This window comes from Arachis stenosperma, chromosome 6 (assembly GCF_014773155.1).
Source record: "Arachis stenosperma cultivar V10309 chromosome 6, arast.V10309.gnm1.PFL2, whole genome shotgun sequence".
Classification (NCBI taxonomy): domain Eukaryota; kingdom Viridiplantae; phylum Streptophyta; class Magnoliopsida; order Fabales; family Fabaceae; genus Arachis; species Arachis stenosperma.
In genome coordinates, this window is record NC_080382.1 from 129,728,497 (window position 1) to 129,872,675 (window position 144,179).

Consider the following 144,179-nt stretch of genomic DNA (forward strand, 5'->3'; position numbering starts at 1 on the left):
CACACTTGCTCTCTTCCTCTCCCTCTTCTTTCTTCTCTTTTGCTTGAGGACAAGCAAAGCTCTAAGTTTGGTGTGGTTATCCGTGATCACAAAAACATACTCATTTAAATTCATGGCCCCTAGAGGAAAGCAACCCACCCCAAGGGGCAAGAAAGAGAATGCTCCAAAGCCCCTTTGGAATCAAGGGAAGTTCTTAACTAAAGAACATTCAGATCATTACTACAAAATAATGAGTCACAGATCAGTGATCCCGGAAGTCAAATTTGATCTGAAAGAAGATGAATATCAAGAGATTCAAGAGCAAATTCGAATCAGGAATTGGGAAATTCTGACCAATCCTGAAACGAAAGTGGGAAGAAACATGGTTCAGGAGTTCTATGCTAATTTATGGCAGACAGACAGGCAGAGAATAATTGGAGCTGCTCTTTATGACCATCGGACCTTAGTCAGAGGAAAGATTGTTCATACTCATCCTGACAAGATCAGGGAAATATTTAAGATTCCTCAACTAAAAGATGACCCAGACTCCTTTAACAGGAGAATGATGAGGGTAAACAAAGGTCTAGACAAGATTCTAGAGGACATATGCATCCCTGAAGCCAGGTGGACTACCAGCACCACTGGCACCCGAATCCAACTCAAAAGAGAAGATCTAAAACCAGTAGCCAGAGGCTGGCTGGATTTCATTGGGCGTTCCATATTGCCCACCAGCAACCGTTCTGAAGTAACCATCAAAAGAGCTGTCATGATTCACTGCATCATGCTGGGAAAAGAGGTAGAAGTCCATCAACTGATCTCATGTGAGCTATACAAAATAGCAAACAGGAATTCCAAGGACGCCAAATTGGCCTATCCAAGCTTAATTTCTATGCTCTGCAAAGATGCCGGAGTGAAGATCGGAATAATAGAGTATATTCCAGTTGAGAGGCCAATTACTGGAATATCAATGGTCAGACAACAGCAACAAGATGATTCTGCCAAGAGGAGAGCACAGGAAGCCCTCCCAGAACTGCCTCAATTCGAATATTGGGAACATCTTGAAGCTTCTGTTTCCAAATTGCAAGAAGCTATGGACCAAATAAAGGAAGAACAGAACAATCAAAGTAGCATGCTTTGCAAACTGCTTAAGGAACAGGAAGAGCAAGGGCGTGATCTAAGGGAGCTAAAACGCCAAAAATTAATCCTTGAAAAGCACCCCACAGATTAGAGGGACATCTACTCCTCAAAACAACAGGTTGCTGAGTTCCAATTTTTCTGCTTTAACTTAGTGATAGTAGTATTATAGAAATTTACCTTAGGAGATATTTAGTAGTAGTAATTAGTATGTCTATTTTGATTTTATTTCCAATTAAGCTATAATTTATTTTTCTCATCATCATCAGGCATGAATAAAGTAGTAGAAGTTTTTTTTTATAAAGAAGTAATCTATATTTTTCGAGTTCTTAATAATAAAAATTATAATTAATTATGTGTGGTGGCAACACTTTTTGTTCTCTGAATGAATGCTTGAACAGTGCATAACTTGTACTTTGAAATTGATGAATATTGGCTCCTGAAAGAATGAGGAACACGAAAAATATTATTGATGATCTGAAAAATCATGAAATTGATTCTTGAAGCAAGAAAAAGCAGTGTCAAAAAAAAAAGAGAGTATATAGAAGAAGAAGGAGCAGTAGAAAAAGCCAATAGCCCTTAAAACCAAAAGGCAAGGGTAAAAAGGATCCAAGGCTTTGAGCATTAATGGATAGGAAGGCCCAAGGAAATAAATCCAGGCCTAAGCGGCTAAATCAAGCTGTCCCTAACCATGTGCTTGTGGCATGCAAGTCCAAGTGAAAAGCTTGAGACTGAGTGGTTAAAGTCGTGATCCAAAGCAAAAGAGTGTGCTTAAGAACTCTGGACACCTCTAATTGGGGACTCTAGCAAAGCTGAGTCACAATCTGAAAAGGTTCACCCAATTATGTGTTTGTGGCATTTATGTATCCGGTGGTAATACTGGAAAACAAAGTGCTTAGGGCCACGGCCAAGACTCATAAGATAACTGTGTTCAAGAATCAACATACTACACTAGGAGAGTCAATAATACTATCTGAATTCTGAGTTCCTATGGATGCCAATCATTCTAAAATTCAAGGGATAAAGGGAGATGCCAAAACTGTTCAGAAACAAAGAGCTACAAGCCCCGCTCATCTAAATAAAAATCTGAGCTTCATTTAAAACTCTACAATATTATTACTTCTTAAATTTCTGTTAAAACCTATTTTATTTATCTAGTTGCTTGAGGACAAGCAACAGTTTAAGTTTGGTGTTGTGATGAGCGGATATTTTATACGCTTTTTGGGGGTAATTTCATGTAGATTTTAGTATGTTTTAATTAGTTTTTAATAGAATTTTATTAGTTTTTAAGCAAAAATCATATTTCTGGACTTTACTATGAGTGTGTGTATTTTTCTGTGATTTCAGGTATTTTCTGGCTGAAATTGAGGAAGCTGAGCAGAAATCTGACTTAGGCTGAAAAAGGACTGCTGATGCTGTTGGATCCTGACCTCCCTGCACTCGAAATGGATTTTCTGGAGCTACAGGAGTCCAAATGGCGCGCTCTCAACGGCGTTGGAAAGTAGACATCCAGGGCTTTCCAGCAATATATAATAGTCCATACTTTGCGCGAAGATAGACGACGTAACTTGGCGTTGAACGCCAAGTTCATGCTGCTGTCTGGAGTTAAACGCCAGAAAAACGTCATGATCCGGAGTTGAACGCCCAAAACACGTCATAACTTGGAGTTCAACTCCAAGAAAAGCCTCTACTCGTGGATAGCTTTAGTCTCAGCCCCAGCACACACCAAGTGGGCCCCAGAAGTGGATTTCTGCACCAATTATCTTAGTTTACTCATATTCTGTAAATCTAGGTTACTAGTTTACTATTTAAAACAACTTTTAGTGAATTATTTTGTACCTCATGACATTTTCAGATCTGAATTACATACTTTTGACGGCATGAGTCTCTAAACTCCATTGTTGGGGGTGAGGAGCTCTGTAGCGTCTCTATGAATTAATACAATTCCTTTATTTTCCATTCAAACACGCTTGTTCCTATCTAAGATGTTCATTCGCGCTTAATTATGGAGAAGGTGATGATCCGTGACACTCATCACCTTCCCCAAACCATGAACGTGTACCTGACAACCACCTCCGTTCTACATCAGACTGAATGAGTATCTCTTAGATTCATTACGCAGAATCTTCGTGGTATAAGCCGGATTGATAGCAGCATTCATGAGAATCCGGAAGGTCTAAACCTTGTCTGTGGTATTCCGAGTAGGATTCTAGGATTGAATGACTGTGACGAGCTTCAAACTCCTGAAGGCTGGGCGTTAGAGACAGACGCAAAAGAATCAATGGATTCTATTCCAACCTGATTGAGAACCGACAGATGATTAGCCGTGCTGTGACAGAGCATAGGAACGTTTTCACTGAGAGGATGGGAGGTAGCCATTGACAACGGTGACACCCTACATAGAGCTTGCCATGGAAGGGACTTTTCGTGTGTTGAAGGATTTTAAGGAAGAGTTAATGTTCCAAGGACAAAGCATCTCCAAAACTCCAACATATTTCTCATTACTGCCCAACAAGTAACGCTGCTATTCTCTTTTATTTTTATAATCAAATCTAGTAATTTCACTTTTAATCCTATTGGCCTCCTGACTAAGATTAATAAAATAAATATAGCTTGCTTCAAACCAATAATCTCTGTGGGATCGACCCTTACTCACGTAAGGTATTACTTGGACGACCCAGTGCACTTGCTGGTTAGTTGTGCGGATTACAAATTCGTGCACCACAGGTCAAATAGCAGTTATTTAAACAGATAAGAGAGGAGTGTCAAGCTATTCAATTGAGGAGTGGTAGGGCACTGGATACCCAACCTCAAGAAAATAGAGCGCAGGGTGAAGAGGAAATACCAGAGAGTGAAAACACAGCAACCCAGGGCACTACCAAGGGCGCTGAACGCCCAGAGGGGAGCAACACTGACGTTCAACGCCTAGAAAGGGGACGGGACACAAATGCTAATTCAAAGGACATCCTCCCTAGACATCCTGACAATCCCTTTCCAGTCACTCTGAACACTCATCCTACACTACCTAAAGCCCCAAAGTACAAGGCCAAGTTACCATATCCTTAGAGACTCCAGAGGGCAGAAAAGGATAAGAATTCTCCAAATTCCTAGAAGTTTTCAAGAAGCTGGAGATCAAACTCCCCTTTGTAAAGGCTCTTGAACAAATGTCTTCATATGCTAAGTTCATGAAGGAAATACTGAATAACAAGAGGGATTGGAAGGTAGTAGAGACAGTGGTGCTTCCTAAGGAGTGCAGAGCAGTCATTCAGAAGAATCCTCTGGAAAAACTGAAGAGACATCTCACTCTTCCCAGTGACATAGTGCCTACCCCAAGCGTAGAGTGTAAGGCCATCATAATGGATGCTGAATCTGGACCAAAGGAGGAAGTGCAAGCTGCTAAAGGGTCAAAGGAAGGAGAAGCTCCAGAAAAGGCTAAGGCTACACTGTCACATGCCTCTTTTATGACACCCATTCAAGAGTTTGAAGTACCACACCCTCAGAAGCCCCAAAAGGAGACCAAGGATGAGCACCACTCACAATTCTTGGAGGTCTTTAAGAAGCTACAAATCAATATTCTTTTTGCAGAGGTTGTGAAGCAAAGGCCTCTCTCTACTGGAAGGAACCCTATTGATGCTAAGAGAGGCAAATTGGTGCTGAGGTTACGAAAGAATTGGATGGTTTTCAAGGTCCTTAAACCTTCACTACCTTGTGATAATGGAGGTATTTGCATGCAGAGTACAATGCTGAAACTTCCTCCCTTGGTGGAAACTCATGCAGCTCCCCCAGACATAAAACCTAAGTCTGGTGTTGGGCAGTCACTAACCACCAAGAAGGGAGGTCCCAATAGGAAGATGCATAGGGGATGGAGAAGCACTAATCATATCTGAGGGCACTAATCTTCTCCTCTTCTCCCATAGAGTCGTCTCTTTTAACCAACTGGAAGAAGAGGAAGAAACTTCAACAATCAAGTGTCAAGCTAATGACATTAAAGAAGTGCTTGTTGGGAGGCAACCCAACCATAAGTATCCTTTAGTTTATTTCATTTTTACTTCAGTTTTATTTTAGCTTGATTTCATTTTAATTTTCATGATTTTCAAAGTTTTCCTAGGTTTTCTAATGTTTGTGATCATGCAAAGTTTTTAGAACAGAAACAAAAATGCATGGTGATGAGAGAACTTTTGCATGGTCTAGAATTCAGAATAAATTCCCGTTGCAAGTATAGCTTCTAAACCAACAAAAGTCCTTTCATACAAGCGTTTTGATTGTCACAAGTAACAAACCCCTTTTTAAAATTGATAACCGAGTATTTAAACCTCGGGTCATCTTCTCAAGGAATTGTAGGGAAGTATGAATTATTATTGGTTATGCAAAACAGTGTTTTTGGGGGTTGAAAAGGTTTTGAACAAGAGAAAGGGATTGCAGGGAATTAATAGATTAATAACTAATAAAACTCTTGGCAAGTTATGAAAACTGGAGGTCCTATCCCTGTTATCCTTATCAATTGTGAAGAGAATTGGATTTTTCTCCCACTATGTTAACCTCTAACTATGAAGGTAAGTTAAGTGAATGAATTCATTCGAATCCTCAAGTCCCAGTCTTTCCTTGGGAAAAGTTAGAGTTATTGGATCTCGAATTAATTCTTGAAGAATTCCAATTTTCAGTCAACAATGAGTTTGATAACTCAAAAGTTACCAATTAATCAACCAAAGCCAAAAGGGAATAAAATCTAAATTAAATTAAAAGCATCAATAACATAAATAGAAGAAGGTAATCAAACTATGTTTAAACATAAATTCAAATTTAGCATGAAGGAGTTCATAAAATAAATTGGAAAAATAAATAAAAGGAATAATAACCTGGAACTCAGAAGATGAAATCCTAATCCTAATCTAAATCCTAATCCTAATCCTAATCCTAAGAGAGAGGAGAGAACCTCTATCTCTCAAAACTACATCTAAAACTAAAATTATGAATTATGAGAGCCTGATGAGTCTTTGCAAGTTCCCTGACTTTAATCTGTGTTTCTGGGCCAAAAACTGGGTTGAAATGCGGCCCAGAATCTCTGCCAGCGACTTTTGTAATTCTGCAGATCGCGCACGTCACGTGATCGCGTCATCCATGGGACGCGTCATTCGCGTTTTTCCTTGGCACGCGTTCGCGTCGTCCACGCTTCCGCGTCACTTGTGTTTTTCCAATCCGCGCGGTCGCGTGAGCCATGCGGCCGCGTCACTGCGAATTCCTTTCTTCCGCGCGGTCGCGTCACTGACGCGTACTCGTCACTTTTCGCTGGTCATCTCCTCAATTTCTTGTGTTCCTTCCATTTTTGCAAGCTTCCTTCCCAATCTCTCACTCATTCATGCCCTATAAAGCCTGAAACACTTAACACACAAATCAAGGCATCGAATGGTAATATGAGAAGATTAAGATTAGCTAAATTAAGACCAAAGAAGCATGTTTTCAATCATAGAACTAAACTTGGAAGGAATTGTAAAATCATGCAAATCATATGAATAAGTGGGTGAAAAGCTTGATAAAACCACTCAATTAAATACAATATAAACCATAAAATAGTGGTTTATCAACCTCCCCACACTTAAACATTAGCATGTGCTCATGCTAAACTCAAGGAGACCAAATAAATGAATAGGGAAAGGCAAGACTCATGCAATGCAGCCTATGAATGTGAATGCAACTACATGCAAAATGTTTCTGCCTACTTGGTAAAAAAGTAAATAAATCCTTCAAGAATAAATATGAACTGGATTTCACTAATTCAAATCATACAGTGAAAATAAGTAAACTTGTAAGAAGATAGCTCATAAAAGCAGGGAACATAGAATCAAGCATTGAACCCTCACTGGTAGTGTATATCACTCTAATATCTCAAGTGTATAGGGTACTTCACTCTAATCTTCTCTAATCATGCTTTTTAAACTTTGTTCTTCATCTAACCACTCAACAAATATTTAGTATATAAATGCAAACATCATGAGGTCTTTTCAGGGTTGTAATGGGGCTGAGGTAAAGGTAAGGATGTACATATAAGGCTAAGTGAGCTAACAGAGTGAATCCTTGATTAGTCTAAGATCTCACCTAACATATACATACTTTATAAAATTTAAAATTCTTTACCTAGCTACCCAAATTTTCCCACTTTTGTATTACATGTGGTGGACGAAATTGTGATCACTTGTTATTTGTTTATAAAGGATGTATACTCTTATGGCACTGTTTATTTTCTTCACAACTCCGTTCAACTAACCAGCAAGTGTACTGGGTCGTCCAAGTAATAACCTTACGTGAGTAAGGGTCGAATCCACAGAGATTGTTGGTATGAAGCAAGCTATGGTCACCTTGCAAATCTCAAGTAGGCGGATTAAAGAGTAATTGTGATTATCATTAAATAAAAAGGAATAATAAAAGGGATAGAATACTTATGTAGATTCATTGGTAGGAATTTCAGATAAGCGAAATGGATATGCTGTAGAGCTCTCGGACGCCTGCTCTCCTATTCCTTCTACTCAATCCTTCTTACTCCTTTCCATGGCAAGCTTTGTATAGGGGTTCACCATCAGCTGTGGCTACTTTCATCCTCTCGGGGAAATATCCTATGCGGCTGTCACTCGCACAGCTAACCAGTCTGGAGGCATCACCCATGGTTGATGGCTACATCCCATCCTCGCAGTGAAAGCTAATGCTCACGCACTCTGTCACAGTACGGCCAATCACCGGTTGGTTCTCTCCCCTACTGGAATAGAATCCATTGATTCTTTTGCGTTGTCACTACGCCCAGCAGGTTACAAGTTTGAAGCACGTCACAGTCATTCATTACCGGAATCCTACTCGGACACCACAGACAAGGTAGACTTTCCGGATTCCCAGGATCCTACTCGGAACACCACAGACAAGGTTGGACTTTCCGGATCCTCATAAATGCCGCCATCTATCTAGCTTATACCACGAAGATTCTGTTGGGGAATCTAAGAGATACACATTCAAGCTTCTTTGCATGTAGAACGGAAGTGGTTGTCAATCACGCGCGTTCATCAGTGAGAATGATGATGAGGGTTATCTAACTCATCACATTCATCATGTTCTTGGGTACGAATGAATATCTTGGAATAAGAATAGAAGAGATTTGAATAAAAGAAAATAGAACTTCATTAATCTTTGAGGTACAGCAGAGCTCCACACCCTTAATCTATGGTGTGCAGAAACTCCACCGTTGAAAATACATAAGTGAAAGAGGTCCAGGCATGGCCGAATGGCCAGCCCCCTAAAACGTGATCAATGATCTCCTAAGATGAAGAATAAAACAAAACTGAGACCAAAGATGTCTAATACAATAGATAAATGTCCTATATATACTAGACTAGCTACTAGGGTTTACATGAGTAAGTTATTGATGCATAAATCCACTTCCGGGGCCCACTTGGTGTGTGCTTGGGCTGAGCTTGATCAATCCACGAGCTGAGGCTTCTCTTGGAGTTGAACTCTGAGTTATGACGTGTTTTGGGCGTTCAACTCCGGATCATGACGTTTTTCTGGCGTTTTACTCCAGACAGCAGCATGAACTTGGCGTTTAACGCCAAGTTACGTCGTCATTCTTCGAATAAAGTATGGACTATTATATATTGCTGGAAAGCCCTGGATGTCTACTTTCCAACGCCGTTGAGAGCGCGCCATTTGGAGTTCTGTAGCTCCAGAAAATCCATTTCGAGTGCAGGGAGGTCAGAATCCAACAGCATCAGCAGTCCTTTTGTCAGCCTTTTTCAGAGTTTTGCTCAAATCCCTCAATTTCAGTCAGAATTTACCTGAAATCACAGAAAAACACACAAACTCATAGTAAAGTCCAGAAATGTGAATTTAACATAAAAACTAATGAAAACATCCCTAAAAGTAGCAAATAAATAAAATGAAAGAGAAGAAGAATGAGAAGGGAAGAAAGGGAAGAAAGAAGTAAGGAAGAAAGGAGGGAGGAAAAATTAGGATTGGGGAAGAAAAGATAAGATATTTTGGCAATTTAGGGTAAGCTGTGCGGTGCAAGCGACGCGGACGCGTCGGAGACGCGTCCGCGTCGTGCGCAATAAGGTCAGGCGATGCAGACGCGTGCATCACGCGATCGCGTCACTTGATTTGTGCTAGTGGCGCGAGTGCAGCCTCGCATTCGCACAACTCTCTGTTTGAATTGCATTTTGCCAAAAATCTGGGTGACGCGGTCGTGTGGGTGACGCGATCGCATGGATGGCCATTTTTGAAAGACGACGCGGCCGCGTGGGGCACACGTTCGCGTGGGAGGGCTTGGGCTTCTAGCACGAGTCCAGCCCAATTCCAGCACAACTTTCGGCCATGCACCTTTTTGACGTCGATTTTCATGGCACGCGGCCGCGTGGGTGACGCGGTCGCGTGGGTCGATTTGTGCCACTGGCACGCCTCCAGCCACGCTCCAGCGTGACTCTCTGTTCAACTTTCTTTTCTTCATAACACACTGGTGACGCGGACGCGTCAGCGACGCCGCCGTGTCACGTGCGTAAAATTTTTTTATGCAATTATGCAGTATGCAGTATGCAGTGTTAATGTAGATGCTATGAAAACTTTCAGGTTCAATGAAAATAAAATAAAATAGAAAAAATAAACAACACAAAATAAAATTGAAAAAGAACGATCATACCATGGTGGGTTGTCTCCCACCTAGCACTTTTAGTTAAAGTCCTTAAGTTGGACAATTGAGGAGCTTCCTGTTATGGCGGCTTGTGCTTGAACTCATCCAGAAGTCTCCACCAATGTTTGGAGTTTCAGTAGCCTCCGGGGTCCCAAACAAGGCGCAGAAAGCCTTCAAGCAAGTTAAAGCAAGTGACAAGGCCCCAAGAGTGTTGATTCCTAGATTGAATTCCGGGGTCCTAAATCTTGCTTTTGCACCCGTCTTCTTGTTGAGCAATATTGTTTCATCCGGCTGGCAAACAGTCTGAATTCTCACTGAAGCAGCCAGACAACTTCCTAGACCCATTCAGTTGAGCTCTAAACCAACCTTTGCGTTTGAATGTTGAGCATACAACCATGTTGAACCTTGCAGGATAAATCTTATCACTGACCATCTTCCTCTTACTCTTAATGCCACAAAGAGCTCTAAGTTGATCATCCGTCTCCAGTAGCCCATATTCAAGTGGGGTTAGAAAGCTAAGGGATATGAATTTTACCCACTTGAATGTTGTGAAGGATGATGGCAACGTAGGGGAAGGTATTTTAAATGAAATTGCAAGCTCCACTCCCTTGTGCTCTTTGACAACTTCCACCTATTTGCAAACTTCTTTGATTTCAACATCTTCCTCTTGGTAGCTTTCTTCTAATTCAAACTCTTCTTCATTGCGCACCAAGGGCATGGGAGCTTGTGCCTCTTCTTCTTGAATCTCCATCTCTTGATTAACCTCTTCCAAGTCTTTTATTATGACATGCCTTGGAGGTTGTACACCCTCCTCAACATCAATTTCAAATACCTTGGAAGGTGGCTTTATGACTTGAATTTCCCATGGAGGTTCTGTATCTCCTAAGTCTGCAACCGTTTCTTCTTCTTCAACAATTATGGCTTCCTCCACTTGTTCCAGTACAAAGTCATGCTCCTTACTGTCCACTGGAGTTTCTAGTGTCTCCTTCATGCTACGTTCTTCATTAGATTCTCCACATGAAGCTATGGGGGTTCCTTGAGTGTCCGAACATCTAGAAGGTAATTGATTTATTGCTTGCTCCAATTGATGAAGGGTTGCATGAAATTGATCTACTGTTTCCTCGAGACGATCCCTTGACTCTTGTTCCATTTCAATAGCATAAATGGGATCATCTTGCTCTTGGATTGATGGATGTGGGTGCTCTTCCATGGATGGTGGTGATGGGATGGGTGGTGATAAAATGGGTAGATCATTATATGGTTGAAAAGAAAGTGCACTAGAGCTTGAGGGTTGATTGTTGAAGGTATTTGGTGGTCCGATTTGGGCGGCGAGAGCTTGTATAGTAGAGTTCAGATCGGTAAATGCTTTCTTCATGGAGGTTTGGGGTGGATAGGAGGGTTCATTTGTTAGGAGAAAGAGTTCATGGTAGGAAGGTGGTTCATCTTGATAATGATAAGGAGATGGTGTATATTGAGGTGGTGGTTTTGTGTATGTTTCAATTGGCTCATAAGGTGGTTGGTATGGTGGATACGGATTAGGGTCATATGGAAGCGAATGGTGGAAAGGGGCTTGTGAGTGTGGTGGTTCAAAGTTATGTTGTGAGGATGGTCTCTGAGCATACGGTGGGTCTTGTTGGTAGCTACTAGGCGGTCCACCATATCTATCAGCTTGGTATGCATTATAGGATGGTCTTTGTCTGTGATATTTAGGAGGATGTTGTTGCCTAAAGGGTTGATCGGATCCTTGTGGCTCCATCCATCTTTAATTGCTTAGACCTTGATGTATAGTCCTGTTATAGCTTCCATTCCTTGCAACAAAATTAGCACCAAACTCAAAGCGAGAGGGGTGAGAATTCATAATAGATATTAGAAATAAGAGGGAAGAGAGAAAACAAATAAACAAGTAAAAGAATTTTTTTTTTGAAAAATATTTACAATAACCAATAATAAGGCACACGTTTGCAATTCTCCGGCAACGGTGCCATTTTGATGAGAGAACTTTTGCGTGGTCTAGAATTCAGAATAAATTCTCTTTGCAAGTATAGCTTCTAAACCAACAAAAGTCCTTTTATAGAAATGTTTTGGTTGTTGATGAGCGGATAATTTGTATACTTTTTGGCATTGTTTTTAGTATGTTTTTGATATCTTTTAGTTAGATTTTAGTACATTTTTATTAGTTTTTATTTAAAATTCACTTTTCTGGACTTTACTATGAGTTTGTGTGTTTTTCTGTGATTTCAGGTATTTTCTGGCTGAAATTGAGGGACCTGAGCAAAAATCTGATTCAGAGACCAAAAAGGACTGCAGATGCTGTTGGATTCTGACCTCCCTGCACTCGAAGTGGATTTTCTGGAGCTACAGAAGCCCAATTGGCGCGCTCTCAACGGCGTTGGAAAGTAGACATCCAGGGCTTTCCAGCAATATATAATAGTCCATACTTTGTCCAAGATTTGATGGCCCAAACCCGCGAAGCAATCCGGCCTCAGGAATTCCAGCGTTAAACGCCGGAACAGGAATAAAAGTTGGAGTTAAACGCCCAAACTGGCATGGGAGCTGGCGTTTAACTCCAGAAAAGGTCTCTACACGAATTTCCTTGATTGCTCAGCCCAAGCACACACCAAGTGGGCCCGGAAGTGGATTTTTATGTCATTTACTCATCTATGTACTAGTTTTCTATAAGTAGGACCTTTTACTATTGTATTAAGGAGCTTTTAGAGAGACTTTGGTAGCTATCTTCACTTTTATGCTATCTTAGATCTTTGGGAGGCTGGCCATTCGGCCATGCCTAGACCTTATGCTTATGTATTTTCAACGGTGGAGTTTCTACACACCATAGATTAAGGGTGTGAAGCTCTGCTGTACCTCGAGTATTAATGCAATTACTATTGTTCTTCTATTCAACTCCGCTTGTTCTTTATCTAAGATATCACTCGTTCTTCAACCTATGAACAAGGTGACTGACAACCATTCTTGTTCTACAAGCATTCGAGGCTTTAGTGAATGTCTCTTGGATTTCTGATTGCATGATGCATGGTTGATCGCCTGACAACCGAGTGCTCGCCTGACAAACGAGCCAACCATTCCGTGAGATCAGAGTCTTCGTGGTATAGGCAAGAACTGATGGCAGCATTCAAGAGAATCCGGAAGGTCTAACCTTGTCTGTGGTGTTCTAAGTAGGATTCAATGACTGAATGACTGTGACGTGCTTCAAACCCTGAGGGCGGGGGCGTTAGTGATAACGCAAAAGAATCACTGGATTCTATTCCGCGCCTGATTGAGAACCGACAGATGAATTCCGCTATGCCGTGACAGGACATATGCAATCGCTTTCACTGAGAGGATGGGAGGTAGCTGCTGACAACAGTGAGACCCTACACGAGCTTGCCATGGAAAGGAGTAAGAAGGATTGGATGAAGGCTGTAGGAAAGCAGAGAGACGGAAGGGAAGGCATCTTCATACACTTGTCTGAAGCTCTTACACCAATGATATACATAAGTATCACTATCTTTATCTTTTATGTTATTTTCGTTCATCATCATCATATACATTTGAGTTTGCCTGACTAAGATTTACAAGATGACCATAGCTTGCTTCAATACTAACAATCTCCGTGGGATCGACCCTTACTCACGTAAGGTTTTATTACTTGGACGACCCAGTGCACTTGCTGGTTAGTTGTGCGAAGTTGTGTAATGCCATGGTATTGAGCGCACCAAGTTTTTGGAGCCATTACCAGGGATTATGAGAGTTGTGAAAAAGTATAGTTCACAATTTCGCCGACCAAGTTTTTGGCGTCGTTGCCGGGGATTGTTCATGTTTTGAGCAAGCTTTTGGTAACATCAGAGCCAAGATCCGGCAACAACATCAAATTTTTGGTGTTATTGCCCGGGATTGTTTAGGCTGGACAACTGACGGTTCATCTTGTTGCTTAGATTAGGTATTTTTTTTCGAAATTCTTGAAGGTGAATTCTAGAGTTTCATGATGATTTGTTGAGATCTGGCTGGCTGAGAAGCCATGTCTAATCTGATTGGACCGAGGTTTCAACTTATCACCACAAGAGCTTGTTGATTTCGTATCAATCTTGCTTTTGGAGCAGTGATTTGCTAAGGCTTGGCTGACCTTTGGTCATGTCTAGTGTTTTGGACCGAAGCTTTCTTTGAAAGCTTGGCTGGCTGGGAAGCCATGTCTAATTCCTGGACCGGAGCCTTAGACTAGCATTGCACTGATTCCTGGAATTCTCATTAAGAATTTTGATACTTTTTTTCACTTAATTTTCGAAAAATACAAAAAAATTTGCAAAACCATAAAATCCAAAAATATTTCTTGTTTGAGTCTAGAGTCTCATCTTAAGTTTGGTGTCAAATGCATGTCTTTGTTATATTTTTCGAATCCATGCATATATTTTGTGTTCTAATCTTTGAATTCTATTGACTTGAAGTATTTTTTTTGTGTCTCATATGCATTCTCATATTGTTAGTGTCAGTAGTACACAAACTGCTAAGTTTGGTGTCTTGCATGCATTGTTATTTGATTCTTGTTGCATTTTGATTATTAAAAATCCAAAAATATTTTTAATTTGTGTCTTTTCAAGTCAATGATACAAAGAATTGAAGATTTAGAACATACTGCAGAGGAATTATACAGAAAAAGCTGAGCATTCAAAAATGCCCAGTGAAGAAGGCAGACTGGCGTTTAAACGCCAGCCAGGGTACCTGGTTGGGCGTTTAACGCCCAAAGAGGTAGCATTTTGGGCGTTAAACGCCAGAATGTATACCATTCTGGGCGTTTAACGCCAGGATGGTGCTAGGGAGAAGATTTTGTTTTCAAATCAATTTTTTTCAAATTTTTCAAAATCAAATCTTTTTCAAATCAAATCTTTTCAATCAAATGTTTTCAAAATCAATTTCTTTCCTTTTTAAAAGATACTTACTAACAATTAATGATTTGATTGAACATCTCAAATTTGTTACCTTTTCTGTTGAGAAAGGTTTTTAATGTTTGAATCATATCTTTTCTTGTTAGGCAAGTCATCAATTTTTAAAATCATATCTTTTCAAATTGTTTTTAAAATCATATCTTTTCAAATAGTTTTCAAATCATATCTTCTCAATCACATTTTTTTTTCATATCTTCTTAACCACATCTTTTTCAAAATAACTTTCAATCAAATCTTCTTAATTTCTAATTTCAAATTCTTTTTCAAAAATCACTTGATTTCTTTTTCACTTTTAATTTTCGAAAATTATCAATCAAATTTTCAAAATGTTTTCAAAATCTTTTAAATGAATTTTCGAAAATTCTCTTCCCTCCCTCTCACATCCTTCTGTTTATGGAGTGCCACTCCTTCTCAATGCACAATTCGAACCTTATCTAACTAAAGTTCGAATTTATCTTCTCCTTCTTCTTTCTATTTCTCTTTTCCTCTGACACTTAAAGGAATCTCTATACTGTGACATAGAGGATTCCACATTTTCTTGTTCCCTTCTCTTTCATATGAGCAGGAGCAAGGACAAAGGCATTCTTGTTGAAGCTGATCCTGAACCTGAAAGGACTTTGAAGAGAAAGCTAAGAGAAGCCAAAGCACAACTCTCTTTAGAGGACCTGACCGAATTCTTCAAGGAAGAAAACATGGCAGCAGAAAACAACAACAATGCAAACAATGCAAGGAAGGTGCTGGGTGACTTTACTGCACCTACTCCTGATTTTTATGGGAGAAGCATCTCTATCCCTGCCATTGGAGCAAACAACTTTGAGCTTAAGCCTCAATTAGTTTCTCTAATGCAACAGAATTGCAAGTTCCATGGACTTCCAATGGAAGATCCTCATCAGTTTTTAGCTGAATTCTTGCAAATCTGTGACACAGTCAAGACTAATGGGGTTAACCCTGAGGTCTATAGACTGATGCTATTCCCTTTTGCTGTAAGAGACAGAGCTAGAATATGGTTGGATTCTCAACCTAAAGAAAGCCTGGACTCTTGGGAAAAGCTAGTCAATGCCTTCTTGGCAAAGTTCTTTCCACCACAAAGATGGAGTAAGCTTAGAGTGGAAGTCCAAACCTTCAGACAGAAGGATGGAGAATCCCTCTATGAAGCTTGGGAAAGATACAAACAATTAATCAGAAGATGTCCCTCAGACATGCTTTCTGAATGGAGCATCATAGGTATTTTCTATGATGGTCTCTCTGAACTATCTAAGATGTCCTTGGATAGCTCTGCAGGAGGATCTCTTCATCTGAAGAAGACGCCTACTGAAGCTCAAGAACTGATTGAAATGGTTGCAAATAACCAATTCATGTACACTTCTGAAAGAAATCCTGTGAACAATGGGACTAGTCAGAAGAAAGGAGTTCTTGATATTGACACTCTGAATGCCATTTTGGCCCAGAATAAAATATTGACTCAACAAGTCAATTTGATTTCTCAAAGTCTGTCTGGAATGCAAAATGCACCAAACAGTACTAAGGAAGCTTCATCTGAGGAAGAAGCTTATGATCCTGAGAACCCTTCCATGGAAGAGGTAAATTACCTAGGAGAACCCTATGGTAACACCTATAATTCTTCATGGAGAAATCACCCAAATCTTTCATGGAAGAATCACGAGAGACCTCAACAAGGTTTCAATAACAATGGTGGAAGAAACAGGTTTAACAATGGCAAGCCTTTTCCATCATCTTCTCAGCAACAGACAGAGAGCTCTAAGCAGAATAATTCTGACTTAGCAACCATGGTCTCTGATCTGATCAAAACCACTCAAAGTTTCATGACTGAAACTAGATCTTCCATTAGGAATTTGGAAGGACAAGTGGGTCAGCTGAGCAAGAAAATTACTGAACTTCCTCCAAGCACTCTCCCAAGTAACACTGAAGAAAATCCAAAAGGAGAGTGCAAAGCCATAAACATGGCCGAATTCTGGGAGGAAGAAGAGGCAGTGAACGCCACTGAGGAAGGCCTCACTGGACGTCCACTGGCCTCTAATGAGTTCCCCAATGAGGAACCTTGGGAATCTGAGGCTCAGACTGAGACCATAGAGATTCCCTTGGACTTGCTACTGCCTTTCATGAGCTCTGATGAGTATTCTTCCTCTGAAGAGGATGAGTATGTCACTGAAGAGCAAGTTGCTAAATACCTTGGAGCAATCATGAAGCTAAATGACAAGTTATTTGGAAATGAGACTTGGGAAGATGAACCTCCCTTGCTCACCAAAGAACTGGATGACCTGTCTAGGCAGAAACTGCCTCAAAAGAAGCAGGATCCTGGGAAGTTTTCTATACCTTGTACCATAGGCACCATGACCTTCAAGAAGGCCTTGTGTGACTTAGGGTCAAGTGTAAACCTCATGCCCCTCTCTGTAATGGAGAAATTAGGGATCTTTGAGGTGCAAGCTGCAAAAATCTCACTAGAAATGGCAGACAACTCAAGAAAACAAGCCCATGGACTTGTAGAGGATGTTCTGGTTAAGGTTGAAAACCATTACATTCCTACTGATTTCATAGTCCTAGAGACTGGGAAGTGCATGGATGAATCCATCATCCTTGGCAGACCATTCCTAGCCACAGCAAAGGCTGTGATTGATGTTGATAGAGGAGAGTTGATCATTCAAGTGAATGAAGAATCCATGGTGTTTAAGGCCCAAGGATATCCCTCTATCATCATGGAGAAGAAGCATGAAGAGCTTCTCTCAAAACAGAGCCAAGCAGAGCCCCCACAGTCAAACTCTAAGTTTGGTGTTGGGAGGCCACAACCAAAATCTAAGTTTGGTGTTGAAACCCCACATTCAAACTCTAAGTTTGGTGTTGGGAGGTTTCAACAAGGTTCTGAGTGTTTCTGAGGCTCCATGGGAGTCCTCTGTCAAGCTAATGACACTAAAGAAGCGCTTGTTGGGAGGCAACCCAATGTTTTATAATTAATTATTTTCTTTTGTTATTTTATCTTTTTTGTAGGTTGATGATCATAAGAAGTCACAAAAACAATGAAAAAAGCAAAAACAAAATGAAAAGCAGGAAGAAAAACAGCACACCCTGGAGGAAGATGCTGCTGGCGTTCAAACGCCAGTCAGCCTAGCAGTTGGGCGTTTAACGCCCAGTCTGGCACCTTTCTGGGCGTTTAACGCCAGAAAAGGGCACCAGACTGGCGTTAAACGCCAGTAAAGGGCAACAACCTGGCGTTAAACGCCAGGAATGGGCACCAGCCCGGCGTTTAACGCCAGAAATGGGTCAAAACGTGGATTTTGATGCCATTTGGTGCAAGGATGACTTTTCCTTGACACTACAGGATCTGTGGACCCCACAGGACCCTACCATCACTCTCTCTCTTCTTCCCCCATTCACCAATCACCTCAACACCTCTTCCCCAAAAAACCCCTCACCTATCAAATCCCATCTTTCTCTTCACCACTCACACCCATCCTTCATAAAACCCCACCAACCTCACCCTTCGAATTCAAACCACTTTCCCTCCCAAACCCACCCTCAAATGGCCGAACCCTCATCCCCCTCTTTCCTATATATACCCCTCTTTACCCCTTCATTTTCACACAACCTAAACACCATTTCTCCCCCTCCTTGACCGAATACACTACCATCTCCCTTCTTCCTCATTTCTTCTTCTTCTACTCTCTTCTTTCCTCTTTTGCTCGAGGACGAGCAAACATTTTAAGTTTGGTGTGGTAAAAGCGTTGCTTTTTCGTTTTTCCATAACCATTATGGCACCAAAGGCCGGAGAAACCTCTAAAAAGAGGAAAGGGAAAGCAAAAGCTTCCACCTCCGAGTCATGGGAGATGGATAGATTCCTCTCAAAGGTGCATCAAGACCACTTCTATGAAGTTGTGGCCTTGAAGAAGGTGATCCCCGAAGTCCCCTTTTTACTCAAAAAGGGTGAATATCCGGAGATCCGCCATGAGATCCAAAGAAGAGGTTGGGAAGTTCTCACCAACCCCATTCAACAAGTTGGAATCTTGATGGTTCAAGAGTTCTATGCCAATGCATGGATCACAAAGAACCATGACCAAAGTGTGAACCCGAATCCAAAGAATTATCTTACTATGGTTCGGGGGAAATACTTGGATTTTAGTCCGGAGAGTGTGAGGGTGGCGTTCAACTTGCCTATGATGCAAGGAGATGAACTTTCCTCCACAAAACTATTGGGAGCAACTAAACACCTCCCTAGGAGAATTAAGTTCCAACATGGGACAACTAAGGGTGGAGCACCAAGAACACTCCATCATCCTTCATGAGATTAGAGAAGATCAAAGAATCATGAGGGAGGAGCAACAAAGACAAGGAAGAGACATTGAGGAGCTCAAGCACTCCATAGGACCTTCAAAAGCAAGGAAGAGCCGCCATCACTAAGGTGGACCCATTCCTTGATTTCCTTGTTCTTTATTCCTTTGTTTTTCGAATTTTATGCTTTATGTTATCCATGTTTGTGTCTTATGATCATTAGTGACTTAGTGTCTATGCCTTAAAGTTATGAATGTCCTATGAATCCATCACCTTTCTTGAATAAAAATGTGCTTAATTGAAAAAGGAAGAATTGCATGAATTTTGAATTTTATAATAGTTTAATTATTTTGATGTGGTGGCAATATTTTTGTTCTCTGAATGTATGTGTAAACAGTGCATATGTATCTTGAATTTGTGGTTCATGAATGTTGGCTCTTGAAAGAATGATGAAAAAGGAGACATGTTACTGAGGATCTGAAAAATCAATAAAATGATTCTTGAAGCAAGAAAAAGCTATTCAAAAAAAAAAAAAAAAAAAAAAAAAAACCGAAAAAAAAAAAAAAAAATCGAAAAAAAAAAAAAAAAAAAGAAAGAAAAAGAAAAGAAATAAAGTTGTGATCCAAGGCAAATAAGAGTGTGCTTAAGAACCCTGGACACCTCTAATTGGGGACTTTAGCAAAGCTGAGTCACAATCTGAAAAGGTTCACCCAATTATGTGTCTGTGGCATGTATGTATCCGGTGGTAATACTGGAAGACAGAGTGCTTTGGGCCACAGCCAAGACTCAATAAATAGCTATGTTCAAGAATCATCATACTTTACTAGGAGAATCATTAACACTATCTGGACTCTGAGTTCCTAAAGAAGCCAACCATTCTGAATTTCAAGGGATAGATTGAGATGCCAAAACTGTTCAGAGACAGAAGGTTAAAAGCCCCGCTCATCTAATTAATACTGATCTTCACAGATGTTTTTGGAATTCATTGCATATTCTCTTCTTTTGATCTTATTTGATTTTCAGTTGCTTGAGGACAAGCAACAATTTAAGTTTGGTGTTGTGATGAGCGGATAATTTGTATACTTTTTGGCATTGTTTTTAGTATGTTTTTGATATCTTTTAGTTAGATTTTAGTACATTTTTATTAGTTTTTATTTAAAATTCACTTTTCTGGACTTTACTATGAGTTTGTGTGTTTTTCTGTGATTTCAGGTATTTTCTGGCTGAAATTGAGGGACCTGAGCAAAAATCTGATTCAGAGACCAAAAAGGACTGCAGATGCTGTTGGATTCTGACCTCCCTGCACTCGAAGTGGATTTTCTGGAGCTACAGAAGCCCAATTGGCGCGCTCTCAACGGCGTTGGAAAGTAGACATCCAGGGCTTTCCAGCAATATATAATAGTCCATACTTTGTCCAAGATTTGATGGCCCAAACCCGCGAAGCAATCCGGCCTCAGGAATTCCAGCGTTAAACGCCGGAACAGGAATAAAAGTTGGAGTTAAACGCCCAAACTGGCATGGGAGCTGGCGTTTAACTCCAGAAAAGGTCTCTACACGAATTTCCTTGATTGCTCAGCCCAAGCACACACCAAGTGGGCCCGGAAGTGGATTTTTATGTCATTTACTCATCTATGTACTAGTTTTCTATAAGTAGGACCTTTTACTATTGTATTAAGGAGCTTTTAGAGAGACTTTGGTAGCTATCTTCACTTTTATGCTATCTTAGATCTTTGGGAGGCTGGCCATTCGGCCATGCCTAGACCTTATGCTTATGTATTTTCAACGGTGGAGTTTCTACACACCATAGATTAAGGGTGTGAAGCTCTGCTGTACCTCGAGTATTAATGCAATTACTATTGTTCTTCTATTCAACTCCGCTTGTTCTTTATCTAAGATATCACTCGTTCTTCAACCTATGAACAAGGTGACTGACAACCATTCTTGTTCTACAAGCATTCGAGGCTTTAGTGAATATCTCTTGGATTTCTGATTGCATGATGCATGGTTGATCGCCTGACAACCGAGTGCTCGCCTGACAAACGAGCCAACCATTCCGTGAGATCAGAGTCTTCGTGGTATAGGCAAGAACTGATGGCAGCATTCAAGAGAATCCGGAAGGTCTAACCTTGTCTGTGGTGTTCTAAGTAGGATTCAATGACTGAATGACTGTGACGTGCTTCAAACCCTGAGGGCGGGGGCGTTAGTGATAACGCAAAAGAATCACTGGATTCTATTCCGCGCCTGATTGAGAACCGACAGATGAATTCCGCTATGCCGTGACAGGACATATGCAATCGCTTTCACTGAGAGGATGGGAGGTAGCTGCTGACAACAGTGAGACCCTACACGAGCTTGCCATGGAAAGGAGTAAGAAGGATTGGATGAAGGCTGTAGGAAAGCAGAGAGACGGAAGGGAAGGCATCTTCATACACTTGTCTGAAGCTCTTACACCAATGATATACATAAGTATCACTATCTTTATCTTTTATGTTATTTTCGTTCATCATCATCACATACATTTGAGTTTGCCTGACTAAGATTTACAAGATGACCATAGCTTGCTTCAATACTAACAATCTCCGTGGGATCGACCCTTACTCACGTAAGGTTTTATTACTTGGACGACCCAGTGCACTTGCTGGTTAGTTGTGCGAAGTTGTGTAATGCCATGGTATTGAGCGCACCAAGTTTTTGGAGCCATTACCAGGGATTATGAGAGTTGTGAAAAAGTATAGTTCACAATTTCGCCGACCAGTTGTCACAAGTAACAAACCCCTTTTTAAAATTGATAACCGAGTATTTAAACCTCGGGTCGTCTTCTCAAGGAATTGCAGGGAAGTATGAATTATTATTGGTTATGCAAAAAAGTGTTTTTGGGGGGTTGAAAAGGTTTTGAACAAGAGAAAGGGATTGCAGGGAATTAATAGATTAATAACTAATAAAACTCTTGGCAAGTTATGAAAACTGGAGGTCCTATCCCCGTTATCCTTATCAATTGTGAAGAGAATTGGATTTTTCTCCCACTATGTTAACCTCTAACTATGAAGGTAAGTTAAGTGAATGAATTCATTCGAATCCTCAAGTCCCAGTCTTTCCTTGGGAAAAGTTAGAGTTATTGGATCTCGAATTAATTCTTGAAGAATTCCAATTTTCAGTCAACAATGAGTTTGATAACTCAAAAGTTACCAATTAATCAACCAAAGCCAAAAGGGAATAAAATCTAAATTAAATTAAAAGCATCAATAACATAAATAAAAGAAGGCAATCAAACTACGCTTAAACATAAATTCAAATTTAGCATGAAGGAGTTCATAAAATAAATTGGAAAAATAAATAAAAGGAATAATAACCTAGAACTCAGAAGATAAAATCCTAATCCTAATGTAAATCCTAATCCTAATCCTAATCCTAAGAGAGAGGAGAGAACCTCTATCTCTCAAAACTACATCTAAAACTAAAATTATGAATTACGAGAGACTGATGAGTCTTTGCAAGTTCCCTGACTTTAATCTGTGTTTTTGGGCCAAAAACTGGGTTGAAATGCGGCCCAGAATCTTTGCCAGCGACTTTTGTAATTCTGCAGATCGCACACGTCACGCGATCGCGTCATCCATGCGGACGCGTCATTCGCGTTTTTCCCTGCCATGCATTCGCGTCGTCCACGCTTCCGCGTCACTTATGCTTTTCCAATCCGTGCGGTCGCGTGAGCCATGCGGCCGCGTCACTGCGAATTCCTTTCTTCTGCGCGGTCGCGTCGCTGACGCATACGCATCACTTCTCGCTGGTCATCTCCTCAATTTCTTGTGTTCCTTCCATTTTTGCAAGCTTCCTTCCCAATCTCTCACTCATTCATGCCCTATAAAGCCTGAAACACTTAACACACAGATCAAGGCATCGAATGGTAATAGGAGAAGATTAAGATTAGCTAAATTAAGACCAAAGAAGCATGTTTTCAATCATAGAACTAAACTAGGAAGGATTGTAAAATCATGCAAATCATATGAATAAGTGGGTGAAAAGCTTGATAAAATCACTCAATTAAATACAATATAAACCATAAAATAGTGGTTTATCACATGGCAAGGAGAACATAACACCCTGGAGTATACCCGTACTGGCATTCAACGCCAGAAGGGGGAAGAAAGCTTGGGCGTTCAACGCCCATAAGGGAACATAAAGGACCAAGTTTTCTTTGCTTTGGGATAAGCAAACTTTTTAAGTTTGGTGTTGTAGAGCAAGATCTGGGTTTATGTTATCATCAAGGGCACCAAAAGAAGGTGAATCATCTTTATGGAAGATCAGCAGCCACTATAATTGAGGTGGTTAAGTTTCATTATCTCTTCCTTTATCTTATTTCCGATTCCTATTCTAGCTTTTGCATGATCACTATTAGGATTTCTTTTGCTTTTTAGTCTAGTAGTTTAAGTTTTCAAAAAATTTTTTTGGGTTTAAGATGTCTCATGTATCCCACAACAAGCTTAAAAGAAAAATTTTGAAAAAGTAGTAAATTACACGAGGTTTTGAGTTATATCATGAGTTATACCAATTGCTTAATATGTGGTGGCCTTATCTTTATTTTTTGAATGTATGAATCAACTGTACATATTTGATATTGAAGTTAAGTATACTGGCCCTTGAAGAACAGTGAATTTAGAGAAGTATTATTAATTCTCTGAAAAATAAAAAAAATATTGATTCTTGAAGCAAGAAAAAATAGTAAAAAAAAATCAAAAGAAAAGGATCCAAGATTTTGAGCATTAATGGTTAGAAGGGTAAAAATTTGGCCTAAAAGCTTAAATGAGTTGCTATCCATAACTAAATACTTGTGGTTGAAGGTGTCAAGTAAAAAGTTTGAGACTAATCAGTTAAAGTCATGATCCCAAAGCTAAGAGTACGCTTAAGAACTCTGAGCACCACTGTCTGGGAATTTAAGCAAAGATAAATTCGAATCCAAAGGGTTTCCCCAGTTAAGTGCTTGTGATGTTTATGTATCCGGTGGTAATAGTTGAAAACAAAACGCTTAGAGTCACGACTAGGCTAAAAAAGGTGCAAAGCACTAAAAAGAAGCTGTGTTCAGGAATAAAGAAAAGCCAAAAGAAGAGAATCAATAATATCATCCGGATTCTAGTTCCAAGGGATGTCAATATTTCTGAGTTTCAAAGGAAAGTGAGATGCCGAAACAATTCTGAAATAAAAAACTCATAGCCCCATTCAATATTTGGAACTGAGCTTCATTGACAACTCTGAGACTTATTTTATTTTTTTCTTCTATTTTTCATGTCTTGTTTTTTTTTATTTTTTTAGGACAAGCAACAATTTAAGTTTGGTGTTCTGATGACGGAGCATCTTATGCCCTTTTTCATAGCATTTTTAGAGTGTTTTTAGTAGTATTTTATTTAGTTTTAATATGTTTTAGTGAAAAATTCACCTTTTGGATGCTACTTTGAGTTTTTGTGTTTTTCTTATGATTTTAGGTTATTTTTTGGTGAAATTGGCAAAATCTGGCAAAGGTTGATTCAGAGGCAAAGAAAGGATAGCAGATGATGTCAAATCCTGACCTCCGTACATTCCTTAGAGGTCCGATTGACGCGCTCTCAATGGCATTGGAAAGTTTACTTCCAGGGCATTCCAGGGCATTCCAGCAATATATAATGGTCTATACTTTTCTTTCAGAATCGCTGCCCAAAGAGGGCATTGAACGCCTATCTCTAGAGTTCAACGCCCAAGAAGGACCAACCTGACCTCTTTTCTCGTGCCTTTTTCAACTCACATTCATAGGTTCTTTTCTCAAATACAAAAATATGACACTAGATAGCCATAACAAAGAAAATCTAAAATGAAGCACAAATTAAAGAAAAAAAATTTAGGTCAAGTATGTTGAGATGATGCTCTTGTATCACTCTCTTTTCCTAGTCCTCTAATGTTGAAGTGAGGCCATCTTTATAGATGCAGCTTGCTCTTTTAATTTTTTTTCGTTGCCTCTTCCAATTCTTTGTACCTTATTCCCATTGAATATGACTCCATTGGCATGCAATACTTTTTTCATTCTACTCCACTAACTCTACTTGTATGAGGAGCTGCTCCACCAACTATGCTATCCTTAGATCTGCTGTCTTCTTTGGCATGCATAGCATTTCCATTTTTGAGTCATTACATCTGTTGTCCATAGCTCTGCATTTTGTTTTTCTCTTCCCAAATATGTGAATATTACTTTACTGATGTTCTTTGTGTAGTGGTATTGTCCTTGTGTCTTTTTTACTTTCCTAGAGCCACAACTGTTCCATAATAGTGCCAAATGTCCCTTTACCTTTTTCTTCTTTTGTTCAAACCATGAATGTTTAGGAACCCTTTCTCTTGGCTTGTATATCCTGAATAGTGCTTGTTGGGAGTATTGGGTTGAAGCTTAACTTTGTGCACTATAAGTGAGCTGAAGCAGCATAAACTTTGGGCTTAGAAGTGAACATTAGGCCTGCATTACTAGCACACACATTAAACATACATGGACTTTCAACCCAAAGAATGTTTGTTATCATTTACATAAAACTCAAAATCAAACTTAACTCCACATTAAGAATTTAAAAGTAGCCTAACTTTTATTTTTAGTCTAGATTTGTTACTTCTATTATTAGAAGCTGATGTCTTTTCCATTCTTGTAACAACCTCAAATATTGTTGAAAGATCATTTATCATAGTAAATAGTCTCTTCCTACATGTAAAATGAGAGCTGGATATTACTTAAACATGACCAAAAGGACAGTATCGCAAATCAATTACAAATTTAAAAGTGTACATGAAAACAAACTAAAGCATATTAGAAAACTTAAGGGAGAAATCAGCATTATGCAAATAGTATCAAGTCTCCAGACATCAAAAAACATTGAATACAATTAGAAAGTACATGTTTTATTTGCTACAAGAAAAAGAATGAATCTCATTAGTGATTAATTAAACTTTAAAATTTGAACACTTTGACGCTTAAAGATTATATAGATAAAATCAAAAGGTTCTACTAATGAAACTATGAAACAGAAAGTAGCTCAACTTCCTGAATGAAGGCTTGAAACATCCATCCCCCCTATCTTTTTTTTCTCTCAGTTTTTTATACCAATTCAACTCTTACATTACATCCATCAAACTGAAATGAAAAAAAATATGACATTAACACTTTTTCCTCTACAACCACATTATGTGTATAATATTCATATCCTCTTATTTTATCCTTCTATTTAATATATGTTAGAATTAGAAAGTGAATACCAATAAGACAATTAAAATTTAATCATTTTTTATGACCGTATTCCCAGATTAACCACAATCATGTAAAAGATGAAAGGTAACAACCTGAATAATTCTATAACGAAATTGTGAATACATAAAAGAAATAGAAAAATACAAGCCATAAAAAATATATTAACTTGTGAATGTTTATACAAGACTAGATACTCTATTAATAAAATCACGGAAAGAAAATATAATATATAACCCAGCTGTTTTCATAAAGCATTAGTATAAACAACAAAGTATCTTTATTCAGCTAATATCATTTTTTCTATATGGTCAAAATCACTGAATGTTGTAAACTATACTTTTTTTTGACAAATATCTTTCAAATATTCTAATAACAAATAAGTTGCACCAATATGAAGACAATAGAAGACCTAGGCTAATTGCTTAGTAGTTACCAGCCTCATGTTATATTTTATTTTTCACTTTTTCCTCATGATACTACTCCACTATTAGTCAACTAAGAATGGTTAGCCTCGCAAGGTGGTCCTCGCTCATTCACATGGGATACCATGTCCCCCATGTTACTCAGGTTAAAGCGTAACCTAGTGATGCTAGTAGTTGAGTACCAACAATAATGGACAAAGTAATGAATTGATATTCTAATTAAACATTTAGTTACTGGTTACTTTTTGCAGCCATCAACATGGTCAACTGTACAAAAGCTAACTAAAGTGCATCAGGTGCTATGATTTTCTTAAGTTGCACTGCCTATTTCTGCTGTCTTTTATTATATAAACATGTACCTCCTTTATGTTTAACTATTTCTTTCTTACAATTTAATTTTTGTTTACTTATTCCAAGAGCAAATAAAGCAGAGTGCTTTGTTCAAAGAATACACTTGAACCATCCTTGGATAAATTTTGTTGAATTTAGAATAAAATTAAGTTAATGATGATGATAAACGTTAAGTTATTGGGTTAAACACCCAATTGGGTTTTAATTGTTTTATTTGAGTGATGCAGACCCAAATGATTTCGTAGCAGTCCAAAGAAATCAAGCTTAATGAACTCAAGCATGTTGAATGAAATGTTGACCCATAAACCAAGCCCAATCACTACTAAGCATCATTGAATCAAATCTTAGCCAAAGTTCAGTTGTGCAATTCGGGTAAACGAGAGAGGGAGAAAGAAAAAGAAAGCTTCTTCCTTAAGTCCATACAAAAGAGAAGAAAGAAAGAGAGAGGTTAACCAATAAAGCATTGTCAAATCACACTAATCAAGGACATGTTAAGCTAAGTCAAAGGTTAAAGGTAAATAATTTTCTTTTGCATGCAAGTTGATTTCTTCACTTCTTCTCCTACTCTTGCAATGCCATTTTTTGAAAAGTTGAAGAAAATGGTGGTTGATTTGTTCTGCTATAAATCAAAGGTTCAAATTTTTACTTGGGGCTAAAGTGCACTCTCAAGGGTGTGAATTTGGAATTATCACTGAGCAAACCATTTTGTGCTAACCTACACTCCTCGGTCAAACAAACAGCCAGATTTAAAATCCCTAATTTTTGGGTTTGATTGAAGACAGAGAAAGAATGATCTCTGAAAGCTCAGAGTCCAAGACGTTGACTCTGAAGGAACTCTAGCTGTGTCTTAAGATAAAGATACAAAAAGGAAATTGATTATCATCAAAGCTCAAGGAGAGAGAACCCGAGAGAGAGAGAGAGAGAGAGAGAAATGTGAAACCTCACTACTGAGTTTGAAGTCTTAGAAGTGTTGCATTTACACTAAAGGGAGCACTCTGCCATGATGAAGAACAAAGTCTTGAGTTCTGTTGTTGGGTTCAGTTCATAGTGTTAAAGCTGTTATTCATCATCTCCTTCAAGTTTCAATATTTTGTATTTCAGTTTCAATGTATATCTTTCTTAGTTTTCATTGAGAGGTAAAAGGCAAGAAAGAGAGGCATTAAGAAAAAGCCAAAGAGTGAAAAAGACTGAAAGATACATTTGAGAGAAAAGTCAAGAGTGATTTCAGATTTCTTTTGGTTGTATTTTCTGTCTTGTGTCATGTACCTTAGAGGTATCCCTTGCTAAGTTAGGTAAGCACTTAGTGTGGTGAGTCTAGGTATTAGCATAGTTTAGTCAAGTTTATGTTGAAACTTGTGTGCCCAGATAAGATTGAGTTAAGTCCTAGGGAATTGGTGTATGTAATACTTGGATTATAGTGAAAATTCCACCAATGTTGTGGTGGAGACTAGATGTAGGTTGCATTGCACAAGGCAACTAAACCAGAATATATGTCTTTGTCATCTTCTTCTTTTTCTCTATTCTAGTTCTATTTTTCTGAATTTTATGAGACAAAACAAAATTATCTCCTGATTTATCCGTTGCGCAGATCAACAAAAATTAGGTTTAAAGTTCTTCGACAAAAGGCTTAATAATTCAAAGTTAAAGAATGTTATAGATTCAACTCCCATTCTCTAAGCCTTCTGGAACCTTCAAACTTAAATTGAAGAATACATTCAAACAATTCCTATTTTCACTATAATTGAAGAATACATCAAAATTCTCCGCGGATAAAACTTTAATTGAAAACTACATTCAAACCATCCATGATTAAACTTCAAAGAATAATGTGTTGTAAAGGGATTCAAATGAAGCATGGATATGCATTTTTTAAAAGAGGGTAAAACAGTAAGGCAACAATATATTTATAAAAGGAACAAGACATACCTATGAGTCCTGTCAAATCCAACTCTAGCACTAAAATAAAAAGCCACAACGAATATCCAAGCATCACTATGAACAGTAACTAAAGATAGCCATTCTTGTTTATCAAATCCATCTCTAGCAAAGTTAATACCCAATGTTAGCTCTAGAATCTCTTAAAGCACTTCTTCAATAGACAAATAAAACGGGAGGTTGGTTCCCTTTGTAAACTGAATTTTACGTTGGATCATGACTGAATGTGTGGATCTTGGTTTGCTAAAAATATGACCAAACTTCTCTAGATAGAGTACTTTCTATATTTCATTAAATTATATTATTATATTATAGGCATAGCCATGCTCTGCTACGGCAATCCAACAAACCTAACACATCGCAGGAGAGCATATACGGTTCGTTAAGTAACATACCAAAAGATTTGACAAAATTATTTAACTCAAATGCATAAAAAGACATTTCTCACCTCGCAGCCAGCGGATACTGGTATACGCCTCTGTCTGGTGGACACCACTGGGGAAATTTCTAATAGATCTAGGACATCAACAACGGAGTGCAGCCAGCGATATCCGTGACGCCCCGCTGAGCCGCCAAAGAAAGGGACTGATACGTCCAGGCCAGCACAGCCAAGCCCCAGGAAAATGCTCTGCACTCCGCAAAGTCCTGGAGCAATGGTAGCCAATGAAGGTGCACCAGATTGTTGGACTTGTTGGTCATCAGATACCCTCTGATCGGTAACATGATATAACACATGGTGTACTGTTGGAGGGTCTCGGGATCGTCTGTCTGGGGCATCTAGCGGACACGATCCCGTAGCCACACAAGTTTCATCATGAATGACTCCTTCCTCTGAGCCGCTTGTTGTGCTGCCACGGGAAGCCTGGCGCCGAGGAGCTGCTCCAACAATGCCCACGTCTCTGTATGGTACCACCTACCATAGTCACGGAGGCACCCCCGATAGGGTTACCGTGTGCGCGTAGGCCAAGGTCGTACCCCACGTCCTGCAGGGTGATAGTGACCTCACCCCATGGGAGATGAAACGTGTGCGTCTCTGAACGCCATCGCTCCACCAGTGCCGAAATCAGGAAATTGTCAAAAGTAAAATCCCTGAGGGGCATGGTGTCGCCGAATCCGGCCTCAGCCAGATACGGGACAATGGCGTCTGGTGGAGGTAAAGTATGGCTAACTCGCTAGGGCAGTAGGAGGCGAGGCCTCTGAAGAATGACAAACAAAAATATTTTAGCCTTAAGAAAACAGTATTTCATCTTTCTATCCTACACATATCTCTACATTACATATTCGACAATAGGCAAATCCGAACTACAGCGTTATAACTACTAACAACATATTACAGGAATAACAGAGTTCTAAACTAATAATATTTATGTCATACTAACCTAGCACAAGCGGATAGAGTTCTAAATTAAGCCTACAAACCTAACTCTTAACTCATATACCAACGTTTCAGATCTTCATGACTACCCTAACAATGGCAACATGATTAAATTTAACAACCATAACGAAACTAACCTCGAAGTCGGCCGCCCCGGCGTAATGTGTCGTCTCGTTTAGCTTGTTTATGTCTCCATCATTCCCCCACTTGGCGCGCCATCACCGCTTGGTCAAAGATATAATCAGAAAGGGTTAAAAGAGGAGAGAAAGATGTTGACAAAGTTAAACTAGGGCCCGGAACTAAGCTATAAACAACTTCTATATATAGGCGTGTACGGGCCATATCTTGTTTACAGTGTAAACGAGATATCCGCATGTCACGCTGACATGCCATATCTCGTTTACAGTGTAAACGAGATATGCGCATTACCATCTAATTTACACTGTAAACGAGATATGCCAAGAGAATTTAAATCCATAATTTCTCGTAAAAAACTAAAAATATTTATTTTGATTAATATTATATTTATTTTATTTATTAAAATAAAAAATTCGAAGCTGATTAGGATAACAATTATATATATGAAATTGTTATAAAATAATAGACTGACTCACTCGGTATTCAAATGAATATAAAAATGTAACGAAATAAGTATAGAAAATTTTACGTCATCATTAAACGAAAAAAAAATCTATATGAAAAAATTTATGCAAATTCGATTGAGATTCTTGGATGAGAAATATATAAATTAGGGATATAATTATTTATGTATTTTTTATATTAATTTAATTTTTTGAAAAAAATAATTTTATAATATTAAAATTTTTATAACTTAAAATTTTAGTATTTGATCTTTGTTAATTTTAAAAAAAAATTAATAAAAGATCAATAAAAAAGAGAATAAAATGACTTTGCAAAAATTTTAACAAATCTAAAAAAAATTTAAATATAATAAAAATATAATTATTTAGATATCTTATCCTATCAACATAAATTTTTAAAAAAAGTGATTCCACAAAAATATTTAATATATCAAAATTGAATCAATAAATTTATACTGTGTTTGAATAATATTCTCCTAGATAGCTAAAGTTAGGATGAGTGGATATTAAAAATAAATCCACCAATTAGTTGCTTCCAATTTATATGTGAATTGTTTCCCACGTTATCATTTCTGAACATAATGTAACAAAATATATTAAAAATAAAACCAATTAACTTGATTAGGAGCACTGATCATCCACTAAACTATAGATATTAATATTGTTAGTCGGTCCAATAAAGGACCTTTCATTTGATTGATGTGAATTGGAATTGTACCCAAATTAATATTAATTTCTTTATGACTTTACTAATCTTTGATAGTTTAATCCTATCTTCTAATAAAAAGTATAGATATTAATATATGTATCCTATGGCTGGAGCTACTGACCCCTCCATACCATCACTAAGCAAATGATTATTATTATTATTATTATTATTATTATTATTATTATTATTATTATGCGTTCAGCTACTTTAAACTATATTAAAGTTACTAATCTAGTAATACATGTCATTGAAAATTAAAATAAGAGAAACTAATTAAGTAATCTATGTACCCAGGTTCCTTAAACGAATTAAAAGAAATTGAAGTTTGGAAAATAAAACTTTTGGTGAATGGAAAGTACCCATAGAAACATATCATTGAAAATTAAAATAAGAGAAACTAAGTAAGTACCGTGTAAATGCGGCTAATTTTTTTTTATATTGGTTAAATACATGTGTAATATATTAATATTGGAAGATTAGGTGTTTTTTTTTTATATGGTGTTTTATTCAAATCGGACGGTTCGATTTGTTTGAAGAAAAAAATAAACTACAAATTGGATCCTCCGATTTGCTTGAAGAAGAAAATAAACACCAAATCGGAGGGTTCGATTTGTATTTTTTATTTTTTTAATTTGTTAAAATGAAAATCGGACGGTCCGATTTCAACATTAAAATTTTTTTATTTTCGAAATTACAAATCGGACCGTCCGATTAGGATTTTTAACTTTTTTAATTTTTTTCCAAACTCAAAACGGAGGGTCCGTTTTCTGCTGACACCATATATATGAAAAATATCTCTCTTCTCTACAGTGTTGTATTACTACATTCTTTTCTCCATATCAAAAATAAAAAGCGTGTAAATGCACGACGGACCTCTTTTTTTTTTAAAGATAATAAGTTATATTTTATTAATTATTAAAAAATAAAATATAAAAATATTTAAAAATAGGACAGCATCGTAATAGGTGAGAACTTTCTAAAATAATACGCTGAAGGTGTTCATCCAACGGTATATGGTCAAAAAACGAAAAAAAAAATTAAAGAAGAAAGAATGATAAATCAAATTGAATGAAACTAAGAGTTTGTCTCATGGAGATGACAATCTAAACTGAGAGTTCTTTGGATTTCACGGAGCAACTTGACAAAGCTTGTTAGAATGGCAGACGACATTAAAGTAGAACTTTCGAAAATTAACTGATTGCGAGCTTTCTAGCAGTTCCAGCGAATGATAGCAAGCAATTGAGGATTACGGTCAGCATTTTTCAACGGGTTAAGCATCTATGTTGATGTAGTCCACCATGTCCAAAAGTCGTTAGGACTCTGAGGGCGAAGACAGTCACGAAGATAACTCTAAGACCATACTTCTTTAATTCTAGAGCAATCGATCAAACAATGAGTGATTATTTTTATTGCTTCATGACAGCAGGGGCATATTAGCGATATAGATGGGATGCGGTGATGAATCCGAGCAAGCACCAGAAGCCGGCCATGGAGAGCTTTCCAGATAAATAGCTTAATTTTGTGGGACAAGTTCAACTTCCATAGATCAATCCACGGCCTTTTCTACTGTATATAATTAGGGCAAAACTCCAGAGGCGGATGGTAAAATAAATAGCCAATTCTGTAACCTGAAGCTGTATCATATTGCTTGTATTTGTTCAAATCTCAATGCAATTTGTCCCTACTCTGCTGAATTTTAACTAACAAAATCCTGTCTACAACGTCTTAGGAAAATAATTCTTGAATGAGATTCTGATTCCAATTCCTGTCTTCAGTAATTAGATCTTTAACTCTTGGAATCAACTCAGAAATAGCCTACCTATTTGGCATGTCATAAATCATTAAAGAATACGGAGGAGGCAGCCAAGGATCCTCAAAGCTTCAAATATTCTCTCCATTACCCACAGCCCAGTTAAGACCTTTTTCAACAATCTTTCGGCCTTCCAGTATGCTCCTCCATCCCCAAGAAGGTAAGACTCCAATTTCTGCCGTTATAGTATTACCATTGCTAAAGTATTTACCTCTTAGGATTTTGGATAATAGGGAAGTAGGATGTGTTACGAGTCGCCAAAACTGTTTGCCTAAAAGCGCCAGGTTTTGGATTCTGAGATCCTTAAATCTAAGGCCTCCTTCTCTTCGTGGGCAAGTCATAGTGTCCCAGCTAATCCAAGCCATCCGCCTTTCAGAACCTTTTTGTCCCCACAAGAACTGAGAAAGTAGAGAGTAAATTTCCGAAATTAAACCATCAGGCAACTTGAAGCAAAACAATGTATAAATAAGAATAGTTTCTCCCACTGCCTTAAGTAATATCTATCTACTACCTGACGATAGAAGATTGCGCTTCCACCCTTGGATTCTTTTTAGAACCTTCTCTTTGATCATAATAAAGGAAGCCCTTTTTCAATTTAGAGACTGTAGAAGGAAAACCAAGGTATCTATCCTGAGCCCCAATATGATTAATATTCATAGAGTTAGCCAGTAGTGTACGAGTAGTGGAGGGAGTGTTGTGGCTAAAGAATACAGCAGATTTATTAAGATTTATCCTCTGGCCACTGATGCTTTCATAAGAATTCAATAAATGTAGGATGTTTGAACATGCTTCAGGATTAGCCTTACATAATAAGATGGAATCGTCAGCAAAGAGGAGGTGGTTGAGCTTGGGACATCGCCTATGTATCTGAAGATCCTGAATTAGTCTATTTGTTCAGACTTGTGTAGCAAGAAGGAGAGACCTTCTGCACAGAAAAGAAAAAGATAGGGAGATAAAGGATCTCCTTGTCGAATACCTCTATTTGGTTTGAAAAAACCATAGGGTTGTCCTTCTACAATAACAGAATAAGAAATAGTTGTCACTAATTCTCGAATCCACATGATCCACCGGGAGTCAAAACTAAACTTCTCCAATATAAACCAAAGAAAGGGCGATTCCACCCTATCATATGCCTTACTTATATCTAATTTTAGTGTCATTTCATTTTCGAGTCCCCTTTTTTGTTCTTCAAGTAATGCATATACTCATGAGAAATTAGGATATTATCAGAGATTAATCTGCCTTTAATAAAAGTACTCTTCATAGGGCTAATTAGTCTATTCATCATACCCTGAAGTCTATGTATAAATATTTTAGAGATAATCTTGTAAAAGACTGAGGATAGGCTTATTAGTCTTACTTGAGTCATATCTTTAGCATAAGAAATCTCTGAAATAAGACAGATCTGAGTGTCGTTAAAACCCTTCAAAATTCTGCCCCCCTGAATAGAAGCTCTTAACTGCCTGAAACACATCACCACTAAGTATGTTCCAAAAGCTTTGAAAAATTTTTGCTGTCATACCATCATCTCTTGGAGCACTTTGAGGATGAATGCTAAATGTTGCACGTTTCACTTCTTTCATAATCACTGGTCTTTGAAGCCTACGGTTCATGTGAGCTGTAACCTTAGGTTCAAAATCAGTAAATAAAGGTTCAGGGTTCTCATGACAAGTGGAGGAGATGTCCCTGAAATAAGATTCAGCCACAGAAGCAATACTAGCATTTGAAGTAGCCACTTCACCATCACTGCCAGTTAGTTGCCAAATTTTATTCTTTCGGGTTCATTTTTAAATTTCTGATGGAAGAAAGCTGTATTCTGATCACCGGATTTGAGCCACTTGACTCGAGACTTATCTTTCCAACATGATTCTCCATTTTATAATGCTTTCTCAAGTTTGTCCTCTATTTCTGAAATGATGTCGCCTCCATGAATTCCTGCTAAACAAAGTTCCTCTAATTCAGACTGTAGTAAATCAATCTCCACCTTCAAATTAGATATGTGTTCCTGCTGCCATCTGACAATCTTATGCCAACAACGCTTTATTTTTTGAGCTAGGATATACATGGCTGAACCATCAATCTGTTCGTGCCAAACCTCTCTAATAAGCTGCCTTATTTCATCATTGGAACACCATCTTTCTTGGAATTTGAATCGCCGTTTAGATCTCCCAGTTCTCGGATTAGAGTCTAAGAGAAGAGGAGAGTGATCCGACCCTGATTTTGACAGTCTAAGAACCGATGCATTGGGATAGAGTTGCTGCCAATCAACTCCTACCAGAAATCAGTCAAGTCTTTCTTGTATCAACTTATCACCACTCCGCCTATTCGACCAAGTGAATCGTCTTCCGACCATACCAATATCAATCAGGGAATTATCATCAATAAAACTGTTAAAAGTTTCAATAGAAGAAGAAAATTTAACACCCCCACTTGCTTTCTCCAATTGATTAGAAATGGCATTAAAATCACCCATTAACACAACTTTACCATCGAATTATTGGGTGAATGAAGTTAATTTAGCAAACTGAGTCATTCTATGTTGATCATTTGAACTGAGATAAACACCTAAAACACCATAGGAATCATTACAACCAGCTGTCAGAACTGATGCCGCAATGAAAAATCTACCATGCTATAAAATCTGAACAGTGCAACTATCCTTCCATGCCATTGCCAAACTCCCAGATAATTCATCCGAATCCACAATAAACCATTCTTTGAAACCACAAGATCTTAGTTTTCCTTCAACTTGTCAAGATTGATTTTTTGTTTCACAGATAAAACCAACCTCAGGGGAGTAGAATTTGCAAATTCCTTTAAGATTGTGGGTTGTCAGGGGTCTCCCCAAGCCCTGACAATTCCATGAGAGCAGTTTCATATTTCTTTGGGTATCACTTGAAGGCTGGCACCCTCCACCGTCATAGAATCAGAGACAATATCATTGAGACAAATTTTCTTTGAAATATCTTCAAGACTACAAGAGAAATGGAACTTAGCGGCCGAAAATTGCTGGCCATTTCCCCAAACCGCCATAATTTGGTTGAATTGATGCGGTTCTTGAAGCATAATGTAGCTCCGTTCCAGTTGAGATGACTTGAGACGGTTTTGGGGCCTCACCGCAGCAAATAACTTTAGGGGGATGGGGGTTTTGTTTCACTAAAAAAACCCAAACAAAATTAATATGCGCCATAAAACTTCAGCCTTTGGTGCGAGATCCCCAGCAGAGCAAAGGTAAGTCAATCACTAGTCTCCTTCCCCGTCGTCGTGACTCTTCCCTCGGTCAGTTCTAGCTGCCACGTCCGCTTCATCGTTCCCGATCACCAGTCTCCTCCCTCTGCGGTGTAGCTCCCATGCGCGAAGGTAAAGTGGAAGGGGTCGTCCGAGTCTTCTCCTGCCGTGCATGTTCGTGACGTCGTGGGCATCCTCCCCAGCCATCCGTCCCTATGTCATCATCGACAGCCTTCTCCCCTTGTCCTGTTGTGCGTTGTCGATCGCAAGAGACTCTCCTCTCAGTCGTATGTTCTTCTCTATTATCCCAATTTAATTCTGATGGCTGTTGATAAATTAATCTTGCATCAATTTAATCTTTGTGTCTTCTGAATCTTGGTTTGAACAACATTGATCGATTAATTTTGCCCAAAATTTTCTTTCCCAATTTAACATTCAGATTTAATTTTTCTCCAATTTCTGAACCCCTTAGTCTTGATATGTTTGTGTTTATTGCTTTGCTTCATTTAACACATGCTCCTTAACAGCTTCCCAAGACAATTTCAAGACCTGAATTTTTGAAAATTTTTTAAGTTGTAAGATTTGAAATGATGTAAATAAATAAACAAATAAACTAACATTAACACATTTGTAATTTTACCTTCATCGAACTAAGCTGAAAAGTTGTAGCTTTCTGAATTTGGATAACTTTTAGGTTTCACTTTTGATACTCAGACTCATAAAAGGCCTCATTCTCTCTACTCTTATTACTTAATGCTCCAACTGATGCTCATATTCTTGTGACTTCTCCTTTAGTTCTCCTTTATGATTTCTGCTTCCAACTGTGAGCACTGTAAATCATATGTTTTCTTCGCTGTTTCTAGATCTTTCGTCAGCCTAGCAATATCTTGGTTACTATTTTTTAATGCCTTTTCTAATTCTTGCTTCTTTGTTGAAAGTTTTGCATTTTTTTCTAGATTATTCACCAGCTTAGTAACATCTTGATTATCTTTTTTGAATGTTTCTATTTCTTGTTTCAATGTTGAAATTTCCATGGTTTTATTCTCAAGATCTTTCATCAGCTTAGCAATATTTTTGTTACCATTTTTCAATGTTTTTTCTAATTCTCGGAGTAACATTATAAATTTGTCTTAACTTAAGTTTATCTATGTATTCTTTTTGTTTGCCTTGAAGCAGGTTCTCTGACAAGCGGATATCTCTGAGATTTGAAATAAATTATTTAGGGTATGTTCCTGTACCTTCAACTGTGACAGGTATTTCATTTGTCAAGAACCAATAAGTCTTGCACAAAATCTTTTCGAGAATTTACTTAGTATTTATTTATAATCTAAAGACCTATAAATTAATGGCAAACCACTTCGCTGATCTATTTGTTCTATTACTCAAGTTGTTTTACCAACTTGAAATAGTAAAATTTAGGATTGTTATTTACAAATTAAATTACTGATTTGAACTTCAATTAGCACGCTTTTAAATTTCATTATATTGTCTCACCTTTTTCTTCTCTTTTGATAAAATTTTGGCACTCATTTTTTTTTGTTAGGAGCAAATGTATATATAAATCTTGTCCATAGAGTAAAAAAAGTAACTATTTTTTACTACTAGTACATAAAAATAAATTTTGCATTATTATTATTATTATTGTAGTTTTAGTGATTGAAATTGAATGGGAAGAATATGGTATGTCATTTTTAAGACTGAAATATTAAAAATAAAAAGGTCAATTGAAACTAGAGCTTCTTGCTTCTTTTTCTTTTCAATTTATACACTACAAGAAACATCGTTAAAATCGACGGCCAAATCGACGGCTAAGCCGTCGATAATATTAAAATTTGACGGCAAAATAGATGACAAAGGTGGTCACTATTAAGCTTGTCAATTTTTTAAAATTCTAATAAAATCGACGGCTTGCCTAGCCGTCGATAATAATTTAATAAAATCGACAGCATTTCTGTCTATAACATAAGTTTGAGAATTTTACCTTCTTATTAAAATCGACAGCACTGCTGTCGATATTATTATATAAAATCGATGCCATTTTCGTCGATATTTGATTCAATAAAATTGACAATATTTATGTCTATAATATGCTTAATAAAATCGACAACGTTGCCGTCGATATTTGATTCAATAAAATCGACACATTTGCCGTCGATTTAATTATTTATATACCGACAAATTCTGTGTCTATATTTTGGCTTTTTTGTCTATTTCAAACTTAAAAAGCGATAACTCTGCCGTCAATTTTAATAGTTATATGTTTTAATTATTTTTTCTATTTAAAAAATAGTAAACAATTAATGCAAATAAACTTTTAAATATGATCATAACTACTAATTATTATATGTGTAAAAATTTGAAATCAATTTCAATTTTGGAAAAAGATACAGCAAGCCAATCTCTCAAGAACCGTATGATTGGACAACAATATTTAAATTCCTGTAACTAATTACCTACATGATGATAATAATCAAAGAAAAACTTTCTTGTTTGAATGTTTCTAATGCAATAGCATATCTAAAACTATTTGGCAACTGAAATAAATAATTATAAATTCTTTGAGGAAAGATCAAATGACTACTTTTGTGAACTTGGAAACAAAAAATCCACTAGTTTGTGATGTTAAGGGGTCAAATCTCCATGCTTTTTGGTATCCCGCCACTTTTACAAGCCCAATTTCTAGCATCGTCTATCTCTGCCAACTCTGGATAGTAAACAATCATTTGTCAAACAACAAAAAAAAAAGAAAAAAAACCTCAACAATATCATATTAGATTATTAGTAATATATGGTTGATACAGTGATACTACACAGTATGAAAACTTCTTTAGGGAATGTAGACGATAACAGTGTAAACGGTTAGAAATAGGCTCTGTAAAAACCTTCAAATCTTCAAAGTTGTCACATATATTCTTAGATTATCCATATGATCAACTAGCATAAGGATAATCGAAATGCCACCACTGACTTACCTAAACTTGTCAATCAAACAAGGTTGAGTGAAACCGAAACAGCAAGTAGAGAATTGCTTCTGTCCGAAATTGATTTTACAAAAGAGTGCACAATGGCAGATTGAGAAACTTCTGAACTTATACAATAAAGAGATACAGATTTGGCACTTGCCATGTAATTGTGCCATTCTGGTTGAAAGCAAAAAGCAAATTGCATAATCCTCACACCTAATGATAATAAAATTATAACATTAGTGGGAACAGTGCAAACAAGGAGACAAACCAAATGCAACAATTTTTTAATTGATGACAGGGACTTTAAGCATTCGAGACTAGGAATAGCTATAACATGAACAAATACTACTCACATAATCTTATTATTCTTCAATCAATTAACTCAATTCAAGTGTTTTTATACCTTTCTGTCCTAATCTTCTTTGATCATTCTTGATTCTTCTTGTTCCATCTTCAGCTCCTCAATAGCTCTACAGAACTCGGTGTTTAATGTCTCTGATGCCTTTAGCCTTTTCTCCATTGCTAACAGTTCTACTTCTTTCTTCTTAACCAGATTTTCTGAGTTTTCCATTTGATGACTTAAATGGAAACTTGTGTCTTTGGCGGCATAATATATTAAAAAGACAAAAAATAGAAACAAAATATATAACCGAGGGGTAAATTGAGAGTGAATAAAGCAAGAAAAGAATTGTTGGATCCACATAGATGCTTAACAAATAACTAAGATGTAGGAATGAATGAATATATAGAATAAATACCTGCATAACTCTCCCCTGCTATGTAAAAAGTCCTTGTTCTATATGATGGGAACTTGAGGAACCAGTTGTGGAGAAAAGTGTAAGCATCATTAGCTGTTACAAACAAGTTACAAATCAAAGATATGCATGCATGTGTTTGCATGTAACAAATCAAATAGTATTAATTATGTTAAGTTTAAAGTAATAGACCTGTCATTTGATCACCCAATTGATCATAATCACTAGTTGTGTTTGAGTAGGAAAAGCCAACTCCAACAGGAGATTCCAGGAATAAGATGTTGGCTTCTTGGTTCTAAGACAAGTTATTAAATTTGAGTCCCTGCCCATCAGAGTCCACTAAAAATGGACCAATCACTTGTGTTGCTCCATATCCCACAGAAAAACATCCAGGTCCTGCATGCAACAAATTCAATTAATTACACATCATCATGATTTTAATTATATTATGATTATGATTAATTACCTCCATTAAGCCATAGGACCAAAGGATTATCATCTGGGTTGGTAATGGCCTCAAAGAACCAGCAAAAGAGTGCTCTTTCATTGGTTTCATTGACAGTAACATAGCCAGCATAGTGCTCAAAATCCACAGCAGGTTGGCCAGGTAAGCCTCTCACATCACCATTATTATTATTATTATCATCTTACAAATGCCTTAACAAAAAACAATCACTTGAAAATGGATATATCAGAAAAAACAGAAAGCATAGTAGACAACCTATGTTCGTTAAGCCCATGAATGATGACTGATGAGCAGATAATTTATACGCTTTTTGGCATTATTTTTAGTATGTTTTTAGTATGTTTTAGTTAGTTTTTATTATATTTTTATTAGTTTTTAGTTAAAATTCACTTTTCTAGACTTTACTATGATTTGTGTGTTTTTCTGTGATTTCAGGTATTTTCTGGCTGAAATTGAGGGACCTAAGCAAAAATCTGATTCAGAGGCTGAAAAGGACTGCAGATGCAGTTGGATTCTGACCTCCCTGCACTCGAAGTGGATTTTCTGGAGCTACAGAAGCTCAATTGGCGCGCTCTCAACGGCGTTGGAAAGTAGACATCCTGTACTTTCCAGCAATGTATAATAGTCCATACTTTGCCCGAGATTTGATGGCCCAAACTGGCGTTCCAAATCAGCTCAAAACTGCCCGGCGTTAAACGCCGGAACTGGCACAAGAATGGGAGTTAAACGCCCAAACTGGCACAAAAGCTGGCGTTTAACTCCAAGAAAAGTCTCTACACATGAAAGCTTCAATGCTCAGCCCAAGCACACACCAAGTGGGCCCGGAATTGGATTTTTATGTCATTTACTCATTTCTGTAAACCCTAGGCTACTAGTTCTTTACAAATAGGACATTTTACTATTGTATTTTTATCTTTGGACATCTAGTTCTTAGATCAGATCTTTTGATCACTTTAGATCTCTAGATCATCTTTAGATCTTTGAATCTTTGGATCCTTGATCATCTTGGTAGCTATCTTTAGTCTTATGCTATCTTAGATCCTGGGGCTGGCCTCACAGCCATGCCTGAACCTTGTTCTTATGTATTTTCAACGGTGAAATTTCTACACACCATAGATTAAGGTGTGGAGCTCTGCTGTACCTCGAGTATTAATGCAATTACTATTGTTCTTCTATTCAATTCAGCTTATTCTTGTTCTAAGATATCACTTGTTCCTCACCTTGATGAATGTGATGATCTGTGACACTCATCATCATTCTCACCTATGAACGTGTGCCTGACAACCACCTCCGTTCTACCTTAGATTGAGTGGATATCTCTTGGATCCCTTAATCGGAATCTTCGTGGTATAAGCTAGAATTGATGGCGGCATTCAAGAGAATCCGGAAGGTCTAAACCTTGTCTGTGGTATTCTGAGTAGGATTCAATGATTGAATGACTGTGACGAGTTTCAAACTCCTGAAAGCTGGGCGTTAGTGACAGACGCAAAAGAATCAATGGATTCTATTCCAACCTGATTGAGAACCGACAGATGATTAGCCATGCCGTAACAGGGTGCGTTGAACATTTTCACTGAGAGGACGGGACTGTAGCCATTGACAACGGTGATGCCCAACATACAGCTTGCCATGAAAAGGAGTAAGAAGGATTGGATGAAGACAGTAGGAAAGCAGAGAGACGGAAGGGACAAAGCATCTCCATACGCTTATCTGAAATTCTCACCAATGAATTACATAAGTATCTCTATCTTTATGCTTTATTCATATATCATTCATAACCATTTGAATCTGCCTGACTAAGATTTACAAGGTGACCATAGCTTGCTTCATACCAACAATCTCCGTGGGATCGACCCTTACTCGCGTAAGGTTTATTACTTGGACGACCCAGTGCACTTGCTGGTTAGTTGTGCGAAGTTGTGAAATTATGTTTAGACCATGGTATTGAGCACCAAGTTTTTGGAGTCATTATCGGGGACTGTTTGAGTTGTGAAAAGTAGAGATCACAATTTCGTGCACCAAGTTTTTGGCGCCGTTGCTGGGGATTGTTTTGAGTTTGGACAACTGACGGTTCATCTTGTTTCTTAGATTAGGTATTTATCTTCAGAGTTCTTAAGAATGAATTCTAGTGTTTCAAGGTGATGTTCTTATCATCACCAAAGCTGATTGATTCTCATCAATTTAGCTCTTGAATGTAATGTCTTGCTAAAGCTTGGCTAGCCATGTCTAATTTCTTTAGACTAAAGCTTTAGACTAACATTGCATGATTCTTGGAATTCTCATTAAGAATTTTGATATCTTTATTTTCTCTTCCACTTAATTTTCGAAAAATCCAAAAAAAATACAAAATCATAAAAACCAAAAATATTGTATGTTTCTTGTTGAGTCTAGTGTCTCATGTTAAGTTTGGTGTCAATTGCATGTTTCTGTTCTTCTTGCATTCATTCATGTGTCTTAAGTGATCTTCAAGATGTTCTTGATGATTTCATTGCTCTGATCTTTAAATTCTCTTGACTTGAGTGTTTTGTTGTTTCTCATATGCATTCTCATTTTGTTAGTGTCAGTAGTATACAAACTGCTAAGTTTGGTGTCTTGTATGCATTATTATTTGATTTTAGTTGCATTGTGATTATTCCTCATTATTAAAAATCCAAAAAATATTTTCAATTTGTGTCTTTTCAAGTCAATAATACAGAGAATTAAAGATTCAGAACATACAGCAGAGGAATTACACAGAAAAAGGCTGAGCATTCAAAACGCCCAGTAAGGAAGGAAAACTGGCGTTTAAACGCCAGCCAGGGTGCCTGGCTGGGCGTTTAACGCCCAAAAGGGTAGTGTTTTGGGCGTTAAACGCCAGAATGTGCACCATTCTGGGCGTTTAACGCCAGGATGGCACAAGAGGAAAGATTCTGTTTTTAATTCAAATTTTTTTTCAGGTTTTCAAAATTTTTCAAAATCAAATCTTTTTCAAATCATATCTTTTCAATCAAATCTTTTTCAAAATCAGTTTCTTTCCATTTTCAAAAATACTTGCTATCAATTAATGATTTGATTCAACATTTCAAGTATGTTGCCTTTTTTGTTGAAAAAGGTTTAATGTTTGAATCATATCTTTTCTTGTTAGCCAAGTCATTAATTTTTAAAATCAAATCTTTTTAAATTGTTTTTCAAATCATATCTTCTCAATCACATCTTTTTAAAACCATAACTTTTCAATCATATCTTTTTAATCACATCTTTTTCAAAATAGTTTTCAATCATATCTTTTTGATTTCTAATTTCAAAATCTTTTTCAAAAATCACTTGATTTCTTTTCCACTCTTGGTTTTCGAAAATCAATTAGTATTTTTCAAAATGTTTTTTAAAATCTTTTACTTAATTTTCGAAAATTTCTTCCCCTCTTCTCACATCCTTCTATTTATGGACTAACACTACTCCTCAATGCACACTTCGAACTCCATCTTTCATTGATAAGTTCGAATTTTCTACCTCTCCTTCTATTTTTCTTTTCCTCTGACACCTCAAGGAATCTCTATACTGTGACATAGAGGATTCCATATTTTCTTGTTCTCTTCTCTTTCATATGAGCAGGAGCAAAGACAAAAGCATTCTTGTTGAGGCTGATCCTGAACCTGAAAGGACCTTGAAGCGAAAGCTAAGAGAAGCTAAGGCACAACTCTCTGTAGAGGACCTAACAGAAATCTTCAAAGAAGAAGAACCCATGGCAGCCGAAAACAACAACAATGCCAACAATTTAAGGAAGGTGTTGGGTGACTTTACTGCACCTACTCCCGACTTCTATGGGAGAAGTATCTCTATCCTTGCCATTGGAGCAAACAACTTTGAGCTTAAGCCTCAATTAGTTTCTCTAATGCAACAGAATTGCAAGTTCCATGGACTTCCATTGGAAGATCCTCATCAGTTTTTAGCTGAATTCTTGCAAATTTGTGACACTGTCAAGACTAATGGGGTTGACCCTAAGGTCTACAGACTTATGCTATTCCCTTTTGCTGTAAGAGACAGAGCTAGGATATGGTTGGACTCACAACCTAAAGAAAGCCTGAACTCTTGGGAAAAGCTAGTCAATGCCTTCTTGGCAAAGTTCTTTCCACCTCAAAAATTGAGTAAGCTTAGAGTGGAAGTCCAAACCTTCAGACAGAAGGAAGGAGAATCCCTCTATGAAGCTTGGGAAAGATACAAACAATTGATCAGAAAGTGTCCTTCTGACATGCTTTCTGAATGGAGCATCATAGGTATTTTCTATGATGGTCTGTCTGAACTGTCCAAGATGTCATTGGATAGTTCTGCTGGAGGATCTCTTCATCTGAAGAAGACGCCTACAGAAGCTCAAGAGCTCATTGAAATGGTTACAAATAACCAATTCATGTATACTTCTGAAAGGAATCCTGTGAACAATGGGACAAATCAGAAGAAAGGAGTTCTTGAGATTGACACTCTGAATGCCATACTGGCTCAGAACAAAATATTGACTCAGCAAGTCAATATGATTTCTCAAAGTCTGTCTGGTATGCAAGCTGCACCAGGCAGTACTAAGGACGCTTCATCTGAAGAAGAAGCTTATGATCTTGAGAACCCTTCAATGGAAGAGGTGAATTACATGGGAGAACCCTATGGAAACACCTATAATTCTTCATGGAGAAATCATCCAAGCCTCTCATGAAAGGATCAACAGAGACCTCAACAAGGTTTCAACAACAATAATAGTGGAAGAAACAGGTTTAGCAATGGCAAGCCCTTTCCATCATCTTCTCAGCAACAGACAGAGAATTCTAAGCAGAACCATTTTGACTTAGCAACCATGGTCTCTGATCTAATCAAAACCACTCAAAGTTTCATGACTGAAACAAGGTCCTCCATTAGGAACTTGGAGGCACAAGTGGGACAGCTGAGTAAGAAAGTTACTGAACTCCCTCCTAGTACTCTTCCAAGCAATACAGAAGAGAATCCAAAAGGAGAGTGCAAGGCCATCAACATGGCCGAATTTGGAGAGGAGGAAGAGGCAGTGAACGCCACTGAGGAAGACCTCAATGAACGTCCACTGGCCTCCAATGAGTTCCCTAATGAGGAACCATGGGAATCTGAGGCTCACACTGAGACCATAGAGATTCCATTGGATTTACTTCTGCCATTCATGAGCTCTGATGAGTATTCTTCCTCTGAAGAGGATGAGTATGTCACTGAAGAGCAAGTTGCTAAATACCTTGGAGCAATCATGAAGCTAAATGACAAGTTATTTGGTAATGAGACTTGGGAGGATGAATCCCCTTTGCTCACCAAAGAACTGGATGACTTGACTAGGCAGAGATTACCTCAAAAGAGACAAGATCCTGGGAAGTTTTCAATATCTTGTACCATAGGCACCATGACCTTTAAGAAGGCTTTGTGTGACCTAGGGTCAAGCATAAACCTCATGCCTCTCTCTGTAATGGAGAAGCTAGGGATCTTTGAGGTACAAGCTGCAAGAATCTCACTAGAGATGGCATACAATTCAAGAAAACAAGCTTATTGGTGGACGAAATTGTGATTCAGCATCCTTAAGTTTGTATGGAATCTATCTTTTGAGCTTTAGTATGAATATACCCTTAGGACACTGTTTATTTTGAGATGAAGGCTTCTAAGGGGCAGCACCTGTGTGAGGTTTTCTTTATAGGAATTCACAACTCCGTTCAACTAACCAGCAAGTGTACTGGGTCGTCCAAGTAATAACCTTACGTGAGTAAGGGTCGAATCCACAGAGATTGTTGGTATGAAGCAAGCTATGGTCACCTTGCAAATCTCAGTTAGGCAGATTAAAATAGTTTATGGGTTTAAATAAAATAGAAAGAAGTTAATAAAAAGGGATAGAAATACTTATGTAGATTCATAGGTGGGAATTTCAGATAAGCGGAATGGAGATGCTGTAGAGCTCTCGGACGCCTGCCTTCCTACTGCTTCTACTCAATCCTTCTTACTCCTTTCCATGGCAAGCTTTGTATAGGGGTTCACTATCAGCTGTGGCTACTTTCATTCCTCTCGGGGAAATAACCTGTACGGCTGTCACTCGCACAGCTAACCAGTCTGGAGGCATCACCCATGGTTGATAGCTACATCCCATCCTCGCAGTGAAAGCTAATGCACGCACTCTGTCACAGTACGGCCAATCACCGGTTGGTTCCCGCTCCTACTGGAATAGAATCCCTCTTTTGCGTTTGTCACTAACGCCCAGCAGGTTAAAGTTTGAAGCACGTCACAGTCATTCATGAACGGAATCCTACTCGGAATACCACAGACAAGGTGAGACTTTCCGGATTCCCAGGATCCTACTCGGAACACCACAGACAAGGTTGGACTTTCCGGATCCAGATAAATGCCGCCATCTATCTAGCTTATACCACGAAGATTCTGTTGGGGAATCTAAGAGATACACATTCAAGCTTGTGTTGCATGTAGAACGTAAGTGGTTGTCAATCACGCGCGTTCATGAGTGAGAATGATGATGAGAGTTATTAGCTCATCACACTCATCATGTTCTTGAGTACGAATGAATATCTTGGAATAAGAATAAGATAGAGAATTGAATAAAGAAAATAGAACTTCATTAATCTTTGAGGTACAGCAGAGCTCCACACCCTTAATCTATGGTGTGCAGAAACTCCACCGTTGAAAATACATAAGCAAGAGGTTCAGGCATGGCCGAATGGCCAGCCCCCCTAAACGTGATCACAGGATAGAAAATACCATCCAGGATGTCTAATACAATAGTAAGAGGTCCTATATATACTAGACTAGCTACTAGGGTTTACATGAGTAAGTAATTGATGCATAAATCCACTTCCGGGGCCCACTTGGTGTATGCTTGGGCTGAGCTTGATCTATCCACGAGCTGAGGCTTCTCTTGGAGTTGAATTTCGAGTTGTGATGTGCTTTGGGCGTTCAACTCCGGATTATGACGTTTTTCTGGCGTTTAACTCCAGAAAGGAGCGTGTACTTGGCGTTCAACGCCAGTTTGCGTCGTCATTCTTCGAATAAAGTATGGACTATTATATATTGCTGGAAAGCCCTGGATGTCTACTTTCCAACGCCGTTGAGAGCGCGCCATTTAGAGTTCTCTAGCTCCAGAAAATCCATTTCGAGTGCAGGGAGGTCAGAATCCAACAGCATCAGCAGTCCTTTTGTCAGCCTTTTTCAGAGTTTTGCTCAAATCCCTCAATTTCAGTCAGAATTTACCTGAAATCACAGAAAAACACACAAACTCATAGTAAAGTCCAGAAATGTGAATTTAACATAAAAACTAAGGAAAACATCCCTAAAAGTAGCTCAAACTTACTAAAAACTATATAAAAACAATGCCAAAAAGCGTATAAATTATCCGCTCATCACAACACCAAACTTAAATTGTTGCTTGTCCCCAAGCAACTGAAAATAAAATAGGATAAAAAGAAGAGAATATACTATAAATTCAGAAATATCAATGAATATTAATTTAATTACATGAGCGGGACTTGTAGCTTTTTGCTCCTGAACAGTTTTGGCATCTCACTTTTTCCTTTGAAGCTCAGAGTGATTGGCTTCTCTAGGAACTTAGAATTTCAGATAGTGTTATTGACTTTCCTAGTTAAGCATGTTGATTCTTGAACACAGCTACTTTTGAGTCTTGGCCGTGGCCCTAAGCACTTTGTCTTCCAGTATTACCACCGGATACACAAATGCCACAGACACATAACTGGGTGAACCTTTTCAGATTGTGACTCAGCTTTGCTAGAGTCCCCAATTAGTGGTGTCCAGAGCTCTTAAGCACACTCTTTTGCCTTGGATCACGACTTTAACCACTCAGTCTCAAGCTTTTCACTTGGACCTTCATGACACAAGCACATGGTTAGGGACAGCTTGGTTTAGCCGCTTAGGCCTGGATTTAATTTCCTTGGGCCCTCCTATCCATTGATGCTCAAAGCCTTGGATCCTCTTTACCCTTGCCTTTTGGTTTTAAGGGCTATTGGCTTTTTCTATTGCTCCTTCTTTTTCTATATACTCTTTTTAGATCTCTTCTCTCTTTTTTTTTTTTTTTTTTCACTGCTTTTTCTTGCTTCAAGAATCAATTCCATGAATTTTTCAGATCATCAATAACATCTCTCTTTGTTCATCATTCTTTCAAGAACCAACAATTTTAACACTCATAAACAACAAGATCCAAAGACATATGCACTGTTCATTCATTCATTCAGAAAACAAAAGCATTGTCACCACATCAAAATAATTAAACTAAATTCAATAATAATTTCGAAAATTATGTACTTCTTGTTCTTTTGAATTAAAACATTTTTCTTTTAAGAGAGGTGAAGGACTAATGGAATTTATTTATAGCTTTAAGGCATGGTTACATACTAATGATCATGAAATAAAGACACAAAACATAGATAAACATAATAATTAAAAACCGAAAACAGAAAGAAATAAAGAACAAGGAATGAATCCACCTCTAGTGGCGTCTTCTTCTTGAAGGACCAATGATGTTCTTCAACTCTTCTATGTCCCTTCCTTGCCTTTGTTGCTCCTCCCTCATTGCTCTTTGATCTTCTCTTATTTCTTGAAGAGTGAGGGCGTGTTCATGGTGTTCCACCCTTAGTTGTTCCACATTATGGCTCAAATCTTCCAAGGAGGTGCTAAGTTGCTCCCAATAGTTGTTGGGAGGAAAGTGCATTCCATGAGGCATTTGTTGATGATGCACTTCCTCATGTTCTTCTTGAGGGCCGTGAGGAACTTCCCTTGTTTGCTCCATCCTTTTCTTGGTGATGGGCTTGTCTTCTTCAATGGAGACATCTCCATCTATGATAACTTCAGCTGAATAACATAGATGGCATATGAGGTGAGGGAATGCTAGCCGTGCCATGTATGGAGGCTTGTCAGCTATTTTGTAGAATTCATTGGCTATGACTTCATGAACCTCTACTTCTTCACCAATCATGATGCTATGAACCATGATGGCCCGATCCACAGTAACTTCAGATCGGTTGCTTGTAGGGATGATGGATCTTTGAATGAACTCCAACCATCCTCTAGCTACAGGCTTGAGGTCCAGTCTTCTTAGTTGGACTGGCTTGCCTTTGGAGTCTACTCTCCATTGGGCGCCTTCCACACATATGTCCATAAGGACTTGGTCCAACCTTTGGTTAAAGTTGACCCTTCTTGTGTAGGGGCGTTCATCACCTTGCATCATAGGCAAATGAAATGCCAACCTCACATTTTCCGGACTGAAATCCAAGTATTTCCCCCTAACCATTGTGAGATAATTCTTTGGGCTTGGGTTCATACTTTGGTCATGGTTTCTAGTGATCCATGCATTGGCATAGAACTCTTGAACCATGAGAATTCCGACTTGTTGCATGGGGTTGGCTAAGACTTCCCAACCTCTTCTTTGAATTTCATGTCGGATCTCCGGATACTCATTTTTCTTGAGCTTGAAAGGGACCTCAGGGATCACTTTCTTCTTTGCCACAACATCATAGAAGTGGTCTTGATGGCTTTTGGAGATAAATCTCTCTTTCTCCCATGACTCGGAAGTGGAAGCTTTTGCTTTCCCTTTCCCTTTTCTTGAGGAAATTCCGGTCTTGGGTGCCATTGATGGTGAATGAAAATCAAAAAGCTTAGGCTTTTTACCACACCAAACTTAAAATTTGCTTGTCCCCAAGCAAAAAAGAAAAGAAGAGTAGAAGAAGAAGAAGAAAATATGGTAGAGAGGGAGAAGAGAGGGTTCGGCTATGTGGGAGAATGTGGGGTTGTGTTGTGTGAAAATGAAAAAGAAAAGAAGGGTATTTATAGGGAGGGGGGAGGGTATAGGTTCGGCCATTTTGGGTGGGAAAGGGTGGGAATTGAATTTGAAAGTAGTGGGGGGTAGGTGGGGTGTATGGGGAAGAGGAGGATGATGTGAATGGTGAATGGGGTAATTGGGAAGAGGAATTGAGGTGATAGGTGAAGGTTTTTGGGAAGTGTGACATTGAGAATGAGATTTGGATTAGAAGAATGTGATTAGGATTAAAAGAAATGTGGTAGGTGGGGATCCTGTGGGGTCCACAGATCCTGAGGTGAGGATCCTGTGGGGTCCACAGATCCTGAGGTGAAAACAAATACCATTCTTTCACCATATAGGCATGTAACATGCCTTGATGCATCATTCTGGCGTTCAAACGCCCCTTGATGCACGTTCTGGGCGTTAAACGCCCATGTTATGCATGTTTCTGGCGTTGAACGCCAGTTTCATGCTTGTTTCTGGCGTTCAGCGCCAGATTGTCCTCTGTGTGCGCATCCTGGCGTTAAACGCCAGGTTGTTGCTTGTTTTGGGCGTTCAACGCCAGAATGGTGCTCTGTTCTGGCGTTGAACGCCGGCCAGATGCACCTTCTGGGCGTTGAACGCCAGCCCGTGCGTCCCCAGGGTGAAAAATTTTTTTCTTCTGTTTTTGACTCTGTTTTTAATTTTTTTTATTTTTTCGTGACTCCTCATGATCATGTACCTAATGAAACACAAAAATAACAAAGAAACAAAATAAAATAGAATTAGATAAATAAAATTGGGTTGCCTCCCAACAAGCGCTTCTTTAATGTCAATAGCTTGACAGTGGCTCTCATGGAGCCACATGGTGATCAGGTCAATTTAGTGTGTAGTATTCCCAACACCAAACTTAGAGTTTGGATATGGGGTTTGAACACCAAACTTAGAGTTTGGTTGTGGCCTCACAACACCAAACTTAGAGTTTGACTGTGGAGGCTCTTCTTGACTCTGAACTGAGAGAAGCTCTTCATGCTTACTCTCTTCTGTCACAGAGGGATGGCCATGTGCTTGAAACACAAGGTAGTCCCTATTCAATTGAAGGACTAACTCACCTCTGTTGACATCTATCACAGCTCCTGCTGTGGCTAGGAAAGGTCTTCCTAGGATGATGCATTCATCATCTTCCTTCCTAGTATCTAGGATTATGAAATCAGTAGGGATGTAAAGGCCTTCAACCTTTACTAGCACGTCCTCTACTAATCCATAAGCTTGTCTTACTGACTTGTCTGCCAGTTGTAATGAGAACAAGGCAGGTTGTACCTCAATGATTCCCAGCTTCTCCATCACAGAGAGTGGCATAAGATTTATTCCTGACCCCAGATCACATAGAGCTTTTTCAAAGCTCATGGTGCCAATGGTACAAGGTATTAAGAACTTGCCAGGATCTTGTTTCTTTTGAGGTAGAGTTTGCTGAATCCAAGTGTCTAGTTCACTAATGAGTAAGGGAGGTTTACTTTCCCAAGTCTCATTACCAAACAGTTTGGCATTCAGCTTCATGATAGCTCCTAAGTATTGAGCAACTTGCTCTCCAGTCACATCTTCATTCTCTTCAGAGGATGAATATTCTTCAGAGCTCATGAATGGCAGAAGGAGAGTTAAAGGAATCTCTATGGTCTCTAGGTGAGCCTCAGATTCCTCAGGATTCTTAATAGGAAACTCCTTCTTGCTTGAGGAACGTCCCAGGAGGTCTTTCTCACTAGGATTTTCGTCCTCCTCCTCCCTAGTGCATTCGGTCACTTTGATTAAATCAATGGCCTTGCACTCTCCTTTTGGGTTCTCTTCTGTATTGCTTGGGAGAATACTGGGAGGAGTTTCAATAACTTTCTTACTCAGCTGGCCCACTTGTGCTTCCAGATTTCTAATGGAAGATCTGGTTTCATTCATGAAACTGAAGGTGGCCTTTGACAGATCAGAGACTATGTTGGCTAAATTAGAAGTGTTTTGTTCAGAGTTCTCTGTCTGTTGCTGAGAAGATGATGGATATGGCTTACTATTATTCAGCCTATTGCGTCCACCATTGTTAAAACCTTGTTGAGGTTTTTGTTGATCCTTCCAGGAGAAATTTGGATGATTTCTCCATGATGAGTTATAGGTGTTTCCATAAGGTTCACCTAAGTAATTAACCTCTGCCATGGCAGGGTTCTCAGGATCATAAGCTTCTTCAGAAGCTGCCTCTCTAGTACTATTGGATGCATGTTGCAATCCATTCAGATTTTGAGAGATTATGTTGACCTGTTGAGTCAACATTTTGTTCTGAGCCAATATGGCATTCAGAGCATCAATTTCAAGAACTCCTTTCTTCTGAGGTACCCCATTGTTCACGGAATTCCTCTCAGAGGTGTACATAAACTGGTTGTTTGCAACCATGTCAATGAGTTCTTGAGCCTCTTCAGGCGTTTTCTTCAGGTGAATAGATCCACCTGCAGAATGGTCCAATGACATTTTCGAAGATTCAGAGAGACCATAATAGAATATATCTAATATGGTCCATTCAGAAAACATGTCAGATGGACATCTCTTGGTCAGCTGCTTGTATCTTTCCCAAGCTTCATAGAGGGATTCACCATCTTTTTGTTTGAAGGTTTGAACATCCACTCTCAGCTTGCTCAGCTTTTGAGGAGGAAAGAATTTATCTAAGAATGCAGTGACAAGCTTATCCCATGAGTCCAGGCTATCCTTGGGTTGAGAATCCAACCATACTCTAGCTCTGTCTCTTACAGCAAAAGGGAAAAGCAAGAGTCTGTAGACTTCTGGATTAACTCCATTTGTCTTTACAGTGTCACAGATCTGCAAGAACTCAGTTAAAAACTGGTAAGGATCTTCAGATGGAAGTCCATAAAACTTGCAGTTTTGTTGCATTAATGCAACTAGTTGAGGCTTAAGCTCAAAGTTATTGGCTCCAATGGCAGGAATGGAGATGCTTCTTCCATCAAACTTGGATGTTGGCTTTGTGAAGTCACCAAGCATTCTCCTTGCATTATCATTATTATTTTCGGCCATCTCTTCCTCTTGTTCGAAATTTTCTAAAAGGTTGCTTCTGGATTGTTGTAATTTAGCTTCTTTTAATTTTCTCTTCAGAGTCCTTTCAGGTTCTGGATCAACTTCAACAAGAGTGCCTTTGTCCCTGTTCCTGCTCATATGAAAGAAAAGGGAACACAAAAAAGAAAGAAGGAATCCTCTATGTCACAGTATAGAGATTCCTTTATGTTAGTAGAAAAAGAAAGGGGTAGAAGAAGAGGAATGGATTCGGATTTTTGATGAAGAGGGGTGAAGAGAAGTGTTAGTAATTAAATAATTAAATAGAGGAAGAAAAGAGAAGAGAGAATTCGAAAACAATTTTTGAAAAGGAGTTAGTGATTTTCGAAAATTAGAGATAAAATAAAATTAAAATTAAAATTTAAAACAATTAATTAATTAAAAAGAATTTTTGAAAAGGGAAGAAATATTTTCGAAAATAGAGGAGGGAAAAGTAGTTAGGTAGTTTTGAAAAAGATAAGAAACAAACAACAAGTTAGTTAGTTGATTGAAAAAGATTTGAAATCAAAATTGAAAAAGATAAGAAGATAGTAAGTTAGATAAGATATTTTAAAATCAAATTTTGAAAAAGATAAAATTTTAAAAAGAATAAGATAAAGAGATAAGATAAAAGTTTTAAGAAAAAGATATTTTTGAAAAAGATTTAATTTTTAAAATTACTTAACTAACAAGAAACTACAAGATAAGATTCTAGAACTTAAAGATTGAACCTTTCTTAACAAGAAAGTAACAAACTTCAAATTTTTGAACCAATCACATTAATTGTTAGCTAATTTTCGAAAATTACATATAAAGATAAGAAAAAGATTTTGAAAATATTTTGAAAAATAATTTTTGAAATTTTCGAAATTTATAAAAAAATGAAAAAGATATGATTTTTGAAAAAGATTTTGAAAAGATAAGATTTTTAAAATTGAAATTTTGACTTGACTTGTAAGAAACAACTAATTTTGAAAATTTTTGACCAAGTCAACCCAAAATTTCGAAATTTTGGAGGGAAATAAGGAAAAGATATTTTTTATTTTTGAATTTTTAAAGAAAAACACAAAAATGACCCAAAACATGAAAATTTTGGATCAAGACACAAGATGCATGCAAGAATGCTATGAATGTCAAGATGAACACTAAGAACACTTTGAAGATCATGATGAACATCAAGAACATGATTTTGAAAAATTTTTGATGCAAAGAAAATATGCAAGACACCAAACTTAGAAATCTTTAATGCATGGAAAATATGAATGCAAAAATGCACATGAAAAACAACAAACAACACAAAACAAGAAATCATCAAGATCAAACAAGAAGACTTGTCAAGAACAACTTGAAGATCATGAAGAACACTATGAATGCATGAAATTTTCGAAAAATGCAAGAAAAATTTTTTAAAGCATGCAATTGACACCAAACTTAAAAATTGACTCAAGACTTAAACAAGAAACACAAAATATTTTTTTGATTTTTATGATTTTCTAATTTTTTTTGGATTTTTATTCATTATTTTCGAAAATAAGGTTTTGAAAAAACGAAAAATAAAAGAAAAAATTTTTGAAAAAGATTTTTGAAAAGAAAATTACCTAATCTGAGCAACAAGATGAACCGTCAGTTGTCCATACTCGAACAATCCCCGGCAACGGCGCCAAAAACTTGGTGGACGAAATTGTGATTCAGCATCCTTAAGTTTGTATGGAATCTATCTTTTGAGCTTTAGTATGAATATACCCTTAGGACACTGTTTATTTTGAGATGAAGGCTTCTAAGGGGCAGCACCTGTGTGAGGTTTTCTTTATAGGAATTCACAACTCCGTTCAACTAACCAGCAAGTGTACTGGGTCGTCCAAGTAATAACCTTACGTGAGTAAGGGTCGAATCCACAGAGATTGTTGGTATGAAGCAAGCTATGGTCACCTTGCAAATCTCAGTTAGGCAGATTAAAATAGTTTATGGGTTTAAATAAAATAGAAAGAAGTTAATAAAAAGGGATAGAAATACTTATGTAGATTCATAGGTGGGAATTTCAGATAAGCGGAATGGAGATGCTGTAGAGCTCTCGGACGCCTGCCTTCCTACTGCTTCTACTCAATCCTTCTTACTCCTTTCCATGGCAAGCTTTGTATAGGGGTTCACTATCAGCTGTGGCTACTTTCATTCCTCTCGGGGAAATAACCTGTACGGCTGTCACTCGCACAGCTAACCAGTCTGGAGGCATCACCCATGGTTGATAGCTACATCCCATCCTCGCAGTGAAAGCTAATGCACGCACTCTGTCACAGTACGGCCAATCACCGGTTGGTTCCCGCTCCTACTGGAATAGAATCCCTCTTTTGCGTTTGTCACTAACGCCCAGCAGGTTAAAGTTTGAAGCACGTCACAGTCATTCATGAACGGAATCCTACTCGGAATACCACAGACAAGGTGAGACTTTCCGGATTCCCAGGATCCTACTCGGAACACCACAGACAAGGTTGGACTTTCCGGATCCAGATAAATGCCGCCATCTATCTAGCTTATACCACGAAGATTCTGTTGGGGAATCTAAGAGATACACATTCAAGCTTGTGTTGCATGTAGAACGTAAGTGGTTGTCAATCACGCGCGTTCATGAGTGAGAATGATGATGAGAGTTATTAGCTCATCACACTCATCATGTTCTTGAGTACGAATGAATATCTTGGAATAAGAATAAGATAGAGAATTGAATAAAAGAAAATAGAACTTCATTAATCTTTGAGGTACAGCAGAGCTCCACACCCTTAATCTATGGTGTGCAGAAACTCCACCGTTGAAAATACATAAGCAAGAGGTTCAGGCATGGCCGAATGGCCAGCCCCCCTAAACGTGATCACAGGATAGAAAATACCATCCAGGATGTCTAATACAATAGTAAGAGGTCCTATATATACTAGACTAGCTACTAGGGTTTACATGAGTAAGTAATTGATGCATAAATCCACTTCCGGGGCCCACTTGGTGTATGCTTGGGCTGAGCTTGATCTATCCACGAGCTGAGGCTTCTCTTGGAGTTGAATTTCGAGTTGTGATGTGCTTTGGGCGTTCAACTCCGGATTATGACGTTTTTCTGGCGTTTAACTCCAGAAAGGAGCGTGTACTTGGCGTTCAACGCCAGTTTGCGTCGTCATTCTTCGAATAAAGTATGGACTATTATATATTGCTGGAAAGCCCTGGATGTCTACTTTCCAACGCCGTTGAGAGCGCGCCATTTAGAGTTCTGTAGCTCCAGAAAATCCATTTCGAGTGCAGGGAGGTCAGAATCCAACAGCATCAGCAGTCCTTTTGTCAGCCTTTTTCAGAGTTTTGCTCAAATCCCTCAATTTCAGTCAGAATTTACCTGAAATCACAGAAAAACACACAAACTCATAGTAAAGTCCAGAAATGTGAATTTAACATAAAAACTAAGGAAAACATCCCTAAAAGTAGCTCAAACTTACTAAAAACTATATAAAAACAATGCCAAAAAGCGTATAAATTATCCGCTCATCACTTATGGACTTGTAGAGGATGTTCTGGTAAAGATTGAAGACCATTACATCCCTGCTGATTTCATAGTCCTAGAGACTGGGAAGTGCATGGATGAATCCATCATCCTTGGCAGACCCTTCCTAGCCACAGCAAAGGCTGTGATTGATGTGGACAGAGGAGAATTGATCATTCAAGTGAATGAAGAATCCTTTGTGTTTAAGGCTCAAGGATATCCCTCTGTTACCATGAAGAGTAAGCATGAAGAGCTTCTCTCAAAACAGAGTCAAACAGAGCCCCCATAGTCAAACTCTAAGTTTGGTGTTGGGAGGCCACAACCAACTTCTAAGTTTGGTGTTGAACCCCCACATTCAAACTCTAAGTTTGGTGTTGGGAGGTTCCAACATTGCTCTGAGCATTTGTGAGGCTCCATGAGAGCCCACTACCAAGCTACTGTCATTAAAGAAGCGCTTGTTGGGAGGCAACCCAATATTATGATTATCTATTTTCCTTTGTTATTTCATGTTTTCTGTAAGTTGATGATCATGGGAAGTCACAAAATCAATTGAAAAAGCAAAAACAGAATGAAAAATAGGAAGAAAAACAGCACACCCTGGAGGAAGATCTTACTGGCGTTTAAACGCCAGTAAGGGCAGCAAATGGGCGTTTAACGCCCAGTCTGGCACCATTCTGGGCGTTTAACGCTAGAAAGGGGCACCAGACTGGCGTTAAACGCCAGGAAAGGGCAAGAAGCTGGCGTTAAACGCCAGAAATGGGCACCAGCCCGGTGTTTAACGCCAGAATTGGCATAAAGAGCATTTTTGCTCGCCACTTGGTGCAGGGATGAATTTTCCTTGACACCTCAGGATCTGTGGACCTCACAAGATCCCCACCTACCCCACCACTCTCTCTCTTCTTCACCCATTCACCAATCACCTCAACACCTCTTCCCCAAAAACCCCTCACCTATCAAATCCCATCTTTCTCTTCACCACTCACATCCATCCTTCATAAAACCCCACCTACCTCACCATTCAAATTCAAACCACTTTCCCTCCCAAACCCACCCTCCCATAGCCGAACCCTACCCCTCTCTCCACCCCTATATAAACCCATCTTCACTCCTTCATTTTCACACAACATAAACACTACTTCTCCCCCTTTGGCCGAACCAAAAAGCCATCTCCATCTCCTCTATTTCTTCTTCTTCTACTCTCTTCTTTCTTCTTTTGCTCGAGGACGAGCAAACATTTTAAGTTTGGTGTGGTAAAAGCATTGCTTTTTGTTTTTCCATAACCATTTATGGCATCCAAGGCCGGAGAAACCTCTAGAAAGAGGAAAAGGAAGGCAAAAGCTTTCACCTCCGAGTCATGGGAGATGGAGAGATTCATCTCAAGGGTGCATCAAGACCACTTCTATGAAGTTGTGGCCTTGAAGAAGGTGATCCCCGAGGTCTCTTTCAAACTCAAAAAGAGTGAATATCCAGAGATCCGACATGAGATTCGAAGAAGAGGTTGGGAAGTTCTTACCAACCCCATTCAACAAGTTGGAATCTTAATGGTTCAAGAGTTCTATGTCAATGCATGGATCACCAAGAACCATGATCAAAGTGTGAACCCGGACCCAAAGAATTGGCTTACAATGGTTCGGGAGAAATACTTAGATTTTAGTCCGGAAAATGTAAGGTTGGCATTCAACTTGCCCATGATGCAAGGAGATGAACACCCTTACACTAGAAGGGTTAACTTTGATCAAACGTTAGACCAAGTCCTCATAGACATCTGTGAAGAGGGCGCCCAATGGAAGAGAGATTCAAAAGGGAAGCCAGTTCAACTGAGAAGGCATGACCTCAAGCCCGTGGCTAGGGGATGGTTGGAGTTTATCCAACGCTCAATCATTCCCACTAGCAACCGGTCTGAAGTTACTGTAGATCGGGCCATCATGATTCATAGCATCATGATTGGAGAGGAAGTAGAAGTTCATGAGGTTATAGCCCAAGAACTTAATAAGGTGGCGGACAAGTCCTCTACCTTGGCAAGGTTAGCCTTTCCTCATCTCATTTGTCACCTCTGTTATTCAGTTGGAGTTGACATAGATGGAGACATCCTCATTGATGAGGACAAGCCCATCACTAAGAAAATGATGGAGCAAACAAGAGATCGCACTCATCATGAAATCCCTGAGATACCTCAAGGGATGCACTTTCCTCCACAAAACTATTGGGAGCAAATCAACACCTCCCTAGGAGAATTGAGTTCCAACATGGGACAACTAAGGGTGGAGCACCAAGAACATTCCATTCTCCTCCATGAAATTAGAGAAGATCAAAGAATCATGAGAGAGGAGCAACAAAGGCAAGGAAGAGACATTGAGGAGCTCAAGCACTCCATAAGATCTTCAAGAGGAAGAACAAGCCGCCATCACTAAGGTGGACCCGTTCTTTAATTTCCTTGTTCTTTATTTTCTTGTTTTTCGAATTTTATGCTTATGTTTATCCATGTTTGTGTCTTATTACATGATCATTAGTGTCTTAGTGTCTATGCCTTAAAGTTATGAATGTCCTATGAATTCATCACCTTTCTTAAATGAAAAATGTTCTTAATTGGAAAAGAGAAGAATTGCATGAATTTTGAATTTTATAACAGATTAATTATTTTGATGTGGTGGCAATACTTTTGTTTTCTGAATATATGCTTAAACAGTGCATATGTCTTTTGAATTTATTATTCATGAATGTTGGCTCTTGAAAGAATGATGAAAAAGGAGACATGTTACTGAGGATCTGAAAAATCATAAAAATGATTCTTGAAGCAAGAAAAAGCAGTGAATATTCAAAAAAAAGGAGAAAAATGAAAAAAAAAAGAGAAAAAGAAAAATTAATGAAGTTGTGATCCAAGGCAAAAAGAGTGTGCTTAAGAACCCTGGACACCTCTAATTGGGGACTCTAGCAAAGCTGAGTCACAATCTGAAAAGGTTCACCCAATTATGTGTCTGTGGCATGTATGTATCCAGTGGTAATACTGGAAGACAAAGTGATTTGGGCCACGGCCAAGACTCATAAAGTAGCTGTGTTCAAGAATCATCATACTTAACTAGGAGAATCAATAACACTATCTGGATTCTGAGTTCCTATAGAAGCCAATCATTCTGAATTTCAAAGGATTGAGTGAGATGCCAAAACTATTCAGAGGCAAAAAGCTAAAAGCCCCGCTCATCTAATTAATACTGATCTTCATAGATGTTTTTGGAGTTCATTGCATATTCTCTTCTTTTTATCTTATTTGATTTTCAGTTGCTTGAGGACAAGCAACAATTTAAGTTTGGTGTTGTGATGAGCGGATAATTTATACGCTTTTTGGCATTATTTTTAGTATGTTTTTAGTATGTTTAGTTAGTTTTTATTATATTTTTATTAGTTTTTAGTTAAAATTCACTTTTCTGGACTTTACTATGAGTTTGTGTGTTTTTCTGTGATTTCAGGTATTTTCTGGCTGAAATTGAGGGACCTGAGCAAAAATCTGATTCAGAGGCTGAAAAGGACTGCAGATGCTGTTGGATTCTGACCTCCCTGCACTCGAAGTAGATTTTCTAGAGCTACAGAAGCCCAATTGGCACGCTCTCAACAGCGTTGGAAAGTAGACATCCGGGGCTTTCCATCAATGTATAATAGTTTATACTTTGCCCGAGATTTGATGGCCCAAACCGGTGTTCCAAATCAGCTCGAAACTGCCCGGCGTTAAACGCCGGAACTGGCACAAGAATGGGAGTTAAACGCCCAAACTGGCACAAAAGCTGGCGTTTAACTCCAAGAAAAGTCTCTACACATGAAAGCTTCAATGCTCAGCCCAAGCACACACCAAGTGGGCCCGGAATTGGATTTTTATGTCATTTACTCATTTCTGTAAATCCTAGGCTACTAGTTCTCTACAAATAGGACCTTTTACTATTGTATTTTCATCTTTGGACATCTAGTTCTTAGATTAGATCTTTTGATCACTTTAGATCTCTAGATCATCTTTAGATCTTTGAATCTTTGGATCCTTGATCATCTTGGTAGCTATCTTTAGTCTTATGCTATCTTAGATCCTGGGGCTGGCCTCACAGCCATGTCTGAACCTTGTTCTTATGTATTTTCAACGGTGAAATTTCTACACACCATAGATTAAGGTGTGGAGCTCTGCTGTACCTCGAGTATTAATGCAATTACTATTGTTCTTCTATTCAATTCAGCTTATTCTTGTTCTAAGATATCACTTGTTCCTCACCTTGATGAATGTGATGATCCGTGACACTCATCATCATTCTCACCTATGAACGTGTGCCTGACAACCACCTCCGTTCTGCCTTAGATTGAGTGGATATCTCTTGGATCCCTTAATCAGAATCTTCATGGTATAAGCTAGAATTGATGGCGGCATTCAAGAGAATCTGGAAGGTCTAAACCTTGTCTGTGGTATTCTGAGTAGGATTCAATGATTGAATGACTGTGACGAGCTTCAAACTCCTGAAGGCTGGACATTAGTGACAGACGCAAAAGAATCAATGGATTCTATTCCAACCTTATTGAGAACCGACAGATGATTAGCCGTGCCGTGACAGGGTGCGTTAAACATTTTCACTGAGAGGACGGGACTGTAGCCACTGACAACGGTGATGCCCAACATACAGCTTGCCATGGAAAGGAGTAAGAAGGATTGGATGAAGACAGTAGGAAAGCAGAGAGACGGAAGGGACAAAGCATCTCCATACACTTATCTGAAATTCTCACCAATGAATTACATAAGTATCTCTATCTTTATGCTTTATTCATATATCATTCATAACTATTTGAATCTGCCTGACTAAGATTTACAAGGTGACCATAGCTTGCTTCATACCAACGATCTCCGTGGGATCGACCCTTACTCGCGTAAGGTTTATTACTTGGACGACCCAGTGCACTTGCTGGTTAGTTGTGCGAAGTTGTGAAATTATGTTTAGACCATGGTATTGAGCACCAAGTTTTTGGAGTCATTACCGGGGACTGTTTGAGTTGTGAAAAGTAGAGATCACAATTTCGTGCACCAATGACCATAATGCCCCTGAAAGGAAAAGAGTAGAAAATAATTAATTCAAATGTGAAACAAAGCAACCCAACTGCAGGTTGCAGAATACCCCTCTGTTTCAATGATCAAAATTTTCTTTCATATATCTTTGTCTAATACTATAATCCACAGAAGGTTGAATGGTTAAGAATACTTTTCCCAAATGATTATTATCTCGTAAAGCAAGCAAATCAATAAGAAATGAAGAAGTTGAATGGTTAAGAATACTTTTCCCAATTGCAAAATGAAAATCTCCAGCAACCTTATTAATTTGAAGAGATCCATGAATATTGCATCCTTCACCTTCTTCATCCTTTACCCTCTGAACATACCCTTCTCTTTGACACTGATCAAACAAGTCCAAGTTCTCCGGCAACGCCTATTCCTTTTTGTTATACGCTTCTTGAACTTCTTCACAAGAATTACAATTGTCATTAGCACCATAACAAGAACCGCAATACTCTTCGTCGTACCCTAATCTGCCACCATGTATTTGTAAAGGCATCTGGATTCTTATAAAAATAAACAATGATTTATTTGGTTTGTAATAGAAATAATAACTATTTTCTTTGATAAACAAATTCAAGATTTTATTATTATGATTTTGGTCAGAAAATAAATTCAAGATTATCACAATAACCGCAATACTCTTTCTTTTAAATTTTATTTTATCTAATCACATTGTAAAACTCTGACAAAGTAGTTAAGCTGAAGTAATGTGATGAAATGATTATGCTAATTAGGTTTAACAAACGCAAATTCAGAATTTTATGATAAAAATAGTAGATACAAAAATTGCAAAAATAAATATAATAATCAAAGGGAGACAGGGAGGAACTTACAAGAAACTACAATGGCGACATGCTCTGGCATCGGGCTCACAGGGACGGCAATCGGCAAAGACATTGTAACGATGAGTCTGTGGAAGAAGAACTTACATGCAGATTCACAAATCACAATGTGATAGAGTGAGAGTGAGAGAGAGAGCACGCGAGCGAGAGAGAGGAACTCACATGAAAAGGAGCGACAACGGGTTCGGCGGAGGAGAAGAAGAAGAAGACGACGCTCTATGCTCAGGCGTAGGCCGGCGGGTTTTCTCAGGCATCGAAGAAGAAGAAGCTCCCCTCTCTGCCTCTCTATGTGACTATTCCATCTCTGATCTCTATTCTCAGGCGATGGACGAGAAGAAGAAGCCTCATCAACTCTGATTTATGAAGGTATGGGGTTAAATTTGGGAGAAATGAGTGAAACGAAGGACGCGAGAAGCCAAACGCGGGAGTGATTTTTTTTTATGATAAAAATCGACGGCTCTTTCCGTCGATTTTAGTTAAAATAAAAATCAACATCCTAGTCGTCTATTTTATGTAATAAATCTATACCATTCATCCAAGTTATAAAAGAGATCTCTATCGTCTAAATTTATCGACGGCAACAAATGTCGATATTTTAATTATTAAAATAGACAACTAGTCCGTCAATTTTAAAGAAAAAAATTTAACCACTCTTTTGTCGATAATGTGACGATAGAATTTGGAGGTTAGAAAGTTACCAAAATAATAGACGACATCGTCGTTGATTTTAATATTTTATTTTTGGTAATCTCTTTTTCATTTTATCGACAGCAAGCCATCGAAAAATATCGACGGAAAACTTAACCGTCGATTTTTGGCGTCGATAATTACACTGTTTCTTGTAGTGATACTTCAATAATTGGAATCTAGTTAAACTCAATCATCATGTTCCTATTAATTATCAAGTTATAAACGTACTTTGAAATAGCTATGTTTCCTCAAATGTGGTTCAATCATATACTGTTTGATCTAACTATGCAACAATTTTATATTAATAACTATTTTTTGATTCATAGATAGGTTATGATGAATAAATAACACTCATATTCCATATTATGTTGACAATGGCAGCGAAAAAATTTGAGTGTTGTTTACAAGTGCTGCACATGTTCATTTGAAACATATAGATTTCTCCAAGCACAACAGAAACCTTTCTCTAGCAAGGAAAGCTATTTTGCTATCTGGTCCTGGAGGTACATTAAATTCAAATAATTAATCTTGTCCTGAAAATAAAGATGGCTTTCAGTTCTGTTTTGCTAACTACTTTTAAATTGAATGTTTGAAGAACTATACCAGCAAATGCTTGAAATAATGAAAGAAAGAAAGCAATTATTGGTTATGAATTTCTTGAATAATATACAATAGCTTAGAAGTTAAGTAAAGACAATTACAACCTTACAAGATGTACAAAATAATGAGTTAATCCTATGTATTCCATACTCAAATGAAGTCTTCATCACTTATTTTAATATATCTCTTGTGTTTTTATGTGATCTAATTAATAGGTCAGTTAGATTTTATATAACTTCAGTTCTGCAATTTTAATATATAAGAACATCACACTGATTCTTCAAGACTGAAATATTAAACATAAAAAGGTCAATTAAACTTGAACTCCCGTTAGAGCTTCTTGCTTCTATTTCTTTTTACATTATATTTCAGTAATTAGAATCTAGCTAAACTCAATCATCATGTTCTAATTAGTTATTAAGTTATTTACATACTTTGACACAGCTATGTTTCCTCAAATATGAAATCACATAAATTTAGTTTAGGAACTAGCGGATAATTACTAATTAAACCATGTATCATCAAAATACTAATGTGAAAGAAGAAAAGTAAGAAAAATCCACCCTATTGTATATAAGCATATAACTATAATTAAATATCGGATGTGTTGTTCAACTTCTCATTTATATATGTCATATTTTTACTATAGAATAATAATGACAGAGAAAATTATTGAGTTAGCATTTCAATAGATTTTGATACTTTCATTTTGGGTGTTTTCAAGTATAAAACTATCCTGTTTGTTATCACTTTTATCCTTTTGATTTACCTATTTCTATTTATATATTGTTTAGTTCGCCAACTTATACATTATATTGTAAAACTATATTAATTTCTCATTTTATTATTTCTCAAATTAATATAATATTCCCTTTTTTGTTTTTTTTTTTAAGGAAGGAATTTTTTTTCATTTCAAATTTTTGGCATTGGACCTAGAGTTTCTTTCTTCCAATAATATTTTTTGAAAGTACAGAATTTTTCAATGAGTAAGCAACTTCCTCAAATAATTCTGTTAGCTGTGTATTATCATGGATACTAGTAAATGTGTTTTCTATTTTTCCTTTTAAGAGTTATTCTCCCATTTTATATCAAGAAGTATGACTGAATCATATTATAGACTCCCTTAATTTATTTAATTGTTAATTATTAACTTTTTTTGGTGGTCTGACTTTATTTTATGATTTTTTTGTCGTTCTATTATTTCATTAAATTAGAAATTGATAAGAGTTAGATTTCAAAGCCACGAGTTGGTGCAGAATATAGGAACGGTTTGACCAGATTCTTAGATTTTGCATTTGCCAATGCATCATCCAACGGGATGATACGTTTTCCATGTCTGAAGTGTGGGTTCGGCCTTTTACAAAATAGAGAGGATGTGTTCGATCATTTGTTGATAAACCCTTTCCCGTCTAATTACATATTTTGGATCCATCACAGTGAGAGATGCGTGGTAGAGAGCTCTAGTGACGGACATGAAGATCAAACCGAAAGAAATTTCAATGCACTGATGCTTGTTATGGTCCACAAGGCATTCAACTTCTCATGACTTCATGGCGACAAAGAAGACTCAAAGAATGAACATGCTGGCACCACTGCGGATGAGTTGCCTTACTTATACAATGAACCTAGTCACGAGACCCGCAATTTCATGACCTGCTCGATGATGAGGAGCATGAGCTATACCCAAGAAGTTCAAAATTCTCTAATCTGTCATTCCTGGTAAGGCTTTATCATATAAAGTCCATGTGCGGAATGAGCAATAAGGCCTTCGGAATGATATTGGAGTTGGTCACGGACGCCTTTGAGCATGCACGAATTCCTAGCACTGTGCACGATGCCAAGAAAGTCATAAGAAAGCTCGGTCTCGCGTACAAGAAGATAGATACATGTCCAGACGACTGCATGCTATACCAGGGCAACGACCAAGAGCTTACCAAATACAAACGGTGTGGGACATCGAGATGGAAGCATAAGACTAAGAAGAAATCTAGGGTGAGGATCAAAATGGTTGTTAAGAAGAACGGGAAACCGCAAGCGGCGAAGATTCTTCGTTACTTTCCCTTTATTCCACGATTGCAACGGTTATACATGTCTAGTAAGATAGCCGTTAACATGCTGTGGTATAAGAGAGGTCCTAACTCTGATGGTATGTATAGGCATCCAAGGGACATCGAGGCATGGAAGTCATTTGACTGATGATATCTCGACTTCTCCGGTGATCTGCGCAGTGTTCACCTAGCCTTAGCTAGCAATGGCTTTAACCCTTTTGGAAACATGAGCTCAATTTGGCCGTGGTTCTTATCCCGTATAACCTACCTCCTGGATTTGCATGATACCCACTTCGTTTGTCCTCTTTATGATTATTGCTGGTCCTAAAATACTTGAAAATGACATAGATGTTTACCTAGAGCCCTTGATCAATGAGTTGAAGCAGTTATGGGTTAGTGTTGAAACTTAAGATGCAGTTGAGAAAAAAATCTTCAAGATATATGATGGGTTGATGTGGACAATAAGTGATTTTCCAATCTTGGACAACTTATCTGGGTGGAATACATACACTGGAAGAGCATGTCCTGTGTGCAATTTGGATGCTGAAACTAACCGGCTCACACACAGTCAAAAATGGTGTTTCATGGGCCATCATCACTTTCTGAATCATGAGCACAAATATAGAAAAGACTGGTACTCCTTTGATAGAAAGATAGAGGATAGAAGTCCACCTGTCAAATTCTCTGGTGGAGACATTGTTCGGCAATTAGAGGGTGTGCATGTCTAACTTGGCAAGGTGCAATTGGTTACGGGAAAAAGGACCCACGACAGCAAACTGCCGTGCAAGACGAGTCTCCTTGGAAGAAGAGGAGTATATTCTTTGAGCTGCCATATTGGGAGAACAATGGATTGCGTCACAATCTTGATGTCATGCACATAGAGAAGAATGTGTGCGACAACATAATTTTCACCATACTAAACGAGAAAGGTAAGTCTAAAGACCACATTAAAGCTCAAAGAAACCTCCATTCGATGGGAGTCAAGCATGATTTGTGGCCACGAGAAGACGGAAAGTACCCATCTGCCATCTTTACTATGACCAATCCACAAAAGGAGCTCTTTCTAAGGATTATCAAGAACGTGGTCTTTCCAGATAGATACTCTAGCAACATTTTCCGGTGTGTTGACTTAGGACAGTGCAAGTTGTCGGGCTTGAAAAGCCACGACTGTCATATTCTAATGAAATATCTACTGCCAATTTCGTTAAGAAATGCATTGTCTGCCCCGGTATCTTCTGTCCTAGCAGATTTATCATCCTTTTTTCGCCAATTATGCAGCAAATCCATAGACCCTCAACAACTTCCTCTCCTTCAGGATCACATGGTTCATACTCTGTGCCGCATGAAAATGATTTTCCCTCCTTCTTTCTTCACAGTCATAGTTCACTTGATAGTGCATCTAGTCGAGGAGGTGCGTCTCAGTGTCCCAGTGCATTATAGGTGGATGTACCCAATTGAAAGGTAATCATAAAAAAATTTGTGTTTATGTTTTTAATTTCGGCAAATGACACGTGTTATATCTTCAAAGATACCTATGTCATCTCAAGCAGTACGTGCATAACAGATCACAGCCAGAGGGCTCAATTGCAGAGGAAACTTATCTGAAGAGATTCTCGTATTTTGTTAAAGGTACCTATATAATGTCGAAAGTAGGATTAATCGACCAATGCGTGTTGACGATCGACTGTGTGATCTTATGCCTGATGAACGTGCAACCATGTACCCAGAGGTTGGAAAGGCTGTCGAGGCTGCTTCTTTTTACACTCTCACACCAACTGAAAAATTCCAAGCTCATCGTCACGTTTTGGTCAATTGCCCGGCCGTGGAAAAAATTCTTAGAGTAAGTGCTTTTGAAATTATGGACTTCAAATGATCTAATATAGTTGGAGATCCTGACCAAAAATTGTTGTGAGCTATCCAGTGATTTTAGGGCCATCACAAAGAGAATGTTACGAAGTAAGACAAGGTCCCAGTCTCATACAGACAGTGTTGTACATAGAGAATTTCCTGAATGGTTCAAGTGTGAGGTGAATCCTGTTATCATTACTCCATTTCGTATTCAAATGGTGTCCTGTCGTTTGTATCCCAAGCTGATAAAACACGTAATTGTTCCCGGCCGGGTTCCATTGGGAAGCATCATGCACCCGAACGAATTGCAATGGCTTGCATGTGGGCCCAATGTTCAAGCTAGCTGCTTTACATCTTACAACATAAATGGATTTAAGTTTAGAACTCTATCGAGAGAGGAAGGGTTGAAAATCCAAAATAGCGAAGTTTATGTCACTTCTAACACTAGGAGTTATGCAAGCAAGCGCGACAGTAATGTTGCTGTTGGTAGCGTTGAAGAACTGAAGATTGATGGTTTAGAAGTTATAATAAATTCTCGTTGCAAGTATAGTTTCTAAACCAAGCAATCAACCTTTCTTACAAACGTGTGGTTGTCACAAGTAACAAACCCAATAAAATTTATAAACCGAAGTATTCAAACCTCGGGTCGTCTTCTCAAGGAATTGCAGGGAGGTGTGTTTTAAAATTGGTTATGAAAAATAGTGTTTTGGGTTTTGAAAGGGGTTTTGAGTAAGAGAAATGGGTTGCAGAAATTAATAAATTAATAACGAAGAAATCTCTTGGCAAGGTATGAAAACTGGAAGTCCTATCCTAGTTATCCTTATCAATGGTGATGAGAATTATACTTTCGCTCCCACTAAGTCAACCTCTAACTATGAAGGTCAGTTAAGTGGACAAATTAATTTAACACCTAAAGTCCTAGTCAACTCCTTAGGAAAGACTAGAGTTATAGGAAATTAAATCAATCAGCAAAGATATTAATTATCAATCACGATGAGTTTGACAACTCAAGAGTTACCAATTAATCAACTAAAGCCAATAGTAAATAATCTAAATTATAAATAGGGAAAAACAATCATGATATCTGAAATACCTCAAATTATATTGAATGGAGATGTCAATTCTAGCATGGAAAAGTTCATAAGCGAATTGGGCAACATAAATCAAATACAAATAAAAGCTTCAGAGTAAACAAAAATATAAGAGAAACATAAATTATTGAACCTGGTACGAAGAAGCAATCCTAATGACTAAAAGAAATCCTAATCCTAAAACCTAAGAGAGAGGAGAGAACCTCTCTCTCTAAAAACTACATCTAAAACCTAAAATTGTGAGTAATGATTGAATGATTGAATGAATGTTCTGATTCTACTCCACTCCCAGCCTCTAATATGTGTTTTTGGGCCAAAAACTGGGTTGAAATGCGGCCCAGAATCTGTGCCAGCAACTTCTGAAATTCTGCAGATCACGCACGTCACGCGGCCGCGTCGTCCACGCGATCGCGTCACTCAGCATTTTTCGTACCACGCGTGCGCATCGTCCACGCATTTGCGTCGTTCGTGCAGCTTCCAATCTGCACGGTCGCGTCAGGTACGCAAACGCGTCACTCTGATTTCTTCCATTTCGCGCGGTCGCGTGAGCCATGCAACCGCGTGACTTCTCGCTGGTCATCTCCTCAATTCCTTGTGTTCCTTCCATTTTTGCACGTTTCCTCTTCATTCCATATTCTATCCTTGCCCTATGAAGCCTGAAACACTTAACACACAGATCACGGCAACGAATGGTACGAAGGAAAATAGAAATATACAACTAAAAGGTCTTTAAGAAGCAAGTTTTCAATCATAGAATATTTTTAGGAAGGAATTGTAAATACATGCAAATTATTTGAATAAGTGGGCGAAGACTTGATAAACCCACACAATTAAATATAATATGAATCATAAAATAGTGGTTTATCAAGCGTCTTGTATTACGGAAAAATAGTCAACATCATTAAGTTAAATTATAGCGGCCAATTCACAGTCTTCTTGTTTAGATGTATTTGGCAAACACCACCTCTGGGAAAGGCATAAAACAAGACTCCTTAGGACACACAATGGTCAACTTCTCTCATCCAATTCATACCGATGCTCGAGAAGATGACGAATCGTATATTCTTGTATCCGAGACTCTCCTTGTATACTACATGGATGATGCAGTTAATCAAGAATGGAGTGTAGTAGTCCATGTGAACCCAAGGGATATGTTTGACATAGGTGAAGACATAGGACAATGTTGCTTCGAACTTTTCCCCCAACTGATTTTGACTGGGTTGTCTAAGTTTGACGTCAAAGGTTTGTCGTTGAGAAGGGATGACGATTTAGAAGAACCCACCACTGATGCCATTGATGCTTGCGAAGAGGATGCCGATTAGGGGGTGTATTTAGTTACCAATTTAGGACATGTGTAATATTATTCTATTAATTAGAAACTAGCATATAATAGAAATTAGAACATGGATACACTTGATGTATATTACTCCTTATCTACAATTGATTCACCTGGATCATATGATTTTAAAAACATATTTTGTCTTAAAGTTATTTAATTTGTAATTTTTTAGTATATTGTAATTGAAGTTATATATTGATTAACATGATCGGACTTACCAGAAAAATTGGAAGAGAAGGGCCTCTTTCTTTGTGGCTCTAGCGTCTTGTTTTGCAAGGTGATGGAAGAGGCCTTCCCGTTCTCTTTGCTGGAGCATGCAACATCATTCGCAAGAGACCTGTGGTTCAACACATTGCCAGTTCAGTCATGGCTAGATGCATTCTCAGCACACAGGCACATAGGTGATGCTATTACTATAGCGCATGGAAAAAGTAGGATGGTACGATGTCATATGTCTACTCGCAAAAAGGATCTTTAATTATATTTCAACCTGCCATAGTCAATCCAGTGGTTTTATTATCCTGTAACTAAAAGACATTTTCCTAAGGCCTTACATATTTAAGACTCTGAACATTGTGGGGATTGCTTCAATTCTGAACATTATTTTAGGTTTGGCTTTTTGTTCTCCTTTCTAAGCTTGGACATGACGTTGTTGTTGTGTTGGACATTATTCATAGGATAGGATATCTCCAATAAAATATTAGAAGAAGAATTAGTATGAGTAGTCATACCAGTGTTTTCTAATTCACCCTTATTTTCTGCTCTAGAACCCAAATTGGTGGCAATTTTTTCATTATTCTGTTTTTCTGATCATCTTGGGCACTCAATTTTGAAAAACTATCAAAAAGACAAGCAGGCAGAGATTTTTTCTTCGGTTGAGCTGGAATAGAACCATCCCGAGGTTGATTAGGATTGAAGGAAGCTCTCTTTTCAGTTAAACGCCTACCAACTTGATCTGCCTTAAGCCATTCACCAACTCTATCTTTCTTGATATTGTTTTGAGCAGAATCATCAATAAAAAATTGGCAATTCTTAGATTCATGCCCCAATTTTGCACAATAAGTACAAAACACACATAGGTGTTCATAGCGTACTCCTATTTTCAGCATTTTCTGATTAGGATCAAGCAATTTCAGTGTATTCCTTACTCTTTTATCACTGTTCAGTTCCACTTTAGCCTTTACTATGCATGTATCTTTGCGTTTAACTTCAAATAGAGCAACATCTTCAATTTGACCATGTCTTCCATCCAATTTTCGGCCAACCTCAAGCATTTGTATTGTTCAGACAATCCCCAAAATTGTGCCCATACAGAAAAAGAAGAGATGTGATTATCCTCCATGTTTATTGATTGCTTCCATCTACAAACGTGAAGAACAAAACTCTTGAATAACCAAGGCGAACCCCTATCAATTCGAGTTACATCAGAGTCATTCTCAAAGAAAAATTGAAATTGGTTCTTGGATTTTTTGACTACTCTAACTCCTTTTGGTTTATTCCATATTGCATAAAGAGCTCCTTCCATGGTACCTACAGAAAAGATCCGATCTGAGAAAATTCTTTCAGACAGGCTCCGTGTACAGGCTTGAATTCCTGCAGAAATATCTTCATGCTAAAACGATCAAATCATCCTCCTGATCACTGTCAATTTAGGAGTTTTGAGTCTCTAATTTGTTTCTCATGATGTTGAGAAAATCAGAGTTAGTATTTGATGATTCGAGAGAGAAAAAAGATATATAGAATGAGTGAATCAGAAAACGGAGTGAATTAAAAGAGAAATCCAACGTATGAATGAATTGGGAAAGGAAATGAAAATTAGGGATCCAAGTGGGGGTGAATTAGAAACAGAAAAAAATTAAGAAAAGAAAATAAAAGAATATGAAAAAGACTTTGACTAAGAAAAGACAAAAAAATGTGTAACCATGGACGCGGCGCAGTAAAATCCTAGCAGAGCGTGGACAAACCCATGAGACGCTATATGAGGAGTACGTGCATGACGGACCTTTATTCTCTTAGTTTATTATGATTATGATATTAATTAATAATTGATTTGTATTAACAAAAAATTATATGTAGAAGAAAATATTTATCTTTTATTATTTATTATATAGGTTAGTTGCAATTAATATTGATCAGTTTTTTAATTTAAAAATTATAAGTTTGATATTATATACTAATAAATTATGGACTTCAAATGATAATAAAAAAATTTATGTTACTGGTTGTTAATTAGTTATTATGCAATATATCATTACCTATCACCCTTTTTTTAATGAACAATGCTAGGGAACCAAAAGGGTATTAGCAAAAAATCAGCCAAATAGTTTTGGGTGAATCCAAAATCTCTACAAATTAATATATATGGATATTTTTTCTGCTAAGTATCAGAATATTTCTTTTTCATACTAAATGGATGTTCTTTTATATATTTTTCGAATTTTTTTGTATTACAAATGTGAATGCCGCTATTTCTTTAAGAATTTCATAATTTTTTTTAAATTATATATATTTAATTATTTTTGCTAAAATATAACTAGATATTTCTTTTGTTAAATATTAGGATTTTTTTCATATTAAATGAATATTTTTTTATATTTTTGTAATTGTTCAAGGACTCCTTTTGACTAAGATCAAATGTGTAGTTTGCAGTCTCTTTAATCATCAACTACAAATGTGAAACGTGGCTGTTATCCCTTTAATGAATGTGGTAAAGTTAATGTTTAATATTGTTGCTGGTGTAGTGGTGTGCGCCTAGTATAGCTTTTGTGTGCCAGCTGGCACTTGGAGAACCTGGGGTCGCTCACCTTCTTGCACTCCTCCTCCTCCATTCCAATCTTGATGAGATCGTCCGCCTGGTGGACGTTGGTGTCATAGGCCACGTGGTACGACTCCAAGTCGGGAATCCTCTGCTGGACTTGGTCGATCCAGGCCTTGTCCTCCTCCAGGATCACGGTGCACCCGCCGTAGTTGAAGGACGTCCACATGAGGCTGTCATGGCCCAGGCCGAACAAGTTCAACTCCAACTGCAACGGTGGCTCCAGTAACACATTTGGTTCATGAAAGGGAAGCGGTTCTTGTCGATAGTGGCGAATACGACGAGCCAGATGTCGGTGATAGAAGAGGAGTGAGTCGCGATGGAGAGGCGGAGAGGGCCTGACGGTGAGAGAGAGGGGTCTGTGTGTGTGATTGTTGGAGGTGGATAGGTTAATGTGAGAGAGAGAAAGGAAGGTTTTTATAGGTTTTAATTAGGTTTACTTAATTAATATAAATTAATGTGATTTTGTTTAGTTTTTGGCTAGTAACCTCTTAATTCCATATACTTTTTCTTTTTTATATAATTTGAAAGGAATTAAAAACATACCATTTTTTTAATTTAGAACAAATGCTATTTTTTTAACTGAAAATCAAATATTGATTATTAATAGTATATATAATTCAGCAAATAATAATAATAATAATAATAATAATAATAATAATAATAATAGTAGTAGTAGTAGAAGAAGAAGATAATATAGATCAGGAAAAAAAAATCCAAAGATGCTTTGATTATCAATAAAAAAACTTTTCGTCCTCTAGTTGTACGAAAGTGTTATATGTATTTATATCGAGACTAATATATTAACTTCTTGACAAATGGAGTCTGATATAAATTGAGATTTTTTTTATAATTTGTTGCATAAAAAAATTCTTTTTCAATAATTAAACTCACATTTATTTATATATATAAAGTTAAAGGAACAAATTGTGTATATTATTACTTTACTAATGATATATATATTATGAAGTTATTTTTTTATTTTAAATTTAAATCGTATCGTATTTTAATTTTAAAAAAATAATTAAAATCTTATCTAGATTTAAAATTTAATTTTAAAATTTATTGCAAAATAACTAATAATCTTTTACAAAGATTAAAATACCTGTTAGTGTATGACCCATAATAAGTTCAACATTAAGTGAATTGTGAATTAATCAACATAAATTTATAATTAAGTTTGGCATTTAACAACACTCTTTTTTTAGAGAAATAATCATTCATATATATGTTTTTATTAGTTTAAATTTTATAGAAAAGTAATATATGACATGGTACCACTAGAATTTAATCCTTAGCTTGTTGACCCTAAAAAAGGAATTTAGCATAAGACTATTAACAAGAGAGAAAAAAAACTAACCAAATTTTTCACAAACCCAAAAGATCAAGCTCTTGCACGAGGAGTATATTAGAAATATAATAACTATTTATGAATCTCTTCTTATATATTAATTTAAGTTGTTAAGAGAAGTAGTATTATGACATTTTCAACAACTTAATACTATGAATTAATATATTTTTATTAATCAATATTAAAGAATAATTATAATTCACTCCGTTTTTATAGTTAGTGATAAACTCTTAAAATATGGTTTAATAATAGTCAAATTTTAATTTGTTACTATTATTATAATAAAATATAAATAACATAAGAAACACATTTCTTTATTCATTTAATTTTGTTGATGGCTAAAATTTTATTTAATCACGTTATTAGAATTATAAAATTCAAATTTTTTATCGAAAGTTGATATTTTTTAGTGATTAATTGTTAATTTTAAAAGTATTAAAAAATTCAAATAAAAATATTAATATAAGACAGGAAAGTATTAAAATAATAAAAAATTTAATCAATTGGATATTAATAAATTACAGAAGTACTACACGGTTTATTCACTTTTCATACAAAATTGAATTTAAATAGTGTATTGATTTGATATTTCACATGTATCAAACTATTAGGTGCAAAAGCTTGTCTAATAGTCATAGGCATTATATTATTCATCAAAGAAATAATGAGGACCAGAATAAAACATTTAATTAGTATATAATAGAGTGAGTGACATCTGTATAAAACAAAAAAACTGCAAGACAAACAAGAGTGGCGTTGTTAAGAATCATTTTCATTATTTATTCCAATAATGAATAGATAATATTACAGAATATAAGCAAACTATATTTAATTGTGTTACGTGTGGTACGCATATGCATTAATGCATGCACTTGGGTAATCATTGTCATTATTTTTAGTATGATCGTATATTTAATTTCCGATACGCAATTCACAGCCTTAGTTTTCTTGGGTATTGGTGTGGATATAGGTTTCAGGTTATTATTATATATAAATATAATTAATATGTACACACATTGAATTGACCAATTCAGTCTCAGCTTTGATTCCTCTATATTATATATATATCACTCGATGCAAAGTAATAAGATAGGATTTCTCATTTTTTACTTTTTATTAATAGCTTTCTTGCTGGATCTCAATTTCAGTTAATTTTATATGTAACTGTTGAAATAGAATAAAAATTATAAAAGGTTGAAGTGTACGTGTACTATTATTTTTTGATTATTTGTATTAGTTTTATATAACTGTTATTTTTTATTTTCTATGGTATCTCTTAGTTTGACATATTAAAGACTAATTTATTATAGATTTAAATTTTATTTAAAAATCTGCTGCTAATCAATAAGTTATTGAATTTATTTTTTTAAATTGTTATTATATAAATCCTGAATTAGTTTTATTTAAATTATCAAGCTTATTATTATATAGATTATTTTAATAAAATATAAAAGTAAGCTTTAAATATTAAATTTAAAAAATAACATGTGAGACATGTACAAAATAATCATTCATTCTTAAGGGTCTTGAGTTTTTTCTGTATGTAATAAATTATGAAAGAAAAATTATTATTATTCTAAGAAAAAGTATAGACTATAGAGATCAACTTTAATTGGTTAATATTAATTAAATTTTTGTTATAAAAATATGTTTTTAACCTTCATTTTCTTTTGAAGATTTAAGTATTAGAACTAGAATTCAGGATTTACTATTTATGATTTAAGACTTAAATTTCAAGATTTAGTATTTAAAATAAAAAAGTAATTAGATTAATTGATACTAACAAAAAAAAATGGATTATCTAATTGCACTTTATTTTTAGGCTGGGTTCATATATTTACTTACGATTAACTTTTCTTTCTTTTCATTGTTTTTTTTTTTTTTTTCGTTGGAGAGGCCAGGGGAGGTAATGGGGAAATTAAAGGAGTCTTTTAACTTATAATTTATAAATTGAAAACTTTGGATATATTTGATTAGGAGTAAAACTAGGATGAAATTTTGCATGAATAAATTAATATAAAAGTAAATTTATACATAAAAATGTATACTTCATTTTTAATTTTTTATCCCCAACAAAATTTATCCGGATTAAAAAATTATAGTGGTTTTAGGATGACATGTATATGTGTTTTATTTTTTGGACACGGACATTTATATGTGTTATACAAAGGAAACAAAAAGTAACAGAAGTTTCATTATAACTAAACTGTTATATTTCCTATGACCAAAAAAAAGAACAATTATTTCGAAGTCCAAAACTTCTACAAAGATGTCCGATTAGATTTTTGAAGCAAATGGGCTTATTCTTGTTACAACATAATTTTGTATTATTTTAAAAACATAAAAAATGGGAAAAAGAATGACATTTCGTGAGAGCCACTGTAAGCCCACTAACATTAGTATTACCCTCGTCCTATGATTCTATGATGCACGGAGGGACCTTTACATTGCTTCTTTTTTTTTTTTTTTTGTGACCTTTACTTTGCTAGAATAAAATAAATACAAAGACAAAAAACTAAACAAATATCGACCAAAAAAAAAACTAAACAAATAAAATAAAATAAAATAACTATTATCTTGAACGAATACTTTGTTGCTTAGTCTAGTGAGCAATAGAATTATGATGCACAATAATTGAAGAAAGAAACCTATAAAAATATGTATTGAAAAATTCAGGAAATGTAAAATATGATGGTCACACTTTTTTTCACTTCGAATCCAGAAAAATGAGACTCCTCACTCTCAAGTTGTTATTCTTTTTTACTGTCACTCTCTTCTACCTATTACAATATAACCCCTTCTTGAATATTCAAATCCTAATTAACTCATTTGGCTTTTTTTTACAATGCTTCCCCTTTACTTTTCCATATGGTAGTCCTTCATTCAATTGGGGGCCTTTCTCACTTCATTGCCAACTAGGCCTGCTTCCTTAGAAGATTTTTTAGGTTCTGCAATCTCTTCAATTAGGCTGGTTTGTGCGGCTGAGCTTGGAGGGCTTGCCCTCAAGGTCCAACTCTGAAAACATATGCAACAGCTGGTCGAAGTCCACCTAAGTTGTCTCTTCCCAATCCACGAGGACCTGTTCCACTTGTTTCGCATCTCTCGAGACAGAGTGCCTCCCTAAAATCGCTGTAGGTGCAGGTTGAAATGCCGCAGGTGCTGCAGCCAGCACCGGGGTCGCAGCCGGCAGTTCTCCATGAAACTCCTTTAGCATGGAGATATGGAAGACGGGGTGAATCGTGCTGCCAACAGGAAGCTCGAGGCGGTATACCACCTTTTCAACACGGTGCAGAATATGGTAAGGGCCAAAGAAGCATCTGTCGAGCTTTGGGTGCTTCCTATGAAAAAGGGATATTTGACGATAAGGATTCAACTTGAGCAAAACCCAATTTCCTTCTTTGAATTCCTTATCACAACGATGTCGGTTTGCTTGTTTCTTCATGCGGGTTCTTGCTTGGTGCAAGTAGAAATCCAGCTCATCATTCAATATCTCACGGGTCCTCAAAAAGAGATTGACTTCTAGCACAGGAGAAGCGCCAGGGTAGTAGCCCGGGAGTAAGTTCATGACAAAAGGGTGCAATGCCTCATGGCGGTGTCATCTATATTGCAGAGTGAAATGAGCTATTATAGCAAAATTCAGCTCAGGGAAGAAAGGCAACCCATTGTTGTCATTGCGAATGAGAGAAAGCACGTAGGTATTGCTCAAGGAAATGATTAGTAACTTCAGTCTGGCCGTCACTCTACGGATGGTACGCCGTACTGTAACGTAATTGGGTGCCGCTAAACTCGAAGAGACTGCGCCAGAAGCGACTGAGGGAGAGGGGGTCTTGATAAAAAACAATGATAGAGGGAAATTTGTGTAACTTAACCACTGATGCAATAAAGACTTTCGCCACTGAACTCGCAGTGAAGCCGGCTCTCAGGGGTTCAAAATGAGCAGTTTTACTGAAGCAATCAACCACTACCATAATAGCAGTAATTGAGTAATAAAGTCCATTGAAAGTTCTATCCATGGTCCACAGGGCACAGGTAAAGGATTGAGGAGTTCTTGAGATTTGGAAGTCATGTATTTGGTAGATTGGCATGTGTTGCATTGCTGAACAAATTTTTATATATCCCTACGTAGTTCTAGCCAAAAAAATAAATCTCCAACAGCCTTATAAGCCTTAAGTATCCCAGGATACCCAGCCATAGGTGTCGCATGAAATTCAATAAGTAGTTGGATACGAAGTCCCTCAAAATCCGGCACCCATATCTTTCCTTTATACATAAGCAACCCTTCTTGCAATAGATACTCAAGAGGAAACGCTCCCTTCCTATTTTGCTCAATCAGTAACTGAGTGTCAGGGTATTTTCTCGTAGCCCGTAAGAGTGATGGGGTCAATAAGAAATTGACAATACAGAAGGCTTAAAGGCAGGCCTCAGAGGGGTCTTCACCATGTCTTGATAAAGCATCATTAGCTAAGTTTGTCTTGCCAGATCGATAGACTACCTCAAAGTCGAATTCCAATAACTTTGTAAGGTAATACTACTGTTCTGGTGTAAGAACCACTTGGTTCATGAGTTCACATAGACCCTCATGATCGGTCTTAATGCAGAACCAAAACCCCAACAAGTAGTGCCACCACTTGGCCACTACCTGGGTAATAGCATAAAGCTCTCGAATATAAGCTGAAGCAACTGACAAGCATTGGTTAAGATTTTTGCTAAAGTAAGCTATAGGGCAGCGAGGTGTGCATACTTAGCCACAAAGCGACGATAATACCCTGTGAGGCCAAGGAACCCACGCAGCTGTCTCAGGTTGTAAGGGCTGGGCCAATCGACGATGGAAGCAATCTTAAAATTATCCACCTGAACTCCAAATTTGGTCACCACATGCCCCAAATACTCAACCTGTTGCTGAAAAAAACACATTTGAAGAGCTTGGCAATGAAGTGATGTTGCTGCAACACAGCAAGGGCTGTCTTAAGGTGATGGAAGTACTCTTCTTTGGACTTGCTGTAAATTAGAATATCATCGAAAAATACAGCGATGAACTTCCGGAGGTAAGGGCCAAAGACTTTGTTCATAGTGGCTTGGAAGGTGGAGAGAACATTGGTGAGACCAAAAGGCATAACAACAAACTCGTAATGTCCCAAATGAGTCCGAAAAAGCCTTCTTTGGAATGTCACTATCCAGCACTCGAATTTGGTGATACCCCGAACGCAAGTCTATTTTAGAAAAATATTCTGCACCACACAACTCATCAAGGATTTCATCGATGGTGGGGTTTGAAAACTTGTCTTTTATTGTAATGGCATTGAGAGCACGATAATCAACACAAAAGCGCCAGCTTCGATCCTTCTTCCGTACTAGCAACACCGGACAATAGAAGGCACTGTGACTCTCCTGAATGATCCTAGCTTGTAGCATCTCTGCCACTAGTTTCTCAATCTCCTCCTGCTGGTAATGGGGGTAACGATAAGGGTGAACATTCACCGGATCAGCACCCAGTTGCAAATGTATTTGATGTTGGATATCCCGTGGTGGAAGTAACCGATTAGGTTCTCGAAACATCTCTTGGTATTCCTGCAGTAATTGTAGCACCTTCTCATCTTGTTTGGTGGTTCTAAAGCAGGGTCAGCTGGTTTAAACACTCATAAGTAGAGGAAGAAAGCAATCACATCAGCTGTCACCATCTTATTAAGGGCCCTGTTTCCAATTGCCCCGGGTTGGAGCAATCGCTCACCCTGAAGCTTAACATGGACATCCCAAACCTTAAATTCCATGGTCAAGTTCAAATAATTCATAGTGACGTCGCCTAACTGCATCAGCCACTATGCCCCCCAAGACTACGTCAGCCTTTTTGATGTCAAGTATGAAGGTCTCAAGGCAGAACTCGAAGCCTTGCATCTAGAGAGGAACGGCATTCCATTTAGAAATGCGTCCAATATATTCCCCATTGTCCACATAGACATTCAACTGAGATACCGGAGTGATGGGTAAGCCTAACGTTGTGGCGGTCGAGGCCTTCATGAAGTTGTGGGTGCTGCCTCCATCCACGAGTACCATTATGGGTCACCCTTCGCATGTCGCCGCAATTCTGATTGTCTCTGAATGATACACGCCAACCATGTCATTGAAGCTTATCTCTATTACCCCCTCTTCAGTTGGCATGGCTATCGGGTTCAACGGTTCCCTGTCAAGCTCCTCACCCGGTCCCCCACGCAGAAGCTCTTCCATTTCTTCCCCGCCCACGAGTAAAAGGTATGTTGATTTGCATTTATGTCCTACTGAATATTTCTCATCACAATAATAACAAAGGCCCTTATCACGTCGTTGCTTGATCTCTGTAACTGAGAGTCAGCGGTGAGTGTTTCTGCCACTGCTCCATGAGTTTGAATGGATGCCTTCTCTGGCATTATGACCGTGGGTGATGCATTTGACGTGGAAAAACTCACCAACAGGGTCCGAGCTGAACTAAATTGAGTAGGGAAGTTACCGGCTGGGTGCGACCTCCATGCGGTCTCAAGCTAAGTTGAGTAGCTTGAAATTTTTGCTCATGGAGTTTGGCTAATGAAATCGCTTCCACATACGCCTTTGGTTTTGCCAACATCAACTCACACTTTAAAGCATCCGTGAGTCTCTCCATGAAGAGAGAAATAAGCCAGTCTTCTCCGAGTCCAGTGACCTGGTTCCAGAGCTCCTCAAAGTGGTGTTGATAATCGGCCTCGAGGAACCCTTCCTAATTGTAGTTGATGCCATTGTTGACGCACCACCGATACCAGGTGTAAGCTGGACCCGTGAGGTGGAATGATAGCATCCGCACCCACCATGCCTCCAGAACTGTGTACAATTCAAAATACTCCCTAGCACGGAAGATCCACTCTTCGACCCTAACTCCAACAAACATGGGAAGCTCAGGTCGTGCTCCATTCGACCATCGCAATTGGCAAGTCTCCCCAATCGACTCAACTGGCTTGTAATTTTTTGATGGTTCTGGGGTTGATTTCTTCAGTTTCAAGGTTTCTTGAAGCATCCGCTCAATGTTCTTCATGGTGGTCTCTATGGTCCCTAGTCTTCTCTGTGTGTCGCTGATCTAAGTTAGGGTTTCGATCTGACCTCTCTAAAGAGCGGCGATTTCGAATCGGTTTTGGTTGCAAGCATCTTCTAAGCAAAAAAATTGGAGTTCCTGGTTCCATCATAGAATCTCTCAACGAGAACATCAAAAATGTTAGCTCAGCAATAGAATTATAATGCACAATAATTAAAGAAGAAACTTATGAAAATATGTATTGAAAAATTCAGCAAATACAAAATATGATGGTTACACTTTTCCTCACTTTAAATCCAGAAAAATGGGACTCCTTACTCTCAAGTTGTTAGTCTTCTCTACCCATTACAATATAATCCCTTGAATATTCAGATCCTAACTAACTCTTTTAGCTTTTTTTACAATGCTTCTCCTTTACTTCTCCATATGATAGTACTTCATTCAATTGGGGGTCTTTCTCACTCTCTTGCCAAGTGGGCCTACTTCCTTAGTAGATCTTTCAGATTCTGCGATCTCTTCAATTGGACTGATTTGTGAGACTAAGCTTAAAGGACTTGTATCAATTACACCAGACTAAGCTACATAGTAAAATCTATATACAACTTATTATAACAAACAACTAATTCAAATTAATAAATTCAACTTAACTTGTAACTCAAGTTAATTTGGCTCACACTTAAAATATCTAGGTATAGTAACTAATTTTAGTTAGCATCAATAGCAAAATAACTAACTTTAGACACTCAGTTATACTTCAATTTACCTAGTTTATTTCTATTAGCTGAATTTTACCTTCCACGGTTTAAAAAAAAATTAGATAAAAGCACATACTAAATACATATATATTCATTCATGTATTTCGGTCTAACATCTTAAATTCTAAATTTTTTCATTACAGTTAATCATGGTAAAAATATTATACCACTACAAAAAAAATAAAATATTTGTAGCAAAAATTTTATAATAAATTTAAAATTATTACAAAAATTATTTTTTTAACAAAAATTTGTGATTATTACATAATAATATTTTGTAATAATAATATAATTTGTTGTAAAACATTTTGTTATTTTGTAATGACTTGATTTTTTTGTTATAAATTATATTGACTTTTGTAACGAACTGGTGTTTTGTTATAAAATTTTATAATATTTTATAACAAAAGATGAAGTTATTGCAAAAGTTTAAAATATTTTATAACAAAATATCTATTCATTTCAAAAACTTTAATTACTTTGTAACAAAAAATTAATTTGTCACAAAATTTAATATTATTTATAACAAATTTTTTGTTTGTCACAAAATACAAAAATTTTTGTAACTAAAAAAAATTATTTTAAAATGTTAAGGCTTATTGCCTTTTTGCATGTATTTCTTCATCCATGAAGTAGTAAGAACAAATAATGGAGTATATAAACAGTACAGCAAGCATATGATGGAAGCTACATTGTCTCCTAAGTACAAGAGAAAGAATATAAATGATTAAATTATATGTCTCTACTCTCAACTTGCATTGTAATTTCAACTCCGAATTTCGTTCTCAACAAGGGAACCGGGGAGCAAAGAACATGGTTTTTCAGCGTTAATAATTCACATGTTATCTTCATCAAGAAAATTAAAATTAAAAAAATGCGTCATTTAATTTGTCATTTCTTTTCTTTACAAGTTTATAATATATATGATCAAATATCAAATATATTTAATTTAAAGGTGTTGCATCATTCTCCACTCCTTTGATGTGATATCTATATATGAAGAGGTGAAACAAGGAAATAATACGTATTTTTAGTGTTTCTTTATTAGGTAGCAAGTAGCCTTCTCACAATAATAATTTCTCTAATCTTTCAAGGCAAAAAACATATTTTTTCATGTCAAAAGCACACCTGTCTCCTAAACAAACAAAAATAAAAAATAAAAACAACCTAGCTAGGTCGAAAGGTATTCAAATGCTATGTACTATCTTTATAGTATAGGGAAAACATGATGTAATAGTAAAAAAAAAAGAATTATAAATGTGAATTGAGTGATATATTTTAATATTATAATTTTTAGTATTTTTTAAAATTATAAAAAAAATTAAAATTGAAAATCTGATTTTAAAATTTTTATTTTTTAATTTTTTAAAAACAGAAATCAAATTATCTATTTATTTATCTCATTTTTTTTACTTTTTGAAACAAAAATAAAAAAGTTTTATTATTTTTATACCCTAAATCAAATGGTACCATATTTAAGATTATTGCATCCCAACATTAGTCTATAATCCTAAAAGTTACTATTATCAACTCAATATTAAAAATAATTTTCGTAAAAAATCAACAATTATTTTTTAATTAAGATTAATTAACATTTTTAAAAAAATTAATTTTTTATTTTAAATTTCAAATATTAAGTATTAAATTTGAATCTTAAATTTTTTTAAACAATAAGAGATAAAAAATAAATTCATAATTAAAAAATAAACTAATATTCATTAAAAACTAATTGTTTATATTTTGAGAATTGAAATTTGAAGGCTCAATAATTCACACATCACCGTGTTCAAAAGTGAGCTTGTCTCCCGAAGGCACGCTTCATTTTTTCTAAACCATATATCTGTCGACCATTATTCACTTTAATTTTACCTTATTATTTTTTAGCTGTATTCTATTCATTGGTTTCAACGCTTTGCATTAGTACTTTTTCAGAGATTTTATTAAAGAAAAAATGTGTTGATTTATCAATAAGTTGGGTATAATGTAGGAAAAATAGTCATCTTCTTATTGCATACATGCATTGAACATTATGATTAGAGATAATAAAATTAAGCTTGTATAATTGCAGCCAATATAGAAGATTTGATAACTAAACTAGGGTAAACATCTCAAGTTGAAATATTAAAAAATATATTTGGAAGTTTTGCTTTTTATAGTCAGATTAGAAGTCATTGCATCATGATTATCTTAAAATTTTAATAGAATTGAATTTCAAGATAATTTCTCTCCCTTTCTCGCTCCTTTCTTTCAAAGTTCATTGTTTATATATATATACCAAAGTTGGTTTAATTTTTTTTTGTGTTATAAAATTAAGCCTATAGAGATGGCAGACTTGTGTGAACAAAACAATAATTTCGGTGCAAAAAATCTTATATTCCCGTTTGCATGCGAATAATAATTTCTTCTTTTACTATGATTATTTTTTGTTAATTTATTTAGAACAATTTGTGGTACCTGCAGGTTCATGAAGAGGAATAAATATTCATCTCTCTAAAATTTAAACCGTAATTAATAACAATTACACCTTTTTTTTCCTTTTGTACAATGGGGTTCTCATCTCTGATCTGTAGTTTCTTCGAAATCATCAAATTAAAGTTCAAACTATGGTACGGTGGTTAAGATCGATGAGGAAATAAAGTTGCGTGACAAAATAAAGAACTTGTTAAACCTTGCTTTAGATTCAAAAATAAATGTACTGTGTACCCAATAATTACATCATTATATGGATATGTATTGATACAGCTTTATCTTTATTTTTCAAAAGGAAGATTAATTAAAAAAAGTAATTTTATACGTATAAGTTTTTTTATTAATTAAATTAGTCTAATATAAAAAAAATCATCTCATTTAAATTTAATTGTTTAAGTTAATTAAATTTAGTTTTTAAAAAAATAATAATATTAAAAAATATAAAAAATAGTCAAAATTTATTTTATTTTATATTTATCAATTATTATATTAATTAATAAATATTAAATAAAATAAATGATGGCTGTTTTTAGTTAATTTTTTTTAGTTATTAAATAATTTTAAAAAAAGTGTACATTTTTCTAATTAAAATCTCATCATGTATATATGTAGTGCGCGGACTCAAATGACAAATCTAGTTATAAACTTGTTCTGACACCGTTTATTGGATTAATAACTTGTGTTTAGTTTTATTTATTTAAAGTTGTGTACTGCGGCATGCATTTAATGCAGACATCATCAAACTGTACTACCCATAATTAGTGCATGCAATCCAAATAGTAATGATTTCATGTACAAGCAATTCTAATTAAAGGTGAGATGATGTTGAAGAAATGAAAATTGTTACTAGTTTGTACTACTCCAACAATTATAAGCCATGGTGAATTAACTTCGCATTCTGTCCCAAAATTTAAAGATTGATGTTGGTATCTTTATTATTATTATTATTATTTTGTGTCGGTGAATAGGATTATAATTTCACAGCTCTAAAACTACAAAATTAACCGACAAAAAACATGTCAAACAATATATTCACTGATAAAAAATTCAAAAAAGATTACAAATCATACCTGAAAAATCACAAGAGGTCAGAAAATCACATAAAAGGTGCAGAGAATACTGAACCGCTACTATTAAAAAGAGGTGAAAGAGAAGGTGTTAAGATTTAATTAAAAAAATAAGTAAATAAACAAAGGAGAGAATGGGACATGTACAAGAAATAACTTGAGAATAGAAAGAGAAGGGGAGCCTCAAACACGATAGGCGCAATGGCGGCGGCCAAGCTCAACGATGGCAGCGATAGAAACTGGGAAGAGGATGACGGTGACTTGTGTAGCAACAACAACGACGACGAAGACGAGAACACTGACCACGACAGTACAGTGCTTCAAAGAGGAGGAGGCGGCAGAGGAATTTCTCGCCAGCAACAATGATAGTTGGTAGTTAGAGAAGAGAGAAGAGTGAGGAGAGGAAAGAGAAGGAAGATGCAGAAATGAGGGAGGAAGTGTACAAATGACGCATTTTAAAATTTTGATTACCATTAGATTTATCTTACGATAATTCGTGCACCATTTTAATTTAGATTTGTACCAAATGTTATCGTCGGATTTTTCGTCAGTTTTTCTAATTCGATGATAACGCTAACAACTCAATAAAACTGTCACACTAATCGTCTTAAATAATACTAAGGGTAAATCTATAAATAATGACTGATGTAAAATTCAACGTTTATTTTGACTGTTTTTAGCGAATTTTTTTAGAATGTATAAAGTTTTTCTTTCGACTAAATTTTATAAAATTTAATCTTTATAGGTGTCACAAAATAGATCTTGATATGTATATATTTTTCTGGTTCTTTTATATATGAAAAATATATCAAACAATAATTATAGGATACGAAATTTCATAAACATGATACATCATTTATAGTTTTTGTTCGTTACCTGGGGACCTCGAGTTCCCAACGGATCGGGTGATTGTGAGAAGGGGAATGTGTGAGACCCTGAGCTGACGTGGAGTGCAGACAAACGTGTGTTGATGACGCCGGAGGTGATGTGGAGAGTGGGGGTGGCCACCTGCAAATACACTCCAACGGGCAAGTCAGTGTTCGTACAAGTTGGTAGCCAAATGAGGTAAGATGATGTGTACCTTGGGGGGAGTGCTGTCCTCTCCTTTTATATACTGTGCTGGGTGGGCCTAGAGGTGACCTGGCCCACAGGCCAGAATGCTTGCGCTGTCCCCGCGTACGTGGGGAGGAGCTGGCCGTTCTAAATGTCGGGTCGGGGGGTTTGGGTCCTACTCCGGTAAATCTGACCCGACCGTTCTTGCTAGGTGTGGGGTTTGGGCCGTGGTATTACGGCCGTGCGTCGGCTGGGTCGGGTGTTCGGGGACCGACCCTATTGAGTTCTCTTTGATAGATTGGGCCTGGGTCAAAGATGGTGCCCCAATCCGGCAACCAGTTGGACTGGGCTTGTAAGGGTCCTGTAACAGTGCCCCCAACGCACTAGCCTCGAGGTTTCGGGGCTCGTGGCTAGGCGCGTTTGTCTTACTCGCCAAGAGGGGATGTGTTCTTCTCATCGGGAGTCCGTTGATGGCGTTTCGTATTTTGCACACATGGTTGCCTCGTCTCTGATGTTACCTGCTTGGCTTCTGTGCGAGGCATTAAATGCCCCATCATTTCAAAGTTCGTGAAATGACAGGTATGTCCCTGTCTTTTGGCACTCTTCCTCAGCGGTTATATTTTTCTCCCTATTTTTACTTTGCAACCCCTTCACAGTTCCATTTTCTTTCTTCTGCTCTCGTGCACCACTGCTGTTTCCTACTTTCTTCTTCTACAATTTCGATTTGCTTTCTGCTTCTGGTGTTCCTTCTCTCGCTTGGATCTTCCTTTGTTGCTCATCCTTTTTCGGATTCTACATTTCTGGTACGTCATTTTTATGGGTTTTTCCCTTTTTGATTGTTTCCTTGATTTTTGCATGCTTTTTGTGCATTTTTTGCATGCATGCCTGGGTTTTGTTCTTGCTTTCCTTTTCCTTTTAGAGGAAGCGCCACTGGATTTTTCTAGGGATTTACTTTTAGGTTTTGGGTTAGTGTTGGGTTAATCGAAGGGAATGATTTGAGAAACTTTTTAGTTTGCTTTTGCTTCTTTGTGGGTTCCCGACATCCCGTTCTGACTGAGTGGTGCCCCCGTTATAGGTGTGGCCGAGTGTCCCGCTCTCCCGAATCAGGCTCAGCGACCGCTAGCCAACTTCGTTGACCATTACGCTTGGGTGTCTTCCGACGTGAGGGACACCCCATCCCAGGTTACAAAGGAGGGTCTTCAAAATTTGCGCCAGGTGGGGCTCTTATGTGGGGGTGGTCCCAAGGAGGCGCTTTACCAGGCTTATGTTCCCGCTACTCGGGAGCGCATCTGACAGAACAATTTGGTGGCTTCTCGAGTTGCCAATTGGATGTGGGTTTATGAACCTATGTTCACGACTTTGGGGGTTCGTATACCCTTCTCCCCCTTCGTCATGGGTTTGCTAAACCGCTGTGATGTTACTCCATCGCAATTGCATCCAAACAGCTGAGCTGCCATCCGATGTTTCGAGATTGGTTGCGAATATCTGGAGCTGCCGACTTTTGTAAACATTTTTCTCTACCTCTTCCTTCTCACAAATCCTTCTCGTCATAAGGCAAAAAAGGGGTATATGTCTTTTAGGGCCTAACAAGGTCGTAGGATCTTTGGCCTTTTTGAAGATTCCTTCCTTGGCTTCAAATCTACTTTTTTCAAGGTCAAGCCCATTGAAGGTCATTAGCCCTTCTGGTTAACTGCCGAGGGGGAGAGACGGATCCCGACTTATTGGAGTTTTGGAGTGGGATCCGATTATTTGATAAAAATTTCTTATGATTGGTTGAGTCCGGAGGATCGTAATATTGCTGATATTTTGCTGGCAATTTTTGGGGAGAGAAATCTTAACCCTCGTATGGTTATGGGGGATCGGGAGGCCGGTCGGTCTTATGTCGGTGAGTTTTTTACTTTTTGTTTCTTGTGCTTTCACCTTTCCATTGCTCATACTTTCCCTTTTTTGCTTTCAGTTTCTATGGCTGGCGGGAAGAAAACTTTGGCCAATTTGATGAGCCTTATTCAAGAAAATGATGAGGGTGGTGAGGACTCGTTGGCGACCCCTTCTGCAAGCCAAGACCATGAGGTTGCCGAGGAGGGTAGTGGTCCGGCTAACGGGGTTGGCTCAGGTCATCCGAATAAGGTTGAGGCCCCTGTTGGGAATTCCTCGAGGAACCCAAGCGTGGAGGCGGAGGTGGTTCTTGATGATGATCTAGGGTTTGATGATGAAGTGAAGGTTGTCAGCAACCTTAAGAAAAGAAAACGTGACTCTGGGAAGACGCTCTCGGTCATGGAGAAAAACTTTGATGCTGGGAGTTTTATTGAGTCCCAATTGCTCTCCGGCACCGATGAGTTTTTCTGTGATGCCAATCTTTCCGGGCAGGTGAGGTGGATCTATCATAGCCTTCTTCGAGAGGCGACTATTGCGAAGAAGGTGGAGCCTGTTTTGGGAAATTATCATAGCATGGAGGTGAAGCTTCGGAACTCCCAAAAGGACTTGACGGATTCAAGGTCTCGGGAGGAGTCTTTGAAGACGAAGCTATCCGAGCTGGAGGAGAAGTCCAAGGAGTATGCCGAGGAAGCAAATAGGTTGGTAGAGCGGGATGTTGCTTTGATGAAGGACTTAAACACCTCTCGTGGTGAGGCTGCCGCAGCTAAGAAGAAGGTTGAGGAGCTGGAGGAAAAGCTTAAGTTAGCGGAAAGCTCAGCAGAGGCTGCCCGTAAAGATATGGTTGCTTTGAAGAAGAAAAATAGGAAACTTGCATAGGGGGCTCGGAAGGCCATAAAGTTGACCGAAGAAGGGATCAAGCTTCAGGTAGCTGTGCTGGCTCCCGATCTCGATCTTTCCCAAGTTGGAGCTCTCAAGACTGTTGAGAATGGCAAGATCGTTGATATCTTGAAGTCCTGAGGTGGTGGTCTTTTCCTGTTTTTCCTGCCTTTTGCTTTGTCATTGGTACCTTTGGTTTCTAGGCTTATTTAGGTGCCTTTATTTGTAATGAACACTTTTCCTTTTCATGAGTTTGTTTAATGTTTATTTGCTTGCTCGGGCCGTTGCAGCTTTGCTTTTGTTTTATTGCTTTCGTTTATCTGGGCCGTCGTGGCTTTTTGTTTTACCGTTTTTATGGTAATTTACCATCCTTTGTCTCTTGTTTTAAACTTAGGTCCTTTTGGTTCTCGAGGTGATCAGTCCCGAGCTTTCGTTAGGTCGACCGTTCGTTATTAACACCATTATGTTGCTTTGAAAATCTTGCAAAGAACAAAGTTCATTATATATACACGAAACTTTAAAAGGGAAGGGTAATGTAATATGTATATATACATGAATAAAGGAGTCAAATTAAAGGGACTAAGGCGGATGTGGCCGTGTTGTTGGGCCATTCTGTCACTTCCCTTATGAGTAGAACCTTTTTAGGTTTACCATGTTCCATGTTCTCGGAACCTCTTTTCCATCTAGTTTTTCCAGCTTATACGCGCCTTTGCCGAGGACTTCTTTTACCTTGTAGGGTCCTTCCCAATTTGCAGCCAACTTGCCTTCTCCTGGGGTTGGAGGTCCTATGTCGTTACGTCACAAGATCAGGTCGCCTTCCCCGAGGTTTCTTTTTATCACTTTACCGTTGTATCTTAGGGCTATCCTTTGTTTAATTGTTGTCTCTGTCAGATGCGCCATTTGCCTTGTTTCGTCAACTAAGTCCTTCTCAACTGCCTCACTTCCTCCTCCGAGGAGTAGCCTTGGGCATTTCGACTGGGATGACTGCGTCGACCCCGTATGTGAGTCGGAAGGGGGTTTCGCCGGTAGATGATTGGGGGGAGGTTCTGTAAGACTATAAGACTAAAGCTAGCTCGTCTGCCCATGAGCCTTTCTTCCCTTTAAGTCGTTTCTTCAGCCCTTTCAAGATGACTTTGTTGGCTGCTTCCACTTGTTCGTTGCTTTGAGGGTACTCGACGGAGGAGAACTTTTGCTTAATTCCTAGTCCTGAGAGGAACTCTTTGAACTTTTTGTCGGTGAACTGTGTTCCGTTATCTGATATAACGGACTCTGGGATCCCGAACCTAGTGATGACTTGCCTCCAAAAAAAATTTTGACAGTTTGTTGCGGATATGCTGGCTAGTGATTCCGCTTTCACCCACTTGGTATAGTAGTCTACGGCCACTATCAAATATTTTACTTGTCCCGGCCCGGGTGGGAATGACCCAAGAGGTCAACTCCCCATTGGACGAAAGGTCGGGGTGCCATCATCGAGTTGAGTTCCTCGGGTGGGACTTTGTGGAAGTTGGCATTTTCTTAGCATTTCCTGCACTTCCTAACAAACTCCTGAGCGTTCGTCATCAAGGTGAGCCAGTAATATCCTGCTCAGATGATCTTTCTTGCCAATGACCTACCTCCAATGTGGTGACCGCAACACCCCTCATGGACTTTGCTCAAAATGTAGTCCGGTTGGTCGGGTCGAAGGCATTTGAGCAAAGGTTGATGGAGTCCTCGCTTGTACAACTGCCCTTGTATAGTCACATATTTGGGAGCCTCTCTTATGACGGCTTGCACTTCTTTTTCGTTTGGTGGTATTTCGCCTTTCTCCATGTATCGGAGGATGGGGTCCATCCAGGAGGGAGAGCCTGGCGGTTGGGTTGCTAGAATGATTGCTGGCTCGGTTGCCAGCCCTTGGATTAGCGACATGTTTCCTGTTCCGGGCTTAGTGCTTGCTAACTTGGAAAGAAGGTCTACTCGAGCATTTCTCTCCCTGGGAACATGTTGGATTATGACTTCATCGAAGTTTTTGCAAAGTTCTTTCACCTTCTTTAGGTATTTCTGTAGTAGTGTATCCCTGGCCTGGTAACTGCCGTTTATCTGGGATGTGACGATCTGGGAATCACTACTTACCTCAATCCTTGATGCTCCGACTTCTTTGGCTAGTATTAGCCCTCCTATCAATGCTTCGTATTCTGCCTGGTTGTTGGAGACTGGAAAGTTGAACCTGATTGACTGCTCGTAAGCTATTCCTGTCGGATTTTCCAGGATGATCCTGGCCCCTCCAAACGCTTGGTTGAAAGCTCCGTCTACGTGGAGTTTCCACCGTGTGTTCGGTATGTCGGGTGCTTCTCCTGTGACTTCTACTAGAAAGTTCGCCATTACCTGGGCCTTGATTTCCTGCCTGGGCTCGTACTACAAGTCATACTGGAATAGCTCTACTGCCCATGCCATCATTCTTCCCACGAGGTCGAGTTTCTGGAGGACCTGGCGAATCGCCTGGTCGGTTCTTAGGATGATCCTATGCCCTTGGAAATATTATTTAAGCCTTCTTGACGAGGTTAGCAAGGCATAGGCTAACTTTTCCAGCTTGGTGTATTTCAGCTCCGCTCCTTGGAGCACTTTGCTAATGAAGTATACTAGGCGCCGAGTCCTTTCTTCTTCCCGGACGAGGACTGCCGCCACGCCTTGTGCGGTTATTGCCAGGTAGAGGTAGAGGGGTTCTCCTTCTTTGGGCTTGCTGAGTATGGGTGGTTCTGAGAGCATCTTCTTGAAATGGCTAAACGCTTCTTCACATGCCGGGGTCCACTCGAAGGCGATTCCTTTCTTCATTAGATTAAAAAACGAGAGTGCTTTCCCAGCCGAGGCTCCGAGAAACTGGGATAAGGCCGTGAGCTTCCCGATTAGTCGTTGTACATCTTTGATACACCCTGGGCTTGTCATTTTGAGAATGGCTTCGTACTTGTCCAGGTTAGCCTCCACCCCCCTTTGTGTTATCATAAAGCCCACGAATTTTCCAGCCTCCATAGCGAACGCGCATTTTAGTGGGTTAAGTCTCATATTAAATTTTCTCAGCGCTTTGAAGACATTTTGAAGGTCTCCTATAAGACTGTTTGGTTCTGCCATTTTTACTAGGACTTCATCGACGTAGACCTCTACCGTCTTGCCAATGAGATCATGAAAAACTTTGCTCATCAGTCTTTGATAGGTGGCCCCCGCATTTTTTAATCCAAACGGCATTACTTTGTAACAATACGTGCCTCCTGGTGTTTTGAATGCTGTCTTTTCCTGGTCAGGTCGGTGCATCAGAATCTGATTGTACTCAGAGTACGCATCCATGAAGCTGAGGAAATGATACCCTGCCACCAAATCTACCAAGGTGTCGATGTTTGGGAGGGGGAAAGAGTCTTTTGGACAACAGGATATTGGAATCAACTCCAGTGTCAACGAGGATTCGTCTGACCAACGCGGTCCCAATCATCGTCGTGATCACCATGGGAGGGTTCTCGGGGAGGTCGGGGAACCATTGGTCTTCTGGGCCGAAGGATATCATGGGAGGTCCTCCGTTTGGGGTGGTAGGACCTCCTGTTGAAATGGAGAGGATCCGGGTATCTTTCTTTGTTGCTGACTTGGACTTGAAAGGGGTGTCACGTCCTACCACGACGTTAACTACAAAAGTTAGGGGGTTGTTAGTGGCCCCTGTGGGTTCCTGTCTCGCCTTGACTGTCCTGCTTCGATCTTCTTCTGAGTGCTCCCGTTCTCGTCTTCTCGGTTTCCGGATAAATCGGGAGAACTCGCTCAACTTGCCTTCTTCAATGGCCTGTTCTAAGGCATCTTTGAGGTCGAAACAGTCTTGGGTATTGTTCCCGAAGCCCTTGTGATAGTCGCAGTAGAGGCTTTTCTTGCCTCCCATTCTCTCCTTCAAAGATCTGGGTCTGGACAGGATTCCCTTGTCCGCGATTTGTTGGTAAACTTCCACTATGGGCACCGTAAGTGGCGTATAGTTTGTGAACCTTCTGACCTGCGGGGGTTGTTTGTGTTGCTTGGCTGGGGCTCCATCCTTGGGGGCCTCCTTGTATCTGTCGACCTGAGAGACCTGTCTGGCTGACGGGTTAAGGAGCTGCGGCTTATTGGCTGCTACAACCTGACTTACTTCCTCATTATTGATGTATTCCTTGGCCACGCTTTGAATTTTCTGCATAGTCCACACAGGCTTAGTTGTGAGGTGCTTCCTAAAATCCTCATTTAGCAGGCCGTTTGTTAGGCAGAGACTGGCAACCGAGTCCGTGAGACTGTCAATCTCCAAGCATTCGTCGTTGAACCTATCCAGAAAATTCTTAGTCGGTTCCCCAGGTTTCTGGGTGACCCCTAACAAGTTAATCGGATGTTTCGCTTGGCTATGCGTGTTGTGAACCGAGCCAGAAAGCTTTGGGAGATGTCTGCGAAGGTCGTAATAGACCTTTGTGAGAGGGCGTTGAACCATCGGATCGCTGGACCGGCCAGCGTCACAGGGAATGCTCGGTATCTAATCGCGTCGCCTACTCCTTCCAGGTTCATTCTTGCTTCGAAAGCTGTTAGGTGCTCCAGGGGGTCCTCAGTCCTGTCGTACCTCATGTCCGTTGGCTTATCGAAGTTCTTCGGAAGCCGGACCTTGAGGATTGAAGGGTGGAAGGAGGTGGCCCCCATGATCACGGGTTCTTGCTGTTTCTTGGCCTTCCCTCTTTGGGATTCCCCGCAGCCCTCAGACCTGTCTTAATAGGGTCGAGAGGTCGCCTATGCGTGTGCTTATTCTCGCTTTGTTGGGCTCTTTTCTCGGCTCTCTAGTCTTCGGGAAGGAGAGCGAGTGCGGGCGCGAGATCGGCTCGCGTCGTCGCGGGAATGGCTTACGTTTCCGTGGGACCGGCTCCTCGCTGCTAGCTCTCGTTCTAGGTTTTGTACTCTGTGTCTGAGTTCCTGCATAATCTTGGCGCTATCAGCTCCTGTCCCTCCGAAGGGATGCCTTTCGGGGGTTTTGGTGTAAATTTGTTGGTTAGGCTGAACGGAGGAACAGGGGTGTTCGGCGGTTCAGGCCGTCGAACTCACCTGACTCAAGCGAGCCCCACCACCTTCGCGAAACTCCTCCAAACGTGGGAAGTCGCTCCATGTCTACAGGGTTCCCACAAACGGCGCCAATGTTCGTTACCTGGGGATCTCGAGTTCCCAGTGAGTCGGGTGATTGTAAGAAGGGAACGTGTGAGACCTTGAGCTGATGTGGAGTGAGGACAAACGTGTGTTGATGATGCCGGAGGTGATGTGGAGTATGGGGGTGGCCACCTGCAAAGACACTCCGATGGGAAAGTCAGTGTCCGTACAAGTTGGTAGCCAAATGAGGTAAGATGATGTGTACCTTGGGGGGAGTGTTGTCCTCTCCCTTTATATACTGTGCTGGGTGGGCCTAGAGGTGACCTGGCCTTGCGCTGTCCCCGCGCATGTGGGGAGGAGCTGGCCGTTCTAAACGTTGGGTCAGGGGTTCGGGTCTTGCTCTGGTGAATCCGACCCGACCGTTCTTGCTAGGCATGGGATTCGGGCCGTGGTGTTACGGCCGTGCGTCGGCCAGGTCAGGTGTTTGGGGACCGACCCTATTGAGTTTTCTTGGATAGATTGAGCCTGGGTCAAAAATGGTGCCCCGATTCGACGACCAGTTAGACTGGACTTGTAGAGGTCATATAATAGTTTGAAATTCAAACAAAAAACTGTTGCAAGGAGAGAGAGAGAGAGGGGCAGAGAAAAAAACTTTTGAGTGGCATTCTCATATTGGGATAAATTGGTTCTTATATTTTTCCGAAAAAAAGGGCCATATTTTTCATTATTGTGATTACTAGTATCAGATGTGATTTATGACAATAAGTTTAAGTGGTCCAAGTTGGTGATAAATCAGTAAGGTGATAAACATGACGAGGGTCAACCGATGAAAGTGAGTGTAATAATGAACTAATTAATGAAGTGATGATCCGTGTATATATTTGTAATTAATTATGCCAATAATTATAATCTCTAAATTTAAAAAAAATTTAACTAATTTGCATCAGCTTGATTCGCGAAATCTTACGAAGGAACAAAAGTCTTACAACAAGAATTTTTCACTTCTATCTTAAAACTCAAACTCAAACTATTCGTTATTAAATCACTTTTAATTTATCAATTTCATCTCTCAAATAATCCCAACAACTTACTTAATTAGGATTCCCTACTTCCATTACAACACACATTAATTAGAGCCTACCTCCTCCAAAAACCAAATTAACGGCCAATTATATTTTGCCCTCATTTTATAAGCATCACAAATAATATGCAACATAATTTTAAAAATTGGTTGGTCGATTTATTCTTTTTATCCAAACAAAATTATATTATTTACCTGAAGTACTATGACACTTTTTTATATATAAAAAAAGTATTATTTCTTACAACAAATTTTGAAAATACTGATAAAATTGATTATGAAAAATTTAAAATTTATTTTTTATTTCACAAATATAATCAACCTTATTTGAATATTTATTTACATATCAATAACAATAATTTTACACATACAATTATTGTCTAGGAATACAAAATAGTTGTTTAATTGACAAACATTGAAAAGATTCTATTCTTCAATATTAGTTTTTTAAATTTAAAACCGTATTTCAAAAAAATGTGCAAACTTGCTTAAAAGAGAAAGCATGGTGCAAAGAATGTCAAAGTGATGATTCTCACTTGGGTCTAACTAGAGTTATTAGAAGCATTTCAGGACTTCCAGTTCTACTAAGTTAGAAGTGATTTTGGGTATATAAAAGTTCAAATATAATTTAATATGCATGTTAATAATGCAAGTCCAATACTTTATTTCTCAGCCTAACTCATGTTTACTCCAATAAATTTTTATAATATATAAATTAAAGCATTAGTTCAATACTTATAAAGACAAATCAGAACCAAACACAAAAAAGAAGGCTCTGCATTTGCTAAGAAAAAGGAAAGAAAAAGCAAATAGAACATTTGGCATTAGTATGGAGAATGAAAGACAACAAGGATACAAGCATAACCACACTATACTAAGAATAATAGAGGATCAAAATTTAGAGGTTGGTAGAGCAAAAACAACATACAAGAACAGCAGAGGTAGTGGAGCGGCTTCAAAGACAAGAGAGGTAGTGGAGTAAAATGAAAGAACATTGCATGCATGCCAAGGAAGACAGCTGTGAAAATTTGATGTGTGAGTGGAGAAGAACACATAACTAGAGAAACTGAGATGAAAGTAAGTGATAAACTTGTATTAATTAAGAATCACACTAATTACAATACTAATGACAACTATATATATATATGGCTATACTGTTCTAACTAACTTTGTACAGCTCAACAAAGCTAATGATAACAGACCTCAACAAACTGCCTAAATAAGCAAGGGAGTACTACTTCTAATTTCCTATTATATAATTAATCAGCAACCATTATAATCAAGTAACACCTTCCCGTAAGGTTAGAGTATTGGGAGAGAAGAGATTCAAGAGTCCAAGCTTAGAGTAAGCTACAGCAAAAGAGCCAGGAGCAAGTGGTTTAGTGAGATTGTTAGCAGTTTGGTTGTCGATAGAGATGGGCAAAAGATGAATAAGTGTTCCTGTAATTTGTCACGCACAATATGGCAGTTCGCCTCAATGTTCTTGGTGCGTTCATGAAACACTGGGTTTGTAACGATGTAGATAGCAGAATTGTTATCACAATACAAGTTGATGGGTTTTTGAAGTGGCACACCAAGATCCTTAAGAACATAGCTTAGCCACTGAGCTTCCCGTGTAGCTAATGCTAGCGCTCGATACTCAGCTTCAGAAGAGGAAGCCACAACTGTGAGTTGCTTCTTACTTTTCTAAGTAACCAGAGAAGGACCAAGGTAGAAGCAATAGGCAGAAACAGATCTACGGGAATTAGGACAACTTGCCTAGTTTGAGTTAGAGAATCCCGTGAGTTGTAAATCAAAATTTGTAGAAAAAAAAGCTAGCAGTAGAAGAATCATTGACATAGCGAAGCACTCTGTGCGCAGCTTTTAAGTGTTCAGTAGTTGCACAATCCAAGAATTGACTCAACTTTCCAATATCATAGCTTATATCAGGTCTGGTATTAGAAAAATATAGAAGTTTGCCTATGATCCTTCGGTATGGAGTAGAGTCTGTGAGGAATTTCCCAACATCCTTGCTGAGTTTAACCCCATAGTCGATAGGTGTGGTGCAGATTTGTAATTCTCGAATCCAGTTTCTTTAAGCAAGTCAAGGACGTACTTCCGTTGATACAGAGCAATACCACTCTTAGATCGTGCCACCTCCAATCCAAGAAAATACTTTAAATTTCCTATGTCCTTGATTCAAAATCTGTCATGAAGCACACTCTTAACCAACTCGATCTCATGCAAATCATCTCCTATCAACACTAAGTCGTCTACATACACCAAGACAGCCGTGAAATCAAGTGCTATAGATTTGACAAACAAACTATAATTAGACTTGGATTGAGTAAAATTTAGCTCAAGAAGAATATATTTGAGCTTGCAATTCCATTGTCTGCTCGCCTGTTTCAACCCATATAGGAATTTTTCAAGCTTGCAAACTTGGCCAGGTGCAGCTTCTAAATCCAGAGGCAGCTTCATGTACACCTCCTCATCAAGCTCACCATGTAAGAAGGCAGTATTCACATCAATTTGCTTTAGGTGCCAACCTTTAATAGTAGCAACAGCCAGAACAACTCTTAGAGTACCCAATTTAACAACCAGACTAAAGGTTTCCTTATAATCTACTCTTGCCACCTGTGTGAATCCCTTCGCAACCAGGCGTGCCTTTGGTCTTTCTACTGTTCTATCTGGGTGATACTTCATATGAAACACCCATTTGTAACCGATAGCTCTTTTACCTGCAGGTAAAGAGGTTAGCCTCCATGTTTTGTTTTCCTCCAAAGCAAGGAGTTTAGTTTTAATAGCTTCTTGCCAACAAGGTTGAGTGACAGCATCCTCATAACCTTTTGGCTCTAAATTTTGAATGGTAAGGGAAAATGCAAGATGCATGGGAGAAAGTCTAGTGTATGATAAAACATTAGAGATAGGGTACCTTTGAGGGCAAAGCTGTGCTTTGGGCTGAGCATGGTTGATGGCCTGATATTCATAGTCCTGCAAGTATGCAGGTGGCCTGGTTTGTCTTGTAGACCTCCTCATCACAACACTTTCAGGCAACATAGAAGATGGAGGAATAGCAGCAGCTGCATCACTACTTGAATCCACTATGTGTGATGGAGACTCTAAATGACCATGAATTTCAGGATAAGGCAAAATTTTATCATTATTATGTAGATCACGTAATGCATCATCATGATTTAGAGTACTGATGTTTTGTGAATTATCATTAGAAGGATTTAGTTGTGGAATGGCAATGCCATTGTTGTCCAAAACCTGAATCTGAGTACCTTCCAAAATGTTGTAATCAAAATCATCATGAGAGGCATTATATGTAATATGAGACTTTGAAGAAACTCCATTATTTTACTCATTTGCATTGCAGTAGGGAAAGTAATCCTCATAAAACTAAACATCTCGAGATAAGAAAATTTCTTGGATTTGTAAATCAAAAAGTAAATAGCCCTTTGTTCCCTCCTTGAATCCAAGATGCAAGCACCTTCTTGCTCTCGGATCTAATTTGGTTCTGTTCCTTGTAAGGCTGGCAGCATATGCTAAACAACCAAAAATTTTGATATTGTAAATGTCAGGTAATTTCTAATAGAGAACTTGATAAGGCGATTGATTTTTCAAAAAAGGGGTAGAAAAACGATTTATCAGAAATATTGCATGTCCAACACCATAGTTCCAAAATATTTTAGGTAAATGTGCTTCAAACAGGATGGTTCGAGCCACAGCAAGAACTTGTTGATGCTTGTGCTCAATAATGCCATTTTGTTGTGGTGTTTCAACGCAAGTATGCTGATGAATGATTCCATTTGAATCGTAGAAATAAGACATCAAGAATTCAGGGCCATTATCTGTTCTTATTATTTTGACTACTACATGAAATTGGGTCTTTGCGAAAGCAACAAAGTTTCTAACTAATTGAGAAGCTTCTGCTTTAGTTTTTATGAAAAGAATCCAGGTAAATCTAGAATGATCACCTACAATTGTTAAAAAATAACGTTTACCAAGGAATGTGGGAATTGAGACAGGTCCCAAAATGTCAACATGTATTAGCTCAAGGACAGTTGCTGCAATAGTAGAGCTATCAGTAAAAGGCAGTCTTTTTTTCCTGCCAAGATGACATGAGTGACAAGGCTCATGACTTATTTTACAATCAATGAAATCAAAATATTTTTGTAATGCAACTAACCTATCATGAGATGGATGTCCTAATCTATTGTGCCATAAATATTGTGAATTAGTGCTACTAGAAACCATTGTGATGTGGGGGAGAGCATGAATTTCTTTATTCAGAAGATACAAACCATCAATATTGCTAACTGCACCAATTATTTTCAAAGTGTACAAATCCTGTATCTCACAATTCTTATCAGTAAATCTCATTTTGCAATGCAAGGATGCGATTAACTTGGAAATAGATATGAGTTTGAAATTAAAGGTGGGGATGAATGGTGCGCGAAATTGTGATTCACTACACAACTTTGCACAACTAACCAGCAAGTGCACTGGGTCGTCCAAGTAATACCTTACGTGAGTAAGGGTCGATCCCACGGAGATTGTTGGTATGAAGCAAGCTATGGTCACCTTGTAAATCTCAGTCAGGCAGACTCAAATGGGTATAGATGATGAATAAAACATAAAGATAAAGATAGAGATACTTATCTATATCATTGGTGAGAGCTTCAGATAAGCGTATGAAGATGCCTTCCCTTCCGTCTCTCTGCTTTCCTACTGTCTTCATCCAATCCTTCTTACTCCTTTCCATGGCAAGCTTATGCAAGGGTTTCACCGTTGTCAGTGGCTACCTCCCATCCTCTCAGTGAAAATGTTCCTATGCTCTGTCACAGCATATGGCTAATCAGCTGTCGGTTCTCGGTCAGGCCGGAATAGAATCCAGTGATTCTTTTGCGTCTGTCACTAACGCCCCGCCTGCTAGGAGTTTGAAGCACGTCACAGTCATTCAATCATTGAATCCTACTCAGAATACCACAGACAAGGTTAGACCTTCCGGATTCTCTTGAATGCCGCCATCAGTTCTCGCCTATACCACGAAGATTCCGGTTAAAGAATCCAAGAGATAAACACTAGATCCTCGTATGCTTGTAGAACAAGAGTGGTTGTCAGTCACTTTGTTCATGAGTGAGAATGATGATGAGTGTCACGGATCATCACATTCATCAAGTTGAAGAACAAGTGATATCTTGGACAAAGAATAAGCGGAATTGAATAGAAGAACAATAGTAATTGCATTAATACTCGAGGTACAGCAGAGCTCCACACCTTAATCTATGGTGTGTAGAAACTCCACCGTTGAAAATACATAAGAACAAGGTCTAGGCATGGCCATGAGGCCAGCCCCCAAATGATCTAAGAACTAGATGTCCAAAGATGATCTAGAGATCTAAAGTGATCAAAAGATGTAAATACAATAGTAAAAGGTCCTATATATAGAAAACTAGTAGCCTAGGGTGTACAGAGATGAGTAAATGACATAAAAATCCACTTCCGGGCCCACTTGGTGTGTGCTTGGGCTGAGCAATGAAGCATTTTCGTGTAGAGACTCTTCTTGGAGTTAAACGCCAGCTTTTATGCCAGTTTGGGCGTTTAACTCCCATTTAGGTGCCAGTTCCGGCGTTTAACGCTGGGATTTCTGAGGGTGACTTTGAACGCCGGTTTGGGCCATTAAATCTTGGGCAAAGTATAGACTATCATATATTTCTGGAAAGCCCAGGATGTCTACTTTCCAACGCCGTTGAGAGCGCGCCAATTGGGCTTCTGTAGCTCCAGAAAATCCACTTCGAGTGCAGGGAGGTCAGAATCCAACAGCATCTGCAGTCCTTTTCAGTCTCTGGATCAGATTTTTGCTTAGGTCCCTCAATTTCAGCCAGAAAATACCTGAAATCACAGAAAAACACACAAACTCATAGTAAAGTCCAGAAAAGTGAATTTTAACTAAAAACTAATAAAAATATACTAAAAACTAACAAGATCATACTAAAAACAATGCCAAAAAGCGTATAAATTATCCGCTCATCACAACACCAAACTTAAATTGTTGCTTGTCCTCAAGCAACTGAAAATCAAATAAGATAAAAAGAAGAGAATATACTATAGACTCCAAATTATCAATGAAACTTAGCTCCAAATTAGATGAGCGGGACTAGTAGCTTTTTGCCTCCGAACAGTTTTGGCATCTCACTTTATCCCTTGAAATTTAGAATGATTGGCTTCTTTAGGAACTCAGAATCCAGATAGTGTTATTGATTCTCCTAGTTAAGTATGATGATTCTTGAACACAACTACTTATTGAGTCTTGGCCGTGGCCCAAAGCACTCTGTCTTCCAGTATTACCACCGGATACATACATGCCACAGACACATAATTGGGTGAACCTTTTCAGATTGTGACTCAGCTTTGCTAGAGTCCCCAATTAGAGGTGTCCAGGGTTCTTAAGCACACTCTTTTTGCCTTGGATCACAACTTTATTTCTTTCTTTTTCTTTCTTTTTCTTTCTTTTTCTTTTTCTCCCTTTTTTTTCGTTTTTTTTTTTGTATTCACTGCTTTTTCTTGCTTCAAGAATCATTTTTATGATTTTTCAGATCCTCAGTAACATGTCTCCTTTTTCATCATTCTTTCAAGAGCCAACAATTTTAACATTCATGAACCACAAATTCAAAAGACATATGCACTGTTCAAGCATACATTCAGAAAACAAAAAGTATTGTCACCACATCAAACTAATTAAGCTAGTTTTAAAGATGAATTTGAAATCCTGTACTTCTTGTTCTTTTGTGATAAAAACAGTTTTCTTTTAAGAAAGGTGATGGAGTCATAGGACATTTATAACTTTAAGGCATAGACACTAAGACACTAATGATCATAAGACACAAACATGGATAACATAAGCATGAAATTTTCGAAAAACAAGAAAACAAAGAACAAGGAGATTAAAGAACGGGTCCACCTTAGTGATGGCGGCTTGTTCTTCCTCTTGAAGGTCTTATGGAGTGCTTGAGCTCCTCAATGTCTCTTCCTTGTCTTTGTTGCTCCTCTCTCATGATTCTTTGATCTTCTCTAATTTCATGGAGGAGAATGGAGTGTTCTTGGTGCTCCACCCTTAGTTGTCCCATGTTGGAACTCAATTCTCCTAGGGAGGTGTTGATTTGCTCCCAATAGTTTTTGTGGAGGAAAGTGCATCCCTTGAGGCATCTCAGGGATCTCTTGATGAGAGGGGTCTCTTGTTTGCTCCATCCTTTTCCTAGTGATGGGCTTGAGGGCATGCCTTCTCAGTTGAACCGGCTTTGGATGCCATAAATGGTTATGGAAAAACAAAAAACAATGCTTTTACCACACCAAACTTAAAAGGTTTGCTCGTCCTCGAGCAAAAGAAGAAAGAAGAGAGTAGAAGAAGAAGAAATGGAGGAGAGGGAGATGGCTTTGTGGTTTGGCCAAAAAGGGGGGGAAGTGGTTTGAATTTGAATGGTGAGGTAGGTGGGGTTTTATGAAGGATGGATGTGAGTGGTGAAGAGAAGAGAGAGTGGTGGGTTGGTGGGGATCCTGTGGGGTCCACAGATCCTGAGGTGTCAAGGAAAAGTCATCCCTGCACCAAATGGCATGCAAAAACACGTTTTGTGCCAAATCTGGCGTTAAACGCCAGGCTGGTGCCCATTCCTGGCGTTTAACGCCAGGTTCTTGCCCTTTTCTGGTGTTTAACGCCAATCTGGTGCCCCTTTCTGGCGTTAAACGCCCAGAATGGTGCCAGACTGGGCGTTAAACGCCCAACTGCTAGCCTCACTGGCATTTAAACGCCAGTGGGTTCTTCCTCCAGGGTGTGCTGTTTTTCTTCCTGTTTTTCATTCTGTTTTTGCTTTTTCAATTGATTTTGTGACTCCTTATGATCATCAACCTACAAAAAAAACATAAAATAACAAAATAAAATAGATAAAATATAACATTGGGTTGCTTCCCAACAAGCGCTTCTTTAATGTCAGTAGCTTGACAGAGGGCTCTCATGGAGCCTCATATTTTCTCAGAGCAATGTTGGAACCTCCCAACACCAAACTTAGAGTTTGAATGTGAGGGTTCAACACCAAACTTAGAGTTTGGTTGTGGCCTCCCAACACCAAACTTAGAGTTTGACTGTGGGGGCTCTGCTTGACTCTGAGTTGAGAGAAGCTCTTCATGCTTCCTCTCCATGGTGACAGAGGGATATCCTTGAGCCTTGAACACAAAGGATTCTTCATTCACTTGAATGATCAGTTCACCTCTATCAACATCAATCACAGCCTTGGCTGTGGCTAGGAAGGGTCTGCCAAGGATGATGGTTTCATCCATGCACTTCCCAGTCTCTAGGACTATGAAATCAGAAGGGATGTAATGGTCTTCAATCTTCACCAAAACATCCTCTACAAGTCCATAAACTTGTTTTCTTGAGTTGTCTGCCATCTCTAGTGAGATTCTTGCAGCTTGTACCTCAAAGATCCCTAGCTTCTCCATTACAGAGAGAGGCATGAGGTTTACACTTGACCCTAAGTCACACAGAGCCTTCTTGAAGGTCATGGTGCCTATGGTACAAGGTATTGAAAACTTCCCAGGATCTTGTCTCTTTTGAGGTAATTTCTGCCTAGACAAGTCATCCAGTTCTTTGGTGAGCAAAGGAGGTTCATCCTTCCAAATCTCATTTCCAAATAACTTGTCATTTAGTTTCATGATTGCTCCAAGGTATTTAGCAACTTGCTCTTCAGTGACATACTCATCCTCTTCAGAGGAAGAATACTCATCAGAGCTCATGAAAGGCAGAAGTAAGTCCAATGGAATCTCTATGGTCTCATTTTGAGCCTCAGATTCCCATGGTTCCTCATTGGGAAACTCATTGGAGGCCAGTGGACGTCCATTGAGGTCTCCCTCAGTGGCGTTCACTGCCTCTCCTTCCTCTCCAAATTCGGCCATGTTGATGGCCTTGCACTCTCCTTTTGGATTTTCTTCTGTATTGCTTGGAAGAGTACTAGGAGGGAGTTCAGTAATTTTCTTGCTCAGCTGACCCACTTGTGCCTCCAAGTTCCTAATGGAGGACCTTGTTTCAGTCATGAAACTTTGAGTGGTTTTGATTAGATCAGAGACCATGGTTGCTAAGTCAGAGGGGTTCTGCTTAGAATTCTCTGTCTGTTGCTGAGAAGATGATGGAAAAGGCTTGCCATTGCTAAACCTGTTTCTTCCACCATTATTATTGTTGAAACCTTGTTGAGGTCTCTCTTGATTCTTCCATGAGAAATTTGGGTGATTTCTCCATGAAGAATTATAGGTGTTTCCATAGGGTTCTCCTAGGTAATTCACCTCTTCCATTGAAGGGTTCTCAGGATCATAAGCTTCTTCTTCAGATGAAGCATCCTTAGTACTGTTTGGTGCATTTTGCATTCCAGACAGACTTTGAGAAATCAAATTGACTTATTGAGTCAATATCTTGTTCTGAGCCGGAATGGCATTCAGAGTATCAATCTCAAGAACTCCTTTCTTCTGACTTGTCCCATTGTTCACAGGATTCCTTTCAGAAGTGTACATGAATTGGTTATTTGCAAACATTTCAATTAGCTCTTGAGCTTCTGTAGGCGTCTTCTTCAGATGAAGAGATCCTCCAGCAGAGCTATCCAAAGACATCTTGGATAGTTCAGAGAGACCATCATAGAAAATACCTATGATGCTCCATTCAGAAAGCATGTCAGAAGGACATTTTCTGATCAGTTGTTTGTATCTTTCCCAAGCTTCATAGAGGGATTCTCCATCCTTCTGTCTGAAGGTTTGGACTTCCACTCTAAGCTTACTCAATTTTTGAGGTGGAAAGAACTTTGCCAAGAAGGCATTGACTAGCTTTTCCCAAGAGTCCAGGCTTTCTTTAGGTTGAGAGTCCAACCATATTCTAGCTCTGTCTCTTACAGCAAAAGGGAATAGCATCAGTCTGTAGACCTCAGGGTCAACCCCGTTAGTCTTGACTGTGTCACAGATTTGCAAGAATTCAGCTAAAAACTGATGAGGATCTTCCAATGGAAGTCCATGGAACTTGCAATTCTGTTGCATTAGAGAAACTAATTGAGGCTTAAGCTCAAAGTTGTTTGCTCCAATGGCAGGGATAGAGATGCTTCTCCCACAGAAGTCGGGAGTAGGTGCAGTAAAGTCACCCAGCACCTTCCTTGCATTGTTGGCATTGTTGTTGTTTTCGGCTGCCATAGGTTCTTCTTCTTTGAAGAATTCGGTCAGGTCCTCAACAGAGAGTTGTGCCTTAGCTTCTCTTAGCTTTCGCTTCAAGGTCCTTCCAGGTTCAGGGTTAGCTTCAACAAGAATGCCTTTGTCTTTGTTCCTGCTCATATGAAAGAGAAGAAAACAAGAAAATATGGAATCCTCTATGTCACAGTATAGAGATTCCTTGAGGTGTCAGAGGAAAAGAAAAGTAGAAGACAGAAGTAGAAAATTCGAACTTATCAAAGAAGATGGAGTTCGAATGTTGCATTAAGGAATAGAGTTAGTTCATAAATAGAAGGATGTGAGAAGAAGGGAAGTAATTTTCGAAAATTAAGTAAAAGATTTTGAAAACATTTTGAAAAACACTAATTGATTTTCGAAAACAAAAGTGGGAAAGAAGTAAAGTGATTTTTGAAAAAGATTTTGAAATTAGAAATTAAAAAGATTTGATTTGAAAACTATTTTGAAAAAGATGTGATTAAAGAGATATGATTGAAAAGTTATGGTTTTAAAAAAAAGATATGATTTTGAAAACAATTCTAAAAAGATTTGATTTTAAAAATTAATGACTTGCCTAACAAGAAAAGATATGATTCAAACATTAAACCTTTCTCAACAGAAAAGGCAACATACTTAAAATGTTCAATCAAATCATTAATTGTTAGTAAGTATCTTTGAAAAAGGAAAGAAATTGATTTTGAAAACATTTGATTGAAAAGATTTGATTTGAAAAAGATTTGATTTTGAAAAACTTTGAAAACTTGAAAAAAAATTGATTTTGAAAACAAAATCCTCCCCCTTGTGCCATCCTGGCGTTAAACGCCCAGAATGGTGCACATTCTGGCGTTTAACGCCCAAAACTCTACCCTTTTGGGCGTTAAACGCCCAGCCAGGTACCCTGGCTGGCGTTTAAACGCCAGTCTGTCTTCTTCACTGGGCATTTTTGAATGCCCAGCTTTTTCTGTATAATTCCTCTGCAGTATGTTTGAATCTTTAATTCTCTGTATTATTGACTTGAAAAGACACAAATTAAAAATATTTTTGGATTTTTAATAATGAGGAATAATCAAAATGCAACTAAAATCAAATAACAATGCATGCAAGACACCAAACTTAGCAGTTTGTATACTATTGACACTAACAAAATGAGAATGCACATAAGAAATAACAAAACACTCAAGTCAATAGAATTCAAAGATCAAAACAAGGAAATCATCAAGAACAACTTGAAGATAAATGAAGACACATGCATAAATTTGAAAAATGCAAGAAGAACAGAAACATGCAATTGACACCAACTTAAAATGAGACACTAGACTTAAACAAGAAATATATATATATATTTTTTATGATTTTGTAATTTTTTTGGATTTTTCGAAAATTAAGTGGAAGAAGAAAATAAAGGTATCAAAATTCTTAATGAGAATTCCAGGAATCATGCAATGTTAGTCTAAAGCTTTAGTCTAAAGGAATTAGACATAGCTAGCTAAGCTTCAGCAGGACATTGCATTCAAGAGCTAAATTGATGATGATCAATCAGCTTTGGTGATGATAAGAACATCACCTTGAAACACTAGAATTCATTCTTAAGAACTCTGAAGAAAAATAATACCTAATCTAAGCAACAAGATGAACCGTCAGTTGTCCATACACAAACAATCCCCGGCAACGGCGCCAAAAACTTGGTGCGCAAAATTGTGATTCACTACACAACTTTGCACAACTAACCAGCAAGTGCACTGGGTCGTCCAAGTAATACCTTACGTGAGTAAGGGTCGATCCCACGGAGATTGTTGGTATGAAGCAAGCTATGGTCACCTTGTAAATCTCAGTCAGGCAGACTCAAATGGGTATAGATGATGAATAAAACATAAAGATAAAGATAGAGATACTTATCTATATCATTGGTGAGAGCTTCAGATAAGCGTATGAAGATGCCTTCCCTTCCGTCTCTCTGCTTTCCTACTGTCTTCATCCAATCCTTCTTACTCCTTTCCATGGCAAGCTTATGCAAGGGTTTCACCGTTGTCAGTGGCTACCTCCCATCCTCTCAGTGAAAATGTTCCTATGCTCTGTCACAGCATATGGCTAATCAGCTGTCGGTTCTCGGTCAGGCCGGAATAGAATCCAGTGATTCTTTTGCGTCTGTCACTAACGCCCCGCCTGCTAGGAGTTTGAAGCACGTCACAGTCATTCAATCATTGAATCCTACTCAGAATACCACAGACAAGGTTAGACCTTCCGGATTCTCTTGAATGCCGCCATCAGTTCTCGCCTATACCACGAAGATTCCGGTTAAAGAATCCAAGAGATAAACACTAGAGCCTCGTATGCTTGTAGAACAAGAGTGGTTGTCAGTCACTTTGTTCATGAGTGAGAATGATGATGAGTGTCACGGATCATCACATTCATCAAGTTGAAGAACAAGTGATATTTTGGACAAAGAACAAGCGGAATTGAATAGAAGAACAATAGTAATTGCATTAATACTCGAGGTACAGCAGAGCTCCACACCTTAATCTATGGTGTGTAGAAACTCCACCGTTGAAAATACATAAGAACAAGGTCTAGGCATGGCCATGAGGCCAGCCCCCAAATGATCTAAGAACTAGATGTCCAAAGATGATCTAGAGATCTAAAGTGATCAAAAGATGTAAATACAATAGTAAAAGGTCCTATATATAGAAAACTAGTAGCCTAGGGTGTACAGAGATGAGTAAATGACATAAAAATCCACTTCCGGGCCCACTTGGTGTGTGCTTGGGCTGAGCAATGAAGCAGTTTCGTGTAGAGACTCTTCTTGGAGTTAAACGCCAGCTTTTATGCCAGTTTGGGCGTTTAACTCCCATTTAGGTGCCAGTTCCGGCGTTTAACGCTGGGATTTCTGAGGGTGAATTTGAACGCCGGTTTGGGCCATCAAATCTTGGGCAAAGTATGAACTATCATATATTGCGGGAAAGCCCAGGATGTCTACTTTCCAACGCCGTTGAGAGCGCGCCAATTGGGCTTCTGTAGCTCCAGAAAATCCACTTCGAGTGCAGGGAGGTCAGAATCCAACAGCATCTGCAGTCCTTTTCAGTCTCTGGATCAGATTTTTGCTCAGGTCCCTCAATTTCAGCCAGAAAATACCTGAAATCACAGAAAAATACACAAACTCATAGTAAAGTCCAGAAAAGTGAATTTTAACTAAAAACTAATAAAAATATACTAAAAACTAACTAGATCATACTAAAAACATACTAAAAACAATGCCAAAAAGCGTATAAATTATCCGCTCATCAATGAACAAAGCATTGGTGAGATAGAGTTTGTTGATAAATACAATGGTTTCCATAATGCAGCTAGTAGTGAGGGCACCATTGGGTAATCTAACAATAATGGGATCTATTTTAAAGTGATTTTGAAAATCTGGGTATAAGACACGTGATCCGTGGCTCCAGTGTCTATGACCTATGACTTATGTTTTTGGGTGGAAATGTTTATAGCCTAGATATGAGAATTAAAATGCAAAATATGAACCATTCTACCTTGATGAGGAGAAGGAGTGATTTTGGTTGAAACTTGGCTAACGCTATGAGTATGGTGTGCATCTTGCCTGCTGAGCAATGCTAGAAGTGTCTCCCGTTGTTCTGGAGTGAATTCATTGATGGTGGTCTCACTTCTAACCATCTGGTGATCACTGAGATCATCATTATTACCCTCAGTGTTGTCAATGGCTGTCATACAATTGCGGACATGGATCTTGTTGTCAAAATGAGAATTGAAGTTAGGTGGATAACCATGCTTTTGTAGCAATTATCCACAGCATGCCCAGATTTTCCACAATAGGTGCATTGCAGTTTATTCCGGCCATCTTGTCTTTTTCCAGCCTGAGTCTTTTCTCTTTTGCCCTGACCTTTTCCTCTACTTTGTGAGGAACCTGTGATGCTCGAAGAAAAAGAAGCAGCATTCGCCAAAATCTTGACCTCTAAATCATTGTCCAAGCTGAAGAGCTGTTTTTCTTGCTGAGTGATCATGGACAAGATCTTATTCATACTAGGCAGTTCATCCATCAACATGATTTGTGACTTAACAGTGGAGTATTATTCACCAAGGCCACGAAGGAATTTTGTGACTCTGTCTTCTTCTCTGTGCATTCGAACAGCCCTTAGTCCACAATCACATTTCACACAATCACAGGCGGAAACAGATCTGAAATTATCAATTTCTTCCCAAAGGTTCTTCAGTTTGGCAAAGTAAGCAGCAACATTCATATCACCCTGCTTGAGTGCATATACCTCTTCATTCAACTTAGCTACTCTGAAACGATCACCCTGATAATAGCGGTGCTTAAGATCATTTCACAATTCGTAACCTACGTTTTTCCAAAGAACGCTTTGATAGATGTCTAGGCTGAGGGAAAGATTTATCTAGACTATAACATATATATTGCATCGCTGCCATGCCTTGAAATTCATATCAGTTTTTTTGTTTCAATATGGTGTCGTCAACAAATTCCAATTTATTTTTCGAAGCGATAGCAATGACCATGGCCTTGCTCCACGCGCTGTAGTTTGCACCAGTAAGGGTAACATTGGTGATAGGTATACTTGGATTTTCAGATAGAAGAATATAGTAAGGGATTGCTAGATCTTGATTCGGATTGGTTTGTTTGTTGATGTGACTTTGAATCTACGCTACTTGATTGAAGAACGTAGCAACTTTATGTATGTTCATGGTAGGAGTGGCTCCTCCTAATCCAGTACTTGAATTCGCCTCCATAGGTTTCAGATCTAAGAAATTTCGAATTTGAGAGTCGAAATCGCAACCTTTCTCTCTCAACCTCGTTGATCGGAAACTCGTTATTCCACACTCTTGAAAAATCAGTGAAACAACAGAGCTCTCATCAAATTCTGTGGTATGATTTCAAGAGAGAAGAAGAAAGAAAATAGATGAGAAAATATCGAAGAAAAAAAGGGAAAAAATGTGAAGATCGAGAAAATTAAGCAAAAGGAAGGTTCATGAACACTGTGTGAACATTGACACTGAATTCTTCATTATTCTCTGAATGCAGATAATGCGCAAATCAGAGAATAAGTCACTTTTTCTTCAATCAGAGTCTCCATGTTCCTCCATCTACACTCACTGCACCATGTGAAAATTTGATGTGTGAGTGGAAACGAATACATAACCAGAGAAACTGATATGAAAGTAAGTGATAAACTTGCATTATTGAAGAATCACACTAATTACAATACTAATGACAGCTATATATATGGCTATACTATTCTAACTAACTTTGTACAGCTCAACAAAGCTAATGATAACAGACCTCAACAAACTGCCTAACTAAGCAAGGGAGTGCTAAGGGAGTACTACTTCTAACTTCCTATTAAATAATTAATCAGCAACCATTATAATCAAGTAACAACAGCTACAACGGGCAGAATCAATAAGAAAATTGAAGACGCAGTGATGGAATTTGAAGAACAAGCTTCATATTATAAAGCTGAACTATGAACAACATTTGAAGACAAGAATAATAGAGTGAAAAATTCAGAACATCATCTCATACATGCAGAATTATTTTTCTTCCTTTTAAGCTTCATTTTAGATTTCATTGTTATGGTTATCTGATGTTTATTTTTCTGTAATTTAGAAAAAGACAAATCATGGTGAGATGAAAAAATTGAAAGAGCCATAAGAAAAAAGAGGCAAGAGAGATACATTGAAAAAATCAAAAGAAATTTTCTGTGTATTTGGTTATTGACTTATTATTGAACTAGGATTAGTTCTCCTTGCCAAGTTGGGATAGCACTTGCTGACTGTTGAACCAGTTAGGATACTCTTTTGCCAACCTGGAACAACACTTGGTAGTGACTAGGTTTGGTTAGAAGTTTAGTGGTTGATACTAGATGAATTAGGTTATAATTCATTGGTATTGGTGTATGTAATCTGTAACACCCTACCACAAAGAGCTTTATGCTTAAGTCATAAAAAAGAGGTGGTATGGTATTACAACCTCTATAATAAAATATATATACGTATAATACTTGAAGGATAGGTAAAGCAAAAATCGCAAAATTAAAAGCGCAACACTTTGGAAATAAGGTACTTGCATACGAGAAAGTTGAGGTACATAAACACACATATATATATATATAGAAAGCGAGAACAGAAAGTCAAGGGTGTATATATATAGAAAGCGAGAACAAAAAGTCAAGGATACAAATAACTACTTCTAACTTCCTATTAAATAATTAATCAGCAACCATTATAATCAAGTAACAACAGCTACAACGGGCAGAATCAATAAGAAAATTGAAGACGCAGTGATGGACTTTGAAGAACAAGCTTCATATTATAAAGCTGAACTATGAACAACATTTGAAGACAAGAATAATAGAGTGAAAAATTCATAACATCATCTCATACATGCAGAATTATTTTTCTTCCTTTTAAGCTTCATTTTAGATTTCATTGTTATAGTTATCTGATGTTTATCTTTCTGTAATTTAGAAAAAGATAAATCATAGTGAGATGAAAAAATTGAAAGAGCCATAAGAAAAAAGAGGCAAGAGAAATACATTGAAAAAACCAAAAGAAATTTTCTGTGTATTTGGTTATTGACTTATTGTTGAACTAGGATTAATTCTCCTTGCCAAGTTGGGATAGCACTTGCTGACTGTTGAACCAGTTAGGATTCTCTTTTGCCAACCTGGAACAACACTTGGTAGTGACTAGGTTTGGTTAGAAGTTTAGTGGTTGATACTAGATGAATTAGGTTGTAATTCATTGGTATTGGTGTATGTAATCTGTAACACCCTACCACAAAGAGCTTTACGCTTAAGTCATAAAATAGAGGTGGTATGGTATTACAACCTCTATAATAAAATATATATACGTATAATACTTGAAGGATAGGTAAAGCAAAAATCGCAAAATTAAAAACGCAACACTCTGGAAATAAGGTACTTGCATACGAGAAAGTTGAGGTACATAAACACACACACACACACATATATATATATATATATATATATATATATATATATAGAAAGCGAGAACAGAAAGTCAAGGGTGTATATATATATATATATATATATATATATATATATATATATATATATATATATATATATATATATATATATATATATATATATATATATATATATATATAGCGAGAACAGAAAGTCAAGGATACAAATAACAAGCTCCTAACTCAGCCTACGAAGCCATACATACATACATACATACATACATACATACATACATACATACATACATATATACATACATACATACATACATACATACATATATATATATATATATATATATATATATATATATATATATATATATATATATATATAAACCCATAACCCAAAATACATAAAAGTAACCTTAAGTCTCCATAAACTTCTATGAGGTGCAAAAACAAAACATATATATATATAAGGAGAGTCTATACATATAGATATATCATAATAGAACAAAATATAAAATCCCAAAGCCCACATCACTGCAGAGAACTCCAGACACCTAGTGAGGTGCCTCTCGACCTGTATCTAAAAGATGTAAATATCTGTATGGAATGAGAACCGAGAGTTCTCAACATGGTTAAGGTGCCGCATACATAAGATTTAAGGTCCCGGAAAAACCAGAGGCAATCCTAGGACGCCGACACTCAGATTATAAAACTTACGAATTAAAACGGAAACCATAAATAAGGGTGGTTTTCAAAGCATTCCTAAACTTAACCAAATACTTTAACCTAACCCTTCATCATCCACTTTCCTCCAAAACCTCCAACTCCGAGGGAACCACACAGACAAACAAGCAGATAATAATAAACACAATTAGGATACAAGTAATGCAGATAGCAGGTAAGACAATTAATATTAAAGTCACATGGGCACTCCCAATTAGAGCATAAGCAAGCAATTCAAACATGTGCATATGATGCATGCCTGTCCTATGGCTAATGAGTCTCATCTGTTGGTTATCAAGCCAACCCAACAAGTTCGGCTGCTAAACCCTGGAACTGTCCCTCGACGCGCATCCCCAAGAGTCTATGCATAGCTTTTTCTCATATATATCTTGCTCATTAGGGGATATCCTTCCCGAGAATTTATACGTGTCCAGTCACCCTTACGTTGTAGGGTCAACAGAGTATCAAGTCTCAACCTAGAGCACGTGGTGGCAAGCCACTGTTCTTTACTCATGGAAACTCGTATCTCAGATAAAATAAGTGCATAAACCACTTAAGCATTCATATTCAATCGTAATCATTTCATAATTCATTCATTATAGCCATAACATCACTTATACATCATATATTTGTACTTTTATACATAATTCATCATAACCCGGAGCAAGTGGGGTGAACTACACCTTTACATCTACCCGGGAGCATCTATACTAACCAATCTGGAGCAAGTGGGGTGAAACTACAACCCTTACGTTTACTTGATGAGTGTGCATCATGTTGTTTTTCAATGCTTTTTCATACAAGAAATTGATGATTAAAGGTTAATTATTGGGTATTTTAGTGCTTAAATAGTATATTGCTTTGATCTTTTGCTTTTATAAATTTTGTAGGAAATAATGAAAAAAAGAAGCAAAAAGGCACAAATTAAGCTAAAAATGAGAAAAAAAGAAATTTTGGGGCACACTTTGAAGTTTGAGAATGCTTCAGAACTTTAGGCCACACTTTTAAAAGCATGGCCCATGATTTAAACAAGAGAAGAGCGTTCTTAAGCTAAGAGCGCTACGTTCCCTTCGAATGAGCGCCTGCGATGCTTTTGAAAATTTGATTTGAAATTTAGCTATCGATGCGCACACGTGCATGACGCGTACGCGTGGATGTGATTTTTGGGAACAAGCACGCACACGCATGGGTTAAGCAGCAGCGTGGAATTGAAGTTTTGCAATCCATGCGTACGCGTGGAAGGAGCGCTCTTGGCGCAAGCGCTACGCTCTCAAAGTGACCGCTACAAGGGACGCGTACGCGTCGATGGACCAAAACACTAGGGACACGCAAGCATATAGCACGCATACGCGTGGGTGCAAAAATGCTCCGCTCGCCAAAAGAACGCTACACTCTCCTGGAAGCAAATTATGATTCAACTAAGCTTCATTCCTAGCCCATTTGAACTTCAAGCAAGCAAGCCCATTCATATCACTCAATCAAGGTCACAAGGATCATCTAGATTTAATTTTCATTTGATTGTAATTTGTTTTAAATTTCATTTCAATTTGTAATTTAGGAAAGCCTATATAAAGGCTTCAGTTTCAATTCAGTAGAGGGGAGGCTCAAGGGCTGCTTGCGGACAGTAGGAGTAGGAGTAGGGTAGAAGGCTCTACTAGAGAGCTCTCTTAGAGGATTAGAGACTCCAGAGAGCTTAGCATAGTTGAAATACACTTTAATTTTCTGCAAATTCTATATTTCAGCTTGTATTGAATTTAATTTCCTTTATGCAATTTCTATTTCTTGCACTTCTACCTTTCTGCCAATTTACTTTCTGCCAATTTTACATTCCCGTTCATGTTGAGCTTGATTTAATTTTATGCAATTTTAATTTTCTGTTCTTGTTCTTAGAGCGAAAATCCATTAACCCCACTTCATTAGGGGAGGAGCTCTATTATAATTCACATGATTGAGTGATCTTCTTCTTCTTCTCAATTCATCTGGATAGCTAAAAAATAACTTCTGTTTTGATTGATATCCATGCATTTCGGAAGGGGGTTTGAATCTGTAAATTTCCATGTGAGCCTCAGAAGGAAAATCATGGAAATTAGAACTGAAGCTCTATTTCTCACTACTCTCTTGATCAACACCATTCGGGAGGAATTGAGATCCTGAGAGTTAGTGTGGCTTATGGATGAGAGACATGCACTTAACCTCTTCTCATGACAATTAAATCAAGGAATTGTCAAGATTGATTGTGATTAGAGAGATTGGATTGCCAAAGAAATGGGATCCAATCAATTTCAATCCGCCATAGATCTACTCATATGATTGAGAAAGGAGTTGAGACCCATTTGATTCATTGTGGATTATGATATCTCCAATCCCTAATGAATCTTTCTCTCTGTTATTTCTATTCCATTTAATTTTTCAGCACCCAGTCCCTTTACATTTGATGCAATTTACATTCTGCATTTTAAATTCCTTGCACTTTACCTTCTGATTATCAGTTTCACTCAATTCACCACTGTCAGCTTAACTAGACTAATCACCTAACTAAAGTTGCTTGATCCATCAATCCCTGTGGGATCGACCTTACTCTTGTGAGTTATTACTACTTGATGCGACCCGATACACTTGCCGGTTAGTTTATGCGAAATTCAATTTTTCGTCATCATTACTCATGAGGTACGACTCTAGCTCTGATACCATCTGTAACAGCCCAGACTATCCGCTAGCACGATATTGTTCGCTTTGGCACACAAGGCCTCACGGTTTTACTTTTGACGATAGGGATGATAGCCGAAACCCCCACACTCACTCGTCAAAACGCGTCATGCTAGGGAGACGTATCCACACCCTTATAAGGCATGCTTCGTTCCCCTCCCCAACCGATATTAGCAGCTTGCTGCCACGGTGATGCCACCTTTAGTGACGTAAGGCGCGGCCCCAGAATCCACTCACGGAAGTGAGGCAGCTGATGCCCCTCCACCACCGCCGATCGTATGGTTGACCATTTGGCTCGATGGCAGTACAGGTTAAGTATCACTTTGAGTCTTGTATATTTCCTTATTATTGTTATTGCTGGAAGTGCCTGAAAATTTATTCTAGTTTAGTGGATTTAGGTTTTTGGCTGAAAGTGCTTTCTATTTTCTGATTATGAAATTGCTGAAAGTGTCTGGTTATTGATTCTTGTTTAGTGGATTTAGGTTTGATTGCTTGAAAGTGTTTTCTATTTTCTGATTATGAAATTGCTGAAAGTGTCTGGTTATTGATTCTTGTTTAGTGGATTTAGGTTTGATTGCCTGAGAGTGTTTCCTGTTTCCTGATTATAGAATTACTGAAAGTGTTTGGTCATTGATTCTTATTTGATTTGATTTAGGTTTGATTTCCTGAAAGTGTTTCCTATTTCCTAATTATTGTTATTGCTGAAAGTGTCTGAAAATTAATTCTAATTTAGTGGATTTAGGTTTGATTGGCTGAAAGTGTTTTTTGTTTCCTGATTATAGATGCTGAAAGTATCTGGTTATTGATTTTTATTTAGTGGATTTAGGTTTGATTGCCTGAAAGTATTTCCTATTTCCTAATTATAAAATTGTTGAAAGTGTCTGGTTATTGATTCTTGTTTAGTGGATTTAGATTTGATTTCCTGAAAGTGTTTCCTTTTTCCTTATTATAGAATTGCTGAAAGTGTCTAGTTATTTATTCTTGTTTATGGAATTGTCATATTGTTTTGTTTGTGGATTGTTGATAGGTTTGTGCCGAACAACAATCAGGAAGATATACGACCACCGAATAGGACGCTAAGCACGATCTTACCATCAGGAAGATATATGACCACCGAATGGGTCGACAGTTACAGCAAATGCTAGAGGATGTTCGTGAGGCACGGAACCACCTGACGACCTAGCTCCAATCGAAAATAAAGAAGGCTTTGTTAGTTTATTAGAAGATTGATGAGGGGTTCAGGCATCAGCGTCTCACCAACAGAGCTAACAAGGCATCGGCCAAGTCATCCAAGTATACCGGTAGCTCAGCGACCTTCATGAAGACTAAGGTCAAGCTGGTATGTAGTGTCTTTAATTTTGTTAATAACTTAGTTATATTTTTTTACATATCTTCTACTAAGCATCCTAATGATATTATTTCAATACAACATGTGTAGTAGAAGTCATTGGATTGCGAGGCGACATTGGCGGAGACGTTCAAATACACCCATACGCTGAAGGAGAACAAAGAGAGATTTGCTAATCAGCGGTCTCAGGATCATTATGTGAGTAAACATACATCTGATCTTCTGGCATAAAATTATTAGAGATTAACTGTATAGCTATCGTACTGTGTTACACAGGAGTCTTACACGCAGAGATTAGAGGCCGTGACTCAACAATCTCAACAAAGTTGGGAGGATGCCGCCGATGGCTCTGCTGCTTCAGTCGTCGATCTTGATGCGGTTTGACGTGAGGTCGCCTTAGCACCGTACAAGAACTGCGTATACCGAATTGGATCATTATTTGCCAGCAGCCTCCGAACCTCCACATTGAGGCTGTCGTCAGGCTTTGCCACCCGTCGAGTCATCGAGACCGAGTAAGGCATGGATTTGAGACTGTAGGTGCAGGAACTCCAACGCAACCTTCACCAGCAGGCTCAGGAGCTAAACGATTATCGGAAAAGGTATCAGGAGATCCTCACATGCGTGACGGACAATGATGACCTCAGACTGGAGTGGAGGGAGCAGCTGAAGCGACTTCAGCAGATAGAGACTCAGATGGAGGTATATCAGGCTCAGATGCACGCCGCTAGCAACATCCTTTCTGATGGCAGCGGTCCTGTTGGTAGCACACAGACATCACTGCCTTCTGCGCTACCTCTTCAAGGCCACGGGACCGATGACGAGGACTACCTGGATATTTAGTTGTTAGTGTTTTGTTTTATTGTTTAATTGTTTCATTGTATTTATTTGATGTAGTTGACTTTTAATTTATTTGAACATAGTATTATTTATTTTAAATACTAGGTTTTTATTATTTATGAATTGACCATTAATTGTGTGAAAAATAAATTTATATAAAAAATTAGAATTGACCATTTATTTCAAAAAAAAAGTTTTAAAAATTGACATTACCGTCGGATTTGACGGTAATAGTGTGGGAAACATATCTTAGCACCAACATTATCGTCAAAAAAATTCGCCGGTAACTAAATAATTTTTCAAATAGGTAATCCGTCGCAGAATCCGACGATAATTACCGTCAGACAAAAAAATTCTGTCAGTAAATATTTATCGACATAGCTTATACCGTCTGATTCCTTCCGACGGTACTTAAATTACCGTCTAATTTTTTCGTTTTATAGACAGAAATTTCGATAGTACTCAACATTTTTCTTGTAGTATATACTCAACATTTTAAGTATCATTATTAATTACAAAAAATTAACACATCCACTAAATAATGGCAGCTGAGCATACAGTAATAAATCATAATTTTCTTTTGGCTTTTGGATTTGGATATTCATCTATGTATTCATCAAATTAACCTATCAATTATTATATCGCCCAACAGCATCAACCATCATAGATTCATATAAATTCCTTACTGATACACTAGCTTGCGAAAAAAAAGTACCTTCTTGATTATCATTACCTGCATTCAAATGCGTTGGACTTTTCTTATGCGAATCCCAACAATAATATCTTGTCTTGAAAACATATTTGTATAAATATAGTGAAATCTCTTTAGGAGTTGAAAAAAATTTTATTTTTATACTTGTTGTAAGGATATCTAAATACACCACCATCAAATATAAATTAAAGTTATTTTGTCGTTATATCAATGAAATCCTAAACACCATTAACAAGTTCTTGTCTTAATCTCCCTCGATTTGACGAATTTCTATTATATATACACTTTCAATATTCTAAAATTTTCATATTTAACTAAAAATATATTAAAAATCAAATTAGTTAAATTCTACTTCTGTGAAATAATAAATATGAGTAGAATCAAATTATATATACAAAATTTTAATATCATATTTTAATGAATAACAAATCATTTCAAAATCTAAAAGATAAAATCAAGTAGACAGAGTAATTAACTAGTACCAATCAAGACACATACTATTACTCGATAAAAATCATCGAATCGATGAATCGAGTTTTTGATATTTATTGAGATTGAGAAGGAATTCGATTGTTAGATTTTGGTGGAAATAGTTATTTCATTGAGCTATTGGCAAATTGACAAGTGTCATCAGAAGATTAATGGAAGATGTTTATAAATAGAATTGCAAATAAGGGATTAGGAGTTAGAGAAATCTCTTTAGAAACATACTCATACACACTTACATCTCCAAAAATTTTTTGAATATGTTTTTGAGTTATACTTTCTGTAAGTTTCTTTTTATGTTTTATACTTTTTTTTTTTAATTCTGCGCATTATATTTTATGAAGTTTATTTTTTGAGCAAGTTTCAGATCAATAACTTTTACATTTAGAATTTGTCTTTATCTTATTTTATTTTTACTGCAAATTTTATTATTGATCAAATTTATTTACATTCAAAACTTTGCATGTACAGGTCATTTTATTCTTTTAAGTTATTAATAAATCTTTAAATAAAAAAAATAAAAATCTTCTCTTTTTTTCGTGACAAAAATGATAAACTTTGATGCATAATAAATTATTACCCGTAAAAAAAGAGTAATTTTCCTTCCTAAATATTAAATTTCGAATCAATCTAAAATCTTCTTGCAAAAAATTATTTCCATTCTACCTGCAAAAATTCTGTTAAACACATACCATTACAAATACTCTTATAATTAGGAGGTACACCACACTTGTTAGCCTTAATGATCTAAAGTAATGTCTTTCTTCAAAGTTGCAAGGGATTACCCTTTTAGAGTCACCAACTTAGCAGAATATACTTGTGAGAGAGCAAACTTCACAGATACACCTTCTCCTTGCGACAATGACTTATGACAGTGTGACAATGCACCACAACACCAATATGTTCTGGCTATGGTGGATTTGTCTTCTCTTGATTAGGGTATGGTTGTGGATATTGGTAAATACTCGAAGTTGAACCTGTGAATGCTGTCCCCTCTTTTGCCTTTTCATTTTTTATTTTGAAAAAAAAAAATAGTTAATTTAATAAAAAAGAAATAATAAACTCAACGTCAACCAAATAAAAACTCAACTCAACGTTAAATTTATAAAATAGAAAAACAAATTTTATAAATAAAAATTAGCTTTCAATTTTTCATGATCAATTCTATCAATATTCTTAAAATTTGTGATCAGAATAGTTAATTTCATCTCAAATAAATGCGATCGCACCTACTTAGTTAAGATTCCATGCCTTTTTGTCCCTATTTTATAAGCATCTCAAACAACTTGAACATAACTTTAAGCATTGGTTGGTTGGTTCATTCTTCAGATAGAGACAAAATTATAGTGTTCACCTAGAGTACCTACTTAGTGACTCTGATGTTCTTTTATATATAAATTAATTAGAATAACGTTTGTTAGAATACCATTAAAATTTATTATTTTTTATTATTAATTAGTTATTAATATTTATAATATAAATTTAAATTAATAATTAAAAATAATAACTAAAAATAATAAATTTTAATAATTATATAATATTTTTCATAAATTAATTTGGATGATTATAATTAACACTTTCATAAGTCGGCAAGGTTAGTTACATACGTCATGGACCTAACCATAAAAAACAGATTATTAAATGGCAGAGGATAAAGGGGGATGACAACAAGGGCTAGTTAACGAGAATAATTGGTTTTTATAAGACTTGGATTGCTAGAATGGGCAAGTAAAAAATATAATTTATTATTGAATTAATTAATTTTTTTCTTAAAAAACTAAAATTAAAGGTTTAACATATAATTTACTTGCATTCATGTACACACTTTTTCATCCACTTCTAGACCTTTCCTATCTAATAGTAATTTGGATAATCTACTAAAAAATAAGTTATACGAGAAACTAGGAGAGGGGAAGAAGAAAAAAAAAAAAAAAAACTCAATTTACTCCTCCTTATGTTCATATTCATTGAAGCTTGAAATATTAGTATGGATAGCTAACTTCTCTCCAGTTCTACTTAATTATTATAAGGAAGAAAGATGAAATTTCCATTAAAGTAGAAAAATATTATATCAATAATTTTTAAAAACAACTACATTTAAAGTAAGATAAAAAAAAAATGCATTTTCATAAATAAGAGAAATTTATGTCTCAATTTCTGACTTTTCTTTAAATATACTTGTTGATGTAGTTTATTAATATAGTTGTATATAAGAATATAATTAGGTTGAACTATTTTGTCGGTATTTATAATTTTATTAAATTTTTATCTAAGTTTTCATATTTTAAAATTTTTTAATTATGCTCTTACAAATTATTTTATTTTATAAAAAATAAAAAATATTTTTTATATTATCTATTTTTGTGTTTGATGTATGATAAATTGTGTAATCTTCTAATTAAAAATGAATATTCTAGATTTTTAATTTGTTTCCTTTCTGAAAGATAACTATTAATTAGGATTTAAATAAAAATTTAATCTAATTATAAACTTTGAAATTATAAAATTAATTAAAAATTTAATAAAATTATAAAAACTAACATCATCATTAAACTTAAGAATTATTACGAATAAAAATTAAAAAAGAGACGATTCATAAAGTTGGCTTAAATAAGTTTTTATTCTCTATAAAATATCTGTATTTTATTTAAGTCTAAAAAATTTAAAATTTTGGTTTTAGTCTCAGTCATTAGTTTATTACATTAAATACTGATATGACAAGTTAAATAAAAGGTATAAATAAAAACGTGGTAAGTTAAAATTAAATACCTATAAAAATATAATAAGGTGTATTATATTAGTATTTACTATTTAGTCTATTATGTCAGTATTTAACAAAATAAATTAACAGATAAGAACTGAAATAAAAATCTTTTAGATGTAATCCAAATTATTTTATAAGAATGAACCAAACTTATCTAAGGCATCAAAATTTCAAGCTGATATTTAATTATTTATTTATTAGCCATTTACAAATACACAAAAATGTGACTGGGAGGTGTTATTTAGTAATTTAGCTACAAAATGCATTTGAAGTAGCTTTCAGTTTTTGCAACCCCACAAAAGGTACGCTTTCTAAGTGTGGCACTTTTTGATTTGCAATTGCAATTGCAATGAACCCTTGGAAGAATAATTTGTCTTCTTTAGCTTTAAACCATTCCAATCATATTTATGTTCATTACCTTTGAAAGTGGGGGGGACTCATTATTTTTCTCCATTATTGTCCACCACAAATATGGGTATCACCAGTTAATAAAGTTGGAGGTCTTTTAAATCCATCAAATCATCAAAGCTCTCCACCAAATTATACCTAAGAAAAAAAAAAGCAAGAAATATTGCAGATAATTGAGAATCGTATGCAGTGAAATTGATGAACAATAAAAGTTATTGTTGAGGTCAATAACTTAATGTTCATTATGGTTAGTCCAACTTCCCTAGTCCCTTCGTCATTGTTAATTCAATTGATCAGCTTCATTCCATTATATTCCATTTCATTCCAGCTATATTATATTACTATTAATCACCTTTTGCTTCCAAACGTGAAGGTTTGATTTGATATATATTTTGAGTTTAAAGTTTAAACCACACCTTCCTCTGTATATATAGCTGTTGAATTATGAGACCATAACATATTCAAAATAATCACGTGACCTTTTCCTTTCTTCTTACTTTTAACATTTTTTATGAGGGAAAAGTTTGAAAAAGGAGAACACTTAAAGTTAAATGATGTATGCACTTCAATCTAAGATACATTACTGTTCTAAACCATTTAGGCTAAATATTAATTTTATCTTTAAGAAATATTTTTATTATTACTCTAAACATTTTAATCGTTGAATCACTTTTTTTTTCAGATGTTTTCCTTCATCATCATCTTTTTTATTGTTTTCTAGTCACCCATTATTAATTAGTAATAATTATTACTATCGCATCATGTTCCATATTAATATAAAAATTTGATTATTTTATTAAAAAATATAAAACAATATGACACGAATACTTTAATTTTTTCTATTAATGAAATATTTTTATAAATTTTTTAAATTGGGTCAATCAAATTTTTAATAACAAAATTCAAATAATAGTCAAAAAAGGAGAAAGAAAAATGTACATTAGTAACACCCATTTGACTTAAAATGGACGGTTCATTTTGGCGAATAAGCGTTAGGAGTGTGCTACACTGCTACCCAAGGTACAGAATTTAAGTAGGCAATTAAATCCAGGCACTGATTTTATAATGCAAGTATGCAACAAATGAAGGATGCATCTAGTTTTAATTTTAGGGTAAAGTATTAAAATGGTCTTTTAGGTTTGAGTCTAATTTTGTTTTAATTTTTAAAGTTTAAAGTGTCTTATTTGAATCTAAAAAAATTTATTTAGGTTTAATGTAGTCCCACTGTAAAGACAAAGTTAAATAATTAACGAAATGTTCTACATGACAGCAATACAAGAATAAGATTGATAATTTGGAAAACAAGTACAAACTTCAGAGGTACAAAATTAACCGTGGATGTCAATACATTTATTTATCATTTTTCTTACAATTTAAATGAAATATTTTCTATAGAACTAAAGAGAATGATAAATAAATATATTGATGCATCTACGTTTGATTTTGTGCCTCTAGAGTTTGTACTTGTTCTCCAGATTATCGACCTTGTTCTTGTACTATTGTTAAGTAAGACATTCCGTTAATTATTTAACTTTAACTTCACAGTGGTACTACATTAAACCTAAATAAAATTTTTTGGATTCAAATAAGATATTTTAAATCTTAAGAACCAAACATGATTATGCCCAAACGTAAGGGACCAATTTAATATTTTATCCTTAATTTTACTTTTATTTTGAATTCTATAAGATAACCCATAAATATTTGTAGGATTATTTATTATAAGTAATAATTTAAAATTAAAAATAAAATTTATTCATTTTATATATACTCTTAATTTAATTATACAAATAATACTATATTTTTAAATAATATTAATTTTATTTCATTAATTAATTTTAATACAAATTTTATTTTTAAATTAATTCAATTTTTAAAAATATTAAAAATAATACTCTAATTAAATACTATAAAATATCAATTCCTTATTAATGTTATCCTTCGCCAGTAATAAGAAAAATCCGTGAGTTTAGAGTACATTTGTTTTATGTGTGTCTATAAAAAACATAAACACGGATACACATATATAATGTTTAGTTATTAAGACACTGATTTTTTAAAGATATAATGATACACAAACATATATAAAATACATATATTTAATATTTTTTAAAAAAATGAAACATTGAGATAAATTAAATGAGACAAATTTTTATTTTTATTCATAATTATTTTTTAAAATATTATTTTTATCCTTTAATTTTAATCTTTTTTTTCATATTTTTTTCTTCGTTCGTGTTCTGATATACTCGATCCTCTTCCTCTTCTTTCTTTCTTTTTTTCTGTTTCTTTTGTCACTTCTTTTTTTCTGTCACCACTATTGTCATCACCACTACTGTCGTCGTGTCCTTCTCTCTTATCTTTCTTTCTCCATCACTTGTTCAGATTCAGATCCGTCGCGCTGTCGCTGTATTCCACCCTGGTAAACTCATTCTGTTTTGACGTATCTAGAGACTAAAGATAAACCGTTTACACAAAAAAAAGATACTATCGTTCCAGATCTGTCACACCTCCTTTTTATTTGGTCTAGATTCTTTATTGTCTTTGCTTTTTTCTCGCTGTCACCCCTCTTTCTTCTTCTCTTCACGGTTCGCACCACCGTATCTCCCCTCTTTCTCTTCAGTCCACCACTATTGCTTTCTCTAATTTTGCTTTCTATCCATTCTTCTTTCTTCCTGTCTTTTTCTTTATTTTTTTATTTTGTCTAAAAAAAGTTTATTTTTTTATTATTTATCTCTATTTTTTTTAATATTATTGAATTTGTTGGTGAAAATATTAAATTTTTTTTATATTTAAATATTTTTTTTGGTTATATGAATAATGGTGGAGAAAAAAATAGGTAATAATAGAATAAAAATCTGTGTGGTGAAATAATAATAAAAATAAAGAATGAGAATATTATAAATTTTTTTAATATTTTGTGTATCTTGTATATTTGTTTTGCTAAACATAAAATATATATTTTATAACTATATCTTTTTAATGTCTCAATATCTATATCTATATCTAAGATATAACCAAATACAGTTTTAGAGTCCTTTATTATGGTGTGTTTGTTTGAGGTGAAAATGGGAGGAAAGAAAAAGAAGGAAAAGAAATTGAAAGGAAAATAGTTATTTTTCTTTGTTTGGTTGAGGAGAGAAATGAAAGAGAAAAGAAAATGAATGGAAAAATATTGATGGGACCCATCAATTTTCTTTCCCTCCAACAATAGAGAAAAAATGGAGAGAAAATTATTTATCTCTCTTTACTTCCAATATTACCCCTTTACTTTTTTCAATATATTTTATAATACAAGGATAAAATTGTCTTTTTATACCATTTCTTTTCTTCTTATTTTCCTTTCATCCAAACACATCTAAAGAAAATAAAAATTCACTCAATTTCTTTCTTTTCCTTTTTTTCTTTCTATTTCTTTCTTCTCTATTTCTTTCCTTCCAACCAAACATAGCCTTAATGAATTTAAATGAACAATAACTTGGTAACAGTAATTATTAATTGAATTTAAGTGTTACCGACCATTATGTGCTGATTGCTTTCATAACTAATAATTAGTCAAGACTCGTTAGTCGTTACCTATATGTAATTATATCTTCAATAATAACTATTGCTATCGTAACCCAACATCAATAGTTCAGTGGACTAGATATATATTGTAATTGTAGTATATATTATCTAATCTATTATAATATAAAAAAAATTAAAATAGTGGTATGATGAATAAATAATATATAAAATTTTAAATTTTATATAAAATTATTATATCATTTGTTATAATAATATAAAAAATATTTATTTTAAAATTATATTTATACTATTATAAAAATAGTATTTATATAATTAATCTAACATTATTAATCTCATAATTTTACATATTAAACTATTTAATTTTACAAAAAAAATATAGTATAAAAAACTATTAATTTTTTTAATAGTTTAAATTTTAATATTAAATATCTTATTTAAAAAAATATTTCATAAAAATTTATCTATCTATCTATCTATCTATCTATCTAATAATTTATTATAATATATAAAAAATAAAATTAAGTAATAACACAATAAACTCTTGATATATTAGATAATTTTTAATATTGTCATATAAATATTTTAGTAAAATTGTCATTTTATATTTTTTCTATCATTACATCACTTTTCGCTCGTAGTGTTGAATCTTATTTTGTAATAATCTCTTTTTACTCTATCTTGATTTTTATTTATGTTATTCTATACCTTTAGTAGTAATGTTATTTTTTCTTAATAGATATAAATTATTTAATTTAATAAAATTTAATTTATTCTCTCTTTTTATTCTCATTTTTATTCATGTCTATTATATAAATTAACATTTATTTCACATATTTTTTTATCTCCTCTCACATAATTTTATGTCTCTTATTCTTTTTTCTTTGTCTTTGCTAATATTTTGTACAATTTATTTAAAAAATTAATTACCACAGTTTTTTATTTTAATTTGCTAAATAATTTGCTCATTATATATTAGGTGATGAACTCCTAAAATACTATAAAGTATAATGTTCTTATAATATTTTTAAGTTCTTTTTATTTTTAATTTAATTATGTTTATCAATTATATATTATTTTTGTTATTTATATATCATTTTTTCAATAATTTATATTTTAATATTATTTAATTGTAATAATAATATTAAAAATGCATGCATGATATCATGATTCAAGAAAAGATAGATGTTATTTTTAATTATTAAAATATTATATTTATATTTGTATTACATTCATTATTGCACTATAGTATTTAAGTTTGTTAAACGTATATATTAGGAGATAAATTTCTTCAAACATTAAAATGTCTACTGTCCTTATAATTTTATGGGTAAAATATATTTTTTGTTCTTAAAATTTGTCAAAAACTCTAAAATACTTTTAGATTTTATTTTGTTTTAATTTTATCTTAAAAATTTTTAATTTGTATTAAATATATCCTAACAACAAAATTTTAAAAAAAATTAGGACTAATCTAACAATAATACATGATAAATATATTGGATTTGCCTATGTTAAAGTTATTATTGTGAAGTTATTCTTAAATTATTAGTCAGAATTTTTTTTAAAAATTAATCGTTAACAGTAAATTTGATACAAATAAAAAACTTTTAGAATAAAATTGAAATAAAATAAAACTTAAAAATATTTTAAAATTTTTAACAAACTTTAAAAATAAAAAATATATTTTATCTAATTTTATTTAAATTTAATATTTATTTTTAAAATACATATAAAAATCGCATATTTAAATCTAGTATATAATAAATGCATTAACAACATTGTGATTAAAACAATGAAGGCCCTGTTTGGTGGCATTTACCATTTACATTACAACCCCAAATCAAAATCAAATTGGTCAGGAAGTTGTTTTCTAATTTGACAAAGGATAAATATGAAAAATAATAAAAATCAGTTAACATGAATGCTATATAAGTAATTTTTGAATAGTTCAACGTAAGCAAAACTGAAAACCTTTAATAGAAAACTAAAAGGCTAAAGTATCACTTTTGTCTTTAATATTTAGGATAAATTTTAAAATTATTCCTAACATATATTTAAAATTATTTTAATATTGTTTTATTGTTAGTCATCCTCTTAATAGAGTTGATGATAGGATGATATTGATATGATTTTAAAACGTTAGAAATTTAAATAAAAAAATTATTCTTAAAAAAATTACCAAATCAAGTAAAATAAAAATAAATAATTTGAATAGAAAGGAGAAAAAAATATAATACATATATAATCAAGTATAAATTATGCATTTTTATCTCAAATATACTGAATTTTTTTAATATTTAATTTAATCAAATTTTATTTTTAATTTTAAAATAAAATTTAATTTTATCTTTTAATAATATCAATTTTTTATAATAGATAATTATTCAATTTAGTTTTTTAATTTTACTATTAATAAAAAATAATTTTATTTAGAATGAAAATAATGTGATTAAGAGTAAAATTAAAAAAAAATTACTTAAAATAAAAGTAATATAATTAAAAATAATTTATTTAGATGTAACTAAAAAAATAATTAAATAATCATCAACATGTAGTTTAGTCTGACTATATATATTGAATAATAACATGTACAAAATTCTGGAAAGAATTGGCATAGGTATTCTTTATATCTTGTCCTCAAAAAAAGTTGATGAATTTGGAAAATTCTATTTTTAATTAAGTGATGATCAAACATTATTACTATGATTAATTACAAGAATTACTAAATTAATATTGGATTGAATGATTAAATTAATTTTTGCAATGCAGGTTTATTTGGGCTGAAAAATAAATTTCTGGTGCAAGCCAAATTACATTCAGCCTTTGGTTTTGATAAAATATGATGAGTATGGCTGAATTAATTTTTTGTTACTTGGGCCAATATAATCCATTATGGTTACAAGTCCAAGCTGAAAATGCTTTCCTATTTGCTCTATGCATGACCCAAAATTTATCAGGAAAGCAAATGTTACTATTAGGCTAGAATTAAATAATTGTAACAACTAAGCCCAATGTTAATTCCTCATGCATGATCCGAAACAAATGAAAGAAGGAAAGCAAAATTGCTTCCAACGGATCCAAGCATTTCACCATGTGATGGATTCCAAAATTTATTACATTGTCATTTATTGCATGGGAACTATGAGAGAGAAAGCAAGACACTTGATTTGATTGTAACACTAATGACTACACGCTACTCAGCAAAGAAAGAATCATTTCATTTAATCTCATTCTCTTTCCTAAATTAATGCTTTTCAAATTTCTCTCTTCTCTCTCTATTTTCTTCTCTTCTTCGGTTATTATCCAGGAAACAATGGAAGCTATGTTAAGCTACCAAAAGAAAGAAGAAGCTGCATGCATCAAGACCATCAAACTAATGATGGCAAGAAAACATAACTCAATAAAAGTATGATGTGGCTGAGATTATCACCAAAAGTGGTAAGATTTGGTGAGGTAATCTCGAGCTCTCCATACCCAAAAGAAAGAAGGAGATTCGGCCAGCAAAGAAGAGATCCTTGGAGGCATGGCTTGTCTCTGATTCTGCTCAACCACCACAGGAAGTAGCTAGAGTGGCGAAGTGATGGAAGAGGCAGAGATTGGAGCAGATGAAGCCATCATCATCATGAAGCATCAAGGGCCAGAAATCCATCTTGGAGAGCAAGCCAAGGATGGAGCGCTCGGATTGATGAAGAGTGATGACCAAGGAAGAACTAGAGGTATTTGCATGTTGGGTTTTGCATGAATTACCTCTTCTCTCTCTGTGGCCGAACCGGTTCTGTTTTGAAGGAAAGGAAGTTAAGCTTGGTTTTGTTTCAACTGTGAAGGCTTCTCTTCTCTATAAACGGAGTGAACAGTCACGGTTTGATTCAAGGGAAGAAAGTGAGAGTGCAAGGCACAGAAGTCTCATAGCCACCTAAGCTTACAGATTTTCTTCTCCTTCAATGTATTCTGTTTAGTATTTTTCTGTTTAATTTTGTCATGTCTTGAGTCTCATGGAAAAAAGACAAACAGTGAGGTTTGTATGAAAAAGCCATAGAGCGAAAAAAAGGCAGAGAGTGCAAAATTAAAAGAAAAAGCCATAGATGTCTTAGAGTTCCTTTGTTCATCTATGTTGTATTTTATGATTCTGTGGGAATCCCCTTGTAAGTTGGGTTAGCACTTTACAGTTTGTAATCTGGATGATTATAGTGAAATTCCATCATTATTGTGATAGAGACTGGATGTAGGCTGCATTGCACTTAGCAGCTGAACCAAGATATATTTGGGTGTAATCTTCTCTCTCTACTACTCCATTTCTGTTTCTGTTGTATAGGAGCTAAAATAAAAAATATCTCGTGCCAAGTGACAAGACAAAAATAAAAAGTCTCGTGGCTAGGGACGAGACAAAAACAGAAAAGTCTCCTCAAAGACCAGAAAGTGTATTCAAGAAAAAGGGGGCTAAGATTCAACCCCCCCTTCTCTTAGCCACTGAAACCATCAATTGGTATCAGAGCTTGGTCTCAAAGAGATCAAGCTTTGCAGCTTGGAGAAAAGATCCTCATGGCAGAAAGCAGTGGCTCAAATCTGGTATCGTACAATCTCACAGAAGGGCAGTCAAGCAACAGACCGCCTCTTTTCAATGGAAAAAACTATACCTATTGGAAAGAGAGAATGAAGATCTTTGTGCAAGCAGTAGACTACAGGCTTTGGAAGATCATCCTAGAAGGACCACAGTTTCCTACTAACACAAGTGCTGAAGGAGTAGTCACTCTTAAACCAGAATCAAGCTGGACCGAAGAAGATAGGAAGAAAGTGGAGCTAAATGCCAAGGCCATAAATCTACTCAACTGTGCTATCAGCTTCGAGGAGTACCGACGGGTATCACGATGCACAACGGCAAAGAAAATCTGGGATAAATTACAAATCACTCATGAAGGAACCATCATTGTAAAGAAGACTCGGATAGACATGTTAAACAGGGAATATAAAATGTTTACAATGAAGGAAGAAGAATACATTGATGAACTGTTCGAACGATTCAACACCATCACTGTTGGCTTGGATGCTATGGGAGTAACACATTCTGATTCTGTGCTTGTGAGAAGAGTGCTGAGATGTCTCACTAAAGAGTGGGAAACAAAAGCTTTAATTATTTCTGAGAGCAGTAATCTTGATTCCATGACACTTGATGATTTGAGAGGAAACCTTCTTGTTTTTGAAAACACTTATTTAAAAAAGGAATCAAAAAAGAAAGGAATTGCATTTTCTTCTGTAACTAACCCTCTGGATGATGAATCCAGTGATAACTCCTCTGAAAATGAATTTGTGTTGTTTGCCAAAAAATTCAGGAAAATGGTGAAGTTCAAAGGCAAAGGCGGCAGCTCAAGGAAAATGAAGAAAGACCTTAGCAAAGTGACTTGTTTCAACTGCAAGGAAATGGGGCATTACAAATCTGATTGTCCCAAGTTGAAAAAAGAGGAGACGAAAAAAGGAGGGAAGAAGAAAGGTCTAATAGCATCATGGGAAGACTTGAAAAATGACTCAGATAGTGATGAAGAATCTGAGACCAAGTCACAGTCTTATCTCATGGCAAATCATGTAGATCAGGTATTTTTTCAAAACCCTGACACTGAAGACCTTCATCTTATGATAGATCACCTTTCTGAAAAAATAAGATGTTTTCTGACTGATAATCAAGATCTTGAACAACAAATTTTCATTCTTAAAGCTGAAAATAATTTTCTCAAAGAAAAGCTAAGGGAGGTAGAAACTGCTTGTGATCTTGTGGAAGAAAATAAGCAGTTGAAAGCTCAACTTAGAAGTTGTGAAAGTGATCACTCGATAGTTGCATATGTAAACTGTTTTAAGGAAAATAAAGAGTTGCTGAAAAAGGTTAAAAGTCTTGAAAATGACTTAGCCAAATTTACTCAAAGTTCTGAAAATCTAAATCAAATTTTGGCTAGTCAAAAATCACTCTTTGATAAAGCTAGTTTGGGGTTTTATAAATCTGATAAGAAACCTTCTTTTAAAGATAAAGCTTCTTCATCCAATGACACAAGGTTTCAAGATCCCACCTACTTTAACAAAACAGCAACTCCAAGGTTTTGTAGATTATGCAACCGAAGCGGTCATTTTCCTGTTCAGTGTTTCTTTGGTGAAAGAATGATTGGTGATAAAGTCTACAAAGTTATTTTTTATTACAATGATTTGGGACATAGGAGATGGTTTAACGTGAAAGGATACAAGAAAATTTGGATACCTAAGGTCACTTGAGCTTATTTTGTAGGTATGCCTAGCATCCAAGAGGAAGGAAAATATGTGGTACATGGACAGCGAATGCTCTAGGCATATGACCGGAAAGACAACCTTCTTCATAAAGCTTGATGAATATGATGGAGGACTTGTCACTTTCGGTGATGATGGAAAAGGAAAGATAGTGGCTGTTGGAAAAGTTGGTAAAAACTTTTCATCTTATATAAATGATGTTCTTCTTGTCAATGGTTTGAAACACAATTTACTTAGTGTAAGTCAATTGTGTGACTTAGGATTTGAAGTAATTTTTAGAAAATTTGTATGCTTGGTTGTTTGTGAAAAAACTGGGGATATTCTTTTTGAAGTTAAGAGATGCAACAATGTGTATGGATTAACTCTTGAGGATTTGAAAGAACAAAATGTAACATGTTTTACATCTCTTGAATCTGAAAAATGACTATGGCATAGAAAGTTGGGTCATGCTAGCATGTACCAAATTTCTAAGCTAGTGAAGAAAAATCTGGTTAGAGGAATTCCTAAAATTAAATTTGATAAGGATCTTACTTGTGATGCTTGTCAATTAGGCAAACAAGTCAAATCCTCTTTTAAACCAAAAGATGGAATTTCAACCAAAAGGCCATTAGAGATGTTACACATTGATCTTTTTGGTCCAACTAGAACATAAAGTCTAGGAGGTAAACACTATGGTTTGGTAATGGTAGATGATTACTCTAGATTTGGTTGGGTACTTTTTCTTGCTCATAAAAATGATGCTTTCCATGCTTTCTCAACCCTTTGCAAGAAAATTCAAAATGAAAAAGATTTAAAAGTAGCTCATTTGAGAATTGATCACGGAAGAGAATTTGAAAACCAAGACTTTGAAAAATTCTGTGATGACTTTAGAATTTCTCATAATTTTTCATGTCCTAGAACACCTCAAAAAAATGGGGTTGTTGAAAGAAGGAATAGAAGCCTTCAAGAAATGACTAGGGCTATGTTATGTGAGAATGAGGTTCCAAAATTTCTATGGGCTGAAGTTGTAAATACAGCATGTTATATTTTGAATAGGACAATAATTAGAAAAGGGTTGAAAAGAACTCCTTATGAGCTATGGAAAGGAATCCCTTCAAATCTTAAGTACTTCATGTTTTTGGATGCAAATATTTTGTGCTTAACAACAAAGAAAATCTTGGTAAGTTTGATCCAAAATCTTATGAAGGAATGTTTGTTGGATACTCCACCACTAGCAAGGCCTATAGGATTTACCTTAAAGAACATAGAACCATAGAGGAATCCATACATGTTACTTTTTGTGATTCTAACTTAATTCCCAGTACTGTGATAGATATTGATTCAGATTATGAAGGAGCTGGAACAAGCAAAGAAAATCCCAAGTCTGCCCAAATTGAAGAATCTGCCAGTCCAGAATAGTCTCGTCAGATTGGAGGAGACATTTCCATTTTGTCTCCTGAGCCAGCACGAGAAACTAAAACAGTGAGACCAACAGAAACTCATCAAAGCTCAACACCACAAAGGAAGCCTAGAGAATGAAAGTCTATGAGGGGTTATCCTCATGACTTCATAATTAGTGATCCCTCCCAAGGAATGACAACAAGATCCTCAATTAAAAGACAATCCGAACCAAGCAACTTTGCATTTTTGTCACAAATGGAGCCCAATAATGTGAAAGAAGCTCTTGAAGATCCATCATGGGTCAAGGCCATGGAAGAGGAGCTTGCTCAATTCGACAAGAATGAGGTTTGGACTTTAGTACCTCATCCGGATGGTAAGAAAGTTACGGGTACTAAGTGGGTGTTTAAAAATAAACTTGGTGAGGATGGACAAGTTGTTCGTAACAAGGCTAGATTAGTGGCCCAAGGTTACGATCAAGAAGAGGGAATAGATTTTGATGAGTCTTTTGCTCCGGTAGCTAGAATGGAAGCAATTAGGTTGCTTCTTGCCTATGCTGCCCATAAAGATTTCAAAATGTTTCAAATGGATGTCAAATGTGCTTTCCTTAATGGCTTTATTGATAGAGAAGTGTATGTGGCACAACCCCCCGGTTTTGAACATAAAGATTTTTCAAATCATGTTTTCAAACTTTCAAAGGCTCTTTATGGCCTTAGGCAAGCTTCAAGAGCTTGGTATGAAAGGCTTAATGCCTTCCTATTAGAAAATCAATTTCAAAGGGGTACCACGGACACAACTTTATTTATTAAAGCATCTAATGATGATATTCTTCTAGTTCAAGTTTATGTGGATGACATTGTGTTTGGTTCGGCCAATGAATCCTTGTGTGAAGAGTTTGGAAAACTCATGACTAGTGAGTTTGAGATGAGTTTAATGGGAGAGCTTACTTTCTTTCTTGGCCTCCAAATTAAACAAATTCCTAGTGGTACTTTTATTCACCAAGGAAAGTATGCAAAAGAACTTATCAAAAAGTTTGGTCTAGAAAATTCTAAACCAATGGGAACACCAATGCATCCAAACAATAAACTTGAAAAGGATGATAATGGCAAAGATGTGGATGAAACACGGTATAGGGGAATGATTGGTTCACTAATGTATCTTACCTTCTCTAGACCGGATATTGTTCAAAGTGTGGGTGTATGTTTAAGATTTTAATCTCACCCAAAAGAATCCCATCTTTCGGCTGTTAAACGCATCATTAGATATATTAAGGCAACATGTGATTATGGCTTGTGGTATCCAAAATCTGATGATTTTTGTGCAGTAGGGTTTTGTGATGCAGATTATGCGGGAGATAGAGTGGATAGAAGAAGCACCTCCGGCATGTGTTGTTTCCTTGGAAGCTCACTCAACATGTGGTCAAGCAAGAAACAAGCCACAGTTGCTCTATCCACAGCTGAAGCTGAATATATATCCGCATCTGCTTGTTGTTCACAATTAATTTGGTTAAAAACGCAGTTGGAAGATTACAAATTAAAGATCAATAGTATACCACTATTTTGTGATAACATGAGTGCAATAAATATTTCAAAAAATTCTGTTTTGCACTCAAGAACAAAGCACATTGAAATCAAATATCATTTTATTAGAGAACATGTGCAAAAGGGTACTATTGATATTCAATTTGTAAAATCTGAAGATCAACTTGCTGACATTTTTACAAAACCCCTCTGTGAAGACAGATTCTGTTCTTTGAGAAAGAGCTTGGGAATGTTTGATTTAAGTTTTGTTGAAAATCTGTGAAATTCTAAACTCTGCTCAGTTTTATCTCGTAGGAATGGACGAGATAAATTTCAAGCATGTTGGAGAAGCTGTAATTAAGGGGGAGGCTGCGCAGACTTCATTCCTCATGGGCCCCACAAAATCTCTTTGACCCCACCTTGACTTTTTGATTGATCCCTCATTTTATGATGATCAAGATCTTTTTGTTGTCATATCAAATCCTATTGGAAGTGATTATTGTCAAATCAAATTCCTCTCTCCATCTAATCCCTTGATTCTAGGAAACCACTTTTTTAAAATCCCTTGGTTAATAACCGCGCCATGTTGATCATTAACTTCCCTTTCCAATCAATATTTAATGCACCTCTAACCTCTCTCCACTCTCCACACTCTTCGGCCCTTTCCTCTTCTTCCCACACTCATATCCAATTTCATTCTACACCTCATCTTCTCCTTCACCACCATCCAAACGTATTTCCACCATGAGAAAGAAAGTGATTGCCCAGAAAAGTTTAGGCCGAGGCAAAAACAAGGAGCCAAGTGCTGAGGAAGAATCATCTCACACTTCACCCATCGCATCACCACCATCAACACCGAAGAAAGCCACACCTGGGAAGAGTGGTCAGAAATCAAAGGGCTTCGCTCTACACAATACCATGGAACCAGCAAATCTGGAATCCTTGGAGTTCAAAAATAAATTTACCAAGAATCACTCTCACTTCGATCCTGCCAGATTCAACTCTTGCACTTCTTATGAATTCCACAAGGAAGTCATACAAAAGCGTCATCTCTGTTTGACGTACCTTGTCAATCTTGAGACTCTTGCCAACAAGGGAATAAATGTCTCCCCTCTCTTCGAACTGCTTCAATGGACTCCTCTGCTTCAAATCCAGAAGCTAGTGTATCCAGGACTGGTCCCTGAGTTCTACGCCAACATGGGCCTAATTGATGGCACCATCCATTCATATGTGAAAAGAGTTCACATCACTCTTGACACTGCCACCATTGGAACTGCCTTGGGATACAAAGATGAAGGGCCAAGAGCATACATGGCTGAAAGGTGGGACTCACAGGTTAGCGTCACCCATACAGTTGTTCTTCAACACATATGTGAGCGTTTCTCAGGCTTGGATGAAAATATTCCTACTCACAAAGCTTTAGGCTCCACCAACTCATTGCTTCACAGGATCATCACTCACATCCTAACTCCTCAAAGCGGGTCTCATAATAGAGTAACATATTCTGACTCCCTCATCTTATTTGCACTCATTACATCTACTCCCATTTCTTTTGGTTATATTATGATCCGTCATATGTGGGACTCGGTCAAGAGCACCAAAAAGGCAAATCTGCCCTATGGTATGTTCTTAACCAGTATATTTGAATTTTTTAAAGTTAACTTTTTGAATGAGAAAGTAGAGAACAAAGTGTCAATGGTCAAAGGAGGCGGAGCAGTGAAAGGAACCAAAAGCAAGAAATCCATGGCTTCAGAAAGTGAGTTTGAGGGCAGACCTGAGTCCTCCAAGACCACCAAGTCCATCAAAGAAATTCTCACAGAATTTTCCAATATGTCAGAAGTCATGGTGCAATCTCATAAGGCTGCACGTAAACTAGCATATGAAACTGAAAGAGTGTGGATGAGATGCAAAGATAGAGTGGGTCTAATGCTGAAAAACTTGGAAAAAGATTTGGAAGATGAAGAAGATGAAGGAGAATCTGATCTGCATTTATCTGATGATTAAATTTCTGTTTAAGTTTAGGATATTGGCTTAAGTAGGCTCAATCTGTTTCTCTGTTTTGTGTTAAGATACTGCTATAACTCTGAGATACTCTGTGATACTCTATTTTGTCTGGTTATATTTTGCATATCTTGTTTTCGATGACTAAATTTTGATTGTAGGTGCCCCTTTGATGACAAAAGGGGGAGAATAAAGTTATTAAAAAAATTGAAATTGGAATAGAGGAATTAAAAACAGGGGACGAAATTTTCTTGTGAAAATTCATGATCACCTCTGTTAATGATTAAACAATGCATTTGGGATATGTTGATTTAGAATGCATTCGGTTTATCTTGATTGCTGTCATTATTTGATGTTATCTTGGTAAAATAGGTGTTTATTGTGTTTATAATACATTTAACTTACCTTGATAAAATGATTTTTGGTTGGAATTATTTTTGGCAGTTCTTAATGATGAAAGTTACTGTGTTTGGAAAGTTTAAATCATGAACGAAAAATATTTTTCCTACTAAGATTGCTCTGATTTAGTGAAAAATATTTTTGAACAGCAAGTTTTCTACCAAAAATAGTTTCTTGAATGTTTATGGCAAGTTTGAGCAGAAAATCAAATTTGTGATAGCAAATAAGTTTTGTATATCATTCAAATCTGCTCATAAATCAAGCATTTAGCATCATGAAATAAATATGCTAAATAACATTGTTACTTGAAGCTTGATTAAATTATTACAGGTATAAAGCTTCCCTTGGTAAAAATGACATATATTAAGGGGGAGCTATGTGACAATTTGAAAGGAGGAGAAATTCAAAATTCAAAGGGAGTATTCTTTACTCAAAATCTTAAATTTCTTTCCATTTCAATTTTTAATAATGTTTGTCATCAAGGGGGAGATTGATAAGTTTGGAAAACTCTATTTCTAATTAAGTGATGATCAAACATTATTACTATGATTAATTGCAGGAATTATTAAATTAATATTGGATTGAATGATTAAATTAATTTTTGCAATGCAGGTTTATTTGGGCTGAAAAATAAATTTCTGGTGCAAGCCAAATTACATTCAGCCTTTGGTTTTGATAAAATATGATGAGTATGGCTGAATTAATTTTTTGTTACTTGGGCCAATATAATCCATTATGGTTACAAGTCCAAGCTGAAAATGCTTTCCTATTTGCTCTATACATGACCCAAAATTTATCAGGAAAGCAAATGTTACTATTAGGCTAGAATTAAATAATTGTAACAACTAAGCCCAATGTTAATTCCTCATGCATGATCCGAAACAAATGAAAGAAGGAAAGCAAAATTGCTTCCAACGGATCCAAGCATTTCACCATGTGATGGATTCCAAAATTTATTACATTGTCATTTATTGCATGGGAACTATGAGAGAGAAAGCAAGACACTTGATTTGATTGTAACACTAATGACTACACACTACTCAGCAAGGAAAGAATCATTTCATTTAATCTCATTCTCTTTCCTAAATTAATGCTTTTCAAATTTCTCTCTTCTCTCTCTATTTTCTTCTCTTCTTCGGTTATTATCCAAGAAACAATGGAAGCTATGTTAAGCTACCAAAAGAAAGAAGAAGCTGCATGCATCAAGACCATCAAACTAATGATGGCAAGAAAACATAACTCAATAAAAGTATGTTGTGGCTGAGATTATCACCAAAAGTGGTAAGATTTGGTGAGGTAATCTCGAGCTCTCTATACCCAAAAGAAAGAATGAGATTCGGCAAGCAAAGAAGAGATCCTTGGAGGCATGGCTTGTCTCTGATTCTGCTCAACCACCACAGGAAGTAGCTAGAGTGGCAAAGTGATGGAAGAGGCAGAGATTAGAGCAGATGAAGCCATCATCATCATGAAGCATCAAGGGCCAGAAATCCATCTTGGAGAGCAAGCCAAGGATGGAGCGCTCGGATTGATGAAGAGTGATGACCAAGGAAGAACTAGAGGTATTTGCATGTTGGATTTTGCATGAATTACCTCTTCTCTCTCTGTGGCCGAACCGGTTCTGTTTTGAAGGAAAGGAAGTTAAGCTTGGTTTTGTTTCAACTGTGAAGGCTTCTCTTCTCTATAAAAGGAGTGAACAGTCACGGTTTGATTCAAGGGAAGAAAGTGAGAGTGCAAGGCACAGAAGTCTCATAGCCACCTAAGCTTACAGATTTTCTTCTCCTTCAATGTATTCTGTTTAGTATTTTTCTGTTTAATTTTGTCATGTCTTGAGTCTCATGGAAAAAAGACAAACAGTGAGGTTTGTATGAAAAAGCCATAGAGCGAAAAAAAGGCAGAGAGTGCAAAATTAAAAGAAAAAGCCATAGATGTCTTAGAGTTCCTTTGTTCATCTATGTTGTATTTTATGATTCTGTGGGAATCCCCTTGTAAGTTGGGTTAGCACTTTACAGTTTGTAATCTAGATGATTATAGTGAAATTCCATCATTATTGTGATAGAGACTGGATGTAGGCTGCATTGCACTTAGCAGCTGAACCAAGATATATTTGGGTGTAATCTTCTCTCTCTACTACTCCATTTCTGTTTCTGTTGTATAGGAGCTAAAATAAAAAATATCTCGTGCCAAGTGACAAGACAAAAATAAAAAGTCTCGTGGCTAGGGACGAGACAAAAACAGAAAAATCTCCTCAAAGACCAGAAAGTGTATTCAAGAAAAAGGGGGCTAAGATTCAACCCCCCTTCTCTTAGCCACTGAAACCATCAAAAGCCATGTTCATTAAGGATAAAGGCCCATCAAAGGTGGCCTCTTCCACTTACCCGACCTCTAAAGAGGTTGGACGTGATAAGGAGGTCTAGCCTTATTTATCTAAAATAAGTAACTACCTCTCTTAAATCTCTCCTACGATCTCTACCTCAACAAACTTTCAAGATAAATAGAACGGTTATCCACCAACAAAGGTGAAACTACTCCAAAAGGTGGTTATCTATTCTACTATAAATACACTGACACCCTCCAGGTATATTCAAGTCTCGGTCTACTAAAAACCTGTTTAAAGCCCTTGCTAACTTAAGTATCGGAGTCTTGTAACACCCTAATTATCCTAAGCCTTACCTCATGCCGTAAAGCAAATGTTAATTAAAGGTTACCACAATTCTAAAGCTTGTACAATAATATATATAGAAGGAAATAATAATTCTAGAAGCCCGATGAAGAAATAAGATCAAAAACAGAGTTACAAAAGCGCAAAACGTTCATACAAAACTACAAACTTAAGGCACAAGATAAAGATACAAGATAACAAAATATAAGTATATAAGAGAATATAATAGTCATAAGGAACTAGCTTCAGCACGCGGAGTTTAGACCGACTAGTTACATATAGACATACAGAGTTTTGGAAGTTAAAGCAGTTTATACAATATCTCTCTCAAGGTTAGCCTCTAAGGCAAAAATATAAATACAAAAGAGAGAGAACTAATCAAAATAACCAAAATGACTTCAAAATGAGATAATGATCCTCTGCTCTGTCACCATCACGTAACTCACCGGGGTGGGTTACGACCTGCATATGAAAAATAACAATAAAGTATGGAATGAGAACCGGAGGTTCTCAATATGGTAACAGTGCCCAGTAATGTAAGATGTAAGACTTTGGGACGCTAGAGACAATCCTAAAGCTTCTTAGCGATCATGAGATTACATAAAACATACTAAAATTAAAACCATTACTTTACAAACCATAATAAATATAAGGGAATCTAACTTAGTGAATTTCTAATCTAGCAATTTTCCGCTGTCCCACAGCCTTCGCTAGCCTAACCGCCAAGCGATCCCATCGCTACCGCCTTCCGAACCTCCTCAATCTCAATAGAAAACACAATTAATAACAATGCAAGTAAAGCACAAGTGTAGCATGTATATCAAGAAATTCAAGAAGAAAATAATCATGTTATACAATTAGGCAAGCAATTCAAGTCAGCAAAGCAAGCAAACAAATAGAAGATGCACATGATGAATGCATGTCCTATTTGACTGTGATATCACATTGTCGGTTCAACTGCCAACCTGACACATCTCCATGGAGATGTCACCTTTCGGTCACGAATATAAATAGGAAGCCCTAAGGATAACGTGCCCGGCACACGGTTTAGGGATATAGTGCCCGGCACACTCTTGTGATTCTAAAAGGATGCGAGCGGGATACTCAGCCACAGAACTCACATCTCAACGTAAGCATGACTAACCACCTTCCTTATATCGCCACCGCGACCTCAACAAGTGGGATTAACCTACCATCCCTGCCAGGCGCATAGCGTTTCAATAATACCAGTATAATACAATATATATATATATATATATATATATATATATATATATATATATATATATATATATATATATCACTTTCAACATTCAATATTTCTATAGCTTGTCATACTCATCATCAATCTAGTACTCTCCCAATTCATATTTACCGATTATTGCTCTTTTCTTTTGCTGTGTGAGAACGGGCTAAGCAGTGGCTGGATAATTAGAGCAAGGAGAGCATAGTCACATGGGAGGACTTGGTCACTAAGTTCCTAAACAAGTTCTTCTCACTTCAGAGGCTCACTAAGCTCAGGACTGATGTTCAGACCTTCAGACAATATGAAAGAGAGTCCCTCTTTGAAGCTTGGGAGAGGTACAAAGAGATGCTCAGAAAGTGCCTTCTGGATATGTTTACAAACTGGGTCCAGCCTCATATATTTTATGATGGGATCACCCCGCCACTCGGATTTCTTTAGATAATTCGGCTGGAGCTTCCTTATATATGAAGAAGACCACTGATGAGTGGTGGACGAAATTGTGATTCTTAAAGTTGTACTCCTTGTACTTTTATGGAATTTGAAATTGGCACGTGTGATCACAACTCCGTTCAACTTAACCAGCAAGTGTACTGGGTCATCCAAGTAATACCTTACGTGAGTAAGGGTCGATCCCACAGAGATTGTTGGTATGAAGCAAGCTATGGTCACCTTGTAAATCTCAGTTAGGCAGATTAAAATTATGGAATTTAGAAAATTAAATATAATTAATAAAAAGTAAAAAGGGATAGAGATACTTATGTAAATCAATAGTGGGAATTTCAGATAGGTGTATGGAGATGCTGTGTTCCTCTTGAAACTCTACTTCACTACTCACTCTTCCTTCAATCCTTCTTACTCCTTTCCATGGCAAGCTGTATGTAGGGCATCACTATCATCAATGGCTACTTTTAATCCTCTCGGGAAAATGGTCCTATGCGCTGTCACTGCATGGCTAATCGTCTGGAGGCATCACCCTTGTTGATAGCTACATCCCATCCTCTCAGTGAAATTGGTCCAAATGCTCTGTCACAGCACGGCTAATCATCTGTCGGTTCTCAATCAGGTTGGAGTAGAATCCATTGATTCTTTTGCGTTTGTCACTAACGCCCAGCCTTCAGGAGTTTGAAGCTCGTCACAGTCATTTAATACCGGAATCCTACTCGGAATACCACAGACAAGGTTAAACTTTCCGGATTCCCAGGATCCTACTCGGAATACCACAGACAAGGTTAGACCTTCCGGATCCCCATAAATGCCGCCATCTATCTAGCTTATACCACGAAGATTCTGTTGGGGAATCTAAGAGATATGCGCCCGGCCTAAGGTAGAACGGAAGTGGTTGTCAATCACGCGCGTTCATAGGTGAGAATGATGATGAGTGTCACGGATCATCACATTCATCAAAGTGTTGTGCAACGTATATCTTGGAATAAGAATAAGAGGGAATTGAATAAAAAGTAATAGTAATTGTATTGAAACTTGAGGTACAGCAGAGCTCCACACCCTTAATCTATGGTGTGCAGAAACTCCACCGTTGAAAATACATAAGTAAAAGGTTCAGGCATGGCCGAATGGCCAGCCCCCTGAGTGATCAAGAGACTGAATAATCAAAGGCTAAACAGTCAAGAGATTAAACTGTCAAAAGATGTCTAATACAATAGTAACTTATCCTATTTATACTAGACTAGCTACTAGGGTTTACATGAGTAAGTAATTGATGCATAAATCCACTTCCGGGGCCCACTTGGTGTATGCTTGGGCTGAGCTTGATCAATCCACGAGCTGAGGCT

At 36.9% G+C, this 144,179-nt stretch overlaps 1 protein-coding gene, 2 non-coding genes and 1 pseudogene across 3 annotated transcripts; 1 reads left to right on the forward strand and 3 right to left on the reverse strand.

The window, feature by feature from the left end:
- Positions 1–15,809: 15,809 nt before the first annotated feature.
- Positions 15,810–15,917, reverse strand: LOC130938433 (small nucleolar RNA R71). Its single transcript, XR_009069599.1, has one exon. It is a non-coding gene; the product is annotated as a small nucleolar RNA R71 (small nucleolar RNA).
- A 24,135-nt stretch (positions 15,918–40,052) lies between these two features.
- On the reverse strand, positions 40,053–63,386 carry LOC130934614 (serine carboxypeptidase-like 31; annotated as a pseudogene).
- A 29,954-nt stretch (positions 63,387–93,340) lies between these two features.
- LOC130934615 (uncharacterized) lies at positions 93,341–94,501 on the reverse strand. The gene has a single exon (XM_057864171.1). The coding sequence runs from the start codon at positions 94,499–94,501 to the stop codon at positions 93,341–93,343; it is 1,161 nt and encodes a 386-aa protein (XP_057720154.1).
- An 11,412-nt stretch (positions 94,502–105,913) lies between these two features.
- LOC130938111 (small nucleolar RNA R71) lies at positions 105,914–106,021 on the forward strand. The gene has a single exon (XR_009069290.1). It is a non-coding gene; the product is annotated as a small nucleolar RNA R71 (small nucleolar RNA).
- The last annotated feature ends 38,158 nt before the right edge of the window (positions 106,022–144,179 follow it).

Bases quoted from the DNA above. Each gene is read 5' to 3' on its own strand.
- LOC130934615 (XM_057864171.1), bottom strand. From the start codon at position 94,501: ATGGTTCAACGCCCTCTCACAAAGGTCTATTACGACCTTCGCAGACAT.